This window comes from Chiloscyllium punctatum, chromosome 40 (assembly GCF_047496795.1).
Source record: "Chiloscyllium punctatum isolate Juve2018m chromosome 40, sChiPun1.3, whole genome shotgun sequence".
Lineage (NCBI taxonomy): Eukaryota > Metazoa > Chordata > Chondrichthyes > Orectolobiformes > Hemiscylliidae > Chiloscyllium > Chiloscyllium punctatum.
In genome coordinates, this window is record NC_092778.1 from 13,816,339 (window position 1) to 13,960,517 (window position 144,179).

The 144,179-nt window shown below is 42.3% G+C and overlaps 1 protein-coding gene and 1 long non-coding RNA gene across 2 annotated transcripts; one reads left to right on the forward strand and one right to left on the reverse strand.

Moving 5' to 3' along the window:
• Positions 1 to 3,557: 3,557 nt before the first annotated feature.
• On the reverse strand, positions 3,558 to 53,325 carry fscn1a (fascin actin-bundling protein 1a). Its single transcript, XM_072559324.1, has 5 exons — positions 52,371 to 53,325; positions 35,547 to 35,703; positions 16,412 to 16,533; positions 7,860 to 8,027; positions 3,558 to 5,897 (listed from the first exon to the last, which is right to left on the reverse strand). The coding sequence occupies exons 1-5, from the start codon at positions 53,188 to 53,190 to the stop codon at positions 5,695 to 5,697; spliced, it is 1,470 nt and encodes a 489-aa protein (XP_072415425.1). The 5' UTR covers positions 53,191 to 53,325; the 3' UTR covers positions 3,558 to 5,694.
• On the forward strand, positions 51,497 to 63,705 carry LOC140464364 (uncharacterized). Its single transcript, XR_011954910.1, has 2 exons — positions 51,497 to 52,187; positions 63,035 to 63,705. It is a non-coding gene; the product is annotated as an uncharacterized lncRNA (long non-coding RNA).
• The last annotated feature ends 80,474 nt before the right edge of the window (positions 63,706 to 144,179 follow it).

A 144,179-nucleotide genomic window follows, 5' to 3' on the forward strand; every position in this document is an offset into this window, starting at 1 on the left:
GGGTTGCTCTTCGGAGGGTCAGTGTGGACTCGTTGGGCCAAAGGTCCTATTTCCACACTGTAGGGAATCTAATCTAATTTAAAAAGAATGATTAAACCGGTGGGGACTCTACTGCCAGGAGTCTAGAAGAATGAGAGGTGATCTGTATAAACCAAATAGGATTCTTAAGGAGCTTGACAGGGTAAATGCTGACAGGATATTTCCCCTCATGGAAGGGTCAAGGACCAAAAGGCATAGTGTTGGAATAAAGGGGTGCCAATTTAAGACTAAGATGAGGAGGAATGTCTTCTCTCAGAGTGGAGTGTCTTTAGGAGTCCTTGTCACAGATGAGCTGTAGTGGGGGCAGGGTCCTTGTGGACACAAAGTGGGCAGCACAGTGGTTAGCACTCTGCCTCACAGTGCCAGAGACCCGGGTTCAATTCCCACCTCTGGCGACTCTGTGTGGAGCTTGCACATTCTCCCAGTGTCTTCATGGGTTTCCTCCCACAATCCAAAAATGTGCAGGTGAGGTGAATTGGCTATGCTAAATTGCCCCTCGTGTAAGGTGAAGGGGTAAATGTAGAAGAATGGATCTGGGTGGGTTGCACTTCGGCAGGTCAGTATGGACTTGTTGGGCCGAAGGGCCTGTTTCCACACTAATCTAATCTAAATTGGTGGCCCTTTTTTCTGAGACTATGCCCTCGGTCCAAGATACTCCCATGAGGGGCAATATCCCTTTCAGCATTTACACTGTCAAGCCCCTTAAGAATCTTAAATCTCTGAACGAGATCACCTCTCTTTATTCCAACTTCCAGTGAGTCAAGTCTCAACCCGGATTGACCTTTTGCTTATAACACAATTCCTTCATACTGTGATTCCTAGTGAACCTTCTTTGAATTGCCTCCACTGAAACAATATATTTCCTTTTAGAAAAGAGGATCAAAATGCTTGCTATACTCCAGCTGCCATCTCACCAGCATCTTGGACATTGCAGTAAGACTTCCTTCCTCATACTCCAACCTTCTTGAAATAAGAGTCAACATCCTTTGTGGGTAGAAAAGCGGCGGCGGTGATTAGCACTGTTGCCTCACAGCACCAGGGACCCAGGTTCAATTCCAGCCTCTGGTGACTGTGTAGTTTGCACATTCTCCCCGTGTCTGCATGGATTTCCTCCGGGTGCTCCGGTTTCCTCCCACAGCTCAAAGAAGTACAGGCTAGGTGAATTGGCCGTGCTAAATTGCCCATAGTGTTCAGGTGCATTAGTAAGGGGTGAATGTAGAGTAATAGGGAACGGCTCTGGGTGGGATACTCTTCAGAGAGTATCTTGAACACCTTCAAGTTTTCCCATAGGTTACTGAAGGTGGCTAGACAGGTTGAGTGGATAAGAGTGCACAGTATTCAAAGGTTTATTAATAGAAATGCTAATTTGGCCTTAGGTGGAATATTATTCAGTTTTGAGCACTGCAGTTTAGGAAGGGTGGGAAAGCCTTTGAGAGGGTACAGAAAAAATACTCTAGCATGGTTAGTGATAAAAGCCTCAGCTTGGAGAAATTAGAACTCTTTCTTGGAAGAAAGGCAGCCAAGATGAGATTTCATAAAGTACACAATTCAAAATCATGAGGGGTCTGGACAGAGTAGATGAAGGAAAAACTATTTCTACATCATGAAGAGATGAATGACAGGAGGGCACAGATTTGAATTAACTAGCAAAAGCAACAAAAACACCATTAGGAAAGTGTTTTGCATGCAGCAAATGGTTAAGGTCTAGAATGCAGATTATGTTGGAGGCAGGTTCAATTGAAGTTTAAGAATTGGATTACTATCTGAAAAGAGTATGTGCAGCGTCTAGAGAAAAAGATGGGGAGTGATACTGAGAGAATTGTTCATTTGGAGCCTGGTAGAAACATGGACTGCATGTGGTCCTTTTTGTACTAACAATTCTACGATTGTCATGTCTTATTATTCCTACATCATTTTTAATTTTATCACAACATTCATCATTGATTACCACTCCAAGTTGTATCATTTGCCAGTTTCAAAATTGTACTTTGTACCTACTTCCAACCACCCAGTCCAAGACATTCTTACTAACACCATTGCTATAGTACTGAACTCTGGGGAACATCATTGTAGAACTTCCTTTAGTCAGATAAGGATGAGATCAGATAATGCTAGCAATATTCCACAGAGGAAAAGAATTAAAGTTTGAAATTCTGAAACATTTAATGGACTTAAAATTTTGACTCTTACTCAGTTTCAGTGGAATATTTCCAGCATTTTCATTTCAGATTTCGAGAATTTGTAGTTTTCTGCTTTTTAATTAAACATTCACCACAACTTTTTATACCCATGTTGCCCCTTGTTTATAATTTTATTCCACAGGCATCAAGTATTATGTTATTTTATTAATGCCTTTTAAGAGACCAACAGCGGACTCCCTATTCACCCTCTGCCATCAAAACAAACTCAACCCGCAACACATCTATGCAGTTCCAAGTGGTTGTATAATTTGTTTTATGTTTCCATCAGCATTAAACTACTAGCCAGTAATTGTCAGTTTTATCGTTGTCCATTATTTTGTACAAGGATGTAACATTTGCGATCCTTCACTCAGAGGATGGGATATTTCTGAATAGCACCCTCAGCAGCTCATTCAGATTTGGTGATTTATCCTTTTTTCAAATGCACTGCCAGCCTTGCTAATACAGAATCTAATTTTATCCAGTGCCCTAACAACCTTAATGTCCTCTTATTTGGTAACCAAGACAGAATGCTCATTTAGTAACACAATTATACCTTATTATTTTCCTATTTAGTTTTGCTGTAGTATAATAAAGTACCTTTTAGATTCCCTTCATTTTTATTAATGTGTTCTTGTTTTCTTTTCCCTCCCCTCAATCCAATTCTCCCTTCTGCATCTTATACTCCTAAGCAAACATAAATCAACATGTTTGACATATCTCTGGAACAGGTGGGACTTAAAACTGGCTGAGGGTTAGGGACATTACAGCCCATTGTCACTCAGAACTGCAAGAGACCAGGTAGTCAGTCCAGGTTGAGGAACACCATGGTGTTGACCATGAGACTTCATACAAATGCACAAGCACAAGAACATAGTTACCATCATACAGGGGCCATAGGTACCATATTAAAATGGCTTTTGTTGCAATATAATAATTGTCCTGGAAATCACAATTGTATGATGGAAACAAAAGTGACAGTGACCATGACAAGAATGGGTGGGTAGGTGCTACCATCTTGGAGGTGGGGTCTGCAAAGTAACCACAATAATACATTAAACTTGTGGGATGTGTCAAATGGTTTAAAAATGTTTCTTGCATTCAAATGAGCTACAACACCAATAATTACTCAAAGCTATCAGAACAAACAGGAAAGGAAAAGTACAGGCAGGTGGATCAGACAAAAGATGCTCAATATTTAGTTCATCTCAGTTTCCAAAAGACAGTCCTTTGTGCTGTTTTTATGCAGCATTGACCACTTGAGCAGAATGGCTAGTTTCAGTGCCAAAATCTCAGGATTAAGTTGCCACAACTCAAATTATTTGTAAACAGTATGGATTTTCTGGCATATGCAACATCTGTTTTATTTGACATGACATTCCTCAAGTTATACAAATGACATGTACAAAAAAGAGAAAAGACCGAAGTAAAGTGGAACAGTGTTACTTCTACAAGATACATTTGGGTGGAAATAATGCAACATTTGAAAGGTGAAACCTTTAAGCTGGCACCATTTTCAATGTCCGATAAATGAGGGCTACGTTTTACTGATCTTTCGTAAAAGAACATTTGAAGGTGTCTTACCACAAAGTTTTGGATCAAGCAATTCTTGAACTTCCTGCACAGTAATGGTGTAACCAACATTTAAAACAATATTTTCTTTCAGTAAATTTTTGATAAGGATACCATAAACTAGAGGGTTGTTCTCTAGTTCACCCCAATGGCTTCCTCATCCCAATCAGATCTTCTAGGACAATACTCAAGTCCACATTAATATGAGATGTGGGTTTTGGCAATTGGTTCCCTCAAGTTACAAGACCACATGCATTTGCCATTAAGTACATTCTCAGTGAATGCAGCACTGCATTAAGAGATCCTACCATGGACCACTAAAGTCACACAAGGTCTAAATGCCTGTCCATCTTTCACTCAAAATGCATGAAACTACTTTTCTCAAAATAAATGCTGCCTTAAAAAGTTCCAACTTATTCCTTCCAAAACTCAATTGCTACTTTTGATTGGGTAGCTCAAAATGAAATTTGTTAGATGAATTTCTCTCATCCATTAGCCAAAAAGGAAATGAAGTCTTAGCCAGGAAAGAGTATTTTGCAATGAGAGAGAGGATCCATCTGCTCAAATCATTAACAATTCACATTGGGATATCCAGTTTTATACCAATGTAATGGCACATTACAGTTTAGGAGGGATGCCCTGGCTTTCCAGTCCTAGGAATGTTAAGGCTTAATATATTCCAGAAATAACCCCATTAATAAACAACATACTAAATAGTCCAGTAGCCCCTGGATCATTGGGGAAGTGCTATTCAGTCCACATCCCCATCTCCAGTTCCAGCAACAGGCAAGGTGGCAGTGTCCAGTGTTTCAGCATTTTGCCCAATCTGAGCAGTTATGAAACTTTGAGATTGTGGTATTAACCCTCAAGGAATGTGTTAAAGAGAGAGCATCATACAAGTTGGGATTCACAATGTACAGCAGAAATGTAAAGCATTAACTTTGTGTCTCACTCGAGGCATTGTCATTTTCATCAATACGTGGCCCCTTCTTTTCCTAGTACAACTCTGCAGTAGGAAAGTAACTTGCTGAACTACAGAAGAATGGATAAACAATAGAAATGCACAACTCAAGACCAGCTTAGGGCATTCCATATCCACATAATTTTATTCTGGGAAATGACATTATTAAAACGTCGCCGTGATTAAGATGTTGCCCACTGAAGTCCTAAACATCTCGACACCATTCTATTGTGCTAGCTGTATTTGCTTTCTGAAGATTTCTAGAACTAGTGAAGATAATGCCTAAAGCAACATCTTCAGTTAGAAGGGCAACTAAAGGAGTTCTGGCAATTGGATTTCATCTATTCACCATAAGAATGTTTATTTCTACAGTTAGAAAACCGCTCAGTCCATTGAGGGGGATGAGCATTGAGTTTGTTATCTAATCCAGAATTAAATTGCTTCTGCTAAAAAGGAATGGCTTTCACAGATCCAACATCGAGTGAGCTCGCTAGGAGAGCTTCCCTTAACAAGCTGCATCCTTCCACCCTATAGAAAGGGAGGCAGCGAGAGGCCAAACTCCAGCCTGGCCTGATCAATGCACTTGTGAACATGGCTAATATTAGAACATCTGTTAGTACAGCAGCTGCAATCCATGGCCAGAGCAAGTTAAACCATAACTTTGGCAACACCACAGTACAGATGTTCAGGAAAACCCTACCCTAACATTCCCTTTAGTATTTTTTTTCATGTTATGTTGCAGAATCGAATTATACAGCCTGCATAGACCTAGGGAGATTATCTTCGATAACTATTGCCATGAGGAGTATACAAAATCTGCTTTAAAAAAATTGTCACGATATGTTGTGAAAGGCAGGCAGGCATTATGACCCATGGTAGGACTACTGCAAAAAAAAAAAAAAAAAAAAATGCTGGAAAGCCACATTTATATATAAAGTGCATTTAATACTCCCAGAGGGTCGAGGAGTCAATGCCATCAGCAGATGCCTTCAGCACACCTGCATGGTCCCCCTTCAAATACTTCCCATCTATTTTAATTGCAACTTTGTTGTAATCACAGAATTCAAACAGGAAATCGACAGGTTGATCACTGCTGCTGGTGACAGAAGAGTCACTTCCAACCATCCAGTATTTCCCAGTAGAATCTGCAAAAGAGTGCAAAGATATTGTGAGCCAACCCAGACCGAGAACAGCAACACAATCAATGTCTTGGACAGATGCAGCATGATTTCACTCATCGACATATCCTGTAAAAAATGGTAGCATATGATTGTTAGCTGCAACATACCAAGGTTTGGTCCTGCTTTTGTAGCACTTAAACAAATAAAATACTCTGGTGAGTAGCAAGCAGGTGTTTTGGTTTTTTTTTAAAAGAAAAAGCCTGAGAATTGATATAATAATGGTAACCTAAACTACTGATATTCAACTTTCCCCAACGGATGTTAATGTCAAAACACTTTATAACTGGAAATTTTTAAAGAAGGACAAATTGACCAAAATTGGCTGCTGTGATCACTAAACTGGTTGAACTGAAATTATTTATCTGTGAAATGGATAATGAATTTTGCTTAAAAATTGATTCCTGTTTATTTCATATGTACACTATAAACTCAGATGTACAGCATGGAAACAGATCCTTCAGTCCAACTCGTCCATGCCGACCAGATATCCCAACTCAATCTATCCCACCTGCCAGCACCCGGGCCATATCCCTCCAAACCCTTCCTATTCATATACCCATCCAAATGCCTCTTAAATGTTGCAATTGTACCAGTCTCCACCACCTCCTCTGGCAGCTCATTCCTCCTTAAATTTTATAAACCTCTATAAGGTTACCCCTCAGCCTCTGATGTTCCAGGGAAAACAGCCCCAGCCTGTTCAGCCTCTCCCTATAGCTCAAATCCTCTAACCTTGTAATTCTTTTCTGAACCCTTTCAAGTTTCACAACATCTTTCCGATAGGAAGGAGACCAGAACTGCACGCAATATTCCAACAGTGGCCGAAGCAATGTCCTGTACAGCCACAACATGGCCTCCCAACTCTTGTTCTCAGTACTCTGACCAATAAAGGAAAGCATTCCAAACACCTTCAATATCCTCTCGACCTGCGACTCCACTTTCAAGGAGCTATGAACCTGCATTCCAAGGTCTCTTTGTTCAGCAACACTCTCTAGGACCTTACCATTAAGTGTATAAGTCCTGCTAAGATTTGCTTTCCCAAACTGCAGCACCTTGCATTTATCTGAATTAAACTCCATCTGCCACTTCTCAGCCCATTGGCCCATCTGGTCAAGATCCTGTTGTAATCAGAGGTAACCCGCTTCACTGTCCACTACACCTCCAATTTTGGTGTCAATATTGATCTGCTTGACTAAATTCTCTTCTCAATATGTAATAGCTAAAACACTCCCTGATACAGTTCAGGCTTGATCTCCAAAGAGAAGAACATGCCATACAACTGAGGTCCCTGAGCTCCTGGAATTAAAGTGTAGGAAGGAGTAGGAATAAAAACAGCGTTATTGCTCTGTTTAGTGACTCCTGTTGTAGATATTTAACTGAACGGTTCCAGGGATGAGAAACTTCAGTTACATTGGTGAAACTATTCTCATTGCAGGGTAGACTGAAGTGGAAATTGGATAGAAACTTTCAAAATCATGATGGATCTGGATACAGCAGAAAAGGAGAAACTGTTCCTGCTTGTATAAGGAACAGAAAAGCACAGATTTGAAGTGATTTGCAAAAGCAGCAAATGGAAGACCAGAAAACAAAATTGCATGTAACAAGTTGTTCAGGTCTGGAATGTACGGTGTAGAAATGGAGGAGGAGACAGGTTCAAATCATGCATTTAACCAGGGCTTGGATAGTTATTTAACTAGAAACAAACTTGCAAAGGTATGGGGAAAGACTGCGAATGACAGTCATGACACATAATTGGAGAGTCAGTACAGACAGTGGGATGAACCTGCACTGCAACACTTGGGATTGAGACTTTCCAGGCTCGGGACATGAAAAAGGACTAAGAGAATGAGATTCATGGAATCATGTCCTGCAAGAAATTATGCCTACAGGAGAGAAACCTCTAACAAGTAAACAAATGGAATGACTTACCTTTGAGTCTGTAAGCACCATCATTAAATTCCAGCTGGAAGACATCGTAAGAAGATCTGTTTGAATCTAGGGTTCCAGTCGTTTTCCGGCATCCAATAAAGCCATGCTCTCCACGAAGAGCAATAATCGGCCTGTTGATGAGTTTCATCACAAACTCTTCAGTCTCCGCTTGAAAACAGGAAAAGTTGAAGTGAACACTATAGCAATTCAGGCAGTGATGGTCAATTAGCCAGGACAGTAGAAGACACACCCACATTTTTGCCAATACCCTCTGAGCAAGGAATCAACACATTTAGGGAAGGAGAAAAAAAAAGTGATACATTTAGGGTGAGGGGGGAAAAATATAAAAAGAGACCTAAGGAGCAACTTTTTCACAGTGGGTGGTACGTGTATGGAATGAGCTGCCAGAGGATGTGGAGGCGGCTGGTATAATTGCAACATTTAAGGGGCATTTGGATGGGTATATGAATAGGAAGGGTTTGGAGGGATATGGGCTGGGTGCTGGCAGGTGGGACTAGATTGAGTTGGGATATCTGGTCGGCATGGACAGGTTGGTCGAAGGCTCTGTTTCCATGCTGCACATCGCTATGACTTTATGTGGAAGAGAACATGAGCAATTCCTAGTCTCACAGCTAGTTGGAACCATTGGCGCTCTGTGGAAAATTTGACAGGATTCAGTTATGCAGATGTTTGGAATCACTTCAGTGGGAGATGGAAGTTTCCATCAGGAACTACAGGCAACAAGTTTTTACTTCACCAGCACTGGGCAAGACATTTTAAATCTAAAAGATATTACTTAAAGCAGAAAATACAAGATGCACATGACTCAGCGAAACAGTTTAATTCAGAGCTTTGGGAAAACCTGTGTCTGCAGTCAATTTTGTTTCATGGCCAATAAAAAAAGCTTACTGCCACACATGGTACCAAGGCCAAGTTTCAAAGTTGCTGTCGATGAAAAGTCACCAGTCACATGATAAAATGTGAATCAAAAGGACTTGGTTCTGAAAGAGGTGAATAGAAAATAAAAACCTAGATTTCTTCAGCACTTAGGATACAATCTTCTTCAAATACCAACATTTTTCTGTAGCAATCATCTTAATGGTAAAACAGAAGAATTGCAAAGCACTATCTGGATTTGCATTTTTCTAAAGCACTGCAATCTTTTTCTACTTAAAACACCAAATATGATGAAAAACCATTTCAAGAAAGGTTGGAAAAATACTTCGGTTTGAGTCAAAACATAAAAGGGAACATGCTGCTCAAAATCTTCTGGTTTAAGAATAGATTATATGTAACTGGTTAAATGCTTCTAGAAGGGATAGGCAAGTAGCTAAACCAGGAGATCCACATTGGTGCCTCAACGTGGAACTTGGAGCCCCGCAATAAAGTAGATGCAATTTTGAGTTTTGCATAGGAAGTTTAAAATGTGTTGGGCACAACTGAAAAACAAGACTAGCCTGGAAATGCTTCTTGCATCATACATGAGTCAGTTTAAAGAGGAAAACTGAGTCAACCTGCTGTACAGAAAAGAAGGGCTTTTACAGCAAACTTGCCAAGGGAACGCTAGATTAATGGGACACCGCTCACACCAACCCAAAATAATAAGGAATGCCCTTCTGATAGTCAGCGTAATACTGCACAGAAACAGACCCATTGGTTCAATTAATCCATGCTGAGCATGTTCCCAAACTAAACTAGTCCAATTTGCATGCATTTGGCCCATATCCCTCTACACCTTTCCAATTAATGAACTTTCTCCCTGGTAGTTCATTCCACACATGAACCACACTTTAAAAGGTTGCCCCTCGCCCTTTTTAAATCTTTCTCTGCTCACCTTTCCCCATCATCCTGGTAAATATTTTCTGAACCCTCTCCAGTTTAGTAATATCCTTCCTGTAACAGGGCAACCAAAACTGTTCAGTGTTCCAGAAGAGGTCTCACCAACATCCTGTACAACTTTAGCATGGCTACCCAACTCCTATCCTCAAAAGGTCTTAGCAATGAAGGACAGCGTGTTTAATGCCTTGTTAACCAGCCTGTCTACCTGTGATGCAAATTTCAAAGAATTATGTACCTGAATCCCTTCTTTGCTCTGTTCTATAACACCTAGAGTTCTGGGAAAAAGTGAAGACTGCAGATCAGTATCGAATAGTGGGGTGCTGGAAGAGCATTCCTGATGAAGGGCTTACACCCGAAACATTGCTTCTCCTGCTCCTCAGATGCTGCCTGACGTGCTGTGCTTTTTCAGCGCCACACTATCAACCACCCAGAGTCCAACCAATAACTGTACCCTCCTGGGGCAGCAATTTAAGGTTAGGGAGTTTTAAGGAGGGTGGTGAAATAAGAATAAAAGCAACAGAAGGGGGCAACAAAGCAAGTAAATGTAATACACTTTGGTACAGGGAATTATTCATATGGGGAAGAAAATAGGTATATAGTTGTGGTTATGGACAGTATAATTACAAGAGATAGGTAGAGTTTTCTGGACCTTTGAAGCCCTGAACTGAAGACTGTTGCCTGCCTGGTGCCAGGGTTAAAGACCTCTCCTCAGGGTTGAGAAACAACTTGGGTGGGGGGTGGGGGGCAGGGGAAGAGATTAAACACTCATTGTATTGGTACCAAATCACATTTGCAGAACTAGAGAGTTGATTTTGCTTAAACATTTTGCACAATTAGGGGCCCAATTAAATTAAAAACAAAACCTCCAAAGTAATATTCTTTGGATTACCACACGAGTCAGAGGCAAACTGACAGAGTAAGTAAAGTCGAGGAGTTAAATGCATGCCTCAAAAATTGGGAGTGTGTGAAAATGCTTTCAGTGCATGAGGCACTGGCACCAATACCAGTGTTGGTGAGGTACTGGCACAAATACCAGCAAGAGAATGTAGGGTTACAAGGCAACAAGATATGGGAGCAGTACAGGGCAAATATTTGGAGAGCAATAGAAAATAGAGTAACCAAGAAACAACAATAAACAGAAAAGGGAGAGAAGTTAGGAAAAAGACAGGATTAATAGCTCAAATGTATTTAGCATTCAGAACAAATAGATGAATTAGCAGGACAAATACAAGTTAATGGGTATGATCTCAAATTATGGAGACATGATTACAAGGAGACCAGAACTGGAAACTAAATTTTCATAAGTATCTGACTTTTCAAAAAGACAGGCACAAAAGGAAAGGGTTGTAGGCTAACATTGTTGGTATCGAATGAAATAAATCTGACAACACCAAAACTGGAGATAGTGGTTACCTCAGTACAACAGGATCTTTATCAGATGGGCTAATGAGCAGAGGAGTGGCAGTTGGAGGTTAATCTAGATAAATGTGAGGTGCTGCATTTTGGAACGGCAAATCAGAGCAGGGCTTGAACTATTAATAGTAAAGTGCTGGGGAGTGTTGCTAAACGAGAGACTTTGGAGTTCAGGTTCATAATTCATTGAACATAGAATCACAAGTAGAGAGTATAGTGAAGGTAGCGTTTGGTATGCTTTCCTTTATTGGTCAGAGCATTGAGTATAGGAGTTGGGAGGTCATGTTGGGGCTGTAAGGGATACTGCTTAGGCCGCTATGGGAATATTGTGTGCAATTCTGATCTCCCTGCTATAGGCAGGATGTCATGAAACTTGAAAGGGTTCAGAAAGGATTGACAAGGATATTGCCAGGGTTGGAGTGTTTGAGCCAAAGGGAGAAGTGGAATTGACTGGGACCATTTTCACTGGTGCATCAGAGGCAGAGGGGTGACCTTAGTGGTTTATCAAATCATGAGAGACATGGGTAGGATAAATAGACACTGTCTTTTCCATGGGGTTGGTGCAGTCCAAATCTAGAGGGCATAGGTTTAGAGTGACAGGGGCAAGGTTTTAAAAGGGACCTAAGGGACAACCTTTTAAAAACACAGATGGTAGTGCATGTCTGGAATGAGCTGCCAAAGGAAGTGGAATGGTAAAGGCTGGGACAATTACAATATCTAAAAAGGCATCTAGATACGTATAGGAATAGGAAGAGAGTGCTGACAAATGAGACTTGACTTAAGGATATCTGGTTAGCATGGAGGAGTTGAACCAAAATGTTTCTGTGCTGTATATCTGACTCCAAATATAATAGCAAGAAATAATTTTGAGTCAGAAAATGTTAAAAAAAGTACGATAGCTGGGTGAAGGTAAAATAGAAAAAAGGGTAAAGATGACACTGGAAGGGTAGTCTGTAGGCCCCCTAACAGTAGCTACATGATGGGACAGACACTCTGGAGATAATGAGGCATAAAACAAAGGCAGCTCATTCACCATGGGTGACTTTAACCTTCATGTAGTTTGGGAGAGTCAGATTGGCAGAAACCATGAGGAAAAATGGAGTGTATTCCAGACAGTTTCCTAGAACAATGGTATGGTGGATCCAACCATGATCAGGCCATTTTTAATCTGGTGATGTGTAACAAAGCAGATTTGATAAATGATGACACAATTAAAGATCCCCTCAGAAAGAGTGATCAGAACATGGTATAATAAAGCAGGAAGAACGTGGGTCAGAAATGATTACGTGAAGCTTGAACATGGCTAATTACAAAAGAACCAGGACTGACCTGGCTGAAGTGGACTGAAGGGGCTTAGCAGCAAAGATTGTTTCTCATCTATGGCAGACGTTTAAGATGACAGTTTAAGGCTTACAGCAAAGGCATATTCCAATGAGGAAAGAAGATTCTAAGAAATTGGGTAAGTTTTAAAAATCAAAAGGGTGACTAAAGAAGAGGGAGAAAATAAACTTTGAGCATAAACTTGCAAGTAATATCAAAACAGACAGCAAAATGTGGTTCAACAGCCAGAAAGGAAGTGAGAAGCCAAAGTGAGCACAGATCCTGGAGAGAAAATGAGGCTGGGGAAGGAATGATAACGAACCTGAAACCAGCAAAGGAAACTGATAAATACTTGGAGAATCAGTCTTTACCAACTGCATTCCAAAATTACAAATATTCAAGTGGCGAAAGGAGGGGAGGGAATAAGTACAATAACTAGCGAGAGAGAAAACCTGTTGGGAAAAAATAATGAGGTTAATCACCAATAAAGTACCCTGGGCCAGATGATCATGTACCACTATACCACAACAACAGCACACTCCCCTTCCCCAAATCCATGTTACATACCACTTGGAGAAAGCACAGAATGTGGCAGGGGCAGAGAATATCCTTCAATGTCCAGCATCTTGGGGTTGGGGGTAGGGGGTGGAGGTCTTGGCATCATCGTCATTAATGACCAAGCTGGTCAAGTTTTAATGTCAGTTGTTAGGCTAGGTGTACAGCAGTTGGTGGACGAATAAGCTAGAGAGAAAACATATTTGACCTCCCCCTCAATCAGCCTGCTAGAGTTACATCTGCCTGTGACAGCCTGCTCAGTCAGAGTGACCACTGGAGATGTGGGAGAGGTACCCTCAGTGTTGAGAGGCCTGGACATCCACGAGGTGCTGTGGGCCATTATACTCCAACACGTTCGGCAACCTCATGGCCTAGTGTATCTCCCACACTATCATTGCCACTGAATCAAAGGACCAACCCTAATTCAAAGAACAACGCTGGAGCGCATGGCAGCGGCAGCAGCAGCAGCACCAGGCATGAAGTGCTAACCTGGGGAATCTACAACACTAGACCATGTAACCAAACAGCATAAGCAAGTGGTACACAGGACTAAGCAATTCCACAAGCACTAATCAGATCTAACTTCCATAGCCCTGCCATTCAACCATGAAACAAAGTCTACAAAAAAACTCACTTGAAGATGCAGCTCCATCCTCACTGGTGGGCACAGTCTACGGCTGGGTAAGGGTAAAGATGTACAACAATCTTTACCCGGAAGTACCAAAGTAGATGATGCATCTCAGCCCCCTCCAGCACCAAATCAGTCTTCAGTCAACTCTACTCACTTCAAGTACGAAAGGACAACTGAAGACACTAGATACCTCAAATTCCATGCATCCTGCCCAAGTGCATCCTGTACACAAGGGGCAGGGCAGGGCAGGGCAGGGCAGGGCAGGCCCCCCCCCCCATCAATACCACCCAATCAGTCTACTGTCGGTAAAGTTACAGGTGGTGTCAGCAACAGTGCTATCAAGTATCACTTGCTCGGCAGTGGACTTCTTCCTGACACTCAGCTTGATTCCACCAGGGCCAGTCAGCGCCTGACCTCATCACAGCCTAGGCTTAAATATGGACAAGAAAGCTGAACTCGTGGGGAGGCAATGACTACCCTTGCCATTAAGCTGTATTTGACAGTGTGTGTTATCAAGGAGCTCAAGCAAAACTAGAGTCAATGGGAATCAGGGAGAATCTCTCTGCTGGTTTCAATCATTCCTGGCACATAGGAAGATGGTTGTGGTTGTAGATGTTAGATATCAGTCATCTCTGTAGGAGTTCCCCAAGGTAAGTGTTCTCAGCTAAATCCATTTCAGCTGTTTCATAAGTGAGGTTTCCTTCATCAAAAAGTCTGACAGAGTGTTCAGCACTATTTTGATTCCTCCAATGCTGAAGCAATCTACATCAAATTGCAAGAAAACCTTGACAATATGCGGGGATGAGACAGCAGAGTGTTGCATGGTTAGCACCTGCTGACTCAACACCAAGGAGCCAGGTTCGATCCCAGCCTTGAGTGTCTGTGCAAATTCCAGACATTCTCCCAGTGTCTGCGAGAGTTTTTTTAAGATTAGATTCCCTACAGTGTGGAAACAGGCCCTTCGACCTAACCAGTCCACAGTGACTCTCCAAACAGTAACCCACCCAGACCCATTTTCCACTGACTAATGCACCTAACACTATGGGCAACTTAGCATGGCCAATTCACCCAATTTGCACATCTTTTGACTGTGGGAGGAAACTGGAGCACTTGGAGGAAATCCACGCACACACAGGGAGAATGTGCAAACTCCACACAGACAGACAGTCACCAGAGGCTGGAATTGAACCTGGGACCCTGATGCTGAGAGGCAGAAGTGCTAACCACTGAGCCACCGTGCCGCCTGGTGTTCAATTGTTTTCCCCCCTATTTCAAAAATATGCAGGTTAGGTGGATTGGCAATATTAAATTGCCCATGGTGCCCAGGGATGTGCAGACAAGGTGGATTAGCCATGGGAAAATGCAAGGTTGCAGGGATGGAGTGGGTCTGGGTCAGGGATGCCAGTTGGAGGGTTGGTGTGGATTCGAAGGGCCGAATGGCTTGCCTCCACACTGCAGGCATTTTATTCTATAGGCATGGATTCTATTTGTGGGCTGAGGTGGGGAACATCTGTGCCTCACAAATGTCAAGAAATGATAATCTCTAACAAGATCCATCATCTCCTCTTGACACTCAGTGGTATTACCAACATCTGTCACTAACACCACATGGGAATGATCATTAACCTGAAACTGTCATTACATGACGTCAGAGGCTAGGAATCTTGCAAGTAACTCACCTCCAGACTCCCTAAAGCCTGGCTACAATGTACAAAGCAGAAGTCAGGAGTGTAATGGAGTAATCTCCACTTTTCTGCAGAAGTGCAGCTCCAACATGAGAAACGGTCTGTATAATCGGCACTGCACCCATAAACATTCACTCCCTCCACCACTCAGTAGCAGCAGCGCATACCATTCATAAGAAACACTGCAGAGATTCAGAGGCTCCTTAGACAGCACCTTCCAAACGATGATCACTACCAGCTAGAAGAACAAGGACAACAGACATGGGAACACCAGCACCTGCAAGTTCCCCTTAATGTTACTAATCATGATGACTGAGAAATACGGCTGCATTCCTTCAGTACTGCTGGGACAAAATTCTGGAACGCCCCCAATCCATTTAATAACACTTTGGTGTACACCAACAGATTGCAGTGGTTCAATAAGGCATCTCACACCACGTTTTTCAGGGCAACTACATATGGGCAATAAATGCTGGCCTGACCAGTGAAGCCCAGATACTCTATTTCACTCAAATTTTTAAAAAAATGTATAAAAGTCTGGGTGATTTTAAGCCATTCTAAGATGAACTGGATACAATAAAGGTTCTATACATGGAGAAAATGGAGGAAACTTTATAATGAATCTAAAGCTGCTTCCTAGGTCAATACACCTCAGCAAATAGTGTGGGGAATGATCAGGTGGGGAACAAAATGAGAACTGCTCAATTTAGCTCCAGAAGTGAAATGGTGCAAATACGTCAGTGTAGAGTAATGAAAGTGACTGATAATAACAGTTACACTCAAAGTTAGGGTAGAAGAGGAAGTTTAGCATTAAAATGAGTTTCTAGGACTGGGGGGAGCAAATTTCAGATGAGTTAGTGTTGGCCCAAAGTAACAGAGCATTAAAAATAACTTGACAAATCAGCAGTGGAGAAATCTTCAATTTAAAAGAAAGTGTACAATTAATGTAAATTTATTCTTCAAAAACAAAATGGTATACTTGTCCCACTTCTCCAAACAGTTCAATTAAACATCAGTTCAAATTGCAAAAAAGAGGGACAATGTGTGGGGTGGGGAGGGGAGGCTGTAAGCCAGTCATGCCTGTGTACAATTTGGAAGCCTCGGCCTACCTGGTGTTTCTACGCTGGCGCAAAGCTGCCCATTCTTTTTTGCGGTCACATATTTTCCATTGACAGCCTTCAGAACAATCCTTCTCCCACGCCATTCAATTTCAAAGTAGCAATTGCCATTTCTGTGAAACAAAAATACAGGAAAGAAGATTAGTTCTGTGTAGGTTGAAAAAAAACTGGATTTGAAGTGAGGACTTTAGTCATTGCACAGCATCCACAGCCAGCACATTTGTAACGTAACCCATAACCATCACTGGCTGATGTCATTTACCTCAAGTTTACTCCTCTCACTGCTTTAATCTATTTTATAGAAAAAGGAACTGGCACAAACTGTTCAGGACCCAATTTTTGGAATTTTAATCCTCATCTCAACTGAATTTTAAGAAGGTGTATAGATATAGATCAGTTTCAGTCTTATAATGGTATCTTCAAAGCAAAAAAAAACTACAATTATTCAAATTTGGAATTAACTATTCAAATAGCTACCCAAGAGCACAAACATTATTTCACAGTTTACACCTTCCAGGTCTTTTTGCTCGGACAGTGCTGGGCTTCTGGTACCAACAACTCTATTTAAACCACCTCACTTTTTCCTCTTTGCCTGAACTTGTGACTCTGCTCAGCAGGTCATAGACTCCACCTCATGTCCACACCAGCTCCTACTGTATGGCAGTGAATGGAGGAATGAAATGGACTGCACAACCATTCTTAACGTCGAACCACATCTCCAACATGGAGTGTTGTAGAATAGTGTGCAAGTTGTAATAGGACAACAAAACACAGAACAGATTTGAAGGTAATTTCTCCACAACACCCTGACTGGCCTGTCTGTTACCCTGGCTTTAGACTGGTTTCCATTGGTAGGAGAGACTAGGACCAGAGGGCATAGCCTTAGAGTAAAGGGAAGACCTTTTAGAATGGAGAGAAGGAGAAATGTCTTCAGCCAGAGAGTGGTGAATCTATGGAATTCATTGTCACAGAAGGCTGTGGAAGCCAGGTCATCAAGTATTATTTAAGACTGAGATAGATAGATTCTGGAGTGTCAAGAGTTACAGGGAGAAAGAGAATGGGGTTGAGAAACTTCTCAGCCATGATTGAATAGCAGAGCAGACTCAATGGACTGAATGGCCTAATTGCTGCTCCTATGTCTTATGGTTGTATTTGATCTGCAGACTGATCATGACCAATCCCCAGACTGTACAGGCATAAATCCCTTGGGCTCTGGTAGGTGTGGCCAAACCCCTGGACAGGGAAAGGACAAGCTGCTTGACTGATTCTGATTGTACCCAGGTTGACCATGGTGCCTTTCCACTAGAGTTGAGGGAAACACCCCTTTAATTTTCACATAAGGCTATTTGCTTGAAGCACACGTACACGTTTTCTGAAAAACTTAGTGGCACATGCAGCTTGGATGCAGTTGACATACCATTGTGCTGCATACAGACCTGTCCACCACATTTGGTTGTTCAGAGCTCCCACCCTGACAAACAAACAAACAAACATCTGCTACTCCCTCTGCACTAAGAAGCAATGCAAGCCACAGAGGCTGGCAAGTCTGCAACTGAACACTACACGCCATGCGCACAAAGGCAGTGTAACCCAGAGAGAGGCTGGCAGCCCATAAACCCGAACTGAAGTCTGGGAGTTTGAGAGAGTGCAGGAAAGAAAGCAATGTGACTAAGACAAAGCATGGAGGTCTCCCAGCAAGGGCAAAGTGAGTTAGCACTAACAAAGCAAACTAAGAGTCACAAGATGCATCTGAAACATGTCCCTGTGCATAAAGCACCCTAACCGAAGAACGTATCTCAAATGTCCCCGGAGTTCTGAAGTGATTAAGGACTGAGGTGATGCCAGAGTTAGTCAAACAGTACACATGACGACAACGTGAAAGGCTGGTGTTCTGCTGGTGCCGATGAAGTGCAATGAGGATGGCAGATCTGAGGAACGATGTTCAAGGCTTGAGGCGTGGAGGGGAGGGGCTGGAGAGAACTGCTAAAAGTGCTTCTCAGCAATGAGATTCCAAATTGCTCATTCTCTCCATATTCTTGCAACATCTCCATATTTGCTCACACACCGGCAGATACAACCATTATCTGAAGTAAAGTTCTAATCTAAACAATCAAGTCAATTTATTCTTGTCACGTATACTGAGATACAATGGAAAGTCTTGTTTTGCATGCTAAACTAATGGATCATATCACATGAAGTGCATCAGGGTAGCAGAACAGAGCACAGATTATAGTGTTACAGCTGCAGAGAAGATTCAGAGACATCAAAATTGATGTTTGAAAGGTCAACTCAAAAGTCTGATGACAGCAAGACTCAAAAGATTTACACGGATGTTACCAGGGTTGGAGCTACAGGGAGAGGTTGTCAACCCAATCTAGTCCCCCCTGACAGTACAGCTCATTCCATACACTTACCACCCTCTGTGTGAAAAAGTTGCCCCTCTCACCCTAAACCTATGCCCTCTAGTTCTGGACTCCCCGACCCCAGGGAAAAGACTTTGTTTATTTATCCTATCCATACCCCTCTAGGGTTTTATAAACCTCTATAAGGTCACCCCTCAACCTCCGATGCTTCTCTCTGACTCTATTTGGCCATGTCATCAAGGTAAGGATACCACTCTGGATCAGGTTTGATCCATTTCCCTCCATAACAAATTACCTTCTCCAGTCATTGGATTGGAAAATCTGCATTTTTGAACAATACTTGGTGCACTATTAGAGTTCCATTATTTGACAAGCCATGGTGCGGAGGAGTCAGTGTTGGACTGGGGTGGACAAAGTTAAAAATCACCAGGTTATAGTCCAACATGTTTACTTGGAAGTACCAGCTTTCAAAACACTGCTCCTTCACTACATGCTCTTAAAAAACCTGTTGCACTACAACCTGGTGTTGTGTGATTTTTAACTATGATTTGATACGGTAAACATTCACAGTTCCCTCTGAACTATTTTCTCAGTCTACATTCCATTTATTCTATTGGGTTTTAAATTCGTTGATAGCCCCTGTGTGTTGCTGGCTGCATCAACATTTACTGTTCATACCTAATGATCCAAAGGACAATCTGTCAACCACACTGTTGTGGGTCTGTTGCCACACATAGTCCAGACCAGGTAAGGATGGCAGATTTCATTCCCTAAAAAGGACATTAGTGATCCAGATGGGTTGTTACAACAATTGACAGTGGCTATGTCACCCAAGTTTTTATGGAGTTCAAATTTCACCATGTGCTATCTGAGCCAATGAGTTCAGAGTATTAACAAAATCCTGCAGATACTGGAAATCTCAAACAGAATGCTGGAGAAACTGGTAGCATCTGTGAAGAGACAAAACAGAATATTTTGTCTCTGGTATGTCAGAAAATCTATCAAAAATATATTTTTGATAGAGGTGATGAAGAAGGGGGACAGATGGTGAGAGACCCATTGCAAAAGTCAAAGGAGTTTGTTACTAGTAGTGAAGAGAGAAAGATTATAAAACACAAATGAAAGGAAGGTGTGGAAGTAGGAAGGAACTATTAGAACACAGAACAGTACAGCACAGTAGAGGCCCTTTCATCCTTGATGTTGCATCAGCCTTTTGTCCTATTAAGATCAGACTAGCCTACATATCCTTCATTGTACGAACTTCCAAGCGTCGCTTAAATGTATCTGACTCCCACCACTGCTGGCAGTGCATTCCAGGCCCCCACCACTAAGCAAAAAGCCCATCTCTGACATCCCCTCTAAACCTTCCTCCAATCACCTAAAATTATGTCCCCTTGTGACAGCCATTTCTGCCCAGGGAAAGTCTCCAGCTATCCAATATCTATGCCTCTCATCATCTTATATACCTCTATCAAGTCACCTCTCATCCTTTTTGCTCCAATGAGAAAAGTCTTAGCTCCCTCAATCTTTACTTCATAGAGATGCCCTCCAGTCCATCCTGGTAAATCTTCTCTGCACCCTCTCTAAAGCTTCCACATCTTTCCTGTAATGAGGCGACCAGAACTGAATGCAATATTCCAAGTGTGGTCTAACCAGGGCTTTATAGAACTGCAACATAATTTTGCAGCTCTTAATCTTTCCTCTGCTTATGAAAGCCAACACACCATACACCTTCTTAACAAAAGCTATCAACTTGGTTAGCAACTACAGAAATGGACCCCAAGATCCATCTGTTCTTCCACACAGCCAAGAATCCTGCCTTTAACCCTGTAATCTGCATTCAAATACAACACTCCACACTTTTCCAGGTTGAACGCCACCTACAAATCAGCCCAGTTCTGCATCTTGCCAATGTCACAGTGCAACATACAACAGCACTCCACACTATCCACAACTCCAAACTTTATCATTGGCAAACCTATTTCCTCATCCACGCAACTTTCAAAAATCACCAACATAGGTCCCAGAACAGCTCACTGTCGAACACTTCTGGTCATCAAGCTCCAGGCTGAATACTTTCCATCTCCTACCACCCTCTCTTCTGTGGGCTAGCCAATTCTGTATCCAGACAGCCACATTTCCTGTATCCCATGCCTCCTTTCCTGCTGAATGAACCTACCATGGGGAACCTTATCAAGTGCCTTGCTAAAATCCATACACACCACATCCATTGCTCTACCTTCAACATGTTTTGTCACATCCTCAAAGAATTCAATAAGGTTTGGGAGGAATGACCTGCCCCTCACAAAGTCCTCTATTCTCTCCCTAAGAGCAAAGTAAACAGACAAACAGGACAAAGCTGTTTGAGGTGGGGGTTAGAAAATAGGAAAATGTAAATCAGAAAACGTGACCTGTTCTGAAGTTATGAAATTTAATATTGAGACCATGAGGCTGCCAAGTGCCTTAGCAGAAAATGAGGTGTTGCTCCTTAAAATTGTATTGTGCTGCATTTGAACATTGCAACAAGACTAAGGCAGAAAGGTTAGCATGAGAGCAAGATGGTTTATTGAAGTGGCAAGCAACTAGGTCAAGATCATTCTTACAGACTGTTTCGCAGGACACTTACACTGTCACCCAGTCTGCACCCACAGTGCTCGCTATTGTAAAGGAAACCACATTGTGAGCAGTGAATGCACTAGACTAGATTGAACAAAGCAAAATAAAACACTGCCTCACCTGGAAGGTATGTCTGAGGCCTTGAGACAGCAAGGAGGGCGATGGTGAATGGACAACTGTTAAAAACTTCTGCAAGTCCCCAGGAAGGTGCCATGGGGAGTGAAGAAGTGTTAGGAATTTCAGAGGGAACAGTATCTGCAGAATGCTGGCATTGGAGAGAAGGGGAACGTTTGTACGGTAGCAGCACCCTGTTGGAGGTAGTGGAAATGGCAGAGGATGATCTTTTTTAATGTAGGGACGAACAGGGTGGGAAGTAAGGACAAAGAGAACCCAATAGATGTGGCTGGGGGCAGCCTTACCGAAGATGACATCAGAACAGATACGAAGGAAACTGCAACTGGGAGAATGGAACACAATCCTTACCGGAAGCAGGGAGAGGGGAGATGTGATCAGGTCCTTGTTTTTGCACCGATTGTATCTGCATTTAAAAAGGACCCTTCTAACACCCAGCCTTTTCCAGTTTACCTTGCTCTTCAGTACAAAGGATTCATTCTCGCACTTTCACACTTTAATTTACAAGTCATTCTGGTATAACCCATGTTTCGTTAATATGAATGGGCTACAACACGATTGACAAATTGTGGATTCTGTTTGGATAAAGCAAACTTTCTAGAGAGAGTGGTTATAATGATTTTCTATAGTGGTTTTCCATTGCGCAATTTACTATAGCACAGGGTTGGAGAGGAACGATATGTATACCCATTTTTACATCTTTTTTCACCACTTTAACAGCTCACCTTTCGTACTGGGTCTCTACACCACTTGCTGTCAACAACTTCCGTAAAAGGAATAGAAGATGATTTCTGTCACCTTTAAATTCTGGAGAAGTCAAAGCAGACTTGAACTTTACTGATGAAGGGCTTTCGCCTAAAACGGCGGCGATTCTCCTGCTCCTCTGATGCTGCCTGACCTGCTGCGGTTTCCCAGCACCACACTCGACTTGAAACTTTACTGTTTCTTTCTCCACAGATACTGCCAGACCTGCTAAGTTTCTCCTGTAGTAGAACATAGGACAGTATAGCACAGCACAGACCCTTCGGCCCTTGATGTCGTGCCAACCTTTTATCCTACTCTAAAGATCAAACTAACCCACATACCTCATTTTACTATCATCCATGTGCCTCTCCAAGAGTCACTTAAACATCCCTAATGTACCTGATGCTACTGCCACTGCTGGCAGTGCAGTTCCAGGCACCCATGACTGTGTAAAGAGCCTATCTCTGATGTCTCCCCTAAACCTTCCTCCAACTAGCTTAACATTATGCCGCCTCGCGATAGCCATTTCAGCCCTGGAAAAAAAGTCTGACTATACACTCTATCTATGCCTCTCACCATATTGTACACCTCTATCATGTCACCTCTCATCCTTCTTTGCTCCAATGAGAAAAGCCTTCACTCCCACAACCTTTACTTCACAAGACATGCCCTCCAGTCCAGGCAGTATCCTGGATAATCTCCTCTGCACCCTTTCTAAAGCTTCCACATCCTTTCTACAATAAGGCAACTGAACACAATATTCCAAGTTTGGTCCCACCAGGGCTCCAGAGAGCTGCAGCCTCACAGCTCAAACTCAATCCCCTGCTATGCCATACGCCTTCTCAACAGCCGTATCAACTTGGGTGGCAACTTTGGGGGAACTGTGGCCATGGACTCCAAGACCCCTCTGTTCCTCCACACTGCCAAGAATCCTGCCTTTAACCCTGTACTCTGCATTTAAATTCAACCTTCCAAAATGAATCACTTCACACTTTTCCAGGTTGAACACCATTATTCTACATTTGATCCCCAGAATATTGGCCTGGGATTCTGGGTTAAGAGTCCAATGACATTACCAAAGCCACCACATACCCCAGAATATTTGGCAACGGTGGATTCAATCCATTGTCAAAGAAACTGGAATGTAAATCCAGAGCCTTCAATCACTCAGCCATGCTACCATACCTTGTGTGAACACAAACCTTGAATGCATGCATTCCAAGATTGGATTATGGGTATTAGAACTCCTACCCTAGGTATAGCAGCAATGTAGGGGTTTTTTGGCAAGTATTTGTAGTAGAAAGGTGCAAAGGTTTAAAAGGGCTAATGCAGAGAAGTGCATTAAGTACCACCCAACATGATATCATTGGACTCGGGAGTGACTTAAACCATTAAAGTCTCCCTCAGTCTAAGTAACAATGCCTGTTACATCAATATAACCTGTATTCTCGTGGTCATCATGCAAAAACTCTCTCTCATTTAAGACACTAATCTCTTTCCATTCGGACTGCCAGCTGGTTTTGTTCTACCACACCAGATCAAGCAGAGCGTGCAAATGCTTACCAGGAAAGAGGATGCTGGCAGCAGCTCCACCAGTTAGACTTTTCACTGTGATGAGGAATCATCTTACAACAGGCATCTCTAACTCAGTGGTCATAAGGGATTTGAACACATCTAACACAAATAAGCTACAATCTTAACATAGATCACCTGGACACCTATTCCACAGACTGATCAATGAATTTGCTCCACCTTTATCCAACCACAGTCATGGACATGTACAAAACCTTCTGCAAGAAACTATGACGCAGTTTTATATTTGAAAATTACCACAGGCTTTAGTTTTGTCCCATGGACCAAGCATGCTCATATTACTATGAATCATGTGCTCTCATGCTCTGTCATTTTCACTAGAAATCTTATTTTTAATCTTTCCACTCCACAATTTGGCTGAAGGGATATAGTGGTACATACATGAAACACTCCTGCATTTCAACGTGACCAAAAGTGTTCTCCGATTTTGGCCATGGCTTGACGATGAATCACTGGAAACTGGTCGTTTTAGCTGGAGATCCATTAGTAGTCTGAGCAAGCTGTGTTTCCTGCCACAACTGCAGGATGTTAAAGTGGCTGCACCAACTCGCTGATAGTCAGAAACATTTGCAGGACATGGGGTTTGATTCGGCCCACTTAAAGTGCATGCAGCCCCACAATCCCTTACTTGATTCTATGCACTGACTTACTGTACATGGCAATTAAAAACCGGCATTTCTGGGGTGAGAATATAAATCAAGATAAATAATTAATGAGAAAACAGCATTTAATTACAATAGAAAAGTTGACTCATATATAGCATTACTTTTGACATCCAATCAGGCATCTTAAGATGCCACAACTTACAGTATGTAATAGATTACAGATGCCAGCTGCATTAGGGAGGAGAAAACTGGTCTTAACTCATAAATGAGCCAGGATATTGCAGTCAATGGTCAAGATAAAACCTTGGCCATTTCAAGTATTCCAGTTCAGGTCTGGTTTGACGATAATGTGGCATAATTAGCAAGTTTTAAGCTAGTTTTGCTTTCATCCTTTTATTGTTCAACTTCTAAAATTTCCCTTAAGACTTTAACAGATAGTAACAAAATCTTTATAAGCCATAAAGTCTTATTCATTTCCAAAAGATACTGAAGCACATAATTCATTAGAGTTCAGACGTAAATGGCGGATTTTTTATATAAGGAAAAGTTTGGGTTTCTGGTTCGAGTTAGTAACCTGTGTGTGCACCTAAAATTAATAACTGATGTGTAAGCATTTCTCTAGCCATGGTGATTTCCCTTACAACAGTTTAAGTGGCCAGGCTTTAAGGTGAATGGGTTGGGTGTGTCGGTCTGTCTCAGAGAGACAGATTTTTTGTTGTTTTATCTTAGACTGTTTTGCATTCAGCGAAGTCAATAAAAGGGCCCTTGGGGATTGTTAAATTCTGGAATGTTTTTTTAAAATGCTCAAGGGAAACACCGATAGTTTACAGAGGGAGACATTTTCTTTCAGTTTTGAATTGCCCTGTGAAGTCCTTGGAATAGGATGGCTGTGCAGACTAGTACTCCAGAGAAAGGAAGGATATATAGTGAAGTAAATTGTCTTAGTGTCAGAGAAATTTGCCCAATAGATTAGAGATCACAAAACACCGCTCAAAGTGAAATTGACAAAACAGTTTATTGCAAGCCATATTGCTGGATGAGAAATTGACCAGGCTGACAGTCTGTACAGGTAGATCAGAATTTCTATTCAGAGAGCGAGGAGAAGACCAGTTTTATTGATTCAGAGATGCCGGTGTTGGACTGGGGTGGACAAAGTTAAAAATCACACAACACCAGGTTATAGTCCAACAGGTTTAATTGGAAGCACACTAGCTTTCGGAGCGAAGCTTCCAATTAAACCTGTTGGACTATAACCTGGTGTTGTGTGATTTTTAACCAGTTTTATTGTAATGCTGCACAATGACACGGATTAAGAAATGGGAAACTACAATGTATCTGGAAATTGAGTAATCTAGTTACAAGGATGCTAATTGGAAAACAAATATCAGATGGATGTCCTGTTCCTTCACACAATGCAACATTCTGACAGTAGCAACAGTTCCATTCCTCTTCACACGTAGGTGTTAATGTCTCTTCTGAAGTGGTGAGGTCCTTCCATTGTCCTGTGGTGCCTCTCTGTCTGACCTGCTGTTTGTGGGGCTTTGGTATTGCTGGGTTGTGAAACTACCCTTAGGGCTTTGAGATATTTGTGGTGCTCGGTCATGTCCATGAGAGCTTAAAGCCTAATTCTTTGTCTGCGTGCTGTCTGATTCGGCTTGTGAGCTGCTCGGGAATTCTGGGTGTTCTGGTACAGTTTGGCCAATTTTGCTTTTGTGGGCCTATCGTGGGTTAGCAAATCTTTTCCCATAGTTTGGGAATGAACAGTTAAGTGTTAGCTCAAGCCAAGTACTATGTTCATTATAATAGCTCTAGGAAGAAGCTACCATCAGTTACAGGGTAAAAGTTAAGTCACACGGGACTTAAATCCACTGAACTGTTTGCTACAGGTAGTCTGGTGAGACTTTTATGCAAATTATATTTTAGGTGCTCTACCAGAGGTGCATCTTGGGTACTATACAAAAGCATTTTTCTCCCTTTTCAATTTATGAAAGACTGTTTTGGGATTAGATTGTATTTTTAAGGTATTTAAAAATCTTTGTGTAGTGGTTTCATTTATTCTGTCTTAATTGCTATTGTTAATAAACTTCTGTTTTATGGTTGTTAAAAAAAGTCTGCAGTATTCCATGCTTCCATTTCAGTAAGAGACCACTTCATTAAAGCAAAAAACAAATCAATGCAAGACCTATCCAACAGGTTCCCTTCTGGGATTTGATTTGTCTGATAACATCAACTGGGATACTAAACAATCACTATAGAAGATTTCAGTCATGCCATACTCTTTCTTCAATATTATAATTTGGAGATGCCAGTGTTAGATTGGGGTGTACAAAGTTAAAAATCACACACCAGGTTATAGTCCAAATAAACCAGTTGGACTATAACCTGGTGTTGAGATTTTCAATATTATAGAAACTAACTTCACTTTAGGGTCTCAACTACAGACTAAAATGCAGAAAGTCACAAAACTAGAGAAGAGCTACAAAAGCTTGGCAAGTGATGCATTCTCCCATTATACACAAATTAATACTTGAAAATAATTTTCAAAGTGTTTTTTTGGGACAAATCAAAACAATCTATCCAGGCTCGAATATTTGGGAGTTATGTTTATGCTCATTTAATCTTGCAAGAAAAATGAAGGTCAAAGAAGCAGCTTTCATATTGCTATAGCTTTAGAAGCCAATTTACCAAATGCTTGCGGTTTTCATTAAGCAACTCAATGTTGCTAGATGTGATTCAACAATGACAGCTGGTGACTGCATGCAAGGTTTTTGCTGAAATGTAGCTCTTGGGCTATTAACAATGTAGATTTGCATTCATGACAAAAAGTTGAAACGTTGACTTTAAAAGTAGAGGCAAATAAGTTTTTGATTTCAGTTCTAAGAAAGTCATTTGAAACAGCGAACTATTTTTTTTCCCCAAGGAGGCTTATGGTTTAGATATTTTCCCAACCAATTAAACAAGGTTCATAGAAATGTTGTTACAAACCTTGGGAGCCACATCTGGGCCTTCTGGCTCAAGTGTTGGGACACAAACTGTGCCACAATAGCCCTAAGCTTGTTATTTAGGCTAAATGCCCTGATCAGATGACTGGAGAGATCATAATGAAGTGCTTATAGCGTTGAAATTTAATTAGATACAGAAAACACAACCTCACTCAGGGCCACTGATAAGCATAATGCTTCTTGCATCAAACCAAAGTTTAGAAGTGTCATATCAGCAAGCTAGATTTTGAACTGCAAAGTAGTCTCTAGGCCAACAAAACTGGAAAGAGTTAGTTAAGAAAGAAATCTCAAGTTAAGACATGAGAACACCATTGTCCAACAGGTTTAATTGGAAGCACTACCTTTTGGAGCGTTGCTCCTTCATCAGGAGCAGTGCTTCCAATTAAACCTGTTGGACTATAACCTGGTGTTGTATAATTTTTAAAATTTGTACATCTCAACACCAGGTTATAGTCCAACTGGTTTACTTGGACTATAACCTGGTGTTGTGTGATTTTGTGTGAACACCAGCATCTCCAAATCGAGAATACTATTGGTTGTCTGTAAAGAATACTCGTGAGGAGAAAGGCTGGATTTTCTTTTTGTTGTTTATGTTCAGATCTTTCTAGATGGTCTTTATTTTGTGCAATAGATGTTAGTTCTTTTGTTAAAGAACACTGACAGGCATGTGTGAATATGTTCAATGACTAATCAGTAAGCAACCCAGTGCAAAAATTAGTCTTTTGATTGATCAAGTCATGTACTCTGAACTGTTTCTCCTTCAGCTGGAATCAAAGTGGGGATTTTGGGTGGAATAGAATTCATTGAATTTTGAAGGAACTGTGAATCTTCAAAGAAATTAGTAAATGGAGATACTTGGACATCAAATGAGTGAGTGTTATGGGAACATAGGAATAGGAGTAGACCATTCATACTCTTGAGCTTGTTCCACTGTTCCATGTGGTCCCGGCAGATCTGTGGACCAACTCCACATCCCTACCTTTGGTCCATATCCCTAGATGCATTTGCTTGACAAAAATTTCATCACGTCACAGATTAAAATTATCCAGCATCTATTTCCGTTTGCGGAAGATGTTTGTTCCATACATCTACCACCCTTTGTGTAGAAGCAATCCCTAAAATCTCTAAAATAGTCTGGCCCTACTTCACAGTCTATTCCACTAGCTCTAGAATCACCAAATTCTTATTAATACCTTGAGGACTTTGATCAGATCACCCCATAGCCTTCTGAATTCTAGGGAAAACAGGTCTAATTTGATCTCATCTCAACTTAACTCCCGAAATCTAGGTATCATTCTTGTTGCAAAGTATATTGTTCAGGAAACACTTCAAAAGGGCTTTGAACATTGCCAAGACTTTTCTGGGAGTAGAAAAAGAGTGGATTTTTCTGAAAACTTGGACTAAAACTAAATGCAGAGATTTAGCAGATCAATTGAAAGCAGAAATGAAAGGAGATGACTCACCCAGCATTTCGAATTAAGAGAGAAGAAACCTGAAATTAAGGGGTCACCAAGAAATAGCCAAGATTCTATTAGAAATGGGGGGGGGGGGGGGGGAGAAATACTTGAATTGAGAGAGAAAAATGATAAGAAAGCTTGAATTGGAAATGAATGAAAAAAAGGAATGGAATGGGAACAAAAACTAAAATATCTTCAAAGGGAAAAGAACTTAAGACAACATAATACAGAGAGAAAAGCTTAAAAGAAAGAAAGGAGGAGATAGTACCTCAAATGATTCAGATTCCAATGAAGGATTTCATTTAACTAGAAATCTTACATTTACACGGAATGATTTGGCACCTATTTGAAAAGATGAGGTGGACTGAGATGTTTGAACTTGAATGTTACAAAGAGTGCTTTGACAGGGGCAACATTGAATGCATACGTGTAGCTTGTCAATCTGCGGACTACGCTTTTTAAAAAGCAATACTCCAGGTTTGAGCTTGTGCCAGAAGCTTCCAAATTAAAATGAAGAATTACAATGAAAAAATTCAAGTCAAACATTCGTTAAATTTGGAAGAAAATAAAAATAGTATGGGATTAGTGATTTCAATCCCAGAAGTCAGTTTTGGAAGAATTCCAAAATAGTATCTTGGTGATCATTAAGACTTACTTAGAAGAGATTCAACTATCAAAAATCCAAGAAGCAATGGTTCTCACACAGATACCTATGACAAGGTAGATATGGAGAAATGGTCAGATGGGAATCAAAGAATCAGAATCCCTACAGTGTGGTAAAAGGTCATTCAGCCCATTGAGTCTGCACCAACCCTCCAAAGAGCATCTCATGCAAACCTAGCCCTGATCCAACCCCACCCCCCCCTCACCCCCACCTCCCCACAATGCTGCATTTCCCAGAGATAATGAAAATCTGGAGATAGAAAAAAAAGTATCAGTTTTGGTTTTAGCTGCAAACAAAGATATGGCACTGGAAAAGCACAGCTGGTTGGGCAGCATCTGAGAAGCAGGAGAGTCCATGTTTTGGGCATAAGCCCTTCATCAGGATTTTTGCACAAATCATTGACTCTCCTGCTTCTCAGATGCTGTCTGACCTGCTGTGCTTTTCCAGCACCACACTTTTCAACTGACTTTCCAACATCTGCAGTCCTCAGTTTCTCCTAGCAAACAAAGATGTCACAAATTGAAAAGGAGAAAGGCTAGAACCTAAAAGCAATAAGAAAATTATATGTGTCTCCATTGTAATAAGATAGGGTATACCAACCCAATTACTGGAAGTTAAATGGTAGTGGGAACACCCAAGGAATCCTCAAAGGAAAGGAAATGGTTATTAAAATTGAAACAGTAACACAAGTGGAATATGTTACTTTAGAACCTACTAGGGAGGGAGCAATGATGCATCATTGAATCCCTAAGGTGCAGATAAAGGCCACTTGGCCCACCGAGTCTACAACAGCCCTCTAAAAGACAATCCCATCCTATCCTTGTAAGCCCACATTTACCATGGCTAATCCACCTAGCCTGTACATCTTTGGACTGTGGAAAGAAACCGGAACACCCAGAGGAAGCACATGCTGACATAGGAAGAATTGTGCAAACTCCACACAGACATTTAATAAAAGGTAGAATGTAAGAAAATACTTCCATGATCATTGAAGACAATCAGACGATTGGAAGCTTTAATATTTTAAAATGGAACAGGTATTTCTGTATGCTTCCAATCAAGGTAAACCAATACAAATATTGAGACACACTGGGACAAGTCAGTCACTGATTTTGGCTGATGATACAGTTAGTCAGACTCCTGGGGAACTGATGAAGGAGATATTAATTGAAGGTATGCACAGAGGTTCCAAAATCATTTTAGAGTTGGATTAATGAGGGACTTTGTAAATGGAGAAATTGTAGTTGGGAGTAGTACAATAATCACTATAGAAGGAATTTATTTTATCTTGACTGGTTTCAAAACACTGACCTCACCAAAGCTGGCAGAGCAAACAGTATAAATGAAAGAGAGATACTGCAGGAAGAACACTGTTGATGGTTTTCTGACTGGAGACTAGGTTTCAGGCACACAATGAGACAGAAAGAGAATGTGTCCAATGAAAAAGAGGTGATGACTTGGAAATGTTGTTCTTACAGCTTTTGAAAATTTGGATCTAAAAGGATGAAGGTGAAATAAATGAGTTTGACATGTTTATTCCATCGTCTACCTTACAAATACAATAGATGGATCCTGAACTGGGAGAATTATACCAGTCTACTCAAATTAAAATCAGAACCAATTACAGACATCGTTAATGAAGAAATGGGGACCATTTCAGACAAAAGACAGAGGAATAGGCAGCAGTCCATCAGGTGCAAACTCCATCCGAGTATTGCAACAAAATTTGAGTGACTCATGAAATTCCAATGGCAGGACAACTAGGTAATAGGAAACACAGGTCAAAACACTACAGCATTTTTATTGTCCAGACCTACATAAAATGTGTGGTGAAATTGGTCAAAAATAACGTATGTTAGGTGATATAGAAACCCCAAACAACAAAACCTGCACTTTTAATTTCAATGACAGCATTCAAAGAATCGGTCAGCAGGGGCATAAAAATCCATGTAGCACTCCTACCTAAAATTAAGAAGCTGGGATCAGTATATTTTATCAATTAACAATCTTTTGACAAGATTTCCTGAAGTGGAAAACTTAGGGAAAACCACAACAGAAAAAACACAATATTGGAAAAGGTTAATCCAAGTTTTTTTTAAGAAAAAAAAAGAGTTCCCAAAGAATGAAACTATTTACGTTTTCAGTTTATCATCCATCATTTCACGTTGCATTGGAAAGATGACATCAAACTTTGACGACAATGATTAAAAGTTTATTTTGGGATAAAGACCATAAGACTTCAAAGCAGAAGGCAGGCCACTTAGTCCATTGAGTTGTTATGCCATTCAATGAGGTTATGTCAGATCTGATAATCCTGAAAACTCATCTTTGTATTTCCCATAACCTTCAATTCCCTTGCTGATTCATAATCTGTCTATCTCAACCTTGAATAGACTTAATGACCTAACCTCAACAGCTCTGTGGTAAATAATTCCACAGATTTACTGCCATCAAAAAATTCCTCCATGTGCCTCCTTATTTTGATATTATGCCCTGGCCCTAGACTCTCCCACAAGGAAAATGAACTTTCTGCATCTACTCTGTCAAGTCCCCCAGAATCCAATAGGTTTCAAGAAGATCACCTCTCAAGTCTTCTGTATTCCAACAATTACAGACCTAGACTCCTAAACCTCATCATTGGACAGTACCCCCATACTTGGTAATAGACTAATGAATCTTCTTGGAATGCCTCCAAAGCCAAATATTCTTCCTTATGAAAGGTGACGAAGTTTGTTCACTTACTTCCAGCTGTGATCTAACTAGCGCCTTCTATAATTTTAACAGAACCTCCCCACTTTCATACTCCATTTCCTTTGAAGTAAGCCAATATTCCAATTGTCTCCCGAATTACCCACTGAAGTTGGATTCTAGCATTTTGTGTTTCATGGATAAGGACTCCCAATCACCTCTGTTCCATGGGAATTTTTCTTAGTAAGCAGTCCAATGTGTCAAACACCTCTGGAAAGCCCATATACATTACATCCACTGCTTCCCCTTTATCTATCCTGCTTGTTACTTCCTCAAAGAATTCTACTTTTTTTAAAAGGCAGAATGTTCCCTTCATGATCTACTTGATCATATGAGGTGTTTCTAAATACTCTGCTGCTTTTTTTTTAAAAAAGGAAGTTCCCTCGTTACTGTTCTACATGAATCAGTCCTGTTCTTTAGAATTGATACCGGCATGATAAGAGAACCCTACAAATTAAAAGGGAAAATTGTAAACCAAAGCTCAAACTACATTTCTGTCCCACATATCAACAAAGCTTGTAAGGTGGCAAAAGGACATTTGAAAAGTGCTCAACATTGAAAACTAGACCAGATTTTTAAAAAAGGACTTTGTTGCTGTTACCAGTCTCAGGGAAAAAAAAACAGTAAAAATGACATTCAATAAAACTCGTAATGTGAATTACGTAGTGAATTCTGCAGAGAACAAAAAAAAATCAGATCTGTTCTGTTAATGTTAATGAAATAATGAACAGAAGCATACTTAGTGATGAAAAAATAGAGATTGAAATATAATCAGAACATTTTAAAAAATTGAAAATCAAGATTTCAAACGCTGACCGCTGACAATTAACAAGGTAATTAAGGATTGTGCAATTGTGTTGGCTGCATCACGAGTTGGTTATATTTAATGAAACCTCAGAAGAACAATGTTTTACACCATTTGAAGGAGCTGCTTGATTGATTACAAGAGAAACAATTTGGCCATAAATATGGCAAAAAAGTGAAATTACCACTAAAAATGACTCATTTAGGCTGCACTTTGGAACAAGGCCAAGTAGTACCAAGAGAAGCAAAAATAAGGGCTATGTTGGATTTGTCTGTGTCCAAGGCAAATGATAAGATTCTGAGATATATTGACATGAATGGATTCTATTGGAGGTTTATTTTGAATTTGGGCACTGTTCCCCAGTGAACTTAAAGGCAAGAAGTTCAAATGGACAGAAGAATGTGATTTTGGCAATTTGAAAGTTATGTTGATAATTGCACTTGTTGTAGCAGCATTACATTATAAGAATCCATTTAAATTGGCAGTAGGTGACAATGATGTCAGTGTTGTTGTAGGGGATTAAGCAGCAAGTCAGTTACTCTCCTCAAAGCCAAAAAGCTTGTCAGGAATATTTGACAGTAGAGGGAGAAACACAGCCTTCTGATGTTCCATACAGGTTTGAAGTTTATAAATCCAACAGGAATTGTTACATCCATGGGTTTTATCCCTTTGATTATTTCACAGATTCTGACAAAGAGCTACAGCTGTTTTAGTGGCGTTGAATGCTACACCACACAATTTAAAATCATTCACGTAGAAAGAGAATGCTAATATTATAGCAGACCCGTTATCAAGAGCCCATATGAAGCAGCAAAGTATTGTGGACTATGGTTATGAAAATCATGTTTAATGTAAATAGAGCAAACTTTGTTTTAACTGGCACCTTATCGCAGCACACTAAACCAGCAAAAATTAATACCAGACATTTATTGCATTATGAGTGTGGTACTGGAAAAGCACAGCAGGTCAGGCAGCATCAGACAAGCAGGAAAATCGACATTTTGGGCAAAAGCACTTCATCAGGAATGTTTGTGTTATGGTGATCTCCACAATGTCCAAGTTAAGGGTGAGAGTGTGAAGGCTCTCTCACATTAAGTTTTATTTAAGGCAAAGTTACATTACTTTTTTTTAAAAAGTGATTTATGCTTATAAATAAAGTATAACAGTGATGTGTATACTCCCTACATTACATTTCTATTATATTACGTGGACCTCTTGATCAACCAGAACACTCCTGGTCCCATAGGTGCCAGTTAATAAAATGTTTGCTGTGTTTTTGTTTACTGGCAATGTAAAGTAGAAATAGTGATAAGAAAAAATACTGATAGGAAACAAAAATGAAAAATGCCTCTCCAGGATACTTATTGTTTTCTTTGGAGGATGAGTGATAAAAGGTGTACAGAACATTATTGCTAAAATTTGTATTTTAAAATAAAGGCAAATAGGTTTTTGGTTTCATTTATGAGGAGATAACTTGCTTTTGAAGAGAGGTTAGAAAGTCATTTGGAATAATGAAATAAAGACAATTTTCAAGGAAGCCTGTGATTTAAGTTAAATCTGAGAGTGGCATGGAGGCTCAGTGGTCAGCTCACTGCCTCAATGCCAGGTTCAATTCCACTTTCTGGCAACTGTGGGGGTTTGAACATTTGCCTTGCCCCTGCCTGGGTTTCCTCTGCCTGCTCTGCTTTCTGCCCACTGTCCAAAGATATGTAGGTTACGTGGATTAGCCATGCTAACTTGCCCAGAGTGTACAGGGATATGGTTGGAGAATGGGTTGGATGGGAATGGTGAAATGCTCTTTGGAGGGTCAGTGTGGATTTGACTGGCCGAATGACCTGCTTCCACATTGAAAGAATTCTCAGATTCTGCATGAAATATCCTGGTCAGATAACCAAGAATTTACCTGATGAAATGCTTACTAAGTTGAACTTTTATTACATACAGAAAAACAGATCAGAGACCATATGCAGTTTGAGCTCAACTCCGAAGCATCTGGCTCAGTTCAGAAATGTTATATCAGGAGGGGATGTAGTTTATGAAGTCTCCAAGTGCTTGCATAGATGTTCTCAAACTGTCACAACAAGGCCATCAGAATTGAAAGGAGTCAATTATGTCTTAAAGTTAAGTATGAATGATTTTAAACTGGGTTAATTAACTGTAAAGGATATTGCTGGGAGGAAAAGAGGAATCATTTTGCTGTTTATGTAATGATCCCTCCAAATTGTCTTATATTTTTGCCATTCTTTCTTCTCCTTAACAGGCCTAGGTTATTTATTATCTAACATTGGCATCGTGAATAACCAAACAAATGCAAAAAAATATGCTTCTGGCCCAGGAAGCCAGGCTTCACACCTGTCCTTAGCCAGTGTTACTATCAACTCGAGTAAGAACACTTACTTTGTGGAAGCAGTGGACTGTATCCCTCCATTGGCAGTCAAAGTCCAGTATTTCCCAGTGCAGGTTCGGAAAGCACACTTCTTGGTTTCTTTATTGATTTCTAACTGAAAGGTTTCCTGGTCACTTTCTTCATCTTGATTAGCAGAGAGGTCCATACCTTTCAGGGAACAAATCATACATCATTTTCCTAAATCTGGATAGAATCATAAGCAACACAAAAGAATACTAAACAAGCCAAATCACACTTCTTTTTCCTGCTTTTTACTGGCTGGAACAAGAGACACCATTAGAAGTAGCTTTGCTCAAACATGCTAATGTTGGGAGTGGTTAGCGAGATGCTTTTCACGTGCTACAGAATAACACCAATAGCATATTTTCAATTCCCTGTCCACCTTAAGCGGAACAAGTGACCTGCCTCCTCATCCTGTCAAACACTGGAAGCCAGCCACCAATAACAAAAGCCATCAAGGAAGCAGCTCAGGATGAAGCATCAACAACAATCCAAGGACCTGCCATCAGGCAGAGCACACATGAAGTGAGTACAGTGTCAAAAAAAAAACAACCAGAGATTAAATTGGCATTGGAGTCACAAAGGTGTAGATATTGGTTTTGGGTAGTACCTCATCAAGAGTCCATTTAGTGATACAACTGAATACCAACCCAAGAACATAACAGACAACTAACACACAACTACCCTAGACATGTCTATTGCAAAGAATTGGAGAATCCACAGTCCTTCATGTCAGCGAAAAGGGAAGAGATGCTTGTCCAGAAAATGTGATTTTTAACCCCAAGCCTTAAAACAATAAAAGGCTAAAGACAGACTGCAAGAGGAAGCATAGAATCAAGAGCTTTCAGGACAAACAGGAACCTTTGTGGGCGGCACGGTGGCACAGTGGTTAGCACTGCTGCCTCACAGCGCCAGAGACCCGGGTTCAATTCCCGCCTCAGGCGACTGACTGTGTGGAGTTTGCACATTCTCCCTGTGTCTGTGTGGGTTTCCTGCGGGTGCTCCGGTTTCCTCCCACACTCCAAAGATGTGCAGGTCAGGTGAATTGGCCATGCTAAATTGCCCGTAGTGTTAGGTAAGGGGTAGATGTAGATGTAGGGGTATGGGTGGGTTACGCTTCGGCGGGGCGGTGTGGACTTGTTGGGCCGAAGGGCCTGTTTCCACACTGTAAGTAATCTAATCTAATCAAACCCAAACAGTTGTTTAATATTAGAGTAAAAAATACTTAAGCTTTGGACGTATTAAATGACAGCAATACTCAGCTGTACCAAAATGTTTGTTCAGTTTCACGTTAGAGGTTTGAACTAATGTGGCTCAAAAATAGAAGACAGAGGGTGGTGGTGGAGGGTTGTTTTGCAGACTGGAGGCCTGTGACCAGTGGAGTGCCACAAGGATTGGTGCTGGATCCTCTACTTTTTGTCTCTTACATAAATGATTTGGATGTGAACATAAGAGGTACAGTTGGTAAGTTTGCAGATGACACCAAAATTAGAGATGTAGTGGGTTGAGGTGTAGCGATGAGGGTTACCTCAGATTACAACAGGATCTGAACCAGATGGGCCAATGGACTGAGAAGTGGCAGATGGAGTTTAATTCAGATAAATGTGAGGTGTTGCAGTTTGGGAAAGCAAATCTTAGCAGGACTTATACACTTAATGGTAAGGTCCTAGAGAGTGTTGCTGAACAAAGAGACCTTGGAGTGCAGGTTCATAGCTCCTTGAAAGTGAAGTCGCAGGTAGAGAGGATAGTGAAGGTGTTTGGTATGCTTTCCTTTATTGGTCAGAGTATTGAGTACAGGAGTTGGGAGGTCATGTTGCAGCTGTACAGGACATTGGTTAGGCCAGTGTTGGAATATTGCCTGCAATTCTGGTCTCCTTCTTATCAGAAAGATGTGGTGAAACTTGAAAGGGTCAGAAAAGATTTACAAGGATGTTGCCAGGGTTGGAGGATTTAAGCTACAGGGAGAGGCTGAACAGGCTGGGGCTGTTTTCCCTGGAGCATCTGAGGCTGAGGGGTGACCCTATAGGAGGTTTATAAAATCATGAGGGGCATGGATAGGGTAAATAGGCAAAGTCTTTTTCCCTAGGGTCAAGGACTAGAGGGCACAGGATTATGGTGAGGAGGGAAAGATATAAAAGAGACCTAAGGGGCAACTTTTTCACACAGACACTGGTGGATGTATGGAATGAGCTGCCAGAAGAAGTGGAGGAAGCTGGTACAATTGCAACATTTAAGACGCATTTGGATGGGTATATGAATAGGAAGGGTTTGGAGGGATATAGGCCGGGTGCTGGCAGGTGGGACTAGATTGGGTTGGGATATCTGGTCGGCATGGACAGGTTGGACCGAAGAGTCTGTTTCCATGCTGTACATCTCTATGACTCCACAACTTTGACTAATTTCACAAAAAGATTGAAACTTAGAATGAATTTTTCTGGAGTTTCAACTTTCTCCTCTAATTTAGTTTAGCAATAAGGACTACATTAGCCAGCAATACAGCTTAGCACTTCATTTAGCGTAAAGTTTCCAAAGATTTGGACTTAAGATGGCATTTGCTTTTCAAAGCTGGTTACAGTTGGGAAGCAAATTCACCAGCCTAACCACAGTGCCAAGATGGAAGAGATGTAGGGAGTTATCAAGAGGAAAGGGGACAGTTACTACATGATTCTAAACCAGCAGGACTATACAAAGACAGATTCATCCAGTTAACTGGAGACCAGGGAGAACTGAACAGTAGTTTCCTTTGAATTTTTTTTATTGAATAACATTCCACACCAGCCACAGATCAGATTACAGACCATGCCAGTGAGTTGGAATCTTCAAGTCGACAGCCAACTTAAAGTCCTCTTAAGGCAGATGGGTGGTGCGCGGGAGGATATTCGTGTAGCTCTGGCAATTTTTAAGAAGAATCCTAAATGGAAAGCAGTTTCATAGTTCTGTCTTTGAGTGAGTTGTAAAGCAAAGGTAGCTCTCATGTTCAAGGGAATTTTCAAAACCTTTTCATAGTTTTTTTTTTAAAAACCCCGAGTGTGTCAACAAGGGCAGCTTCAAAGTGTTTCCTAGTCCCACCCACACCTCCCAAAGTCTGGAAGATTTTAAAATAGTAACTGATTTTTAACATGTTTGTTAAATTACAATCAAAAGACTTCCACTCATCCCAGCGTGCTGAAGCAGTCCAGAGGAAGCAGCTGTACAAGTCCCTTTGCAGTCAAATACAATGAGAATGGGAGATAGTGTTTAAAACAGACAACTTATTTTGGGAGACTGCAATAAAGAAACTATATATAATGAGACTGACAGTTAAGAATCATGGCGTAGAATTGCAAAATGGAAGCTATAACTGAGCTCATCCTGTTAAATTATTTAGTTTCCTTTCCATTTGTTCAGTTGCATCTCAAAAGTTGTCATGTAAAGGTTAAGGCCCCAAGCATCTTATTCAAGATGGGCTTTTAGATTGATGCCAGAAACCACATGACCAAACTCGATTGCCTTCACTGATCCTATACATGCCCTAGTAGCAATGCTGCAATTCTATCTATCTTCAGAGAGCCCAGAGACAGACTCGCTACACAACCTGAACACAGCTGCTTTGGCTGATACTAACTCAATAAACACTTGTCTACAAACTCAGTTGAGAGATTCAACAGTAGATCATCTGGTCTATTTAACTACTGAAATTTTTAAGACGACAATTTTAAAAATTAAAAATCACAGAATCATAGACTACTCAAAGTGCAGAAAGAAACCATTTTGCCCATCAATTCCATACCAACTCTCTGAAGAGGATCACACCCAAACCCAGCCCCTAACCTATCCCCATAATGCAGCACGTACCATGGCTAACCCACCTAATGCAAACGTCACAGGGATACCTGACATGATCAATCCACCCTAAATTGCACATCCTTATACATAGAGGAAACCAGAACATCCAGTGCAAACTTCACACAGACAGACAGTTGCCGGAGGCTGGAATCAAACCAAGGTCCCTGGAGCTGTGAGGCAGCAGTACTAACCATTGAACTACCCAAGATATATAACATATTACTTTCCTACTAAGATATTCAACAAACAAAAATGCTGGAGAAACTCAGGTCTGGCAGAATCTGTGGGGAAGCAGTTAACGTTTAGTCCTGTAGGAATCTTCAGAACTTCTCTCCACAGATGCTGCCAGACCTGCTGGGTTTCTCCAGCATCTTCTGGGAGGATTATCAGCCATTTAAATTAGGCATATAATTTGTCCAAACATCATTTGCAGGACAGGGAGCATGCAGAACCTCTGTGGTTGTATTATCGACTGGTTTCAGGCATTTAGGTCACCCTAATTAAAACAGGTGTTCTCTAATCAGAGGAGGAATGAGAATTTAATACCCAACATTATTCCCTTAATCTTTATCGGAATCCTTTGTATCAAGTTAACATGGAATCTTTTGTTTTGCTGATCACCTTTCTGCGCGAATTGTACATCTCATTCTACAATATTCCAATCGTCTAATCCAAAATTCATGACAATGGAAAAGTTGTTTGGAAGTACAGAACTTGATATTGGTAATAAAAGAAACATTGTGCCTAGCACTCTTCAGAACAATTCACACAATACCAATGAAGGAGAAAAATACAGATTTGAGTGATTGCAGTCTCTAATACAGTTTTAGTGTTTGTTTTCTTCTTTTATTGGTACTCTTGCACATTGTCCTGATGGGAGTCAGTTTACCTCAGTTGGCTGGATTGTCGATTTACACAGCAGTGTGATGCCAACAGCGTGGGTTCAATTCCCATCACTGGTTCGAGGTTACCGTGAAGGACTCTCCACAACCTCTTCCCTCACCTAACATCTGGTGGCCCTCAGGTTAAATTACCACCAGTCACTTCTCTAATGAGAGAGCAGCCCCTATTATCTGGTAAGACTATGGCGACAACACCACAACGCTATCCTGATGAGTGCAAGACAAAAAGCTTTGACAAAATACCTTTTCTTCAGCAATGCAACAAAACAGGATTCAGAAATTTGATGTTGTTATAAACGCAAATACTTCTGTTAGTGGTAAACATGGTGACCTTGCCCAACATATCACATGGTAGCATAATCTTTTACAGAAATGATGCACAGAGAGAAAAACTCCACCAAGGCCTTGCAAGTTTTCCACAACTGAAGCAAATGCAAGGCTATTCTAGTTATTACTCATCATCTGATGATTTGATATACCCACTATGTTTCCTCCAGATTTTTGTTTAGGTAGGGAGCAGCAAGGAAGGAAAAAAATCCAGGAGGAAAGCAGACCAACACCGAGAGGTAGTGAATATTTCTAAACCCCTTCAAATAGATAAAAGGGCCTACACAATAAATATAATTGATGGAAGTTATTTTATCCTGGATCATCTTTTCTTCAAAAATGAATCAAACAATTCTTACCCAGCACCGAGTAAGTAGGGAAAAACATACACAATTGCAGACATACCAATAGAACTCATGTGAAATCTTGAGTGTTCTAATTTGGAGTCAATTTAAAAGCTCTTTTCAACCAGTACATTTTTTGTATCGTGCATATTGTCCAAATTCAAAGTCAGTACTGACAGTTTATTTTTATTGTATAACTTGTTATAAGCTTATGCTACTGTACAGCATTTCATCTTTTAAATTGTGTCAAGATTAACTCTTCCATTCAATTTCAGGTGCCCTGTACCCACTTTCCCCGAAGGGGGTGAGTGTTTACATCCAGGAGTTAGAGAGCATGACATGCAAGAATGAAAGGTTGTCATGGTCTACACATGGTTTGGGCCTCTGTCCAATGCCTGTAACCCTGAATTTCTAGGCTCAGTCAGTTTCCTTGTCACCTCCCCTAATTTTGCCAGACTATTGCCAGTGAGACTCCATTACACTTACTCAACCCAATTCCTATATTACTGGATTAGTGGCGCTGGAAGAGCACAGCAGTTCAGGCAGCATCCAACGAGCAGCGAAATCGACGTTTCGGGCAAAAGCCCTTCATCAGGAATAAAGGCAGTGAGCCTGAAGCGTGGAGAGATAAGCTAGAGGAGGGTGGGGGTGGGGAGAGAGTAGCGTAGAGTACAATGGGTGAGTGGGGGAGGAGATGAAGGTGATAGGTCAAGGAGGAGAGGGTGGAGTGGATAGGTGGAAAAGAAGATAGGCAGGTCGGACAATTCAAGGAGACAGTAACTGAGCTGGAAGTTTGAAACTAGGATGAGGTGGGGGAAGGGGAAATGAGGAAGCTGTTGAAGTCCACATTGATGCCCTGGGGTTGAAGTGTTCCGAGGCGGAAGATGAGGCGTTCTTCCTCCAGGCGTCTGGTGGTGAGGGAGCAGCGGTGAAGGAGGCCCAGGACCTCCATGTCCTTGGCAGAGTGGGAGGGGGAGTTGAAATGCTGGGCCACGGGGCGGTTTGGTTGATTGGTGCGGGTGTCTCGGAGATGCTCCCTAAAGCGCTCTGCTAGGAGGCGCCCGGTCTCCCCAATGTAGAGGAGACCACATCGGGAGCAACGGATACAATAAAATGATATTGGTGGATGTGCAGGTGAAACTTTGATGGATGTGGAAGGCTCCTTTAGGGCCTTGGATAGAGGTGAGGGAGGAGGTGTGGGCACAGGTTTTACAGTTCCTGCGGTGGCAGGGAAAGTGCCAGAATGGGAGGGTGGGTCGTAGGGGGGGTGTGGACCTGACCAGGTAGTCACGGAGGGAACGGTCTTTGCGGAAGGCGGAAAGGGGTGGGGAGGGAAATATATCCCTGGTGGTGGGGTCTTTTTGGAGGTGGCGGAAATGTCGGTGGATGATTTGGTTGATGCGAAGGTTTGTAGGGTGGAAGGTGAACACCAGGGGCGTTCTGTCCTTGTTACAGTTGGAGGGTTGGGGTCTGAGGGCGGAGGTGTGGGATGTGGACGAGATGCGTTGGAGGGCATCTTTAACCACGTGGGAAGGGAAATTGCAGTCTCTAAAGAAGGAGGCCATCTGGTGTGTCCTATGGTGGAACTGGTCCTCCTGGGAGCAGATACGGCAGAGGCGGAGAAATTGGGAATACGGGATGGCATTTTTGCAAGAGATAGGGTGGGAAGAGGTGTAATCCAGGTAGCTATGGGAGTCAGTGGGTTTGTAAAAAATGTCAGTGTCAAGTCGGTCGTCACTAATGGAGATGGAGAGGCCCAGGAAGGGGAGCGAGGTGTCAGAGATAGTCCAGGTAAATTTAAGGTCAGGGTGGAATGTGTTGATGAAGTTGATGAATTGCTCAACCTCCTCGCGGGAGCACGAGGTGGCGCCAATGCAGTCATCAATGTAGCGGAGGAAAAGGTGGGGAGTGGTGCCGGTGTAATTACAGAAGATCAACTGTTCTACATAGCCAACAAAGAGACAGGCATAGCTGGGGCCCATACGTGTGCCCATGGCTATGCCTTTGGTCTGGAGGAAGTGGGATGATTCAAAGGAGAAATTGTTAAGGGTGAGGACCAGTTCGGCCAAACAAATGAGTGTGTCAGTGGAAGGGTACTGTTGGGGACGTCTGGAGAGGAAAAAACGGAGGGCTTGGAGGCCCTGGTCATGGCGAATGGAGGTGTAGAGGGATTGGATATCCATGGTGAAGATAAGGCGTTGGGGGCCGGGGAAACGGAAGTCTTGGAGGAGGTGGAGGGTGTGGATGGTGTCTCGAACGTATGTGGGGAGTTCCTGGGCTAGGGGGGATAGGACAGTGTCGAGGTAGGTAGAGATGAGTTCAGTGGGGCAGGAGCATGCTGAGACAATGGGTCGGCCAGGGTGGTCAGGCTTGTGGATCTTGGGAAGGAGGTAGAACCGGGCAGTGCGGGGTTCCCGTACTATGAGGTTGGAAGCTGTGGGTGGGAGATCTCCTGAGGTGATGAGGTTCTGTATGGTCTGGGAGATGATGGTTTGGTGATGGGGCTGGGGTCATGGTCGAGGGAGCAGTAGGAAGAGGTGTCCTCGAGTTGGCGTTTGGCTTCAGCGGTGTAGAGGTCAGTGCGCCAGACTACCACTGTGTCCCCTTTATCCGCTGGCTTGATGGTGAGGTTGGGATTGGAGCAGAGGGATTGGAGGGCTGCACATTGTGAGGGTGAGAGGTTGGCGTGGGTGAGGGGGGACGACAGGTTGAGGCGGTTAATGTCCCGGCGGCAGTTGGAAATGAAGAGGTCGAGGGCAGGTAATAGGCCAGCGCGGGGTGTCCAGGTGGATGCAGTGTGTTGGAGGTGGGCGAAGGGGTCCTCGGAAGGTGGGCGGGAGTCCTGATTGTGAAAGTAAGCTCGGAGGCGGAGGCGACGGAAGAATTGTTCGATGTCACGTGTATTAAATTCATTGATGCATGGACGGAGCGGGATGAAGGTGAGTCCTTTGCTGAGGACTGATCGTTCATCCTCAGTGAGTGGGAGGTCTGGAGGGATGGTGAAAACTCGGCAGGGCCGGGAGCTGGGATCTGGTGCGGGTGTGGAGCTGGGAGTGGGGTCGGAGCCAGTACCTGGAGTGGGTGTGATGGTGGGGGGAATGGGGGTGGAGGCATGAGCTGGGGTAATGTTGCCCTCGGGGTTCTGTGGTTGGGGATAGTGACAGTGGGGACTGTGGGGGGGGCGTGTCAGCAGAATGCAGGTGAGTGGCGCTGGTGGAGGCAGAAGTGGTGGTGATCATGGCAGTAGGGGTGGCGGAAGTCACTGAGCATGTGGCATCAGCGATGATGTGAGGGCCGGAAGTGACTGTGGGAGTGGCCATGATGTGGGCGGAAGTGACATCATCACTCAGCGTGGAGGTGGTAGCTGCGTCAGTCGCATGGCTAATGGCGTTTCCGAGACCAGGGGAATCTTCTGGAATGTTTGAGGAGCGCTGGTTATGGAGGTGGGTGGATAAAAGTTTGTTGTACTTACAGTTTTTGATGTTTGAGATGGAATTGAAATACTGTTTGTTGAGAGTATGAATTCTCCTGAGGATGTAGTACAGAGTGGGTCCTTTGCAATTCTGAGAGTGTGTGGCCCTCAGCTGAGGCAGGGCTGACTGTAGAGAGGTTAGGTGCCGGCACATTGCTGCAAGCGTGGAGCGGAGGATCCTGAAGGAGAACTGTTGCTGGTGTTTTTGAATCTGTAGTCTGTACTGTTTGTCCTGTTCGGGTCCAAACTCTGCTGGTTTAAAGGTGGTCTGGAGTCCGTGTGGGATGAGTTGGTTACGGAGGCATGCACTGAGGAAGCAAATGTGGCTGTGGTAGCGAGTTTGTTTCACAACATGGTTGAAGAGCTTCAGAGCAGAGGAAATGACCTGGGAGTTGCAGTGGGAGAGGGACTCCCTGAGATTCTTGTAGAGAGAGGAGGAAAACTTCTTCAAGGCAGGCATCCTTGCAAGAGGATTCGCAGTAGGGTTAAAATCAACAAGGTAAAAACAATGACTGCAGATGCTGAAAACCAAATACTGGATTAGTGGTGCTGGAAGAGCACAGCAGTTCAGGCAGCATCCAACGAGCAGCGAAATCGACATTTCGGGCAAAAGCCCTTCATCAGGAATAAAGGCAGTGAGCCTGAAGCATGGAGAGATAAGCTAGAGGAGGGTGGGGGTGGGGAGAGAGTAGCATAGAGTACAATGGGTGAGTGGGGGAGGAGATGAAGGTGATAGGTCAAGGAGGAGAGGGTGGAGTGGATAGGTGGAAAAGAAGATAGGCAGGTCGGACAAGTCAAGGAGACAGTAACTGAGCTGGAAGTTTGAAACTAGGATGAGGTGGGGGAAGGGGAAACGAGGAAGCTGTTGAAGTCCACATTGATGCCCTGGGGTTGAAGTGTTCCAAGGCGGAAGATGAGGCGTTCTTCCTCCAGGCGAACCCACCTCAAACCAGCAGAATGAGATGTCTTGATAATAAAGGTCAAAAAGCAGGTCACCAGATTTGCAAATAACACTTGGATATTATTCACCAAGGTGGACACAGAGTAAAGTATATGGGGGTCACGATATCCTCATTTACTGCATCCATTGCTCTCAATGTGGCCTTCTCTACATCAGACAGACATAGTGCAATCTCGTGGAACAGTTCAGGGAACATCTCTGGTCCATGTACACTAACCAACCCCACCTTCCTGTAGTCACCCATTTCAACTCCTTGTCCCCCTATTACATGTCCATTCTGGGCCTCCTCCAACTGCCTAAACAAGGGCAGCCACAAATCAGAGGAGGAATATCTCATCTTCTGCCTCGGGATCCTATGACCACACAGCCTCAACGCTGAATTAACCAGTTTCCAAATCTCCCCTCTCCCTATCCCAGATCCAATCCTCTGACTTGGCACCACCCTCTTGACCAACCTACCTGTCCATCTTCCTTCCCAACTATCTGCTCCACACTTCCCACTGACCTGTCACAATCACCACTTACCTTCGCCCACCTATCGCCATCCCAACTACCTTTCCCCAGCCCCACCGCCCCTCCCTTTATGTATTTCTCATCCCTGGAGCCCCTCCCTAGTCCTGAAGGGTTAGCCCGAAAGGTTGACTCTGTTGCTCCTCAAATGTTGCCTGATCTGCTGTTCTATTTCCAGCACTACACTTTAGCGAACAGTAAAGTATGACCTCAGGCAAGTTGTCACTTAAGTACTCCATTCATATTGTAACATAAGAATATTTTTCATTATACATAAATACAATGGCTATGCTGCTACAGCCATGTAGTAATGCGTTCCTTGCCTATCAGGCAGAGTTCACTTGCAGATGATATTCAACTAGGCTTTGATGTACAAAAAACGTTCAATGCTTGTATGAATAGGCTTTCAGTTGGCTGAGTGATTGAATGACAAGGAAGTAAAATAAAAGCAAAGTTTCAGTGAAAAAGGTTTAACAAAAATCAGGCAAATTAAAAAGATTAAATACAATCAGACGTCTATCCGTCCTTTTAAAACAAATGGCACACAATCACTTGGGTATGTGCATGACAGCACTAGAACATTAAAGAAAGTGCCAGCAAAAATTGGAACTGAAGGAATACATCACTAACCACAAAAGAAGTTAATTTAGAACAAAAGGTCATTGTTAACACACCAAACCTTCCAGGACTGGGCGCCTGGCATCAATTCTTAAAAATCAATCTTTGCTCACGGAGTTTGGTGACACTGCTGAAAAGGATATTTGGAAGTACATCGGTGATGAGGCAACTAATAATGCTCCCTTCAGGCTCAAAGGAGAGACTTGCACTGGAGCAAATCCAACCATGGATTTACTAGGTAGGGACTGAAGGACTAGTGTGAATCACAATACATTGAAGGTCTGAAACAAACCAATTGCTGGAGAAACTTAGCAGGTCTGACAGCATCTGTGGAGAGAAAGCAGAGTTAACATTTCAGATATAGTCACCCTTCTTCAGAAAAGCTGAATAAGTGGTAATATGACATGAGAGAATGAGTTTGCTGTGCTGAATGCAATTTGGATAATATGATAATAGATCGAGAAGTACCTGGGAATGGGTGACTGCAACCAGGCGTGGGGTGGGTAAAACTGATCACTTAGTCAGCTTCTCATCAGTTCTAGCCTGCTATTCATAATCTCTTTATCTTCCCCTTTCATATCCCTCGCAGAGTTCCATCTCTACCTATGTGCTCACCTCTTCCCTCCCTCTCCTCTTGTTTTCCCCTCACCCTGCACCCCCCCCCACCCCCCATCTCCATCCCAAACTTCAGCTTCAGCATCAATACCACTTTTTTCTAGTTAACAGTTCTAATGCAGAGTCACTGGACTCTGAACATTTAACTCTTTTCTCTCCACAGATGCTGCTAGACTTGCTGAGCTTCTCCAGAAAATTTTCGATTTTGTTTCAGATGACCAGCATCCTCAAGTCTTGCTTTTTTCATTGAAGGTCCACAACTAGTGCACTGAGACAATCACAAAAAAAGAGGAATGAAATGAAAATCCTCACTTTCTCTAAGTGCAATGAAATTACAAAGGTAATTGAATATAAATATAATACCAGTTCTTAACATCTAGATGTGGTATGGCCACATCAAGAAGTGTACTTGTCCAGTTCTGGGCCCCTTAAATGACCAGAGGTTGTAGAAAAACATTTCCGACCAGTGATATTTGCTTGGTAGAAAAGCAGAATATGGTAGATGCTGGGAATCAAACAAAAGCAGCGCTAGATATACTCCAAGTTGGTTTAGTATGTTCATTTTAACATTGAGTTGGTGCAGGTTAAGAAGTCGTGTTTGTTTCCAGGATATTTTCAAAGACCCAAGGTTTATTTTGGAACAGCACAAACTGCAAGGTTCAAATGTAGAGGAATATTGAAGTTTGATTGGCATGTTGTGTCAAAGCTTAGGTTTCAAGTGCAAGGAGACAAATCAAAAAAATGGTCATCTCTGGATCGTCCTGTTTTTCTCGGCATCTAACGTGTCAGGTCTGAAACAATTTTTGCATCCTTCATACATCTTTAATGCACAATCCAATTTCAAACAGCAGAGAACAAGACAACATCTTCCAACGGATGACATCTACCACCTAAAAAGAACAGCAGGTGCATAGAAACACCATTAGCTGCAAACTCTCCTCCAACCCACCCTCCATCCTCACTTGGTACTATTTCATCATTCCATCAATATCATAATCAAGATCCTAAATATCCCTTCCAACAGCATGGCACGTGTCCCTGTACCCCAAGGACTGCAGCAGTTTAAGGAGAAGCTCACCACGACCTTAAGGGAAATTAGAGATTGGCAATAAGCATTGGCCCAGCCAGTGACACACTCATCCTTTCAGCAAAGGAGACAGTAAACATTCACATCAGAAAGTGATTACGAGTTGCTTTGTGGATCCAAAAAACTATATTCTATCCCTTTATTGCCAACCTAGTTGCTTAAAATATAAGCGAGAGAGTAAGGTTTTCTATTTGAAAATAAGTGACAGAAATAAGTGTTTACCACGTCTTCGAGATCTATGCTTTACATCCGGTAAGTCATTGATCGGTTGTGCTGTGAAATTTATTTTACGGTCTCCCTAGTGTTCGGAATAAAAAAAAACTCCCACTAACCAGTTTTGAGTTTTGGGAAAATTTCTCTACTAAAGGGAAACCAGAGAAAAATCAAAAACATTTCTTAGAACGTTTCAGTAAAAACAGTGCAAGATTGTAGAGGCATCATGTCCCATCTTTCTTTCCCCACTACGTCCCTTGCACACTACACCCCTGGCCACATAGTAATCCTAATGGATGCATGGCTGTACTTGTGATTAACACTCTGCTCATGTGCAGTCGCACCCAGAGAGTAGATTCTTTTTTAAAACCATTAAAAATTGACAGTTCTCTCATGGAAGGAACAAATGTGATCCTCCAAGTTCAACAAGGTAGGCCTCAGTTGCTGGTCACTGGCCACAGACTACATCCCCCCTCCTAGCATCATCTGCTACCTCATGTTCCAAATGCCCAACTGCAACAAGCTGCAGTCGAATCAGTGTTGAATCTTTTAGCTATTAGATCAGACTATCTAAGAGTTAAATAATGCTCCCACTACCTATAAAAATAGCAAAATATTTTCACACTTCAATCTTGAAATGCTTCTCATCCCAACAAAAACCATCTCCTTTAGTACCATCTGATATCACCAGGACCAATTTCACTGTTGAGGCACTTAAATGGTCCTGGCTGTTTTTTTCAGCTACAGGAAAAAATACTATAAGCCACATTTCACCTTGTCCCTGCCGGACATCCAAATTTGCACCAGTAGAATCACCAAACATCATCTCAGAACACTGCCACCATCATCCATCCACCTGTGGGCTAGCTAAGTCACAAGCAGCATTTTTAAAAAAGTCATTTTTAATTCAATCATTGGAATATGCACATGGCTATCAAAGCCAGCATTTATTGCCCATCCTTGGTTGTTCTTGACAAGGGGAGTGTAGGCTGCCTTTTGGCCTCAGTCCACCTGGTGAAGATGTTCCTTCAGGGCTGCTGAATACAGAGGCCCAGGACTTTGAGGCAGCAATAAATGCTCGTCAGATTGGGGTGTGCCTCACAGAGACATGACATTCCAGTGTACACGGTACTAAACCTTTGTATCTAACAGAGGTCACAAGTTTGTGAAGTCCCGTCAAAAATTACTTGGCAGTTTGCTGCAGTATATCTAGTAGATTGTGCAGTGCTCATTTTAATGGCACACAGTCATCAAGTTACAGAATGCAGCAGAGAATGCTGTGCATCAGTAGTTCATAATTTTCCTAACTATAACTCCAAAAGATTGGAGGATACAAATGATAAGCTACCTGTATTCCTGATGAAAGCAATCTTCCGTAATTAAGCTCGTAGAAAAGGGTCAGTTAACAAGCAGAACATTTGAGAGGTGCAGACACCCACTGGACAGTACCCACCCCAGAGGTTCAAAAAAAAAATCAGAATAACCGGGGATGCTGGAAATCAAACAAAAACAGAAATTGTTGGAAAAGCTCAGGTCTGCCTGATCATGGTGAGAAATCAGATTAATTTTTCAGGTCCGGTGACCCTTCTTCAGAATAAGAGGGGTTGTCCTTGAAAACAAAAGGCAAATCTGTTTTGTAGGCTGACCACTTCAAACTGGTCAGAAGCCAATTCCCCACGTGCAGTGAGCGAGTATTTTGGGCTCCATTCCAGCCAACTGGCTTCACTTTATGTTGCTGCTTGGGCACTGACTGGAAACATTTTCCTTTAAAAATACTGACATGCCTGGACTGTGCAGTTTTTAATTCCCTTTCCCTAACAAAGGTTTTTGTTGAAAAACCAAGTGAAGGGAGGAGATTATTACCATCAAATGGCAGCTGTGACCAGGAGCGTGAAAGCAGTTTCGGGCTTCTTTACGTATGTAAAAAAAACTCACATTTTAGACCAATGTGTTTTTTTTAAAAAGTGACGAAAATAAGGACGGTACAAATCTTCTGAACTAATTTATGTTTATGGAACTTTTTTTTGCCTAAAATGAAGGTGCTGAAGTCAGTCCAAGCTAGAGGATATTATGTTGATAGATTGGTTCTATCCGATAAGTGACGCGTGATTCTACAGTGACAAAGCTCTACAGTACCTTGGGACATTTTACTATCTTAAAAAAGGTGCCAGATAAATGCAGCTTATGCAGATCAAGGAAGATCACACAATTGCACGGAACCAAATATGCTGTCTTAATTTTTATTTGAGGCTCAAGAAAACTATGTCCACTGTTTTTATTATTAGTGCCAATACAATACAGGTGATATTTTAACTTGCTGCTTGTACACCTTTCAATAAATCACCACAACACCTGATGCTCACAAGATCTTAAATAGTGCATAACTCATTAAGAAAACTTAGAAGTGGTAAACCCCCATGAGATCAAGGAACTTGATGCTCAATGATTTCACACTAATAAAATAATAAAACCACCGAGTACCATTGCTACGCTTTGGTCAATTTTAGTTCAACGCAGTCTGAATGCTGTGGTGAAATGTTGCACGTAAGATTCTGACCGGACTTAGTAGTCGAGGCGCCTGAAGTATATTTCTGTCGGCAGACCCTAGGCTTTTTGAAAAAGTCTCCCCTTTAAGAGCTCAAATAGCACATCTGGTTTTGTTCTCCAGTCACGGGTGAGATCACACTGAAGCCTATTTTGCGGGGCTAAAGGATTTTAAATGCTTATATTTCATACCATAACGGCTGCTTCCTTTTAAAAAAAGGGGTTATTTCTCTGTATTGCCAATAAATCGCATCGCTCTGGAACCCTATTTTGTTGAGCGTTGAAAACGCTCTCAGTAACCACAGCACATTTCCTTTGTTGTGTCTGAAACGAAATTGTTATTTAGCGCCTCCTCAAGAGATAAGAGGAAAGGAAATTTCAGCTAATCGTAAAATAAAAAAGTGCTAGATGAGATATCCGCTATCCATTTCTAAACCCGTTTTTACAAAAAAAATCCCTCAGAAGAGCAGATGAATTAAGATTAAATTGCACGCGGATGTTTTTATTTATAAATGTATTTAGCCCCAGTTTAGTCATGGATGTGGGTCGTTGATTTGACCGGACACAAACTCTTTACTACACGAATCAATTGCACTCCTCACCTTCGAAGTGTTGGCTGGGAGAGGGGTGACCAGCCTCGCTGGCAGAGTATTGTAAGGAAATGTCTTGATTGTTCACTGCACAAAGGAATCATTATACCATTCATGTAATGAACGTGCAAAACAATTGAGCACCGCTATGGAAGACCGTTATTGCAGACAATGAGGGAGTGATTTTTTTTTAAAAAGCCTTTGCGCGTTCTCGGTCCATAAAGAAATATCCCGCGTGTTTCCATCACGTACGATCTGGAAAATCTGTTGGACTCATGGTTCTCCCGTTCCAGCCAGTTATACTGTTACCCACATTTAATACGTGATCTCGTTTTAATCAAAAGGGTTTGCAAATGGAAGACCACAGAATGGGACTTGGTTGAGCTAGTTAACCTTTGACACACCGCCCAAAGTAATTAAATACCGTTACCAAGAGAGATTGGAAAGGGTTGATGGATATGTGAAGTATTCATCAAGGGTCATGCCTTCCAAAAGGAAAAATCCTACAGGAAAACAATGGATTGGACTGAAAATAGGAGCCATATTGGAGAAAATCTTCCAAGCCTGATATTCAATTCCCTAGCAGACGAAATTGAGGGAATGAAGTCAATGGAATTCTTAAGGTAATCAGGTCTTATTTATAAATAGAATGTAGATTCTTCTCCCCCCACCCCCAGCAAGTTTTGTAGCTGCTCCTATATTTGCAACGGGGGTGGCTAGTATTGGAGTAGATCAGAGGGCAGAGATAGAAAATGGTTTTTAAGTCAAGAGAATAAACCAAAATGTGCGCCGGCATTAACCCTTACCTTGCCGGATAGAAACGTTCCTGCTGTTGGCTGCCTTCAGGACCACCTGTGGGTAGCTTTGCTCCAAGACAAACAGCTCATCCTTGCCCGCTTTGGTGCTTTTGCCGGCTTTCATGGTGCCAGTGGGGCCGGAGGGAGCCAGGTACCTGCCCTCAGAGTCTCGGAAGGCCACCTTGCCCGACCTGAACTCCAGGGTGTAGCCGGTGGCCCGCTCGGGTTTCTCCACCAGTTGGCCGTCATTGCGGAGGAAGCGGTTGTCGCTGCTCTGGAGGCTGTACTTCTGATCCTGGAAGACGAGGGTGATGAGGGAGTCCACGCCCCACGGGGTGTCCCGGTCAATGGCCAGCTCGTCCTTGTCGCTCAGGTGCGCGTACCGCTTGCGGGTCACGCTGAAGAGGTTGGCCTGCGGGTGCATGGCGATGTGGACGCTCCACTTCTCGGCCACCGAGATGGTCTGGGCGAAGCACGTCAGGCGGTCCTCGGTGCCGCCGAAGTAGCGCTTGTGGGGCTCGGACTGCAGCGACCAGCGGCCGTCGTCGTGGGCGACAATGAGGAACCTGCAGTCGGCGGCTGGCTGCTCACTCTCACAGCACACGTTGCCATCCTTATCGGCGGCCAGGTACCGCCCGAGGTGGCTCCTCAGGAACACCACGTTGGAGTCCTCGCCGTTCTGCTCCAGCGTCCAGATCTGCTTCTTCTTCATGGAGGTGGCCGAGGCGTTGATCTTGAAGCCAAAGGCTTCAGCCGTTAGGTATTTCTTGCCGCAGTTGATGAGCCCAAACTGGATCTGCAGACTGTGGCTGGGGTCGTTAGCTGGCATGGTTAACACTATTTCAATCCCAAGGGGTTTTTTGCTTTAAAACAGGGGGTGTTTTTTGGTGAATGTAGTTTTTGTTGCACGGGCTGTGTTCCACCTCTTTGTTTGAAATGAAGAGCCCTTCCCCGAGTAAAGGCTGGAGCTCTGGCGACCGCGGTATCATTTATACCGTGCCTGACGTCAGGCGCCTAGAACCGCCTTCCACCAAAATCCCGACCCTGAGGTTTCTTCTCAATCACTGACACTGCCCTGCATTTTGTTGTTACTCTACTTGATGCTTTCACCCTGATTATAAACCCCACACCAACATGACAGTTCTTACTCTGTGCGACCAGTTGATAAAAGACAATTGGCCGTAATTTCACAGTTTTTTTCCCCCAAATAATCCCATAAGATAATTGAACCAGAAGTTGGCCGTTTAGCTCCTCAAATGTGTTTTGTCACTCCATTAGATCATACCTGACCTGCCACCCATCTTTATGTACCCACTCCCTTTGCTCCATTTGCGTTAACAAAAATCTATAATCTCAGATTTTTAAAAATTAGTTAATCTCGTATCAATCATTGTGAGCAGAAGACCGTTGCAAATTTCCACCATTCTTTCCTTGCAGAGACATTTCCCAATTTCATTACCAAAAGGACTGCATCTAATCTTCTGACTATGCCTCCTAGTTTGAAATTCCAAAACGAGTGAAAGTATTTTGGTTCCAATCCATCCTATCTTGAGGGCCAGTGCATTGACTCCATTATCATCAAACAGAAGTGCCCATTTTCATTTTATTAGGTTACCACTATTAAGGAACTCAACCATAAAAATTGTATTTAGAGAAGCTTAAAGATGAAAGTTTTTATCAAAGCTCAGCAGACATCCTGTGATACGTGTGAGTGAAGATCTTGCATATCTGTGGATATTGCATATTCGTTTTCCAAGGTCAGTCAGACATTTACAGAGGCAGGTAACCGGAGTGACCAGCACCGTGAGCAATGTTAAACCTGTACCTGTAAGATGACTACATTTTAGTAGGTGATTCATTGTACTTGATAAAGTGTAGACAACTATCTGCAAATGAATGTAAGATATATATATATATATATATATATATATATATATATATATATCCAATTACTGGATTTAATCCTAACATTTTTAAACTAAATCAAAGCTAAAAGAACTGCAGATGCTGTAAATCTGATTCAGAAATAGAAATTGCTGGAAAAGCTCAGCAGGTGTAGCAGGATCAGTGGAAAAACAAATCAGAGTTAACATTTCAGGTCCAGTGACCCTTCCTCAGGAAGGGTTAACTCTCTTTTCTGTTCATAGATGTTACAGTTGAAAAGTGTGGTGCTGGAAAAACACAGACGGTCAGGCAGCATCTGAGGAGCAGGAGAATCGATGTTTCAGGCATAAACCCTTCATCACACTTTTCGATTCTGATCTCCCCAGTGTCTGTAGTCCTCACCTTCTTCTCTTCACAGATATTATACTTGTTATACCCATGTTATATTTGAAAGTTCCTCTAATCCTTTTGCACCAAGTCAGTATCCTAGTTCACCCATCCCCCTTTATGGTCCCTGACTTGTATTGATTCCCAGTTGAGCTTTGCCTCAATTTTAAAATAGTGAAATTATGTTCAAATCCATCCACAGCTGTCACCTCTTCATATCACTGTAATTTCTTGCAGCCCCACAATTATCCAAGATCACTGCACATTTCCAATTCTTCCATAACCTGAATGTCATCACTCCAGCACTGTTGACCCTGCCTTCAGCAATGTAGGCATGAAACTCAGGAATATCTTCCCTAAACCTCAACACCTCAGTAATTTGTTTTTTGAATCCATTCTTGAAGTTACTGCTTTGACCAAACTACCTTTTTTATTATTACTGAAAAAAAAATTTATAAAAGCTTTTCATCTCATCAGGACAATTCACAAGAATACAGTTAAAAGGGAAAACCAACATTTATAATGCAAGACAACAGAGTTTTCGTTGGCCAGCTGGCAAATGAACTCATAAAAGTGTTGGGAATGCACCCATTAATCACCTGATGAAGGAGCAGTGCCCTGAAAGCTGGTGTTTCCAAATAAACCTGTTGAACTATAACCTGGTGTTATGTGATTTTTAATTTTGTTCATCCCACTCCAACACTGGCACCTCCAAATCCATGACTGCTTATCACAGTGTATTTAAATTTTAACCTAGGCAAATTAACTCTGACTGGTAGTGTGTCTCCCTAAAAAGTGAACCAGTAAATGGTTATCACCTACTTCATTCAGTTGAAGTAGGCACAGAGCATACACGCATTCTTTCTAGCTGCAACGAACAGGGGCCTATGTAACTTCCAGTACACGCAAGTGCACCATACTGTGAGCTTGGACTGACAAGTCTAAATTACTTGGCAGTGTAATTCCTTGCACACATATTTGATATGATCAGCCAGTCTGCATACCTACCATCACATCACGCTGAAATTCGCATACCACATTATTTGTTTGTGTGAAATACAGAGTATCTCTTTAGCGTGACAGCAGCATCCTGTTTGTGGCGAATACCACTTGTATTGCTACAGCCTAATAATACTATGAGACAGCTAACTTCACTTGTTTGCTCAAGTGTTTGAGATATCTTACCTTTCTCTGAGGTAACCTGGACACCTTCCAGAACCAAAGTGACAACCTTGGCCTTTCATGAGTTAATACAGTGTGAAATTATCTAATCAGGGTGCCCATTATCCTGCAGGCACCCTTTGATGCATCCTTTTCCAGCATCAAGTTTGCATGGATGCTGCTATCAGATCAAACAGACATTCTGTCTATCACACAAATGAGTAATGTGGTCTGTGAATTTCAATAGCAATGTGATGCCAGGTATGTAGGCTGTACATCCCAAAGACTAGTGGACCATATCAAAGAATATATCCTTTTGCTGTTCATAACAAGCAAGGTACTGACCATAGCAATCCAGCCCATGCTTGCAAAATAGAGCCCCACATTAGGTGTGATTCTGCAACCATACAGTTTTACTTGTGTGTAGTGTAATTTAAATATATTAATACTTGGAACCTTGTTCTTTGCAGGCAGAACAAACATATACACATACTGCAACAAAAATAAACTGCTGGAAAAACTGAGCAGGTCTGGCAGCATTGAGGAGGTTGAGAGTGTGTTGCTGGAAAAGCACAGCAGATCAGGCAGCATCCGCGGAACAGGAAAATCAATGTTTCAGGCTGGAGCCCTTCCTGATTGACACACTCTCAACTCTGATCTCCAGCATCTGAAGACCTCACTGTCTCTTAGCATTGAGGAAAGGTCACTTGACTCAAAATGTTAACTTTTATTTATCCCTACGAATGCTGACAGACCTGCTCAGCTTTTCCATGAATTTCCGTTTGTGTCTCTGATTTGCAGCATCTGCAGTTCTTTCAGTTTTTATTGTATACACACACTGCACCTATTTCAATCAACAAAATATATGACAACCATTTGCTGGTTAATTTTCCATGACAATGCTGTAACCAATCAGAGTCAAACGCCTGTTTCAAGACTTAGACAAAGCTTGGCAATTAACTGTCAATCAGCATCATTGCATACATTCCCATAGCAACAGCTCTGCCAATTAGAGTCTAATTGTCAATCACATGTTTCTGTCTTCTCTTGCTGTATAAATGTTGGTTTCCCACCCCCCCCCCACCCCCCCCCCCCACCCCCCGACCCCCCCCCCCCCCACCCCCCGACCCCCCCCCCACCCCCTGACCCCCCCCCCCGACCACCCCCCACCCCCCCCCACCCCCCCGACCCCCCCCCCACCCGACCCCCCCCCCCACCCCCCCACACCCCCCCCCCACCCCCCCCCCCACCCCCCCCCCCACCCCCCCCACACCCCCCCCCCCCATCCCCCCCCCACCCCCACCCCACACTGGTTACAAAGGCCCAACAACATCTCCTCTTCCTCAGGCAGCTGAGGAAATTTAGCATGATGGCGAATACCTTTGCCAACTTTTATAGATGAGCCATCGAGAGCATTCTGTCTGGATGTGTCACCATCTGGTATGGCAACCGTACCATTCAAGATCGGAGACGGTTACAGAGAGTGGTGAACTTGGTCCAGACAATCACAAAGGCCAACCTCCCATCTATAGAATCCATCTACCAGGCCCGCTGTCAAGGAAAGGCCACCAGCATTCTCAAAGATCCATCTCAACCCTGGCATGCTTTTCTAAAACCTCTACCATCAGGGAGAAGGTACAGAACCTGAACACGCACCAGCAGGTTTCGTACTGTTTGTTAGAATACTGAATGGACTCTCAATCTCTTAACATTTGCCTGTAACTTTGTTTTTGTTTTTACCGCTGTTTACCTATTATTTACTTATCTGTGCTACTTAACTCTGTGATCTGCCTGTATTGCTCGCAAGACAAAGCTTTTCACTGTGCCTCGGTACACATGACAATAAATTCAATTCCATTCACTCATGTCTCAATGTAACCAACAAAGAACAAAGCAGAAAATTCTTACAGTTAGCAGCAGATATAAATTTTAATGATTGAACAATTACTTTGATTGATGTGCATGACCAGATCTTGAAACCTTACTGGTTTTGTTTCCTGTTAATTTCGCAGTTTTTCCCAGTGATTGCATTTCAGATTGCGTGAAAAACTGCTGACATAGAATCACTGAATTGGAAATGCTCTGGAGACTGAAGGTAGAGTTTGTTGTGCATGTAGAGGTGACAAGGGATACTTGTGTGGAAAGTTTACAGAATCATAACTTGAATCACACATCAGGTTGAACTTGAAATGGAGATGGGCAGTTTATCTGAATAACTTCAGAGTTAGAATAGTAAGCTGCACATTTTTGTGGGTTGTACAAACAAATACATGTTTTTGGATTGGTAATACCCAAATTGATCCATTTAGCAGCTTAGTTGGTTTTCTGGCCAGGTTTTTTTTGACTGGCCAAGAAGTAATTTGGAGTTAATTGTATTTGATTAAAATTGGATTACACCATTTAGCCCTCTATGTAGTTTTCCTTTGGCATTCTCAATTGCAAAATGATCCAACATAAGTCTGTCAGGACAAAACAGCTGGGTAGGGTTTTTGGGTGTAGCGGCATCAGATGTGTATTTAATATATGACTTCTAGTGATTTGGGTTGGTTTAGTACATCTATAACACTGGAATAATGAGTTTCCTAATTGAGAATTCTTCTTTGTTTCTGTTTATTGGGCATGGAGAGTGAAAGATGAGGTGTACCAATGGGATGGGTAACAGACAGGTCAGAGGCAAGTTTCACCTCTGCCAGGAAGATTCCTATAAACACTTATAAGATGTTGGCACATCTTTGGCATGTCACTGTCTAATGCATCTTTAGACTGGCACCATAAATTGCAGTAACAGTGACCTTGCTTCAATCCAGACTGACTGCAAATTACAGGGAGTGCTCTGAAGTGATTGTCAGAATTGTCTTTGCTACTAACTCATGTTTGAATCATCTCCACAGAATGGAGGTTGTAACATTACTCTGCTCCAAGATTTGGTAACTGTCTCTGTTTCTAGCTTGCACCACTTTAAGCCAGTAACTGGGTTCTGCCAGATAGTTTTACTCCAAACATCCTTCATTCCCACCAATATATACCTTGCAGATAAAAGCAGCTTTTGCAGAGGCTGCTAACATTCTTGTCTCAGTAGATTATCACTGACCTTGAAGAAGAATCTGTAACATCTTATTGTTTAGTTATTGTACCAGCCCCTCTTCTTCATCCATAGATCAAATTTGACTCTCTTTGCCCACCTACCTGCCAGCTTCATCTGATAGTACATTGGTTGAGTTTACTGCTTTCCTTCCATTGCCTGGGTGCACATAAATTTTAAAGTTAAATATGAGAACTTCGAATAAGAATATTACATATTATGACTAATCTGTTCCTCCCTTTTTTCAATGAAAGTTGGTGTGTTTGTGGCAGTGAATTTTCAGTTAGCATACACTTCAATGAACTAAAATTACCTTACAATAGTTTGGTCTGTAATTTGCCATTAATCGTATTATTAATGACCTCTTGTCACATAGTGAAATCAACTGATGTAATACCTTAGCTATAAAATGTGAAAATAAGCAGTTGTGCTGACCCATTCCAATTTTACTTATTGTTATGGCTGGGATTTATCGGAATGAAATGTCTGTCTGACTGCTGTTTTCTAAAGTTTGCTTTAGTGTTTAAACTAAATGCTACATTGTTAGATGTGCCCTCAGGTCACATACCAGTACTCAAGGCTACCTTTTCATTTCCATCTTTGTAGCTCTCCATCCTTAAAGGAAGGATGAGGGGGAATGTTCTTAATGCAGACAATGTACTAAATAGGACCTTAGCTTTTTGCCCTCTTTATTTTTCCATGGTTGTTGAAGCATTTTCCAGAAATTCAAGTATATTGTGGCACCTGAAAAGTGGCCACTTAAAATTCTCAGCCTTGTGTTTGTGTTTCATGCCATATCACACATCTTTGTGACCTCCTCCAGCTGTGTAATCCATTGAACTCTCCCTCTATTTGACTCTTGTTCCTTGTGCATCTACTTGTCCCATTCTCCCTCTACTCCATCATCCATGACTGTACCATAATTTAAACCAGAAAGTACTGGAAACATTCAGAAATCAACAAGCTGCAGTAACTAATGGCCAGAACTTCTCTTTTAGTTAATATATGGGGATGGGGCATTTTTACCAGTGAGACAGCCCTCCCCCGCGCCCAGTGTTGTGGTCAGTGACTGTCTTCCTCAGGTTATAAATCTTCCTGTGTCATCTTCAGTCTTTTGCTGCAAACATGTTTCATATGAAAAAGGTACCTTTGATAGAGAGTGTTTTGCTGACAGTTATTGTGATGCTGGCAGTTGGTCTAGCTAGCTAACTGTCAAAATGCCTGTTTCTTTATAACCCAACATCGGATCATCTCATTGATTTGAGGTTGACAAAGACAATAAATTCAAAATCAATTGGGTTTTTGTATCCTGGTGCATAGTTTAAACTGATTGGCTAATTGAATGATTGTCAAAACAGCAACCAAAACTCGGGTATTTGTTTCACAGCCAAATGTTACATATTTTAAATTTTCCAGTACACTCTGAGACTGCTAGACAGTCACATGATAGGTGCATGCAGGCTCTCAGTGCAAAATTGCTTTCACCCTCTCTTAAAGTTACAGTACATGCCTCCAACGTCATAACAGGTAGAATGAGACCCTTGAACCATCCTTAATTGTCCACTGATAAATCTTAATTGCTGGCAGATCCGGAAGGTCAACGTTGTTTTTTTTAACATACCCCGAAATTAATTTCTGAAGAGGCAGGAAGAAGGTGAGTATTTCTCTGGTCCAATTATCTGGCCATCCCTACACCTTACTTGGACACTTCTAGGAAGGAGAAAACAATTACACTTCAGGAGTACTTAATTGGCTATAAGACACTTAGTGGCTTCTTTAAATTTTGAAAGGTACCATGTAAGATTTTTTTTTAACACATTAGTTTGACTGAACTGATGGCATACGTGACTCTGAAAGCTTCCGTACTTGAGCACCACATCACCGTTTCAGGATAGGAACATTGGGTTAGGAGGAAGCCATTCAACCTATCAAGCCCACACTCCCATTCTAGAGCATAGCCAACAATCTCTTCAATGCCACTTTCCCACATGACCTTCACATCTCTTAATGACTTTAGTCTCCAGAATCCTATTGATTTCTTCTTTGAACATGGTTAATGATTGAGCTTCCAACCCCTCTTCTGTGGGAATTCCAAAGATTCAGCACTCATGGAGTCAAGAACTTCCTTCTCATCCTCACCTTAAATGGCCTGCTCTTATCTGGATATCTCCTAGAGTCACTAGCAAGCTGACACATCCTATCCCCATCCATCCTGTCATATCCTGCAAGAATTTTGTAAGTTTAACTGAGGTCACTTCTTATTCTTCAAAACTCAAAACTTCAAACTTCAATCTCTCCTCATAAAGCAACCCTGCCATCCAAGGGATTAAGGTAAACCTCTGACGCACTCATTCTATGGCAAGTCTATCCTTCCTTGGATAAGGAGATCAAATCTATACACAATGCTCCAGGTGCAGTCTTATCAAGATTTGGTGTTAGACTGGGGTATACAAAGTTAACAATCACACAATATCAGGTTATAATCCATCTGGTTTATTTAGAAGTACTAGCTTTCAGAGCAGCTTCCTGACGAAGGAGCAGCGCTCCGAAAGCTAGTGCTTCCAAATACATCTGTTGGACTATAACCTGGTGCTGTGTGATTTTTAACAGTTTTATCAAGGCTCTATAAACTGCAGCAAGACATCTTTTTAGTTCAAAACTGAATGGAATGCAAACATACTGTTATAAAGATCTTGCTTGCTGCACTTGTATTCTAGCTTTGTATTGACTCATGAACAAGGACACCCAGATCCCTCCGGACTCTCTCACTTCCAAACCTCTAACTAGTTAAGAAATATTCTACTTTTCTGTTCTTACTCCCAAAGTGAAGGAAATAACTTGACACTTTTCACATTATATTCAATCTGTCCCATTCTAGCTTTTTTTTAAACCATTCAAATCCTCTTGAAGCCTACGCTCCCTATTCACAACTTACATTCACTCTCAGCTTGGAGTCCTACCAAAAGGCTTTTGAAAACTAAATACATGACACTGACTTGTCCTTTGTCAATACTACAGGTAACAATGTTGGAAAACTCCAAACGTTTATCAAGATGATTTACCTAGCACAAATCCATACTGACTCTGCTCAGTTTTGCATTCATTTTTAGGGGTTCAGTTATCACATCCTTTATAGCATATTCAAACATTTTCCTACTATGACTGTGAAGCTAACAGCTTTGAAGTTCTCCACGTTCCCTGTTTCTCTCCTCATTGAATCTTAGAATCCCTACAGTGTGGAAGCAAGCCCTTTGGCACATTGAGTCCACACTAACCTTCCAAAGTGTGTCCCACCTTAGCCTATCCCTGTAACCCTGCATTTCCCAAGGCTAACCCACCTAGCCTGGACACTATGGGCAATTTAACATAGCCAGTCCACCTAACCTGCACACCTTTGGACTGTGAGGGGGAAACTGGAGCATCTAGAGGAAATCCATGCAGACACAGGGAGAGAACGTGCAAACACTACACAGACAGTCGCGCAAGACTGGAATTGAACCTGGGTCTCTGGTGCTGAGTCATTGAGCCAACTGTCCTGCCCAAATAGTTGAGTTATATTTGCCACCTTCAAGCAGGCAAGAACCGTTTAATCTAGGCAAAGTTTTCTATACAGTTCTGAGAAAGGTCTGCTGACCTTTAGATGAGATGTAGATGTTTGGACCGGTAATTCATGTGAATAGCAATGGAGCTGCAGCATTTTTCAAATAGATGTAAGCAGTTTTTCCAATGCCTCAACTATCCTTTCTCTTGTAACTGAAAACAGACTGATTGATTGATCGTTCACTTATACTTTCATCATGAGCAGTAACCCTTTAAAGCTTCTGTCCCAGATATACCCTCCTTTGAATTCAATGCATTCCTGTTGCATCTCTGCTGAGGTGAAGTTAATTAGCTAACCTCACTTTGTAGCTGTATTGTCAGAAAAGTTCTTAATCTTCAAACGGGATTGACATTTTAATTAGAAGTGGGATGTTTTTATACGTCTTAGTCATTGGTGTGGTCACGTCATATGCCGATTATAAATCTTGTACTGCGTTAAACAGAAAGGTTCACATTTTGTTTTCCCTGAAACAGCTTAATTTAAATCCTTGACTTGTCTGTAAATCTTAGCATGTTCCATGGAAGTTTTGCCTATCCCTCTAATTTGGTCTAATCTCAGCTCACCAGAGTACAAACGACGTTGAAGAAGCTCAACATCATCCAGGACAAAGCAGCCCATTTGTTTGGAACATCATTCACTCCACCACTGACACACAGTGACAGCCGTGTATACCCTGTTTAAGGTACACTTCACCCACTTGCCAAGCCTTGCTAAACACGAGAGCTCTAGCCCATTGAAGAAGAACAGCAGCAGATGCACTGGAGCACCACCAGCTGCAAGTTCTCCTCTAAGTCACACACCATTCTAAATTAACTGTTTCTTTACTGTCGCTGGATGAAAAACATGGAATGATTCCATGTCTCTTAGCTTCCTTCCTGATGGCACTGTGGGTCTACCTACAGCAGATAGCTTGCACAGTCCATGAAGGTAGCTCACCTTCGCTGGTGTAATTAGGAGATGGGCAAGCAGGTCCATTCCCATGAAATAATTTTTAAAATTGCAAGATTGAAATTGAAAATAGGAAACATGGAAACTGTGTATGAGCTTTCGAAGCAGAGATCAAATGATTTTGGCGTTGGTACAAATTCTTTGCATTACTTCAATGAAATTCTACAAAACTCGGTGTTAAAAAGTTGTCACGTTTCTCATTATATCATGATTTGGAGGTACCTGATGAAGGAGCAGCGCTCCAAAAGCTAGTGCTTTCAAATAAACCTGTTGGACTATAACCTGGTGTCGTGTGATTTTCTTTAACCTCACTATAATCAGTAACTCTTTGTTTTAGTAGATGTAAATTTGTGATTTCCTTCTTGCATACATGATGCCTGTTAGGATTCATATCAAGACAAATCGTGCAGTGCTGATACTGTGTGTTTGTATCTACCGTGACTTGGTTTGTAATAACTTGGCAAATCACCCCATAGCAAGAGGAATCTTGTTTTGATTTTATGCAGATAGAAAACAAGATGAGTGTTAACAGTTTATACAGCTGTGCCCTGCACTCAAACACCCTGTTGCCAGCAACTTGTGCTATAACACATTGATTACCACTGAAAGCAGTTTCCATTGTGGATAGTTTGAAAGATTTACATAAAATGATAGCAAGGGTAAGGGGCTTCAGTTAATCCAGAGAAGTTGAAGTTGTTCTCCTGAGAGGAGGTTAGAGGGAGATTTAACAGAGCTGCTCAAAATCACGAGGAGTTTTGTAAAGTAACTCAGAGAAACAATTTGCAATGGCAAATTTAGTAAACAACAAAACTGAAGTGGGGGTGGGTCAGAGTTCAGTGCAGGTGAGGCCATAGAAAAATCTCAAATGTACGGCTGGACAAAATAATGTAAATGGTTGCCAATAGTAACATTTAAAAGAGAGTTGGATATGGATTCCAAAAGGGAAAAGCTTGCAGCACGATGGGAAAAAGCAGGATGTGGCACTACAAGCCAGCATTGTCACAGTGGACTGAATGGCCTCCTTCTGTGGTACATAATTCCCTAGGGTGGAATTGATCCATGCCAACCAGGCAAAACTGGTTTATAATGAATCAGGAGTCTAATTTGCACAACTTTAAGTATAGTATAGTAGTGAAGCACTGGCCATGCCCCAACTGAGCTATTCCAATGGAACTACAACACTGGCAGCTAGCCAACAATTTGCAAAAGGACCCAGATGTAACCTGTCCTCAAAAGGTAAGACAAATCCAACTTGGTCAATTAATGCTCTACCTGTCCACCCTCAACATTAGGACAGTGATGAAAGTGTCCTTGACTTTGCTATTAAGCAACATTTACTCAACAATAATCTGATTGCTGATGCTTGGTTTGAGATTTGTTAGGTTTACTCAGCTCCTGATCTCATTACAGTCCTGGTTGAAACGTGGGCAAATGAGCTAAACTCGAGAGAGGAAGGGAGGGTAATTACCCTTGACGTCAAAGATAGCATTAAACCAAGAGTGGCATTAAGGAACCCGAGCAAAACTGAAGACGATGAGAATTGAGGGGAAACCTGTCTGTTGGTTTGAGTCACACCCAGGACAGAGGAAAATGGTTGTGGTTATTGAATCTCAATCATCTCAACAACAGGACATCCCTACAGAAGTCTCTTAGGGTGGTATCCTGGCCCAACCGACTTCAGCCACTTCTCTCCATCATTAAGTCAGAAGACGTGAGGCTTACTGAGGATCGCACATTTGTGACTCCTCAGACACTGAAGACAACCATGCTCAAATGCAGCAAAACCCGGACAGTATTCAAGTTTGAGCTGATATTTGTGCCACACAAGTCCTAGGCAACAACCACTTCCAGCAAAGGAGAATCCAACCATTGACGTTTGACATTCAGTGGAAATAGAGTCAAGATTAGAGTGGTGCTGGAAAAGCACAGCAGGTCAGGCAGCATCCGAGGAGCAGGAAAATCGATGTTTCGGGTAGGAGCCCTTCATCAGGAATGAGTCCCTCATTCCCGATGAAGGGCTCCTGCCCGAAACATCGATTTTCCTGCTCCTCGGATGCTGCTTGACCTGCTGTGCTTTTCCAGCACCACTCTAATCTTGACTCTAATCTCCAGAATCTGCAGTCCTCACTTTCGCCTGTTCAGTGGAAATACCCCATTGCTGAATTCCCCAATATTAATATTGTTGGGTTATCATTGACCAGATGCTGAATTGGGCCATCCATGTAGATAGTGTACATACAAGAGAATTCTGTAACAAGTAACAAGTAACACATCCCCTGATTCTTCAAAGCCTATCCATCATTTACAAAGTAAAAGTCAGGACAGGGATGGAATGCTCTATGCTTGCCTGAATGAATGCAGGTTCACCAACTCAATAAACTCAATATCGTGCCTGTAACATCAGACGACTTGGTTAGTACCCCATCCACCACCTTACATATTAATTCCCCCTCTACTCCCCTACTGTACACACGGTAGCAGCAGTATGTACCATCTATGAGTAAACTGCAGAAACTCACCAAGTCTATTACAACAGCACCTTCCACACCTGTGATCTCTACTATGTAGAAGCACAAAAACAGCAGATATATATGAACTCTGCTACCTACATGTTCCCCTCTAAGTCTCACATAATTCTGATTTGGAACAACGTTGTTGTTGTTCACTGTTACTGGGTTAAAAACCTGGAACTCCCTCCCACATCATATTGATGGTGGTGCATCTGAAGCTCATGGACTGCAACACTTCAAGTAGGTAGTCTACCACCATCTTCTCAAAGCCGACTCAGAATGGGCAATAAATGCTGGTCCAGACTGTGAAGATCACATCACAGGAATTTTAAAACATGTACTCAACCACAACCCCTATTCCCCAACCAATGATGTTGAAATTACCAAAAATGACCAAAAAGGTTTTCTGCAATCCTTGGAAATTTTAAGATGAATGTGATAAGTTCTTTCTCAGAGGGTTATGAGCTTTTTTTTCTTCAAAAGACAGGAACAGAGTCTTTGATTATTGTTAGCTAGGTTCTTGATAAGCAAGAACTTATGAGTAATCAGGTTGGCCTTGATCTGATTGAATGTTGGAGCAGGTTTGAAGGGTTGAGTAACCTAGTCCTAATCCTAACTCATATGTTCCCATCCACAAGTTCCAACTCCTCCTGCAAATGTTCCTCCCTCCACAGTTTCCTGGCCCCACTAATATCTGGGCCAACATTTTGAAGTTTATTCCCATATTGCTCGGTAATACTTCTGATTTTGATGCTTGAAAAATCCTCCTTTTCCCTACATGTGCATTTTAACGTTTTGTTAGTTTGCTTGTCAGAATTTACAATTAAGTCGTTAAAAAAATAACAAATTTGTTGCATTTTTTTCAGTTTTGCATTTGTGCTTTAGGTAAATTTTCCTGGAAAATAGTATTTGCAGCAAAAATTGTGATATTCATGGAGTTATGACATGCTGTGGTCACGGGGCCTTTTAAGAACAGGAACCAGATACTAGTTTGATAAAAAGAGATTATTTTTCCAAATCAAGTGGATTTCATCAGTTAAAGCCAGTAATAATCTAAAACTCAAGCTGCAGAGAGCACTCCAATGGATTAAAAAAAGAGGCTGTGGTAGTGTCTGTCTTTTGAGCCCCATTGCACAAACCTGAGCACATTTGTGTCATGTGCATTTATATAGTGCCTATAATGTAGTAAAATGTCCAAAGATGCTTCAAAGCAGAGTATCAGACAAAATTTGACAGTGATCCGCTAAGGAGCTATTTCCATAGCTGACTCAAGGCTTCGAGTGAAGGGAGAGGTTCTGAGGAGTGTCTGAAAAGAAGGGAGAGAAGAAGTTTAAGGGGAGAATTCAAGAATTTAGACTCCAGACACTTCCCATCAATGTTCTGTTTAAATGTAAGCTGGCACATGCAGCAATGCAGCAATCTTAAAGGAACCATAGAGAGCAACAAGAAGGACAATTGCAGATAGAAGTCAGAGAGAACATTTGCCCTGATCCTTGCAACTCACCAGTGTGGAGAATTCCAGCCACACCTCTGGTAAATTGCCATTTTCAGAGACAGACTGACTGCTGCAGAAAGACTAACAGGATTAGAGCATAAAATCATAAGAACAGTAAGCTGTCCCCAACCTCTCAGCCAGTTAATATCAGTCGTTTAATCTTCAACTTCAATTTTCCTGCCCGATTCCTTGATTACCTTACAATCTAAAAACCTATCAATCTAAACCTTGAATATGCCCAAAATTGAGCAGCCACAATCCTCTGGGTAGAGAATTCCAAAGATTCATACAGTTTGAAGAAATTTCTTCTTAACGTTTTGTTAGTTTGCATGTCAGAATTTACAATTAAGTCGTTAAAAAAATAACACATTTGTTGCATTTTTTTTCAGTTTTGCATTTGTGCTTTAGGTAAATTTTCCTGGAAAATAGTATTTGCAGCAAAAATTGTGATATTCATGGAGTTATGACATGCTGTGGTCACGGGGCCTTTTAAGAACAGGAACCAGATACTAGTTTGATAAAAAGAGATTATTTTTCCAAATGATTCTTAAATGATTCTTTATCCTGAGACTGTAAGCTCATGTTCTGGATTCCGTAGCCAAGGGAAGAAATCGCAGGAGGTGCCGAAGTCAATGTTTTGGGTGTAACCCTTCTTCAGGATTGGGGGTGTGTGCACGGGGAGCTGCAGATAAAGGGAGTGGCGGGGGGCAGGGTGGTGAAGTGGGGATTGGTGAAGACAGGTAGAGGGTACCACCCGGTTGGTCAATGGAAGGAATGAGTTCAGTTTGTGGCAGGGAGCAGTGGAAGCTCAAGGCCTTCCTTTCTGAAACATGTGGCGGATCTCTACTCTTCCACATCCAACGCAGAATCCGTCAGCTCAACAAACGGTTTTTCTGTTTCATATCTGATACTAAAAAATCGGAAGTTTGCAAAACTCTGCTCCACTCACCTCCAGTTAGAGAACACACTCGCTGTTCGAAAACCTGAAACGTTAACTTCCTCACCTCCTGATGCTGCCTGGCTTGCTGTGTTTTTCCAGTCTCCTGCCTGTCTACCTTGGATCCCAGGATCTGCAGTTATTTTGTCTCTAAGGGAAGCAATCTAACAATGAGATTAAATCTCAATTTCCTAAATTCCAGAGGTTTTAGAGGCTGTGGCGGTGCAGTGGTAATGTCACCACCTTCGAGCCAGGAGGCCTGTGATCAACACCCACCTACTCCAAAGGTGTGTACTAACATCTATGAACAGGGGGTTGATTTTTAAATTAATCATCGGGGCTCTTCTATTCAATCTCTTTGCACAGAACAATCCTCTTAACCCAGGAACCAACCCAGTAGATCAAAGTAGGGAGATGCAACCTTCTAAGACCAGTGTGTCTTTTTTATGTATAAAATTAAAGATTGCACAACAACAGGTGTATTTGAAAGTACAAGCTTTCGGAGCACTGTTCCTTTGTCCAGGAGCTAATGGAGCAGGATCGTAGGACACAAAATTTATAGCAAAAGATTATAGTGCTATCCAATTGATGCGATATATTGAACAAACCTAGATTGCTGTTAAGTCTTTCATCTTTTGGAATGGGTTGCAGGTTTCGGTTCATTAATATGTAAATCCCAGAATTTCTTTTAAGTCACATTCTCGAGATAACTTAAGGTTTTCTATATAAAAAGTGACATATCAGTTCAGACAATGCATTAAAGGTGTGAGGTTAGAGTTTGTATGTGTTCCAAACTTTAAGTCCATCTTTATGTGTTGGTTGAGGCCATGGTTATGTATAGGAAGACCAAAGTTGAGCATAGAACTCCAGGTGCAGTATTACAAAGGTCCTGTACAATTGCAGCAAAATTTCTTTGTTCTGCAAATCTGCTGTAGTAAATGCCATCATGCAATGACCCTCCTTACTGGATCTGCATGCTAACTTTGCATTCTTTGTGTACAGGAACCCCCAAAATCGTTCATTGTATGAGTTTCTAACAAAGGGAAAAAGTTAATAGTTGCTCATATTATAGAGAAGTTTCACCTCTTGTCCACTCATTTAACATTTGCATCCTTTTTTTATTTATCTTCTTTACACTATGTTTTCACAGCAAGCTTTATATTGCCAGCAAACCTGGATGTGTTAAACTCAACCCCTTAACCTAAGTTATGAACGTAGATTGTAAGTAGCTGAAGTCCCTTGCAGCAGTCCACATGTAACCATCTCAAAGTGAATTGTTTATGCCTACACTTGTTTGTTGTCCTTTCACTAATCCTCTGCCCAAACTGATTTATTAGCCCCGTCCTATTTTCCTCTTTAGCAAATCTTCATGTGGCACATCAATGAATCCCTGTTGATTCTTTGGTATTCTTGTAGAAAAAAAACAGGGGTTCTTTATTCATTGCCCTGGGCCAACCGCGTGAATTCCTATGTGGCCAGTCTATCCATGACCATTTTATGTCAGTTTGACAGTTGATGTACAGAAGCCAAAGGGATGAATAACAATCAATTGGTTTTGCCCCTGGCCAGCCCTTCCTTAATTCTGTATTGATACTTTTTGACACGTATTCAGAACTGTTCCATTGACGGGAAGCTTTATCTAATTTAGTGTCATCCTTAATCAAGATCAGAGCGATAAACTGGGACCGTGTGAGAGTACAGCCTCATTAAATGCTTGTGAAGTCAAATGTGTTTCTCTGTCCATTTTTTGTTACTGCCTGAAAAAATGCACGCATTTCCCTTTCCACAAGTCTAAACATTGAATTGCATTGTGGATTCTAATGTGCTGAAACAGTGCATCCATTCATATGCTGTTTGGTGATAAGGCTGTCACAAATTGCAAAACATCAGATGTGAATGTACAATGTTAACTTCACCATGGAATCGAAAAAGAAAAGGGAAAGTGAAATAGAGGGAGTGAGCTTATTTCTTTTCCTGTCTTGATCTCATGCACTGCTACTTACGTTGTAGGTGGCAAGAATTTCCCAGCTAGGCAGCATAGTCTTCCTGACATCTGCAAGTTGCTCTCCAATTAAGCCATTGGTGGCTGCCGTGCTATTTTGATCTGAGATCTGCGCAGTTTAAGTAGTCATCGCTTCCTCACCAAATCTACGAGGAGCTGGAACGTGAGATTGAAGAGATCCAGCAGAGTTCAAAACTGATTTGAAGGTTTGTAGTGGACCATGAACAACTGGAGTACACGTATCACATGCATCATCTCTTAAAATCGAAGCACCAGTGATTTATTATTAAATTCCATGGATTACGGAGAGAAATTTTGTCTTAAATCAAGACTTCCTGTCCTTTCTAGGATGGCATTTGATGGAGATGGAAAAGAGTAGTAAGAATCATTATCTAAATTTAGAATCAGAGGGAGCTACAAGCTGAGTGTTAGGATACTAATGCGTACTGTTACAGAGTAGAAAAGCATGGGTGGGTACATGATCCCACTCAATCAGACGATGAGGTATTAAATCAATGTCTTGTCTGTCCTTGATGGTGAATTTAAAAGAGTCCATGACACTGTCAGAAGAAAGGGGTCTCCCAGTATCCTGACCAGAAGAAAAACCAGTAAAATTCATGAATGAGACATACTGATTAATTATTCGTTCAAAATGGCTCTCCAATGTACATTCACTTCCAAGTATTACAGCTTTTTAGCCTTCTATTTTCCCTCTCACTGGGGAAAATCATAATATTAAAACAATGGTTCTGCTCTGCCAAGCTCCAACTGTTGAGTAACAATTATATAGACTAGTGGGAATTCGATTACCAGTAATCCCACTTCATTTTGTTCTCTTTTACTTTTAGAGTCTTAAGACATTAAGGAAAGTAAGCTCCAGGAATTAAACAGGACTGGGAAGAATAATTGGCAAAAAGAAAGCATTGTCATGCATTTTGAGTATTTACATTAGCCTGGAGAAAACTTTAAACAGCAAAATCCTTAGCCAGCAAAAATAGCATTTTAAGGGGATTATGCAAATATTCAATGTCAATTGAGTTGATTCATCACTGTTGACATATTGTTGTGTCATGTTTACAGGATCCTGATGTGCCATAGGACATAGAATATTACAACGCAGTACAGGCCCTTCGGCCATCGATGTTGTGCCAACCTGTGGAACCAATCTATCCTACACTATTCCATTTTCATCCATATATTTATCCAATGACTGTTTAAATGCCCTTAAAGTTGGTGAGTCAACTACTTTTGCAGGCAGGGCATTCCATCCCCCTACTACTCTCTGAGTAAAGAAACTACCTCTGACATGGCATTTAACAAGGCTCCCCATGGGAGACTGATTAGCAAGGTAAGATCTCATGGAATACAGGGAGAACTGGCTCAAAGGAAGAAGACAGAGGGTGGTGGTGGAGGGTTGTTTTTTGGACTGGAGGCCTGTGACCAGTAGAGTGCCACAAGGATCGGTGCCGGATCCTCTACTTTTTGTCATTTACATAAATGATTTGGATGAGAGCACAAGAGGTACAGTTAGTAAGTTTGCAGATGACACCAACATTGGAGGTGTAGTGGACAGCGAAGACGGTTACTTCAGGTTACAACAGGATCTTGACCAGATGGGCCAATGAGCTGAGAAGTGGCAGATGGAGTTTAATACAGATAAATATTAGGTGTTGCATTTTGGGAAAGCAAATCTTAGCAGGACTTATACACTTAATGGTAAGGTCCTAGGGAGTGTTGCTGAACAAAGAGACCTTGGAGTACAGGTTCATAGCTCCTTGAAAGTGGAGTCGCAGGTAGATAGGATAGTGAAGAAGGCGTTTGGTATGCTTTCCTTTATTGGTCAGAGTATTGAGTACAGGAGTTGGGAGGTCATGTTGCGGCTGTACAGGACATTGGTTAGCCCACTGTTGGAATATTGCGTGCAATTCTATTCTCCTTCCTATCAGAAAGATGTTGTGAAACTTGAAAGGGTTCAGAAAACATTTACAAGAATGTTGCCAGGATTGGAGGAGTTGATCTATAGGGAGAGGCTGAACAGGCTGGGGCTGTTTTCCCTGGAGCATCGGAGGCTGAGGGGTGACTTTTTAGAGGTTTACAAAATTATGAGGGGCATGGATAGGGTAAATAGGCAAAAGTCTTTTCCCTGGGGTCAGGGAGTCCAGAACTAGAGGGCATAGGTTTAGGGTGAGAGGGGAAAGATATAAAAGAGACCTAAGGGGCAACGTTTTCACACAGAGGGTGGTACGGGTATGGAATGAGTTGCCAGAGGAAGTGGTGGAGGCTGGTACAGTTGCAACATTTAAGATGCATTTGGATGGGTATATGAATAGGAAGGGTTTGGAGGGAAATGGGCCGGGTGCTGGAAGGTGGGACTAGATTGGATTGGGATATCTGGTTGGCATGGACAGGTTGGACCGAAGGGTATGTTTCCATGCTGTACATCTCTATGTCTCTATGACTCTATGACATCTGCCCTATATCTATTACCCCCTAATTTAAAGCTATGTCCCCTTGTGCTAGCCACCACCATCCCAGGAAAAAGGCTCTCACTGTCCACCCTATCTAACCCTCTGATTATCTGATATGTTTCAATTGTCACCTCTCAACCTTCTTCTCTCTAATGAAAACAGCCTCAAGTTCCTCAGCTTTTCCTCATAAGACCTTCTCTCCATACCAGGCAACATCCTGGTAAGCCACTTCTGAACCCTTTCCAAAGCTTCAACATCCTTCCTATAATGCATTGTGCGCGATTTGAAATTTTGAATAATATTTGTGACAGATTTTTCTGCAACCTCTGTCAGAGCTGAACCCACATTTGACAATGCATTGACAATTCCAATTTTTCCTCTCATTTTATTTACGTTATTTTGTTTACAAGACTAAATATTGTATGGTTTTAAATATGGATCAATCTAAACATTGTAAATATGGGGTTGAATTTTATGATAAGTTTTGGTGGGAGTCATGGGAGGTTTCTCCCTGGGACCCCTAGTTAGATTTCTCATGTTATCTTTCCAAACTTGGCGCATTATCTGTGCACCACACCCCCTATTGCACTCTGTTCATCCTCCTTCCTCTTGCCAGAGGTGAATATATTTGCCACTGCCAGGACCTCCCCACGATTCCCAGCACCAGTGCCATTTTTAATGCTGCCAGTCATATACATTGTCAGTCAGGAGATGCCCTTCGCTGTGCATGTAGTGGGAGGAGAGTCAAATGTAGGAATCATAGCTGACACTTAGAGTCATAGAGTCGTAGAGATGTACAGCATGGAAACAGATCCTTCGGTCCAACCCGTCCATGCCGACCAGATATCCCAACCCAATCTAGTCCTACCTGCCACCACTTAGCCCATATCCCTCCAAACCCTTCCTATTCATATATCCATCCAGATGCCTTTTAAATGTTGCAATTGTACTAGTCTCCACCACTTCCTCTGGCAGCCCATTCCACAAACGCACCACCCTCTGCGTGAAAAAGTTGCCCCTCTTTTATATGTCCCCTTTCACCCTAAACCTATGCTCTCTAGTTCTGGATTCCCCCACCCCAGGGAAAAAACTTGTCTATTTATCCTATCTATGCCACTCATGATTTTATAAACCTCTATGAGCTCACTCCTCAGCCTCCAACACTCCAGGGAAATCAGCCTTAGCCTATTCAAACTTTCCCTGTAGCTCAAATACTCCAACCCTGGCAACATCCTTGTAAATCTTTTCTGAACCTTTTCAAGTTTCATAACATCATTCCAATAGAATTGCATGCAATATTCCAACAGTGGCCTAACCAATGTCCTGTACAGCCGCAACATTACCTCCCAATTTCTGTACTCATTAAAGGAAAGCATACCAAATGCTTTCTTCACTATCCTATCTACCTGCAACTCTACCTTCAAAGAGCTTTGAACCTGCACTCCAAGGTCTCTTTGTTCAGCAACACTCACTAGGGGCTTATCATTAAGAAGGTGAAAGTGAGGACTGCAAGATGCTGGACATTAGAGTCGAGTGTGTGGTGCTGGAAAAGCACAGCAGGTCAGCCAGTAACTGAGGAGCAGGAAAATTGATGTTTTGGGCAAAAGCCCTTCATCAGGAATCAGCCTCATTCCTGATGAAGGGCTTATACCTGAAACATCGGTTTTCCTCCTCCTTGGATGCTGCCTGACCTGCTGAGCTTTTCCAGCACCACACTCTTGACCCTTATACACCTAATGATAAATCCTGCTTAAGATTTGTTTTCCCAAAATGCAGCACCTCGCATTTATCTAAATTAAACTCCATTTGCCACTCCTCAGCCCATTGGTCTATCTGATCAAGATGCCATTATAATCCTAGGTAACCTTCTTCGCTGTCCACTACACCTCCAGTTTTGGTGTCTTCTTCAAACTTACTCATTATACCTCTTATGCTCACATTCAAAACATTTATATAAATGATGAAAAGTAGAGGACCCAGCACCGATCCTTGTGGCACTTCACTGGTCACAAGCCTCCAGTCTGAAAGACAACCTTCCACCACAACCCTCTGTCTTCCACCTTTGAGCCAGTTCGGTATCCAAATGGTGAGTTCTCCCTGAATTCCAGGAGATCTAACATTGAGGAATTTCAATGTCCTCCATAAAGAGTGGCTCTGCAGCCGTAGTATTGATCGAGCTGGTGTGGTGAGGGTACGAGCAAGAGGGAAAAACATACTTGACCTCATCCTCAGTCTGCCTTGTGCCGATGCATCTGTCCATAACAGTATCAGTAACAGTGACCACTGCACAATCATCATGGAGATAAAGTCCTGTCTTCACACTGAAAATACCCTCTGTCAGTTTGCATGGCATTATCACTATGCAAAATACAATAAACTTCAAACAGATCTCCCAACTCAAGACTGCATATCGATAAGGTGCTGAGAGCCCTTAGCAGCAGATGAATTGTACTCCAACACAATCTGCAACTTCATGGTCTGGCATATTCCATCAAGCCAGGGGATCAATCTTGGGGTGAATGGAGAGTGCAGGAGGGCATGCCAAGCCCAACACCAGGCATACCCAAGTATGGGGTAGCAAACTGATGAAGTTATAAAACAGGACTACTTATGTCGAAAAGTGTGGCACTGGAAAAGCACAGCAGGTCAGGCAGCATCCAAGGGGCAGGAGCAGACTACTTATGTGCCAAACAGCATAAATAGCAAATGATACACAGTACCAAGTAATTTGACCATCAATGGTTGTGATCTAAGCTCTGCAGTTCTTGTGACATCTAGTAATGAATGATGGCCGAGAACCTATTGGAGGAGGCTCAACAAACATCCCCATAGATAATAAAAGGGAAACATTCACTGACATTCATTTTGGGTTCCATGAGGGCTCTCAGCTCCTGACCTCATTACAGCCCTTTGTTCAAACATGGACAAAAGAGCTCAATTCCAATGGTGAGGTGTGGCAGCCCTTAACATCAGGACCAAGTGTGACATCAAGGAGCCCAAGTAAAACTGGGATAACTCTCTGCTGTTTGGAGCCATACCAGGCATATGAAGACATTTGTGATGGTTGGAAGTCTCTCTTCTCAGCGCGAGCACATCTCTGAAGGTGTTCCTTAGGTAATGTCTTTGGCCCGATCATCTTCAGCTGCTTCATCAATGGTCTCTCTTCATCATAAGCCTTGAACTGGGGATATTCATGGATGACTGAGCTGTGTTCAGCACCATTCATGACTCCTCAAGTACTGAAGCAGTCCATGTTCAAATGCATCAAAGACTTGGATAACATCCAGGCTTGTGCTAACTAGTACCAATTAACCTTGGCGTTAAACAAATGCCAGGCAATGATCATTTCCAACAAGAGAGAACCTAACCATTGCGTTCTATTGATATTCTAGAGGGTACCATTGACCAGAAACTGAACTGGACTAGATATACAGGAACTGGGACTACTAGAATAGATCAGAGGCTAAGAATCTTGCAGTGATTAAATCACCTGCTGACTCCCCAAAACTTGTCCACAAAATTCAAGTCAGGATAGAGTACTCCCCACTTGCATGGATAAGTGCAGCTGCAACAACACTTCAAGAAATTTGACAACATCCAGGTCAAGGAGATAATGAGGACTGAGGATGCTGGAGATTCAGAGTAGATAGAGTGTGGTACTGGAAAAGCAAAGCAGGATGTTGCCAGGGTTAGAGGATTTGAGCTGTAGGGAGAGGCTGAACAGGCTGGGGCTGTTTTCCCTGGAGCATCGGAGGCTGAGGGGTGACCTTCTAGAGGTTTACAAAATTATGAGGGGCATGGATAGGATAAATAGGCAAAGTCTTTTCCCTGGGGTTAGGGAGTCCAGAACTAGAGGGCATAGGTTTAGGGTGAGAGGGGAAAGATATAAAAGAGACCTACGGGGCAACTTTTTCACACAGAGGGTGGTACATGTATGGAATGAGCTGCCAGAGGATGTGGTGGAGGCTAGTACAATTGCAACATTTAAGAGGCATTTGGATGGGTATATGAATAGGAAGGGTTTGGAGGGACATAGGCCGGGTGCTGGCATGTGGGATTAGATTGGGTTGGGATATCTGGTCGGCATGGACAGGTTGGACCGAAGGGTCTGTTTCCATGCTGTAAGTCTCTGTGACTCTGTGACTCTGAGGTCAGGCAGCATCTGAGGAGCAGGAGAGTTGATGTTCCAGGCAGGACCCTTCGTCAGGGCTGGGGTGGGGGAAGGGGGCTGAGAAACTCCCCCTATTTATTTCTCAGCCCCCTTCCCCCTCCCCATCCTGATGAAGAGTCCTGATTGAACCGCCAACTCTCCTGCTCCTCAGATGCTGCCTGACCTACTGAGCTTTTGCCAGCGCCACACTCTACTACCATCCAGGTCAAAGCAATCTACTTAGTAGATGCCATAACCACAAACATTCACCACTGGTGCTCAGTAGCAACTGTGTGCATCTTGTACAAAAAATTTACGAAGGCTCTTAAGACAGCACCTTCCAAAACCCATGACGATTACCATTCAGAAGGACAAAGGCAGCCGATATATGGAAGGAAACCGGCAGATTCGTTTCCAAGCCAATCAGCATCCAGACTTGGAAATATATCACCATTCCTTCAGTGTTGCTTTGTTGAAATCTTGGAACTACTTTCCTTCTGGGTGTACCTACACCAAATGGGATTTCACTGTTTCAAGAAGGCAACTCACCACCATCTTCTCAAGGGACAACTAGGGATGGGCAATAAATGCTGGCCCAGCCGGCAATACCTACATCCCACGAGTGAATCACAAAAATATTCTCATTGTTCAAAATGGGACTGTCACAAACTGGGAAGCCTTCAAGCAGTTGAAAACATCCACTAAACCAGTAAGCAGAAGATCCATTTGCCATTGGGAACAGGCAGGGAATGTTTAACTTCTGAGCAATACCAAATTTACAATGAATAATCATTGCATTCAATTCACATCTGATGAAAATGGGAGTCAATTAAATCCCGTCTGCCTTGTTGTACCTGACATTATAGTGTTCTATTATACAGAAAATGATGTTCCCCTGCTCAATATCCTTATCTTCCTCCTTTGAAAATTGCTCTTCAGCGTTCATCACATCCCCTGCAGAGCACAGTGTACAAGGGTTATGCAACACACTTTGTCTGGACTGTACAGCAAGGCCCTTCCAGACTGACCCAAACATCAAGACCTCATCTTCAGGACTTATTATCTGTTCAATGATGCCCCTAGTAGGTGGGCGGCAACGGCTTAGTGGTATTATTACAAAATTATTTGTCCAGAGATCCAGGTAAGGTTGTGGGGGACCTGGGTTCAAATGCTACTGTGGCAGAATTGGGATTCAATAAAATTCTGGAATTAAGAGTGTAATGATGATCATGAAACTGTTGTCAATTGTTTGGAAAAACCCATTTGGTTCATGAACTTTAGGCAAGGACACTGCCATCCTCACAGGGTCCGGCCCTCATATAATTCCAGACCCACAGCAATATGGTTGTCTCTTGATGCTGGGCAATTAGGGATGGGCAGTAAATGCTCCCCTAGTTAGTGATGCCTACGTGCTGTGAATGAATTAAAGATAAAAGAATCCGGCTGCAGTGTGTCCTCGGTCTGGGGTTATTTAATGGAATCATCACAATGGTTACAGAGTGTAGTCCTTGTCTTTCAATAACTGTTCTGGCAAGTCATCCAGTCCCTGAAGTGAAACGGCATCACAAGGGTATAGGCAACATGGTGATTCCCAAAATACCATTTGCAGACTTCTACATTTTTTTCCCCAAGTTTGAGGCAGGCCCCAGGCACCAGCAACAGTTTTCAGTTGTGGGCAAGGCCCAGGCTGCAGCAGCAGTGGTGGTGGTGGTGGTGGTGGTGGTGGTGGTGGGGGTGGTGGTGGTGGTGGTGGTGGTGGTGGGGGTGGGGGTGGTGGTGGTGGTGGTGGTGGTGGTGGTGGTGGGGGTGGTGGTGGTGGTGGTGGGGGTGGTGGTGGTGGTGGTGGGGGTGGTGGTGGGGGTGGTGGTGGTGGTGGTGGTGGTGGTGGTGGTGGTGGGGGTGGTGGTGGTGGTGGTGGTGGTGGTGGTGGTGGGGGTGGTGGTGGTGGTGGTGGGGGTGGTGGTGGTGGTGGTGGGGGTGGTGGTGGTGGTGGTGGGGGTGGTGGTGGTGGTGGTGGTGGTGGTGGTGGTGGTGGTGGTGGTGGTGGGGGTGGTGGTGGTGGTGGTGGTGGTGGGGGTGGTGGTGGGGGTGGTGGTGGTGGTGGTGGTGGGGGTGGTGGTGGTGGTGGTGGTGGGGGTGGTGGTGGTGGTGGTGGTGGTGGTGGTGGTGGTGGTGGGGGTGGTGGTGGTGGTGGGGGTGGTGGTGGTGGTGGTGGGGGTGGTGGTGGTGGTGGTGGTGGTGGTGGTGGTGGTGGGGGTGGTGGGGGTGGTGGTGGTGGTGGGGGTGGTGGGGGTGGTGGGGGTGGTGGTGGTGGTGGTGGTGGTGGTGGTGGTGGGTGTGGGGGTGGTGGTGGTGGTGGTGGTGGTGGTGGTGGTGGTGGTGGTGGTGGTGGTGGGGGTGGTGGTGGTGGTGGTGGTGGTGGTGGTGGGGGTGGGGGTGGTGGTGGTGGTGGTGGTGGTGGTGGTGGTGGTGGTGGTGGTAGCTGCTTGTCCAGCTGAACACAGTTCAAAATAAAGGGAAAAAAACAAATACACAAAAAAAAACAATAAAGAAAACCAAAAGGGAACAAATATCTCCTCTGGAAAGGGAGGGGGTGGCAGGAGAGAAAAAGAAAACTCTCCTCCTCCAAAACACAGAGAGTATCAGCACGAGTACACTTACTGTAGCACCATTTGCAGACTTCTAGATGTGGTGCCAATGATTTGCACATTAATAGAATGGAATCTTTTCCTGTTCATGAAGTCCAATACCTAATATTGATTAGGTCTGCATTGATGCTGCACCTCACTCGTTGGGAAGAAATGGCATCAAGGATGATAGCCTGAATCTCCTGCTCATTTTGAAGGGTCCTTCAGTTCATGTGGAGATGTCTTGGTGGCTGCTGAGATTTTGCTTGCTGGCTCATCTTTGCTGCTCAATTTCTTTGTGCCTTTGTTGTGCCACAGTGACAATACCCCTTGCTGTGGTTCGATCTATTGCTTCTGCTTCCAATGAAGCTGTGTGGGCAAAATCCAAACAGATCAGGTCCTTTGTAACAAAAGCAGCCGGCATGCGTATCACTGACAAAGGATGGTTTAGCATTAGTCCTCCATACAGTGGGACATACAACACTCCAATAAGAAGGGATTTGGAATGCCTCCACATGGACCTTTGATATTGAACCTGATTCAATGAATACAACATAAGTCATGTTGTGTGAAAACAGTGGGAGGTTGTAAGTATGATTACTGATATATTTTGTTTCCACCCCCATGTTATTCAAGCATAAAATAACATGTTGATGAATACTTACAGCTCAATGTGAGAGGAAATTAGTTCTGTGCTCTTGTGCAGCCTCTGCAATCTTAGGATGTCTTTGTGAATTATGGTCCGTGAGTTCCACTTTTAAAATAATTAAATGATCACTTCTGCTTGGCAGAGATGACTATCCTCAATCTGCAATGACCAGTGATGTGTTCAACATTGCTTTTGACCAGGATTTGTATCCCACACGGTTTGACACTCAGACAATGTGCTATAATTATAGATGGCATCACCTTGTACTGATTGGTGCATTGAAAGGCATCTCATAGAACCCATGCAATCAGGTTGGAGAATAAATCCCTTACTCTGCCCAATCAGCTGTGGTTGCAGCCATGTTCTACCTCCATTGCATATTTACAATTTCCCATGAGAATGGAAGGTGACACAGGTTACACTTGGAACAATGAGTCTCAAACTCAACCTGGCAATGAAGGCCCCTTCCCCAACCCTCCCACGGTCCCTTTCTTCCAAGCACTACCTGTCGAGCTCATCAGTACTGAGATCCACACATTCCCATATACCTCTTTAAATTATGACATTCTCTCAACTTTACCTCTAGCGCCAGCCGACAGCTTAATCATGCCAACCTCTGCACTGCACTGACCCCTGTTGAGGCCTGGGTGGTTGTAATTGCTGATAACACCCCCTGCAGTAACCCATGTCCTCCAATGAACTAGTGTGTCACTCCCTTAGATGTTGAGATTACCCTTCACAATTACTGACCCCTTTACAATTTAATCCCAAAAATTGACTTCCAAAATTTCCTAACACCTTCCAAACCCATGACCATTTTCATCTCGAAGGACAAAGGCTGTAGATACTTGGGAACACCACCCCCTACAAGTTTCCCTCCAAGCCATTCACCATCCTGACTTGGAAATATATCACCGTTCCTTCACTGTTGCTGGGTCAACATCCTGGAATTCTCTCCCTTAGGGCATTGTGCATCAATCCACAGAAAGTTCAAGAAAGCAGCTCACCACCACCTTCTCAAGGGCAACTAGAGATGGGCAATAAATGCTGGCCCAGCTAGTGATGCCCACACCCCATGCATGGAATTTAAAAAAACATCAGTGGCCCTGATAACCTGCTTTTACTTTAGTTGGGCTGACCCCTAGCACTGACCATGGGCCAAACTTCTGGCTGACATGGATAGACAGCCCCAACTGATCACTGTCCAGACTCCTGACTGATAATCTATGCAGCTCTCTGACAAACTTAACGTGACTCCCTGACTGGTTGGACTGGACCTGTAAGACAGGCTGTGGCCCACTTCCTGGACTGTAGCAATAAAGGCCCCCTGAGCCTGACTGCCCCAATTAACTTACTAACCTGGTCTGATAACAGGTGCTGTTTCAGAGAACATCTCTGGGACACCCCGCATTGGGACCCTGAACCACATGGGATCAATGTGGATTTCACCAGTTTCCTCATTTCCCTTCCCCCGACCTTATCCCAGTCCCAAGCCTCCAACTTGGCACCGCCCTCTTGACCGCTCCTACCTGTCCATCTTCCTTCCTTCCCACCTATCCGCTCCACCATCCTCTCCAACCTATTACTTCCACACGGAACTTTATCTACCTATCACACTCCCAGCTACCTTCCCCCTAGCCCCAACCCCCTCCCATTTATCTCTCAGCCCCACTGGCACACAGTCCTCCTTCCTGATGAAGGGCTAATAGCCGAAACATTGACTCTCTTGCTCCTCGGATGCTGCCTGACCTGCTGTACTTTTCCAGCACCACACTCTCGACTCTGTTCTCCAGCATCCGCAGTCCTCAGTTCCTCCCTGATACCAGATGCTGCCCTTGACTCACTGTGCTAGGACTCCCTGAATGAAGGCTGTCTCCCTTGACTTGTCTGTTGTCTCACTCTTAGTTTTGAGACATGGCTATTTGGTTAAAGCACAGTATGTTTGCCACATGAGCTACTGGCACATGGTACAAGTGTGAGATTGATGTAGCACAGGGCCATTTATCCAACCCTGGACAGCCAGGACAATCTGCCTGGATTTGTGTTTGCATTAAAAGGCAAGGCGAGACAGAAATATTGTGAGCCTTTAAGGTCTAGCAGAGGGGCAAAGCACAAAAAGGTGAGGCAAGACAAGGCAGAAATGCTGTGAGCATCCAAGTAAGCATAAAATGAGAGATCACTAGGACAGCAAGAATGAGGTCTTCAGATACACCCTGGTTCAAACCATGACTTGGGTAGCCGTACCTGTCTCGGCAGCAGCATTGCAACTGAAGCTGCTGGTGTGCTACAATGTGTAGCACTGAAATGTAGGGAAGTATTGTAAATAGATCAGAGATTTGGCCATGAGAATGAGAAGAGATTGCTATGTGTCTGATGCCAATGTCCATGGACGAGGAGGTGCAGACAGTTGCTGCTCATGGAGCATGCCCTGAGTTGTTTGTGACTTCTGTCCATGAAACGGAATGAAATTAACTAATAATGAGATGGCAATACTTGCAAATAGGCTTCTCACCATGGGATTCCCATCCAACCAATCAGCACTTGTTTAGGCATTGGAACTTTTTTGCTTTTGACAGCAAGAATGTCACTACTGTGGATCTCACCTGATTTTCCCAACTTTTTCAGCAATGTGTCTTTTATGTGTCCCATGTCCAATTTAGCACAGAAATCAGTTCCATGCTTCATCATCCAATCCTAATTGATTTTTAAAATGATCTGTAACTGGCATGTACTCTGATAGAATGGTTTCAACCCACTTGTCTTTGTGTCAGATTTGGGAGTCCTCTTGCCTCAGAGGGATGTGTTTTCTTGCCAGTACCTTGACTAGCACATATCTAGGTATCAGTGCAATGTAAAGGAAATCTTCCACACTGTCACAGGTTTGTCCTTCAAATAAGCCCATTAAATTGAGGTCCTGTCTGTACATTCAGGTGAACATACAATTGCAGTATTTGAACGAAGAGCCGGAGAGATCTCCTAGTGTCCTGGTAAATATTTGTTTTTTTTTAAAAATTAACATAGTTTTAGAATCAACTCGTTCAGCAATGTGATTGCAGACCTCTGGAACATGTAAGGTTTGAACCTGGGTCTCTTGGTGCAGAGGTAGGGACATTATCTATGCACCACAAAAGAGCCCTCCCTGGCAAATATTTATAGCTCAACTAATGTTGTTAAAACACATGTGCTGGTCAATTGCATGACCTTGCTGTGCAGGGGAATGGCGCTAATTAGATAGCTTATTCAAAGAGCCAGCACTGACATGACAGATCAAACTGTTTTCTTTTGCACTGTATCATTCTATGATTAGAGGCATTCTAACAGGAACTATGCTTTAAAAGTACATTAATTCATTGAGTTGTATTTTGAGACATCCTCAAGTTGCAAAACACATTACAAAATACAAGATTTCTCTTTCTTCTCTGTAAGAGTTGTGAAGAAAGCTCAAATAAAAATTGAGGTTAAGACTGTCAATATGATGTGGCTATTAAAAAGCCATAAGGGATCTTCATAAATGACTTCATAGATAGAGGCATAGAGTGCAGAAGCAAGGCATTATGTTAAACTTTTACAAATCATTTTTTAGGCCTTAGCTCTGATCAATATGTTTTGTCAAAGCCTTGGAGAGGGTAAAGCTGAGATTTACTAGAATGACCCTGCAGATGTGAAGGACGTCAATAACATGGAGATAATAGAGAAGATGGAATGTATTACTCCTGAAGAAAGGTGACACGCAAAACATTGACTTCTCCACCTCCTGGTGCTGCCTGACTTGCTGTGTTCTCCCAGCCTCCTGCTTGTCTCCCTTGCAATCCTTAGAGCAGAGAAGGTTGAGGGTTGATGGATGGAGAGGTTCCAAATTACAAAATGTTAGATAGAGTAAATAAGGAAACTGTTCCCGCTGCCAGGATTGCCATGAATTAGAAGATAAAGGTTTTCAGTAAACAGCAAGACAGCCGCAGGAGAGAGGAATGGAAGTTCTCCTTTACATAGCAAGTTATTATGTTAACTTCTGGCTGCTAAAACACAGAAATTGCTAACTTGACCAAATAGCTAGGAATATTGGCTATATTGGCCAAGTAAAACTCTGAAATCACAAAACCCACACACCAGACCCAGTGCAAACACAGCAGCCAGGTGCTATTTGTATTAGCATAAAGGAAAAGGCAGCAGATATCCTGGACAGACATACTCTCAACAACTTACCCACTCTACAAAAGAGAGCCCAGACAGGAAGGCATCAGGTCCTGTTACAGAAAGAAGCTAACAGTAGTATGCCATCCTAATGATTGATTCTGTTTCAAACTATTGTGTATCTCCTTGATTGGCCAGAACTGTAGAAAGTTCCAGAAAACGATCTAAAAGCTAAAAAACAGGATTCTCTCTTGGAATCTTCTGGAGGCTTTCCGAGGAGACCAGCGTGACAAGAGTAAGAGACCAGCTGAGCATCCAGAGAGAGGGGGGGGGGGGGGAGAAAGCAGCTTCACAGACCCAGAGCAGAGAGTGAGCGTCTGTGTAAATCTACAAGAGACTCGGGAAGTACTGTAATATTAAGGGCCAAGTAGGATTAGAGATTGTATGTTTAGTAGTAAGGTTTATTGCAACTTTGTTCCGAATCAAGTTGGGACTGTTTTGCACCTGTACTCACTCGTGTTTGTATTGATTTGACCAATTCGGTATTACGGGACACTTGAGCAAATTCTTTCATAACATTCTGGTCAGAATGGTCTAACTTGTTCCTGATGAAGAAGGAGTGATCTGAAAGCTAGTACTTCCAAATAAACCTGTTGCATTATAACCTGGTCATAGTCATAGAGTCATAGAGATGTACAGCATGGAAACAGACCCTTCAGTCCAACCCGTCCGACCAGATATCCCAACCCAATCTAGTCCCGCCTGCCAGCACCCAGCCCATATCCCTCCAAACCCTTCCTATTCATATACCCAACCAGATGCTTTTTAAATGTTGCAATTGTACCAGCATCCACCACATCCTCTGGCAGCTCATTCCATAGCCGTGCCACCCTCTGTGTGAAAACGTTGCCCCTTAGGTCTCTTTTATATCTTTCCCCTCTCACCCTAAACCTATGCCCTCTAGTTCTGGACTCCCTGACTACAGGGAAAAGACTTTACCTATTTATCCTATCCGTGCCCCTTATAATTTTGTAAACCTCTATAAGGTCGCCCCTCAGTCTCCGACGCTCCAGGGAAAACAGCCCCAGCCTGTTCAGCCTCTCCCTGTAGCTCAAATCCTCCAACCCTGGCAACATCCTTGTAAATCTTTTCTGAACCCTTTCAAGTTTCACAACATCTTTCCGATAGCTTTGTTCAAGGTGGAACTAGATAACATCGGCATTGTTATGATCTGGGATGCATTTTGTGGCAGAGAGGTGAAAGTAAATTAAATAGCTTTCAAAAGGATATTGGATAAATACTTGAGGGTGAGGAAAGAGCAGGGAAAAGGGACTATCTAGGGAAAAGAGCCAGCGCTGTCATAATGGATTGAATGATCTTCTGTGTTACATCATTCCATGATGAAGGCAGTTTCTTTCACAAAACATGTATTAACATGTTTCCAGCATTAAATAATATTGAGAACATCAACAGCCATTGAAGATTCCCCTTCACATTGATTACTAAACCTTTCGTAAGATTTTGTTTTGTGACAAGAATCGCCTGTGGAGCTGCTGTCAAGCACTAATTTCATGCATGCTTGGTTCTAAGCTTACTTCTTTTAGGGTGTGGAGAATGTTATTAAGAATCATAACAGTTATGATGCAATATTTAACCCTCCCCTGCATAGTGCAATTTGAGTAAATACTCTTTTTCTAAGGCCCTGTGATTAACTCAGATCTGGGTCAGGATCTTAACCCTGACATGGTGGCAGGAATAGAGAACGGGCAGACCTGTAATCCTGTGCCCCTCGGTCTGCATGGTGATTGTCAGCACCATCCCTCCCAGCGATGGGATTTCCCCACATGCAGTGGAGACCTGATCTGAGGAATTAAGGGGCTTTTGCTGTCTGTTAACAGATTCTGGTTGGGATTTTCCAATCAACCCGCAGATTTAGAATGAAAGCTGTGTCCATCATGCTACCCACATACACTCCCATCTCCAGAGTGATGAACCTTCTACTGAAGCCAATTTTAATTTAAGCTAATGAAATTGTCTGTGGAGAAACATGTGTATCCAGTTGATGGTTTCTTGTACATTCTGTCTTCCAACAGCCTGGTAAAGCCATTTGGCTCCTCCTCCTTTCTGTCCTGAGGTGAAGATCCCTGTAATTTCCTGGATGGTACAATGGATGGTGAAAAGAACAATATTGTCAATCTCATCGGCTCCAGCTAGAAGTTGATCTGAAATGTAGAATCTGGACTTTGATAGTCTTTGACAACATGAACTTTGACCTGCTGTTTGGCTCTGGGTACAGTTTCTTGGTGGCACCAGATTAGTAACCAATGGGAGACCTTTCAAATTCATCCCTCAAGGTCCAGCATCACTTTCTTGTGAACGAAAGAATTTCTGTTGACTCCTGTGATATTTTCACCAATTGTACAACAGCAAAAGGAAGTCAAATGCGCTTTCCCTCAAGGTGAACTCTGATGGCGAGGGTTGGGTGATGAGAGAGGAATGTGCACATGAGAAGGAAAATTCCTCAGGCACCTGATCAGAAATTTTCAGCTATATTTCTTCTTAATTTAAAAAAAAAATTAGCTTGTGGAATGAGAGACTTGCTGGTTGGGCTAGCATTTACTGCCCATCTCTAGTTGCCCTTGAGAAGGTGGTGGTGAACTGCCTTGAACTGTGAGACCATGTGCTGTAATAGACTCACAATGCCATTAGGAAAGAAATCCCTGGATTTGACCCAGCGAACATGAAGAAATTATTATTTATTTCCAAGTCAGGCTGGTGAGTGACTTGGAGGTGAACTTGCAAGTGATGGGATTCCCATATATCGGCTGCCCTTGTCCTTCTAGATGGAAGTGGTCATGGGTTTAGAAGGTGCTATCTGAGGAAGTTTGGTGAATTTTTGCAGTGTATCTTGTAGCTCGTACAGACTACTGTCACTGACCATTGCGGGTGCAGGGGTGAATATTTCTGGATGTGATGCCAATCAAGTGAATTGCTTTGTCCTGGATGGTGTAAAAAATGTTCTTGAATGCTTTTGGAGCTACATTCATCCAAGCAATTTACCTGAGTTGTGCCTTTTAGATAGTGGACAGGCTTTGGGGTTACTTTCTGCGATGTTCCTAACATCTGACCTGCTCCTGGAACCACAGTTTATAAATGGTGAGTCTAGTTCAACTTCTGGTCAGTGGTAACTCCCAGGGTGTTGACAGTGGGCATTTGGTGATGGTAGCACCACTGAATGACATGAAGCAGTGGTTAGATTCGTCTTGATGGAAGTAGCCATTATCTTGTGGGATAAATGTTAATTGCTATTATTCAGTCCAAGACTGGATATTGCTCAGATCATGTTGCATTTGAACATAAACTGCTTCAGTATTTGGGGAGTCATGAATGGTACTGAACATTGTACAATCATCAGTGAATATCCTCACCTCTGACCTTATGATGGAGGGAAAGTCATTGGTGAAACAGCTGAAGATGGTTAGGCCTAGGACACTACTCTAAGGAACTCCAGAATAAATGTCCTGGAGCTGAGATGACTGACCAACATCAACCATAATTATCTTCCTGTGTGCCAGGTATGACTTCAACCAACGGAATGTTTTCCATTCGATTTCCATTGATTCCAGTTTTACCAGAGCTCCTTGATACCTTGAGGTGACTCTCATCCCACCTTGAGATTTCAGCGGTCTTGTCCATGTTTGAACTAAGGCTGTAATGAGATCAGGATCTGGATGGCCCTGGTGGAACCCAAACTTAGTGTCAGTGAGCAGGTAATTGCTGAGCAGAACACCAATGATAGCATTTTTTTTTGTTTCTTCTATCAATTAACTAATGCTTGAGAACAGACTGATGAGGCAGTAATTGACCAGGTTGGATTTATCCTGCTTTTTGTGTACAGGAGATACCTGGGCAATTTTCCACATTGTTGCGTACTTGCCAGTGTTGTGGAAAAGCTTGGCTAGGCCGGTAGCAGGTTCTTCAGCACACGTCTTCAGTACGATTGCCAGAATGTTTTAAGGGCCTTTGCAGTATCCAGTGTCTCCAACTGTTTCTTGATATCAAATTGAACGAAGAATGGTATCTGCAATGTTGGGGCCCACTGGAGTTGGCCGAGATGGATCATCCACTTGGCACTTCTGGCTGAAGATTGCTGCAAAAGCTTCAGTCTTATCTTTTGTACTGATGTACTGGGCTCCTCCAGCATTGACCACGGGGATTTTGTGGAGCCTCCTCCTCCAATGAGTTGTTCAGTTGTCCACCACTATTCACAACTGGATGTGGCAGGACTGCAGAGCTTAGGTCTGATCCTTTGGTTTTGGGATCATTTAGCTCTGTCTGTCACTTGGTGCCAAAGCTGTTTAACATGTAAGTAGTCCTGTTTGGTAGCTTGACAGCTCATCTTCAGGTATGCCTGATGCTGCTCCTGGCATGTCCTCCTGCTTTCTCCATTGAAACAGAGTTAATCCCCTATATTGATGGTAATGGATTGAATTGGGAATATGCTGGGCCACAAGATTGCAGATTGTGTTGAAGATTCTGCTGCCACTAGTGGTCCACTTATAGATACCTAGTCTTGATTTGTTAGGTCTGTTCAAAGTCAATCCCATTTAGCATAGTGACAATGCTATGGCTTTAAGAGGTGTATATTATCCATTTTTTGGGAAGAAAAGTTGAGATGTGGTTGACGAGGAGTCTGCTCAGAGCCAATAAAGTAACCAGCTTGTGAGGTTGAGGTTTTAAGTTTTTTAAAAAGTTGGAATAATAGAAGCAGCCTGAATGGGTGGGGTCAAGCTCCCACAGAACCAGGATTTTTAGTTTTAGCTTTCTGCAGTTGCTGGGAGTTTGAAGCTGGATGTGGAAGCTCTTATTCCTCTCTCTGTTACAGTTAAAAGCTGGAGATTCTCTTCCTGCTGTTAGAATTGCATGTGAGACAATCGATTTTACTGACTTTGCCTTTGCCAAGGGTGCGTTTATGGGATTTTACCATATTGGAACAGTTAATTAGTAATAGTTAATACATATATTATTTTGTTAAGCATTTCAATAAAGTTACAGTTAAGCCAATTCTTTTATTTTGTTTTTATTCTGCCTGTATTTTAACTGTAGTGTAAAGTGTCATTTGCTTAAAGTCGAGTAGTTAGACCAACTAAATTGCATCTGGAATGCAACACCTTAGTTTTGAAATAAGACCAAGTTAGGATCTAGTTACCTTCCTAATGTACTTTGAGGGGGTTTGGTCTGGCCCATAACAATTGTGTCACACAACATGATGTGAGGTAATATCAATATGAAGACAAGATTTCGTCTTCACAAGGACTGTACAGTGATCACGCTTAACAATACTGTCATGGACAAATGCATCTATTGTAAGCAAATTGGTAAGAATGAGGTTTTTCACTCTTGTAGGTTCCCTCACCACCCAGCACCAGTTCCTGGTGTGGCCTGTATGTGACTTCAGACTCACAGCAATGTGGTTGACTCACAGTTCCTCTCTGAATTGGCCTAGCAATCTACTCAGTTGTGTCAATCGCACAAAGTCTCAATAAAAAAATGAAACTAATTGAACTATCTGGCATTGACCTAGGTAGCGGAAACACCAAGGGCTTCAGAGCACATCTTCAGGACACCCGCACCAACCAACCCCAACCCCATGGCCGAACACTTCAACTCCCCCTTCCACTCCGCTAGACCCAGTCTAGCAGTTACGTCCTTTAGCACCCGACTAGCTTGAACAGTAGTGCTGCTGCCGAACCACACTTGATGGTGCACATTGAAATTCCCCACCAAAAGTATCTTGTTCCCTTCAATGCTTCCTCCAAGTGTTGTTTAACATGGAGGAGCACAGAGTCATCAGCTAAGGGAGGATGATATGTGGGTAATCAGCAGGAACTTTCCTTGTCCCTGTTTGGCCTGAAGCCATGAGACTACATGGGGTCTGGAATTAATGTTGGGGACTCCCAGGGCAACTCCCTCCACACAGTATACCACTGTGTCTCCACCTCTGCTGGGCCTGTACTGCTAGTGGGATAGGATATATCCAGGAATAATGATGGTGATGTCTGAACATTGTAAGGTATGAGTATGTGTGAGTATGGCTGTGCGAATGTGAGGACTGCAGATGCTGGAGATCAGAGTCAAGAGTGTGGTGCTGGAAAAGCACAGCAGGCCAGACAGTATCTGAAGAGCAGGAAAATCGATGAATCGAACAAAAGCCCTTCATCAGGAATGAGGCTGGAAGCCTCGGGGGTGGAGAGAGGTGGGAGGAGAGTGGGGCTGGGGGGGTGGTAGCTGAGAATGCAATAGTTGGTTGGAGGTGGGGTAATAGTGATAGATTGAAGGGGAAGGTGGAGTGGATAGGTGGGGAGGAGGATGGACAGGTTGGACAGGTCATGAGGGCGGTGCTGAGCTGGAAGTTTGGAACTGGGGTAAGGTGGGGTAGGGGAAATGAGGAAACTGGTGAAATTCACATTGATGCCATGGAGTTGGAGAGTCTTGAGGCGGAAGATGAGGCGTTCTTCCTCCAGGTGTCGGGCGGTAAGGGAGTGACGATGGAGGAGGCCCAGGACCTGCATGTGCTCAGCGGAGTGGAAGGGGGAGTTGAAGTGTTCGGGGTTGGTTGGTGCGGGTGTCCTGTAGATGTGCTCTGAAGCCCTTGGTGTTTCCGCTACCTAGGTCAATGCCAGATAGTTCAATTAGTTTCATTTTTTTATTGAGACTTTGTGCGATTGACACAACTGAGTAGATTGCTAGGCCAATTCAGAGAGGAACTGTGAGTCAACCACATTGCTGTGAGTCTGAAGTCACATACAGGCCACACCAGGATAAGGACGGCACATTTCCTTCCCTGAAGGATATTATTGAACTAGACAGGTTTTTTCAACAATCAACAGTCATCACTCAACTCTTAGTTTCAGATATTTATTGAATTCAAAATCCACCTTTTACCACGGCAGGATTTGAACCTGGGTCGTCAGAACAGTTTCTGGATTAATTGTCTAGCAATACTACCACTGCGCCATCTCTCCCTTAAGAAGGGGTGTTAGCATGGGCTGCAGAATCAAAAGTGGTAGTTATATACCAAATCAGCTCTAAAGTCTGTCTGATGCCATCAATTAGGTGGTAAAAACAATGACTGCAGATGCTGGAAACCAGATTATGGATTAGTGGTGCTGGAAGAGCACAGCAGTTCAGGCAGCATCCACGGAGCTTCGAAATCGACGTTTCGGACAAAAGCCCTTCATCAGGAATAAAGGCAGTGAGCCTGAAGTGTGGAGAAATAAGCTAGAGGAGGGTGGGGGTGGGGAGAAAGTAGCATAGAGTACAATGGGTGAGTGGGGGAGGGGATGAAGGTGATAGGTCAGGGAGGAGAGGGTGGAGTGGATAGGTGGAAAAGGAGCTAGGCAGGTCGGACAAGTCCAGACAAGTCAAGGAGACAGTGCTGAGCTGGAAGTTTGGAACTAGGGTGAGGTGGGGGAAGGGGAAATGAGGAAACTGTTGAAGTCCACATTGATGCCCTGGGGTTGAAGTGTTCCGAGACAGAAGATGAGGCATTCTTCCTCCAGGCGTCTGGTGGTGAGGGAGCGGCGGTGAAGGAGGCCCAGGACCTCCATGTCCTCAGCAAAGTGGGAGGGGGAGTTGAAATGTTGGGCCACGGGGCGGTGTGGTTGATTGGTGCGGGTGTCTCGGAGATGTTCCCTAAAGCGCTCTGCTAGGAGGTGCCCAGTCTCCCCAATGTAGAGGAGACCGCATCAGGAGCAACGGATCCAATAAATGATATTAGTGAATGTGCAGGTAAAACTTTGATGGATGTGGAAGGCTCCTTTAGGGCCTTGGATAGAGGTGAGGGAGGAGGTGTGGGCACAGGTTTTACAGTTCCTGCGGTGGCAGGGGAAAGTGCCAGGATGGGAGGGTGGGTCGTAGGGGGGTGTGGACCTGACCAGGTAGTCACGGAGGGAACGGTCTTTGCGGAAGGCGGAAAGGGATGGGGACCGAAATATATTCCTGGTGGTGGGGTCTGTTTGGGGGTGGCGGAAATATTGGCGGATGATTTGGTGAGCACCAGGGGCGTTCTGTCCTTGTTACGGTTGGAGGGGTGGGGTCTGAGGGCAGAGGTGCGGGATGTGGACGAGATGCGTTGGAGGGGATCTTTAACCACGTGGGAAGGGAAATTGCGGTCTCTAAAGAAGGAGGCCATCTGGTGTATTCTGTGGTGGAACTGGTCCTCCTGGGAGCAGATCCAGCGGAGGTGGAGGAATTGGGAATACGGGATGGCATTTTTGCAAGAGGTAGGGTGGAAAGAGGTGTAATCCAGGTAACTGTGGGAGTCGATGGGTTTGTAAAAAATGTCAGTGTCAAGTCGGTCATCATTAATGGAGATGGAGAGGTCCAGGAAGGGGAGGGAGGTGTCAGAGATGGTCCAGGTAAATTTAAGGTCAGGGTGGAATGTGTTGGTGAAGTTGATGAATTACTCAACCTCCTCGCGGGAGCACGAAGTGGCGCCAATTCAGTCATCAATGTAGCGGAGGAAGAGGTGGGGAGTGGTGCTGGTGTAATTACGGAAGATCAACTGCTCTACATAGCCAACAAAGAGACAGGCATAGCTGGGGCCCATACGTGTGCCCATGGCTACCCCTTTGGTCTGGAGGAAGTGGGAGGCTTGGCACACTCTGCCTGATTCCAGGCCAGCAGTGATGCCTCCAGTTAAAACAACCTGTGCTGGAGGTCATCACAAGCTAAAACACACTCCCCCAACCCCTCCTCTTTCTATCTCATACTCCTGTACCATTGAAACCAGTGGCACTTGTGGAAGCAAATTTTGTGGTCACTAGCTCCCTGTAGGCAGTGCTGCTTCTAATTCTAGAAGCAATCAGAACAGGGACTGAAAATAACACTTCAGTATTCTGGGAGAGGAGAGGCAGACTGAATATCGTACCAAAATCTTCACTCTGTTCAAATCTTGCAATTGACTAGCATGCTTCATTGCACCTTGTTCCTTTCATATTCTTGCTGCAATGATAATTCCCCAGTTACATGTTGCAGTTACTAAGGAGAAAAACTGCCGTCCTGGATTAAAGTAAAACTATCAACTCGATCAGAGACAGGAACTTCCATTAGTTTTCCACTTTATGGGAGTATACCTGCTGTGTATGAAAGGCCAATAAGTAGTAATCTTAGGTTTTGTTATGAATGAATAATGAACAAATCAAGTAGCCCATTAATAAGATTTATACATTATTCAATAAGTAACACTTCTATATTTCTGCTCCTGTGTGACAAAGGATTAATAATGAAGGGTGAATGCCAAAGGGAGTGTATGCAGCTATTAATCACAGGTTGCATAATGAGGAGAATGAGTTGTGTCTGTTGAATAACAAAGAGAACATTGGGTGAATGGGGACGAATAATGAATTCCTAGTTTAATCTAAGGGTTCAGACGATGATAGGAAAGGTCAGGGGCATTTCTGGACAACCTGAATCTGAATTTACATTTCATGCAGGCTATTTTTGCTGGTCTTCATAATGGAAAGATTTGCAAGTATATAGCTCATTAGGACCTTCCTTATTAACGTCCTGAAGCATTTTGAACGCAATTAATTGTGCAGAGATGCAAATATTTCTGTAAAGAATTGTCTTCAGGTAGTGAATGTTGGTGACATTTATTGTCCATTCTTAGCTGAACTCAGAAGTTGTCAGCACGCCTGCTTCATGGACTGTGTTAAATTCAAACGCCTGCTACTCCACTTTGCAGAACATTTGAGACACGATCACGTTGTTGTGAGAGTTAATCTGTTTATGTGACAATCCAGCAATGTCTGACTCAGAAAATGACAGGTTCAAGTCCCACTAGTGAACACTTACCACAATATCCAGACTGATGCTGTGGTGGAGAATGAAGGGAATGTCACACTTGCTTTTCAGATAAGACATTAAGCAGATGTGCTGCACACTCAAGCAAATAAACTCAAAAGATCCCGTAGCACAATTTGATTAAAATAACAGTAGGTTTCCCCAGTGCCTTATTTAATATTTATCCTCAGGAAACACTGCAGAAAAAGATCATCAGTTGTTTGTAGCAGCTAGATGTATGACATTTTGCAGCCAAAGTTCTTTCATTACAATAGTGACTGTACTTTAGAAATATTTCATTGGAATAGCAGGAAAGGGTCTATGTAACTGCAAGTCTTTATTTTTCTTCTTCATGGTCAGTGTTACTGATGCTTGTTAATAGTGCTAGAAGATCACATGGAAAACAAGGAGAACTAGCCATTTGGCCCATATCCCCCCATACCTCTCCCCCATAGACAGAAGGTAGGGACTGGAAGGTTTCAGACTGGAGGCCTGGGACCAATGGTGTGCTGCAAGGATCGGTGCAGGGTCCATTGCTTTTCATCATTTATATAAATGATTTGGATGTGAACATAGGAAGTATGGTTAGTAAATTTGCTGATGACACCAAAATTGGAGGTGTAACGGACAGAGTACTGAGGGTTGGCAGATGGAGTTTAATTTAGATAAATGTGCAGTCCTGCATTTTGGAAAGGCAAATCAGGCAGGATTTATACTCTTAATGGTACAATCCTGGGGAATATTGCTGAACAAAGAGACCTTGGAGTGCAGGTTCAAAGTTCTTGTAAAGTGGAGTCGCAGGTAGACAGGATAATGAAGAAGGCATTTTGTATGCTTGCCTATATTGGTCAATGAATTGAGTGGAGGAGTTGGGAAGTCATGTTGCGGCTGTGATTGTGATATTGATTAGGCCGTTCACTCTATTCCTGTAACTCTGCATTTCCCATGGCCTATCCACCCAGCCTGCACATTCCTGTACACAAACCTTATGTGAGAAAATGTGGCAGCCATTTTTGTTTAACACAAGAATCCAAAGATTGCATGGAGATGAATGATTAACTCGTCTTTTGGATGGAACACATTGAGTGAGGAGTGGTGGCCTGATGGAGCTGCCTGTTTATCATTATGTGTTGCCACTGGAGTATAATGCTCAGTGAATCTCTGAAACAGAGATCCTTTAATAAAAGGATCCTCTGATTCTTTTAATTTGGTGTTTCTTCCTAATGGACCAGCATTCCTTGATGAGTCAGCCTCAAATATCTACTGAACTGTTGAAGTTGCATTTTAAAAGAATGCCATAATAATAAATTACAGGATTAATTTAACATAATTTACATTGACTGAAATATGAGCTACCATTATGAATAATATTACCATATAGTTCATCAAATGTACATCAGGTTGCAGGAAGTTCCCCTATGCTTCTATATATTAATGAAGTAAGTTCTGTTTTGATCTGTGGATTATGCTGAATTGGCTAACATATCCAAAAACAACACAGAAGATTTTAAAGCGGTATTGATAGGATTGTGGACTTGCAGCATTACTGAATATACCGAGATATTAAAGATTAATCTCGAGGATACTACAATATAATTGTCACAACATTAATATTTTGAGCAATTTTGTTATGCTTGTGATGAAAATATTGGATAGGGCAGTTCATCAACAATCTGATTAAGGAAGAGAATAAATGTAAGCTGAATAATGATTTGTTGTCACTTGTATTCGACAATGAACAACACAGTAAAGTACAGTGAAAAGCTCTGTCACCACAATCTGGTGCCATTTTGAATAAATAATAAGAATGAAAAGATAAAGCTGGAAGAGAGTCCATCTTCATCCCACTGCCTCTGCCATGAGTCCTGTGTTGGCTGACCAACAACACCTGCACCGCCAACCCTCTGCCACCTGTGCCAGACACACCAAGCTGCCACTCTTCAAGCAACATCTCATCTTCGCTGAGCCCACATTGCCAATGGGCCGCTGTTGCTGGGTCCTGCAACCAGGAACCCCTGGCACCGCTGCTACCGCCACCTTGCCGATAACCGGGAGACCCCGGATCTGGGCCTACCACAACCAGGAGTCCTTGGCTATTCATGTTTTGATTGGCATTGGATAGGCAGCACATCCCATGACTGACCACGTCAGCTGACCCTTAGGAGGAATGTGGGGATAAAGCAGATGACCAGTAGGATGTCAAGTGATGAAATCTTCAGGACTACATCCTACCAGAAAATACATATAGCCAGGGGGTGAAGAATGGCTCTACATGTGTTCTACAATGTAGTCAAAATAGTTATTCTTTATGCACGAACTGGGCGACTGAGTCAGAGTATAAACACACTGTAAACTGAACACAAATTCAGTGGACTGAATAGGTTTCAGTTTGCTGTAAGAGTACTTTGCAAGAACCTAACCACCTGCTGACAATAAATAGTGAGAATAAACATCCTCCAGATGGTATTGAAGGGACCTTGTATTTGGTTTTTAAGTTACAAGAAACAATTATTACTTTACCATGAGGTGGGAGGTTGTGCAGACAGAAGGCAAAGGGGTGAATTGCTGCTCATGTCCCTCTCATAAACAACTACTGTCAAGTAAAGACGGAGATGCTCATTGAGATGAAATAAGAAGGAAAATTCTATATGATTAACGTTTCATATTGAAAAAGCCTTCTCTTTGGGATTTCCCGACTATTCTGTTGAATTTTACAGCAATCAGGGTTGGAATCCAACCGAAGTATGCTGATGAGGTGTAGAAATTAAACATTGTTAACAAGAGGATGCAGTTCCTGCCTTAGAATTGTTTGTAAAGGAATTCATTGTGTGCTATTAATGGGTGAGGGAAGGATAAGTTTTGAGAAATATCACATTGCCTATGCAATAATTTGCTGTGCTCCCACCTTCATGAGAAAAAGACACTGTTGTGAGATTCAATAATGTTTTCAGGGCCACACATCCATTTGAATGTATATCCCTCGGACATTAGCAAAATAAACTGCACCAAAAAAAAATCAGCAGATTGCTTTTTAAGTCAATTTGTTAGAAGCCTGCTCTTTCACAAGGGCTGAAACTACAGTGTAATGAAACATTAATGATTCAGAAAATGACATGTTTCTGGACTAGGATTATGTATCTGTTTTTGCTGGGGAAGAATTCTGCATCATGAAATCAATTTGTTGGATTTTTTTGAATAAAGGCAAACTACTGTGGATGCAAAAAACCCTGAAACAGTTTTCTGGTGAAACTCAGCAGGTCTGGAGCATCTATGCAGAGAGAAACAGTTAATGCTTTGAGTCTGGTCTGCGCCTTCTTCATAACTGAAGGGTGTGTTCTGCTGCTCGTGTCACATTGGAAATGTGTTCTTATGGACTTTTGACAAGGGCAGAGGCTCAGAGCAAAGGTCAAAGGAATTGTTAATGGTGGAGAAAGAGAAGAAGAGGCACAAATTAACACACACATTGCTGGCAAAACTCGGCAGGTCTGACAACTTCAGTGGGGGGAAAGCATTGTTAACAAGTGTGGTGACTCCTTCTCAAGAGATGTAAAATGGGCATAAGTTGAGATGTAAAAGGGAAGTAATGTGTCCACTATACTAAGAGCAAAGTAAACAAGGGACGAACAAGACATGGTTGTGGTGGTGGTAGTGACAGCTGAGGGGAGGAATTTGAGAAAATATGGATAATATCCACAATGCAATCAGTCTCTGAATTCTTGAATTGAATTTTGAGAATTTGAGGCTGTAAAGTGCCTCACGAGAAAATGAGATGTTGTTCCTTGAGCTAGTGTTGTGGAATATTGCAGCAGGCCCAGGATAGAAATGTTACTGTGACAGCAAGGTGCTTTAATGAAAAGGCAAGCAACGGGGAGGTCATTCCTACAGACAGAGAGGAGGTATTCCACAAGGCAGTCACCGAGTCTGTATTTGGTCTTGCCAATGTAAAGGAGACCACATTGTGAGCAGCAAACAGACTAGACTGGATTGAAATATGTACAAGGGAAATGTATTTTGGGGTCTTCGACTGTGAGAAGGAAGACGGTGATTGGGCAAGTGTTGTACCTGGGATTACATGGCAAGGTGTCATGGTGGAGTGAAGAAGTGATGGAAGTGAGGACCAAGGTCTCACCAGAGGAATGGTCCCTGCCGAATGCTGACAGTCAAAGGGAGAGGAAGATGTGTTTGGTGGTAGTATCCTGCTGGAGATGCCCATGCACAATTAGCAGCTCCCTTGTTTTTTGCATTGCTGTGAAATATTAACTGTATTTCTCTCTCCACGGATGCTGCCGGACCTGCTGAGTTTGTCCAGGACTGTATTCTCTGTGTTTGTTTTGCTGGATATTTGTTGTGTGCACTTTGCGTCACCCAAGGTTTGCAACTGATAACAATGTTTGGTAAAAGCCTCCTCATTCCATGAAGGTGAAGATAGTTTATGTTAATTATGGATGAGGGAGCTCCACATGCACTGCTTCCCACTCGATCAACATACCCTTTGTCAAATGTATTCATCCAGTTTTCCTTTAAATGCATCGACAGTTTTAACTGGTCTTAATAATACTGTTGTAATACAAAATTGAAAAATATAAATTAGAACACTTGCATTCAGACAAACTCCTAATTTGAGGAGACTGTTAACACCCAATGAACAATACTGTAATATGAGCCACTGCCTTCAGGACTTATGGTGTAGAGAAGGTTGTTAACCTGACAGACCATTGTTAATTTTGTCGGCGGTTTCCCCTGAGGGTTATATTTCTCTCTTGGAGGGTGAGAAATGAATACTTCACACCCAATAATCCTTTCTTGTATTTCAAGAGCATCTTGAATGGAGAGGTTTGAGATCCTAATCCTCAAAGTACATTTTTTGTCTGCCTTTGTGAAAATCTTTGTGAAGATTTTGGCAGCAGGATGTCTGTCATTTAACCAAATGCCACTGGCATTCTGGTCTATTCCCAATTTGTTTGCAGGTGGTTTGCAAAAGTCCCATCAATGTAACATGGGTGGTCAAGAGGGAAAGGGAATCTTTGTGTTTGAAGCAAAGTTATTGAGATTACAACCATGTTTTCTTCTAAATGCAGCCAATTGTTTCTTGGAGGAATACACAGCAGGAAGAACAGGCTGTCGGAATGGGGGAGGGAAGTGGATAAGAAGTCTCTGCAAAACACACACAAAATCCCAGGCACATAAGGTCATTAGGATTCAAGTGACTGACCTCACTTTAAGGAAGGTTACAGATGATTGACTCCATTGTGTTCTTCAGATAAAAAAACCATTGCAACAAAGAGAGACACTTCAACCTAAATCTCTATTTCTGCAGATACCTTAGCCAAACAGCCATACAAATATAACATAGATGAGGTAGTTTTATAATATTTCTGTGTTAAAATTAGACCCAGTGTTTCAATTCTTTTATTAAGTTAAAAATCAGACAACACCAGGTTATAGGAATCGACGTTTCGGGCAAAAGCCCTTCATCACTATAGCTTTGGGAATGCACAAACTAGGTGAGGAGCAGGTCAGCTAGAAACAGAAGGGCATACCTGTGTTAGTCTTAAAGATTTATTTTTTAAAAATCTTCTGTGTTTTTCTCTCTCTCTCTCTTCTTAGCGACGTCCTGAACTCCTGGCCTCAGCCTGGACTCAGCCTTGGACACAGTGTGACACTCTCTTGGCCTGATGTGGCTGTCTGCCAGCCTGGCCTAGCGTGGCCTCAGGGTGGACTTCATGCCTCGAGGTAATTCCAGAGCGGTCTCCCAGCCTTGAGAACCTCGAGGTGAAGCCCACAATGTTTTGGATAGGAGGCTAGGTTCCACTGTGAACTGGGTTCTCAACTTTTTATTTCTCTTTTCTAGTTTATTCCTGTGGTGCTAGACATTTTTTCTTTTATTTTCCTAATTTCTTTTACCTAAGAGCTTGTACTGAAAAATCTGTACCTAAGACGGCACCATAAATGGTGACTTGTAAACTTTTCATTGTACTCATTTGACTACATGTGACAAAGCTAATTCAATTCAATTCATTCAATTAAAGACACTGCTGGACTTTATACCCCTCTACATTCTGGAATATAAAATGAATGGGAAGTCAATGGAAAAGCAGACTTTATTGTTTTCTGTCTGTTGGGTCAATTTCCTCTGGTACTAATGTAGTGATAATGGCTTCAGGTTAGAGTCAGTACACGTTCCACTGATGTGTAACCAGCTCCATTCTGAAAATAACCTATCTTCAGGTCTAAACTCTTTATCTGGGTCATGAAAATGAAGTTTTAACTTCTTCTTTTGTGGGTGTAAAAGATCTGAAGGCACTAAAGAACTTGCAGTATCCTGACCAATGTTTATCTTTCAAATTAACTTCAAAAGATCATTTAGCTTTTTGCTATTTATAGGATCTTGCTGACAGCAAACTGGTCGTTAAATTTGGCTCCTAATACAAGTGTCTTTGCGAGGCAGAGTGTTAATTGGACTTCAACAGCTTCCTCATTTCCCCTTCCCCCACCTCATCCTAGTTTCAAACTTCTAGCTCAGTAACTGTCTCCTTGACTTGTCCGGACTTGTCCTACCTGTCTAGCTCCTTTTTCACCTATCCACTCCACCCTCTCCTCCTTGACCTATCACCTTCATCTCCTCCCCCACTCACCCATTGTACTCTATGCTACTTTCTCCCCACCCCCCACCCTCCTCTAGCTTATCTCTCCACGCTTCAGGCTCACTGCCTTTATTCCTGATGAAGGGCTTTTGCCCGAAACGTCGATTTCGCTGCTCCTTGGATGCTGCCTGAACTGCTGTGTTCTTCCAGCACCAATAATCCAGTATTTGGTTTTCAGCATCTGCAGTCATTGTTTTTACCAGAGTGTTAATTGAAGCATATCTAGGTGGTGTCACAGATTATAGAATGATGCATCATGGAATAGTCACTGAATATATCATGCTTATGCTGGTTCTTGGAAAGTTTAGTCTTACATCTCTGTTCTTTGTACATTTTCCTGTAAAAATATTGTGCATGATCAGAGTATGCAATAAGCAGACTTCAATCTTTTCCAATGAAAATAAGAGATGGTACCTAGCTATGAAAAGTTTGATATTTTGAATGAGAGCTTCTCTGGAACCTCACAATCAATAGATTGAGAAGGACCTGAAGGTTTTGGAGAATGTAAGAAGAGATTTATCAGAGTGGTTTCGGGGATGATAGAACACAGTTTATTGGATGGATAAAAACTGGAATGTTCTCCTCAGAACAGAGAAGTATTTTCACGGAGGTGTTCAAAGTCATGGTGTTTAAGCAGAGTATATAAAGAGGAAATCTTTTTTTTAAAAGCAATGAGAGATTAGGATTTGGAATTCATGGCCTGGCAAAATACTAGTCACAGATCAAAGAAGATGGAATAAAACATGGAATGGAAAAAATTGCAAGGATAAGGTAAAAGTGCAGGGAAATAGACTAAATGGATTTCTCTTCAAAAGAGCCAATTTGAATTCAGTAGAATACTTTCCTTTTGTGCTAATCTTCTTCATGAAACTTCCTGTCTTAATTTTTCGTAAGCTTACTTTAAGATCTTTCCAGTCCAATCTGTTGCCAGCGCCAAAACCCATCTAGAGTCTGCACTGTTGCAACATTTGAGTGATATACTCTTGGGATGAAGTTGTTCACGATGTGACACAAATCCTGCTCTTATCATTAAGTAATTCCCAAACCATATCAGTTTTAAATCACACATCACCAGGTTATAGTCCAACAGATTTAACTGGAAGGACTAGCTTTCGGAGCACTGCTCCTTCATCACCCACCCACTTGATGAAGGATCAGCGCTCTGAAAGCGAGTGCTTCCAGTTAAACCTGTTGGACTATAGCCTGGTGTCGTGTGATTTTTAACTTTGTCCACCCCAGTTCAACACCAGCATCTCCAAATCATGCTTTGTGCTCCTTTTCATGTTGACTAATCTTTTGGGTAACCATATGGGCAGTTTTTTTTTAATTGCCCTTCTAATGACAACACATTTTATAAATCATTATAATTACACATATTTACAGACTTAATAAACAATCCAGGTCTTTTTCAATATATAATTTCAGTTACATCACACTGTAAACTTTTTGCTATAAATTCTGTGTCCTACAACCTTATACTCCACAACCACTTGGTGAAGGAGCAGCGCTCCAAAAGCTAAGTGCTTCCAAATAAACATGTTGGACTATAACCTGGTGTTGTGTGATTTTTAATTTTGTACATATTTACAATTTTTTTTGGAAAAAACTACCACATAGCAGCCATTGTTCCCCAATTTCCTCCTCCAACACACTCTCTCACTTGTACAATTTGTTCATGCCTGTTGGTTAGTATTAGCTGTTCTCTAACATTTGTCCCACTTTATATTTAAAGAGGAACACAGTGTATTTTAGATCTGCTCGCATTTTTATGTAACTCACATGAGGTTTGAAACATGACGCACCGATGAAATTGATCATAAACTGAAAGCTTCCATCATAGATAATAGCCTGCACCCCTCCTCCAATTTTCTCCCCTGGCCAGATTAACTTACTGGGAATTGATTTCACGGGCTTCATACATGCTCTGGTTCTTCTTTACGCACAGTCGCCGAAAACGGTTGGACGCTTTGCACCTGACGATCCGGTGAGTTGATATCCTTCATTTATGGTTTTAGAAAATGAGAAGACACTTTGCAGACAGGGTCCTGGAGAGTAAGTTGTGGCAAGACCTTGGGAATCTTCTCCTTATCTGATATCTCAGCAAGAGATAATTAATAGGACCATGCCATTCAACCCTGGAATGACAGCACACTAGCTGGACTCAACATGCTCAGCGCAGATCGGCATTTAATTGAAACAGTTGTAAAACACAGATTGTTATGCCCAGGCAGCTGGGTCATTGCAGAGTGCATCAGCCAGCCAGCACTTATTCTGCAATCATACCACTCAGAATTCATGCCAATCAGAAATGATCATTTCATTTTTAAACATACCCCTGTGGGATATTGCTAGTTCCTTCTCCACAATCATTAAAACTCATCTGGGTAAAGTTACGTGAAAAAAAAATGGGCCTAAAACTATTTTCACTCAGAACAAAGGGAGTGTATGTTTGTCGACGCATTCTATAAGAGTTATGTAAGGACCTTAAATTCTAATTCATCTAAGTCTGTGCCTCTCTCTGAGGATGCTTCAGCTGCTGTCAGAGTAGATGGAGGAATATTCCTCAATGGAAAATACTGACTGGCCAATTTTCCTGTTTGCAGCAGATCCTCAGCAAAACAATGGGATTGGGCTGCTTGATCCGCAGATCCCCTGGTGACTAATGTCCTGGTGGGGACTGTGGGGGAGTGTGAAGGAGGTGGTTTAGGATCAGGGTGACATGCCAACATTCTTGGGTTATAATCCTGGCGGTTTAAACACAGGATTACTAACCTCTTACCAACCCACCCTCTCCATTCCTGCCATTGTTCATCCAACCATATTATTGTAACTTAGCAACTGTAAAGTCAACATATTTTTTGCAATTTTCCTACCATATTCAAATTAATAAATGAAATGTTGAATTGTCCTTACGATTCTCTTCCTGTGTCATAGGGCTTCGAAGGGGCTATGCTCCAAAAGTTTATGATTTCAAATGAACCTGTGACTTTTGACTTTGTCCAACACAGGCACCTCCACATCAGTAACAGATAGTCCGCTGAGGAGTTGGATGTATTTGTAAAAACTAAATACATTTAGTTCTCGAGCACTGGGTAAGGATTCTCACCTCTCCATCGTGGGAGTCCACTAACATTCTTTTTGTTCTGCATTGCCAAGGTGAAAATAACAGAAAATACCATTGCATGCTGAATGTGACCTACTAATTGCATTCAATTATAATACTTCCACTGTACTTAAGACACATGATATGTCTAATCTCATTTGGACAGAAAATCCTGAAAGTAGTGTAGGAGTGTCAGGGAGCTGACAGAATTATCTTCCTCCACAACCTTTTGTCCAACCCAGCCAGTTCACCATGGGGACAACTTGAGAAAATAAGACCTGCCTTAAAAATAGTTTTGTGCCTAGTATTTTTGTATGTACTACATTAAAAGATTTGGAGTGTCGGTGTTGGACTGGGGTGTACAAAGTTAAAAATCACACAACACCAAGTTATGTGAAAATGATACTTTCAGTTACATCACACCGTAAATTTTTGCCATAAATTCTGTGTCTTAAGTTCTTAAAATCGGTTATAGTCCAACAGGTTTATTTGGAAACATCAGCTTTCGGAGTGCTGCTCCTTCATCGGGTGTTTGTGGAGTTTACTCCACATATACTGTATTCTACAAACACCTGATGAAGGAGCAGCACTCCGAAAGCTAGTGCTTCCAATTAAACCTGTTGGAGTATAACCTGGTGTTGTGTGATTTTTAACTTTGTACACCCCAGTCCAACACCAGTATCTCTAAATCACAATCTTGTAAACTTCTGTCAGGCTGCCCCTTAACCTTCCGTGTTCTAGTGAAAACAAACCCAGTCTATCCAAATTTTCTTCATAGCTAAAACCCCCATATCAGGCAACATCCAGGTAAACCTTTTCTGTACCCTCTCCAAAGCATCCACATCCTTCTGGTAGTATGGTGATCAGAACTATATGCAATATTACAAGTGTGGCCTAACTAAAGTTCTGTAAAACTGCAGCATAACTTCGATATCCTTATACTCAATGTCCCTTCCAATGGAGGTAAACATGCCATAAGCCTTTTTTACTACCTTATCTACCTGTATGGCCACCTTCAGTGATCTATGGATCTGCACACCCAGATCCTTCTGCATATCATTACTCCTAAGGGTTCTGTTATTCACTGTAAACTTCCATCAGTGATGACCTTCCAAATGCATCACCTCACATTTGTCCAGATTAAACTCCATCTGCCATTTTCCGGCCATGTCTCCAACTGACCTATATCCTGCTGTATCCTCTGACAATCCTCCTCACTATCTACAACTGAATCAATCTTTGTATCATCTGCAAACGTACTAATTAGACCAGTGACATTTTCCTCCAAATCATTTATGTAGATCACATACAGCAGAGGTCCCAGCACTAATCCCTGTGGAACACCACTAGTCATAATCCTCTGTCTGAAAAGCATCCTTCCACTGCTACCCTTTGTCCCCTATGACTAAGCCATCTTGCCAGCTCACCCTGATACCATGTGACTTAATCTTTTGCGCCAGTCTGACACAAGGGACCTTGTCAAAGGCTTTTCTGAAGCCTATGTAGACAACATCAACCTCTTTACCCTCATCAATCAACTCTGTCACCTCCCCAAAAAACTCGATCAAGTTAGTGAGGCACAACATCCCTCACCCAAAACCCTGTAGTCTATTGTGAATAAGTCATTTGCTTGTTAATGCATATAAGTCTTGTCCCTGAGAATCTTTTCCAATAATTTCCCTCCCATTGAGGCTCACAGATCTGTATATTCCAGAACTAACCTTGTTAATGGGACAACACTGGCTATGCTCCAGTCCTCTGGGAGCTCACCTGTGACCAAAGACGTGACAAAGATGTCTGTCAGTGCTCCAGTAATTTGTTCTTTTATCTCCCTAAATATTTTGGGATAGATCCCATCAGGACTGGGGGACTTATCTACCTTAATACTTTTTAAGATGCACAAAACCTCTTTCTTTCTTATAGCAGTAGGAGGTCAGTAATCATGTGATTGAACCCCCAAGAATATAACCCTCAGAGTTGGCACATCACCCTGAGTCTGAATTGAAAGAATACTGCTCTGCTGTGACTAATACCTTGATGTTAGCCCAGACATTAATACATGGAACCTTACAGGGGCCTGAGTGACATGGATGGTAAGATGTCTGGCAGAATCAGATGAGAACTCCAGCAAGGCCCATTTCAATGTCAGGACCAACTCACGCCATCTTTTATACTCTGCTCAAGTGTCATGGTGCATCTGTTGCTAGGCAGCAGCAAGTTGCCAATTAAGGGGGACTATTGCTTGTTAAACACCCTGTTAATGGCTCAACTTGCCTCACCAATATTAAGCTTCTTACTTACCAAACTTGCTAAACAAATTAGATATCAAGGAAACTCTACATGGAAACCAAAGGTGTTACCTGGTGAATTCAGTTCACCACTCATTCTGATCAATCTCTATGTTGGGCACTAGCTATCAATGTCTCAAGGCACACTCCATGGATACCAGTCACACATACCCAATGTCCATGGACATTAGTATCCTATATGAATCAGCCTCTAACAGTAGCACATCACCAATCCACAGATAGGACACTGATGCACTTCAATGTTGCACCAGCAACTCTCATTCATTGCATTCTTGCAGCAAGTACTCTTTGTACTCAGGGCCTGCACCCTGCTCATAGATTGGAGCAAGCAACATCTCTGGGCTCTTTGATTGTTGCCATTGTGTACACTTAATCTGAACCTGCAAACTGCATTGACTCAGTGGCAACTTCAGACTACATTGACATGGTCTGGGATTGTGGACTCCACTGTTGGTTCTGCGGGAGGAGGAGTTCCTGCCTGTGCACCACTATGTCGACCAGAACATCCAGGACACTGCCTGCAAAGTGGGGCAACGATTTACCCCTGGCTATCATTGCAAGGCAAATGTCAGAAACTGTGCAGGGCAGCTCTCAACTGACAGTGCTTGTCTGGGTGCACCATAGGCTTTTACAGATGGCAGAAGCATAAGGGATGCCATTAAGTTCTGGGTAATCCACTCTGAGTGGTGAGCTGTTCTGTGAACTCTATGTATTAAGGTGGGACCAGAATTGGATGTGAGAGATGCCATAATGGTGGGGGCGGGTAATTATTGCATCAAGTTTGGTAAGATATTTCAAGAAAGTTCACTAAGCCTTGCATTAAAAAGCAGTCTAAAAAACATGAGGCAACTCAGACTTCATCAAAAAATGTAAGATTCAATCCTATATGAAATGTTTGTCTATAATCATTAATTGTAATAAACATTTGTTGGATTCTTCAATCCCACGATATCCATGTCTAGTTTCTTAAGGCAATGTTTATGTTATCCCTCCTGACATTTCTCATGAAATGCCTTGCTGGAAGCAAACCTCACATCCTCTCCGTCACTCACAAAATCATAATGCTGATTTCTGGTTCCAGTGTTCAATGGTCAGAGGAAATACAGCTCAGCTATGATAGAAGGCAATCACTCATGTCCTTCACAGAAGGAAATCTGCCATCCTGACTTGATCTGGCCTACATGTGGTTCCAGATCAACAGCAAAGTGACTGACTCCGAACTGCCCTCTTAACTGGCCAAGCAAGCCACTCAGTTGTATCAATTGCTACTATGTCTCAGTAATGAAATGAAATCGGATGGGTAATGTCCCTGTGAAGCACCTTGAGATGTTTCCAATGTCAGAAGTACGGTGCAAATGCAAGGAGTTGCTGGGTGGATTTAGGTGGGCTGAGAGGCCTTGATAAAAACAATGACTGCAGATGCTGAAAACCAAATACTGGATTAGTGGTGCTGGAAGAGCACAGCAGTTCAGGCAGCATCACTAATCCAGTGAGAGGCCTTGATGTCCTGTTATAAGAAGCTATTGCTAAGATAGCTAGACCTACCCCAATCTTTTGCTAATTCCTTGCCAGTGGTTGATTGGCAAAGTATTTTAAAAACAAGTTTGGAATTTATCATGAAGTAAAAGGTTTTTGAGAGTATTGGATAATCAATGGTACCAATTCCAAATGAATGAAAATGTGAAGTGACAACACTAAGTGGCTATGTCTGGATCATTATTTAGCTGGAAGAACTCAAATTTCAAAGGGTTAATTAACATCACCTACTTGTCAAAGTATGAATGCAAAGCACTGGAATTGTTTGACTCAGAAACAATACTCTCAACAAGCTTGTGACATTTTTGGGTTGGGGGAGGTGCTGTGAACCAGAGAAGCTTTGGTTCAGAATGTGTGGGAACCCAGGTTCTGTCGTGTTCAAAGTGATTTTGTCTCAGCCTCTTTCCTCTACCACTGCCAACATGGACAGGAAGACAAGCATAAAAAGGGTTGCCAAAAACAACATGAGATACAGAAACAGTCTCTGTCCTTTATAATCGATCAACCATAATGGATGAACCTAACTGAGCACTTTGTCAAAACATGGTATGGAAGAAATTTAGTTGTCAGTCTAATAGTTATGCATACTTGTGAATGGCATGCAAGTAAATGACAATCAAGGTAAAGTGTTTTGTACATTTTCCCGAAATAAAAAGTATAAAATAATAAATGAAAAGACCTGAATACCTAACTTGACTCATGATCATCACACTGACTTAAAAAGCCCCCAAAACTGCATAACTTGATTTAACCTTCTCTGTGTGTTGTGTTCCGGTTAAACAGGAAGGTGGAGGGATAGAAACAAGCACTCAGATACAAGTTATTTGGTTCAATACCATGTTCACTCTCTACATGAGATTCTCCTATTATCCTTCGTCAAACCCTAGAAGTAAAAGGTGAATCATACTCTCTGGAAATTTTGAAGATTTAAGTGAGTAGTTCCCGTCATCACCGGTTTAATAGAGCACTCAGCAACAAATATTAGATTGGACCAAGATATAATATCTTTAGTCATTAAAATGACATTTAGCAACTTAACTGAATTTTATTCATAAAATATGTTTAATTAATGATTGCATGTTATTGCTCCTTTCAATTCACCACAATAAAGCTTTAAAAAGACTTTTCTTTTACACTGTTTAGAACTAACGATCATGCAATGGATGCATTTATACATAGAAATCCTGAAGAAGAACAGCAGCCCCAGATGAGAGATTCGTGTGGCCCCAATCTGTATGTCAGGTTCACAGGATCTGTGTTAGGGACAAGAAAATCACCTCATGATTTTACTTCATATCAAAGCTTTTTTTCTTCCAATACTAGTGGATAAACAACAGTGATTTGTATTTCTAACAGAAAAATGTCCCAGTGTTCTTCACAGGAGTATAGATAAATAATTGGCACCCAGCCAGTGAATGAGATATGGGGTAATGTGATGAAATGCTTTGTTAAAGAGATGGATTTTGAGGAGCATTGTAAAGGAAATGAGAGAAGCCAAGAGGTGAAGAAGCTTAAGGAGGGACTTTCAGAGGTTAGGTCTTTTGACAGCTGAAGTCATTTCCACCAATTGTGGAGTGATGAAAATCAGGATGGGCTAGAGGCCAGAATCGGATGAGCATCGAAATCTAGGAAGGCTTTCGGGCTGTAAGAGATTATAGACACTGCGATGGAGGCCATGGAGGGAGCTGAACACAGGACAAGAAATTTAAATTGATGACAATAATGAACTTGAAGTCACTGGGGGTCAGTGAGTACAGCAGAAGGGGAATGGAGTGCGGCAGAAGGGTCTTTTTAGGGAAAATGAGAAACCAACCAGGTGAACAATGGAACGTTGCAGAAGTTAGTTTGGTAATACCCCAAGTTTGGTAATGGCTCAAGTACCACCAGAATATTGCCTGCCCCACCAGGAGCCCGAACATTTTAGACCACTGTTACACCATTGTGAAGAATGCCTACCGCTCCATACCCCGCCCTCATTTTGGGAACTCTAATCACAATGCCGTGTTTCTTCTCCCGGCTTATAGGCAAAAGCTCAAGCAGGAGACCCCCTCGCAGATACAGGTCCAGTTCTAGTCGGACGAGGCAGAAGATCAACTGCAGTGCTGTCTGGAATCGGCTGATTGGGCCATGTTCAAAGTACCAGTCCGCAGGTACCTTGGACGAGTACGCCACCACTGTCACAGACTTTATCAGCAAGTGTATGGAGGACTGCATACCGAGGCAGTCAATCCAGGTATTCCCCAACAGGAAACCCTGGATGAATCAGGACATACAGAACCTGCTAAAAACCAGGCTTGAGACCTTCAGATCAGGAGAGCCACTCAAATATAAAGAATCCAAGTATGACCTTCACAGAGCCATTAAGACAGCCAAGGACCAATACCGATCCAAACTAGAGACCCAGACAGACACCCAGCAACTATGGCAAGGACTGAATGACTTCACAGGTTCTGAAAAGAGACAGCGCAACAAAGCAGACGATGACATATCCCTCCCAGATCGCCTCAACGCCTTCTATGCTGTTTTGAGCAGAATTTTGGGGGAGAGGCAACAAGTCCTGATGAACTTATCCCAACAGTCACTGTATCAGAGGTCAGATGAGTTTTCCTTCGAGTGAATCCAAGGAAGGCGATGGGACCAGACGGAGTATCAGGTCGTGCACTCAGAGCATGCGCAGATCAACTGGCCGAGGTCTTCTCCGACATCTTCAACCTCTCCCTGCAGCAGGCCACTGTCCCTGCCTGTTTCAAGAGGGCCAACATCATCCCTCTGCCTAAGAAGGCTCATGCAGCATGTCTCAATGACTACCACCCAGTAGCCCTAACTTCGGTGATCATGAAGTGCTTTGAAAGGCTGGTCATGGCATTAATCAACTCCAGCCTCCCCACTACTCTTGACTCACTCTAATTTGCCTATTTGACCAACAGATCTCCGTCAGATGTCATACGACTTGCCCTTCACTCCTCCCTTGAGCATCTTGACACCAAGAACAACTACATAAGAATCCTACTCAATGACTACAGTTAGCCTTCAACACTATTATCCCCTCAAAACTGATTGCTAAACATAGTGATCTCAGAATAAGCCCCATCCTCTGCAACTGGATCCTCAGTTTCCTGACCTACAGGCCATAATCAGTGAAGATTGAGGACAATATTTTATCATTACTAACACTCAACACTGGAGCCCTCCATGGGTGCATACTCACCCCCCTACTGTACTCACTGTATAACCATGACTGTGTTGCCAAATACCAGACTAGTGCCATTTACAAGTTTGCTGATGACACCACCATAGTCGGTCGAATCTCACATGGCGATGAAACAGACTACAGATGGGAGGTAGAAGACCTGGGAAAATGGTGCACTGAGAACAATCTAGCTCTTGATGCCGGCAAAACCAAGGAACTCATTATTGACTTTCAGTGGGATGTTATTCATGCCCCCCCTACAAATTACAGCACAGAGATGGAACGAGTGGAGAGTGTCAAGCTCCTGGGAGTGGTCATCCACAACAAGATTTCTTGGATTCTTCATGTGGACGCAATGGTTACAAAAGCCCAACAATGTCTCTTCTTCCTCAGGCAGCTGAGAAAATTTGGCATGACGGTGAATACCCTTGCGAACCTTTATAGGTGCGCCATTGAGAGCATTCTGTCTGGATGTATTACTATCTGGTATGGCAACTGTACCATTCAAGATCAGAGACGGTTACAGAGAGAGGTGAACTCGGCCTGGACAATCACAAAGGCCAACCTCCCATGTATACAATCCATCTACCAGGGCCTCTGTCAAGGAAAGGCCCTCAGCATTCTCAAAGATCCATCCCACCCTGGCAATGCTTTGCTACAACCTCTACCACTGGGGAGAAGGCACAGAAACCTGAATACACACACCAGCCGGTTTCGTACTGTTGTTAGAATACCGAATGGACTCACAATCTCTTAACATTCACCTGTATCTGTGTTTTTGTTTTTGCCCCTGTTTATCTATTGTTTACTTATCTGTGCTACCCAACTCTGATCTGCCTGTATCGCTCGCAAGGCAAAGCTTTTCACTGTGCCTCGGTACACCTGACAATAAATTCAATTAAATAATAACTGGTTCGGCAAAGGCAGTCATGTGTTCAAGTTCTCCAGCAGGATCATGCTGTCTTCGAAATGTTAACTCTGTTTCTCTCTGCACTGTAGCTACCAGAGCTGCTGAGTTTCTCCAGCATTATCTGTATTTGCTTTAGATTTCCTGGATCTGCAGTGTTTGGCTTTTATGAATGGCGTAGCCGAGTCGGTAAATAACAAAAGAATGAGATTCAATAGCAAGTGGGCAGACACATTGGTGGAGGCCAGCGATAATACTGGGCTGGAATTTGATGGCTTTGTATCAGAGAGGATAGGGTCAGAAACACAGCTGAAGCTCACATAGGATACAGGGTTGCAAATGGTTTGGTTCATCCTGTGATAATATCCAGGAAGAAGGATGAAATGGGTGGGCGGGAGTAGAGTTTGTAGCAGGGATGAAAGTTTATGACTATGGTCTTCCCAGCGTTTGGTTAAAATTTCTACTTATCCAGTATGGAGTAATGGGTTATTTATACATATATATTTACACTCATAGTAGCTACCAATGCTGTGTAATTAAGTCCGAGCAATTTCAGATTACCCAGAGCTGAAGTATGAGTCTGTAGGGTTCCACAAAATGTCCTCTCTTAACATTCCTTGTATATTGTTTGTTTTATAAAACTTCTTAATGGTTATTCACCAGAATATAAACGATCTTATTAAATTTAGATGTTTGACAACAAGCCTAAAAGATCAGGAGATGGAGATGGTGAGATAGATTTGGGTGTCGTTAACGCACATGTGGAACCTGTCATGATGGTTTCAAGGAGATGAAACCAAGGACGCATGTGGATGAGAAATAGGAGAGGTTACAGGTAGATCCTGGAATTAATCATTCCTGCTTCACTGGAATCAAACTGGGAACAGAAGCCTTAGCAGAAGCTAGTTTGGTAATAACTGGTTAGGCAAAGGCAGTCATGTTTTCAAGAAAAAATTAATAAGTTCAAGAAATATAGTTGCACAGCACTACATAACAGTGTGTGTCTGAAGGTGAGCAGAATACAACGTTGATTACCAGATGAGTGAAGCAGAATGTCAACAGAACCTTTCTATTGTATGTCATCCCTAAGCATGCCCTCCGTTCCCATTCACTGATGACCTCATTCACCTTGTTACCAATCGCAGTCTACAAATCATTTGAGAAGCCTCATCACAATGTCACATCAATGAGGGATAAAACAGGTTATCGCAGCTCATCAATCAGTAAGAATCAATTGTTCCCATCACCGAACTCAATGATTCTTAAATGACAACATATTATTTCTGTTTAAACAAAATATCCAAAATTTTATTCCAAGTATGGACAGCTAGTCACATGAAAAAGAACTTGCTGCATTTATATGGCACCTTGCACAACCACAGGATATCCCAAAGAGTTTTAGATGAAGGTACTTTTAAAATATAATGTAATTAGACACTGCAACCATAAATAAAATATACTATACGATCAAGTGGTGAACTAAGAGCTAGCACAATCTGCTGTTGAAATAAAACTGATACATGAGTAAGAAATCAAATCTTGACATGCTTCGGTAACTAATAATATGTAAATAATTGTTATCCTTGCTAGCTCTCTAAAGGGCATACATTGTGTGACTAGAACTGTCAACCTGGACACTGGGAAACCTCAGTCTTTTCAAAGTCTCATAGTTTTATATTCAACTGAGATGGAATAAGCTCTCTACGATTTTCTCCTACATTTTAGCTGATTGCGAAACAGATTCCTTTGTTGCCTCTGACAATTTACTTTTGTTTGATTCTCAAACCTTGTGTTGTTTTAATCAAGTAAAGGAGCTGTATACATGGAAGTTGTTATGGTGGATGCAAGCAGGAGCCCCAACTAAAGGAAGCTTGAGTACAGAACGTAAGGGTGCATATCAGATTGAACCAGCTGCCAGGAAGACCAGCTTAAAGCTCTTTTGTCACAAGTTTCCCCAGATCAAAATTGGTTTGGGAGTTTGGACCATCAGCTTAAACTATCTGATGTGCTGCATGCTGCTTTTATGTAGTGTGTCATTTGCACAATAATTCTCATGGTTTATGGAAAATAAACACTGCTTTTAAAAACAAAATGAAGAATGGAAACTATATTTGAAAGAAAATGGCTTGGGAGGAAAAAGCAATAAAATTTCCAAATGACTGTTGTATTCCTCAAAGTGGAGATCAGGTTGGAGGATTTGAGCTATAGGGAGAGGCTGAACAGGCTGGGGCTGTTTTCCCTGGAGCGCCGAACGCTGAGGGGTGATCTTATAGAGGTTTACAAAATTATGAGGGGAATGGATAGGATAAATAGACAAAGTCTTTTCCCTGGGATCGGGGAGTCCAGAATTAGAGGGCGTAGGTTTAGGGTGAGAGGGGAAAGATATAAAAGAGACCTAAGGGGCAACTTTTTCATGCGTGTATGGAATGAGATGCCAGAGGAAGTGGTGGAGGCTAGTACAATGGCAACATTTAAAAGGCATTTGGATGGGTATAAAAATAGGAAGGGTATGGGCCGGTGCTGGCAGGTGGGACTAGATTGGATTGGGATATCTGGTCAGCATGGACGGGTTGGACTGAAGGGTCTGTTTCCATGCTGTACATCTCTTGACTCTATGTTCATTTCTTGGTATTACTGTTTTTTAAATTACTTTTTCCCCCTAAAGTGGCCTCCTTTCTGCTAATATACATGGAATTACACTAGACTGAGAATCAGCTTCCTTGTCTGAATAAACCATAAAAATACAAATGATTCGTGAGAATTTTCATTGAAAGAGTATGTAATGCCGTGGATCCTTCCGATGAATAATGACTACCATTGTCCAAACAATGCAGAAGCCAGTTCATATTGCAAGGAGATGCAAATAGGTGAAGCTTAAACCTTATTATGTGTTATTACTGAAGTTGTCATTGTTGGAAAACAGGTCCTACAGAAACTTGACTGAAACCAGGTTTTGAGAAGGAACATTTATTAAAAAACAAAAACAGAAATTGCTGGAAAAACTCAGTAGGTCTGGCAATATAAAGCATTGTTCCGAAGAAGATTTACTTGACCATTTACTGGACTCAAAACATTAACTCTGCTTTCTCTCCACACACGATACCAGACCTGCCGAGGTTTTTAAAGCAATTTCTATTTTTTGTTTCTGATTTCCAGCATCTGCATTTCTTTTTTTTTACATTTATTAAGAAATGTTTTGGAAGTAGCCACAGTAGATAAAGAAAGAGAGAGAAATAGGAGAGAGTTAGGAGAGTGAGATAGAAAGAGATCCGATAGTGTGTTTTCCTCACTTTTGAAGATCTCAGTTGGAAGGTGGAAAGAAACTGCACGGGAATTCAGAAAAGTTCAGTGAAGATTGTTCATGAGACACTCCCTGCCCCCATTCTACCATGAAGACAATATTAAATTTGACTGTAATGACCTATGTAATCAAAGAGCTTGTGGACATCATTCCATCTCTTGTGATGATAATGAGTATTTGAGAGGTGATAATTGTCGCATCCCAATGGACAAAGCTGTGAGAATTTACTTCTTAAAAGTGCCCTTGTGGAAGGGTTTTCTTGTGTTTTTGTTTCACTATATTTCTCACCTTTCCTCTGCTGCTGAGTAACAAAGAATTGAGTGTTTCAGCATTTAGACTATATACTGTTTCTTTCCTTTGATGATATCTTCAGAATCCTACAGTTAAAAGAATAACGTATTTTGACTATCAATGATGTGGAGGTGCTGCTGTTGGACTAGGGTGGATAACGTCAGAAGTCACATGACATCAGGTTATAGTAAAACAGATTTATTTGAAATCATAAGCTTTCGGAGTGCTGCTCCTTTGTCAGGTGAAGTGAAATGAAGTCAGATGAACCAAAGACTTCACCTGAAGAAGGAGCAGTGTTCCAAAAGCGTGTGAATTCAAATAAACCTTTTGGACTATAATCTGGTGTCATGTGACTTCTGACTTTGACTATTTCTGTTACCTCTTCAGCAAGATGAGAGGTATTTATTTGAAGAAACATGAAAAGACAAAGCTTTATATATAGACAGATAAGAAGCTGTGATAAGGTCTTCAACCAGTTGTAAGAAAACAGCATTTGTGCTGTTTTAAACAATATGACAACTTGATCAGAAAATAAGAGCTAACCTTCAAGTTTGAATTCATAGTTGAGAGTAAGGTTGGCATCTCTGGCCTAACACCAGAAACGTATCAGATTTGCCATCAACCCCCTGGTGGCTACTAAACACATTCTGAGAGAGTCATTATATTTTGCAATTTGACTTTTTTCAGCCAACCACTTTACTAGATAAATCACATTGATTAAACAGTCTAAAAACTTAGAAACATAGGCAGCTTTCTTCTAAGAGACTCTACTCACATCTGAGCTGGCCAGATTCTGCTTTGCTGCAGCATATGATGTAAGCAGATTGATAGGGCGGTGCAGCTTTGACCAGTCATCGAAGCTGTGTATTGTTCAAATGGGAAGGATAATTCACAGAATAAATACTTGTGATTGGAATGAAATCAGGGTGTGCTTCTAATTTCCTTTGAAACATAGTCATAGAGATGTACAGCATGGAAACAGACCCGTCCATGCTGACCAAATATCCCAAACTAATCTAGTCCCACTCCTGCCAGCATCCGGCCCATATCCCTCCAAACCCTTCCTATTCATATACCCATCCAGATGCCTTTTAAATGTTGCAATTGTACCAGCCCCCACCACTTCCTCTGGCAGCTCAATACATGTGCCACGCTCTGTGTGAAAACGTTGCCCACCTACATAGAGATGCAATAAATTCACAGTTTACACCATTCATCCACACTAAAATTAAAGAAAGCGTTATTGGGAATGGGTTTGTAAATGATAGGTCAAAGGTCACTTGATTACATCATCACGGTCACTCCAAGTTGAGAATCCTAGCTTGGAGGCTCACCTGTCATCTGGGTTGTCAATTGTAATTGGAGTATTCCCAGAAACCGATGACTTCTAGCTTCCAACTGCCCTGTTCCGCTCTCCCAAATTGTCCTCAGTACTTTGCCATTCGTTCGCTGATATAGAATCCCCACAGTATGGAAGCAGGCCATTTGGCCCATCGAATGAACACAGACCCCCCGAAGAGCATCCCATTCAATCCCTGTAATCCTGCATTTTCCATGGTCAATGCACCTAACCTGCACATCTTTGGACTGTGGGAGGAAACTGGAGCATCCACAGGAAACCCACACAAACACGGGGAGAATGTGCAAACTCCATACAGACAATCACTGAGGGTGGAATAGACCCCGGTCCCTGATGCTGTGAGGCAGCAGTGCTAGTTACTGAGCCACTGTGCTGCCCATGTCCCTCCTCATGCTGGCCTACCATATCCAACCAAGTTGAAGGCAAGCAGACTTATCATTTCCCAAATGGACGATGCTCATCCTTCAATTAAACATCTATTTAAATCCAAAAGCCAAACACCAGGTGTGCTGCCAATACAAAACAAAAATGAAAATTGCTGGGAATTACCTGCAAGCCAGACAGCATTTGTGGAGAGAGAGAGAGAGAGAGAGAGAGAGAGAAAGATTTTTGATGTATTTCAACTCAATGACTCTTTCTCAGAACTAATACTTTTTATCATCTCCCACAATTTTATAACCAATAGAAGTTCAAAAGGAAATGAAAAAGCAAATCCCATTTTTTGTTGAATGTCCCATGCTTTTTATGCTGGGTTACAAGCGGGAATGTCCTCACAAATCAACCTTCAATTCCTTAAGGTTTGCAATCATACCTGTTATGAGCACAGATCAGAAACTTTGCCACATCACATTCAAGGTTATGAGCATTATCAATGACGAAAAATATCACATCCAGTAAGCACTGAAAGGTGCATTATGTGCTGTTCAAGGGAGAGGCTTCAGTTTGGAAAATGAATGCAAATACTCACTTTTTTATCATATGGACCATCTCAGTGAACACAGACTGAATATTATTTCTGATTTGCAGCATGCCTAGACGTTTGGGATTTCAAGAGGTGTTTACTTGAAACTCGAGCACCATCCAGTCAGATAACGAAGAGCCCGTTTGTCTTTAAACCTAGGTAGTTACCATCGTAACGTTTCACTTGAGTAACCTGATGAATGAATGTTATTTGATTTTTTTCAGCCTCTTTGACTTTCTGAATGGGCTACGGTTAGAAAGGCAGTGGTTACCATCTGGTTCCCTGCCCAAGGCTTTTCTAGATGATACTGAGTGCTGGCAAGCTACACAATTGTAGAGGAAATGACAGCCATGTTCAATCCAGGCCTCAATTAGCAATTACTGGCAAGCATATCCTGTGAGGTAATAGGGAGCAGGAACCTAGGCAGATGTTCCTATCAACTGCAGCCAACTGTAGTGACTCCACCCCAGCTCAGACCTACCTACCCAGCACAGACTCAGAAAAAAGCATCATTTATATCGGGCTTTTCATGACCTCAGGGTGACTAAAAACACTTCACAGCCAGTGATGGATTCAAAGTATAATCTGCATTGCTCTAGTGTTAAGAAAAATGCAGCCAATTTGCTCACTACCAGTTCCCGCAAACAACAATGAGGTAATTTGTCTTCATTTGCTTGACAGGATAAATGTTAGCCAGGACATCATGAGAATTGGCTTGCCCCTTTCTGATGAACACTATGAGCAGGGGTGGAAGGGGAAAGAGAGAGAGAGAGAGAGTGTGGGCTTGTGTGTGTGTGTCTATGAGAGAGTGCGCGTGTGTGTGTGTCGGTGAGTGATTGCGTGTGTGTACAGTATATAGTTTAATGCCTATGTGAATGATGGTACATCAGTATGATGCTTTAATGCTGTGATGCATCAGTCTGGATTATCCATTTGAACCTCTGGAGTGAGACTTACATCAATATCATGGCTCAGAAGTAATAGGGATATCGTTGAGCCATGGATAGAACCTGAGGCATCCTTTGGCTCTATTGCTCGGACATAGTGACCTCAACGTAATCATAAGGCATAGGAGCAGATCTAGGTGATTCAGCCCATTTAATCTCCTCTGCTATTCAACAAGATCATGGCTGATCTGACAAACCTCAACTCCGCTTCCTGCCATTTCTCTATAACCCTCAATTCCATTTAAAATCTGCCAATATCAACCTTGATAATACCAAGAACCAGCCTCAAACACCTTCTGTGGTAAACAATTCCACAGGTTCGCTACTCTCTTGAGAATAGCAATGCCTCCTCATGTCTGTCTTGTATGTGCGAACTTTTACTCCGAGAGTCATGGACTCTCCCACAAGGGGAAACATTGACCTTGCCAAGTCCCCTTCTTGCATGCTTCAATACGGTCACCGCTCATTTTTCTAAATTTCAAATGAGTACAGGCGCAAACTATTCAACCTCTCCTCATAAAACAGTCCCTCAGACTACTGAGCCTTCTCTAGACTTCTCCCAGTGCTAATATATCTTTCCTTAAATAAGGGGTGCAAACTGTTCATAGAATGCGAGTGCCTCACAGTGCCAGGGACCTGGATGTGAGACTAGCCTTGGATGACTGTCTGTGTGGAATTTACACATTCTCCTTGTGTGTGTGGGGATTACACCCCACAGTCCAGAGATGTGCAGGTTAGGTGAATTGGCCGTGGGAAATTGTCTGCAGTGTCCAGGGATTTGAAGGCTAGGCAGATTAGCCATGGTAAATGTGGGATTACATGGATAGGGTGGGGCTCTAGGTGTGATGCTCTTCCGAGGGTCTCAATGAGCAGAATGGCCTTTTTCCTCACTGTAAGGTTCCTAGGATTCTGTTTCAGCTTTGGTCTGAATAGTGCCTTGTATAGTTTTAGCAAAACCTCCTTACTTTTATACTCCATTTTCTTTTATATAGAGGCCAACGCTCCATTTGGTTTCAGTATTACCTGCTAAAATTGGATGCTAGCTTTTTGTCATTCTTGCATAAGAACTCCCAAATCCTTATGTTCTGTAGCTTTCTACACTTATTCTTCCATTTAAATAATATTCTATTTCCTCCTGCCAAAGTGCAAAACCTTATGCTTTCCCACATTATATTCCATTTACAAATTTTTAAATTTTAAGATTTCCAAACCTGGCTATAGTACATTCACTTTTCTCAACTCAGTCGTCAATATATATTGTAAATGTGGCTCCAGCATTTGAGTCCTGTAGTACTTCATTAGTTACAGCTTGCCGTCCTGAAAATGTCCCCCTTATCCCAACTCGTCATCTTCTGTTGGTTTGCTAATCCTTTATCAGTAAGCTGCACATGGTTAGGAAGGAGAGATCACAACCAGAGTGAGACACAGCCTGAGTGAGACACAGCCCAAGTGAGTATATCGTTTGGGGATATTGGAAGTGTAGAAATTCGGTGCAGAGAGGAAGAGGTGCTTTTTGCTTGCCTTTTTGGCTCATCATTTGTCAGGTCTTTTTAACAGATTAAATTAAAGCCTGGGATTGGGGCCCAATACAAAGCAAAGAGTATTATCACAGGAAAATCACATATTTAATTGGTTTGTAACAGCTATTAATTTGACCATCTATAATAGGTTATTTTCAAAAGGTATATAGGGGAATATTTACAGATTACAAGGTAAAAGACCAATAGGATTTTTAAAAAATTAATTAAGAATGAACTAAATAAAATAGAGATGCAGGCCATGTATTGTACCTGCATGATGTGGGAGCTGGTGGACCCCATTTTGGTTCAAAGTGACCACATCTGTGGCAAGTGTTAGTTGTTTGAGGAACTCCAGCTCAGAAATGATGATCTAGAGCTTGAGCTTCAAACACTGGAACACATTTGAGAGGGCAAGAGTTACCTGGACATTGGGTTTCAGGAAGCAGTTCGATCCCTTATCTTAACTAACATGAATTCAGTCAGTGGTCAGAGGCAGGAGGGTATAACTACCAGTCAGACAGGATTGCAGAGGTAGATCTGAAGGAACCTCAACCCTTGAGCTTCTCTATCAGATTTGAGATTTTTGCTCACTGTGTGGACAAAGCCAACAGCTGTAGGAAAATGAGCAAACTGACTATAGCACCATGGTACAGGAAGCCATTCAAAGGGTTGGGGGGAAGAAAAGAGAAATGTAGTTGGAATCAGGATAGTAAAATCTGGGGAATAGACACTGTTCTCTGTGGCCAGGATCATGAGTTCCAAAGGCTGTGTTACCTGCCTGATGCCCAGGTTCAGGATATTTCATCTGGGCTGCAAAGGATGGGAAGGGATAGATCCCATTGTCATGATCTATGCAAGTGCCAGCAATATAGGTGGAAAGAGGAAAGAGATTCTGCTGAGGGAATGTGAGCAGCAAGAGGCTAAATTAAAAAGAAGAACTTAAAAGGTAATAATCGCCGGAATACTACTGGAGCCGTGAGTTAATTGGAACAGGGTCAACCCCAGATTAAAGAAGTAATTGCATGGCTTATTTGGGAGAAATGGCTTTGAATTTGGGGAACATTGATACCAGTAATTGGGACCTGTTCCAATTGGACTGGCTCCACCTGAATTACACTGGGGCAGGAGTTGTCATGAATCGTATAACTAGAGCTGTAGATAGGGCTTTAAATGATGTGTGTGTGTGTGTGTGTGTAAGGGAGGGTGTGTATATCAGGGAAGGTGTGGGGGGAAGTCAGTTGCATGGAAAACTAGAAAATCAAAGGTAAAGGAGGAGGTAGGTTTGCAGATTGGTGATGGACCTAAATGTTATCAGAAAAAAAAAGAAGAGACAGGGTATGATTGTCATATTGTATCAAGAAAACATAAAAGTGTAAGGAAATTCGATAATAGAACAAACCTAAAAGCTTTGTATCTTAATGCATGAAGCATTTGGAATAAGATAGATGAACCACTAGTGCAAATTGAAGTAAACGAATATGATCTCAGAGCCATTATGGAAACATGGTTACAAGGATATCAAACCTGGGAACTTAACATTTGGGAATATTTGACCTTTTGGATAGACAGGAAGGATGGAAAAGGTGGTGGAGTAGCACTGTTAATAAGAAATGAAATGAGGACAGTTATGAAAATCAATCTAAGCTTCGATGATGTAGTGTCCATTTGTGCAGAGGTGAAAAACAGCAAGGGAAAGACGGCTGTCGTAGGATTAGTGTACAGACCGTTCCCCCCCCCCCCCAACAAAGAGTAGCCACTCTGTGGGAAAGGCTATAAATCAGCAAAGGGCATATACAATGAATAGAGCAATAATTATGGGTGACTTCATGTTGATTAGGTTAATCAAACTGAAAGGACAGCTACGATAACAAATTCATACAGTATATTAGGGTAGTCTTCCAGAGGATTATGACATTGAGACAACGAGGGAGTAGACAATCTTGGATCTGGTAATATAATTAGGCAGGTTTAAATGATGTCTGAATAAAAGACCCCCTAGAAAGTAATGATCGTAATATGATAGAATTTAATATTCAGTTCGAGAGTGAGAAACTTGGATCAGAAACAACTGTGTTTAACTTAAATAAAAGGAATTACAAAGAAATGAAGATAAAGTAAGCTAAAGTGAACTGAACAGATAGATTAGCAGAAATGACAATAGCCAAGCAGGGGCAGATGTTTAAAGAGTTAATTCGTGACTCTCAGCAAAAATACATCCCAGTAATGACAAAACATTTTAAGAGAGAGATAAAGCAAGCATGGTTAACCAAAGCAGTTAAGGAGAGTTTTACATTAAAAGAGAAAAAAACATGCAAGGTTGTTCGTTTTGGAAGGGAGAACTTAAGAACAGGGTACTATTTACATGGGGAAAGCTACAGAAAGCTGCAACACAAAGAGTCTTGGAGATATTTGTGCATGAAATACAGAAAGTTAGCACACAGCTGCAGCAGGTAATCAGGAAAGCCAATGAAATGTTGGCCCTTATTTCAAGGGAGTTGGAGTACAAGAGTAGAGAAGTTTTACTGAAAGATGCTGGAAGGACTACATCTGGAGTATTGTGATCAGTTTGGTCCCCAATTCTAAAGAAAGAGATAATTTTATTGGATACAGTTCAGAGAAGGTTCATTAAGAATGTTCATTCTGGATATAGAGAGTTTGTCATAAGTGAAGGTGAAACAGGTTGGGACTTTACTCACTGGAATCTAGAAGAATGAGAAGTGATCTAATTGAAACATGTTGGATTCTTCAAGGGCTTGACAGGGTAAATGCTGAGAAGATGTTCCCTCTGATGGGAGAGTCCAGGACAAGAGGGTACAGTCTCAGAATAAAGGGGTGCCAATTTAAGACCAAGTTGAGGAAAAATATCTTCTCTCAGAGGGTTGAGAGTCTTTGGAACTCCTTGTCACAGAGTGATGTGGGGGCAGTGTCCTTGTGCACATGTAAGGCTGAGATAGATAGATTATTGACATTAAAGAAATCAAGGGTTACGGAGAAAGGGCAGGAAAGTGGACGTGATGAATGTTGGGACAACCATGATCCTATTGCATGACAGGACAGGCTTGAGGGATTGAATGAACTATGCCTGTCCCTATTTCTGATGCTCTTATTTTCTATCCACGCTAATATACTGCCTCCAAACAATGGGCTCTTATCTTATTAAGCAGAATCTTAGCAAACTGCCTTCTGAAAATCCAAACTTATTACATCCACTGCTTCCCCTTTATCTCTCCTGCTTGTTACTACCTCAAAGAATTCCAGTAAATTTGACAGGCATGATTTCCCCTTCATGAAGCCATGCTTGGTCATATTATGTATTTTAATTGCTCTGCAATTACATCCTTTATAGTAGACACTAACAATTTCCCATTAAAGTTGTTTAGCTAACTAGCCCATAGTTATCTTGACTACTTCCTTTTAAAATAAAGAGTGTTACACTAGCAGATTTCCAATTCTCTGTGACATTTCCCGGATCTAAGGATGCCTTCCTTCGAAGCTAGAAAAATTCGTTTCTCAGATTCCTACTTTAGACCTGAGCAGTGCATCCACTATCTCTGTGGCTAGTGCCTATCAGAGTACTCTGCTTCTTAAATTAGCTAAAAATCACATGACACCAGGTTATAGTCCAACAGGTTTATTTGGAAGTACAAGCTTTCAAAATGCTGCTCCTTCATCAGGTAGCTAGTGGAGTAGGATCACAGGACATATTTTGAACGTGATATATTGAACAAATCTAGGTTTGTTTAAAAATCGCATCAGTGTGACACCATGATCTTTTGTTATAAATTCTGTGTCCTGTGATCCTACTCTACTTGCTATCTGCTGAAGGAGCAGCCCTCTGAAAGCTTGTACTTCCAAATAAACCTGTTGGACTATAACCTGGTGTTGTGTGATTTTTAACTTTGTTCACCCCAGTCCAACACTGGCATCTCCACATCTTAAATTAGTAGCGTTGTAAACATCCCAAACTATTTGGTTTGTACTGAAAGTAATGGAATTGTTGTGCTAAAAGAATAATGATAAGGTAGTGTTTACAATATATGTTGTTGTCTCCTTTGAGACTGCAAATCTTATTAACAATTCCTCTTACCTGTACACTCTGCTCCATCTTTACTGTCATGTTGCATATCTAGAGGCACTGCAGATACAGTCCCCAGTAGCTGCCGTTGGGTGAACATGCTCTGTACTCCCTTTGAGGATGCAGCAACATTTCTTGACAAATTGAAGACTTTTTGAAATGGATGATGTTGTTCCAAATGACTGTACCTGCAAGACTGTATCCTGGCCCTTTAAGGAACACCAATGCTAGATCCCTCTCATGGCTGAATGCAGTTTCTTTCAGAAGTAGCAATTGAATATAAAATAGTGATGGAAAAGGATAGACCAGATTTAAAAGTTGAAGTTCTAAATTGGAGGAAGACTAATTTTGATGGTGTTAGGCAAGAACTTTCAAAAGTTGGGGGCGGATGTTCGCAGGTAAAGGGACAGTTGGAAAATGGGAAGGCTTCAGAACTGAGATAATGAGTCCAGAGAGAGTATATTCCTGTTAGGGTGAAAGGAAAGGTTGCTAGGTGCAGGGAATGCTGGATGACTAAAGAAATTGAGGGTTTGATTAAGAAAAACAAGGAAGCATATATCAGGTACAGACAGGATAGATCCTTAGAAGGGTATAAAGGCACTAGGAATATGATAAAGAGGGAAATCAGGAGGGCAAAAAGGGACATGAGATAGCTTTGGCAAATAGAGTTAAGGAGAATCCAAAGGGTTTTTACAAATACATTAAGGATGAAAGGGTAACTAGGGAGAGAATAAGACCCCTCAAAGATCAGCAAGGCAGCCTTTGTGTGGAGCTGCAGGAGATGGGGGAGATACTAAACGAGTATTTTGCATCAGTGTTTACTGTGGAAAAGGATATGAAAGGAATAGAATGTAGGCAAATAGATGGTAACATTTGAAAAATGCCTATATTACAAAGGAGGAAGTACTGGATGTCTTGAAAAGCATAAAAGTGGATAAATCTCCAGGACCTGATCAGGTGTACCCTCGAACTCTGTGGGAAGCTAGGGAAGTGATTCCTGGGCCTCTTGTTGAGATATTTGTATCATCGATAGTCACAGGTGAGGTGCCGGAAGACTGGAGGTTGGCTAACATGATGCTACTGTTTAAGAAGAGTGGTAAGGACAAGCCAGAGAACTATAGACCAGTGAGCCTGACACTGCTGGTGGACAAGTTGTTGGAGGGAATCCTGAGGGACATATTGTACATGTATGTGAAAAGGCAAGGACTGATTAGGTATAGTTAACATGGCTTTACGTGTGGGAAATCATGTCTCACAAACTTGATTGAGTTTTTTTAAGAAGTAACAAAGAGGATTGATGAGGGCAGAGCGGTAGATATGATCAATATAGACTTCAGTAATGCATTTGACAAGATTCCCAATGGGAGACTGGTTAGCAAGGTTAGATCTCATGGAATACAGGGATAACTAGCCATTTAGATACAGAACTGGCTCAAAGGTAGAAGACAGAGGGTGGTGGTGGAGGGTTGTTTTTCAGACTGGAGGCCTGAGGCCTGTAATCTGTGGAGTGCCACAAGGATTGGTGCTGGGTCCACTACTTTTCGTTATTTATATAAATAATTTGGATGTGAGCATAAGAGGTACAGTTAGTAAGTTTGCTGTTGACACCAAAATTGGAGGTGTAGTGGACAGTGAAGAAGGTTACCTCAGATTACAAAGGGGTCTTGACCAGATGGGCCAATGGGCTGAGAAGTAGCAGATGGAGTTTAATTCAGATAAATGTGAGGTGTTGCATTTTGGGAAAGCAAATCTTAGCAGGACTTATACACTTAATGGTAAGGTCCTAGGGAGTGTTGCTGAACAAAGAGACCTTAGAGTGCAGGATCAGAGCTCCTTCAAAGTGGAGTCACAGGTAGATAAGATAGTGAAGAAGACGTTAGGTATGCTTTCCTTTATTGGTCAGAGTATTGAGTACAGGAGTTGGGAGGTCATGTTGCCGCTGTACAGAACATTGGTTAGGCCACTTTTAAAATATTATGTGCATTTCTGGTCTCCTTCCTATTAGAAGGATGTTGTGAAATTTGAAAGGGTTCAGAAAAGATTTGCAAGGATGTTGCCAACGTTGGAGGATTTGAGCTGTAGGAAGAGGTTGAATAGGCTAGGGATGTTTTCCCTGGAGCGTGAGGGCTGAGGGGTGTCCTTATAGGCGTCTATAAAATTATGAGGGGCATGGATAGGATAAATAGACAAAGTCTTTTCCCTGGGGTGGGAGAGTCCAGAACGAGAGGGCATAGGTTTAGGGTAAAGATATATTTAGGGGAAAGATATAAAAGATGCCTACGGGCAACATTTTCACTTCGAGGGTGATGTGTGCGTGGAATGAGCTGCCAGAGGAAGTGGTGGAGGCTGGTCCAATTGCAACATTTAAAAGGCATTTGGATAGGTATATGAATAGGAAGGGTTTGGAGGGACATGGGCCGGGTGCTGGCAGGTGGGACTAGATTGGGTTGGGATATCTGGTCGGCATGGACGGGTTGGACCAAAGGGTCTGTTTCTGTGCTGTACATCTCTATGACTCTGTGAGTCTATGAATATTTTGACCAGATTTGCAAGTTCCAAGTTTGTAAGATGTACATGAATAAGTACATCTGTTTGATACATGACAGCAAGAATTGGGAGGCCTCTGTTGCATGCATGGAAGACCCATGAATACCCTCCCAGCACTGTCTACCACACAGGTCACATCAGAGGTAACTGGAGGACTTGCATTCCACTTGGACAGTCTCCAGTGTCATGCTAAAGTTTTTCTCTAATCTGGCCTATACATGACTCCATTTCCATGCCAACATCACTGGTTTTGTGCTAACCATTGAAATGACCAGGCAAGTTATTCATTTGGGTAGCAGACTCTACATTTCTACCACTTCAGAACAACACTGACAAATAATTGCTGGCAATGATGCCCACGTCCTAGGGATGAAGTTTAAGCAAAGCAATCCATGCTGTAGACTTACTAATGCCTTCAACTAGCTGAAGAACAAGGAGTGGTATTTGACTTGCCATTAGAGAGACAGTGTGTGCTCCATGTTACCTCCTTTGGAGAAACTCCACTATATTAAATAGCCAGTGGTGGGTTTTCCCCAGAATCAAAGACCCTAAGGTCCTGCTTCCTCAAAAAGCTGCAGTCTGATCTGAGAATGGAAGCTTTTCATGGCCATTAGCATCACTGTTAGTTGCTGTGGGCAATGCATCACCCAAGTCTCAGAACCAGCAAGTGAACTAGTTGAATAAAGGCAGATGGAATCACAACAGAGGGGTGGGGACAGGTTGGAGGCAAGGGCAGAAGGATGGCTCTCAGTTGCCCTGACAGAATTATTCAGGACACATGCAGATAGTCCTCATCATCCTGCACAATGAAATTCCCCCTCTGCCTCCAAGCTCAACTCAAGGGAATGGAAATAAATTCCATCTGGAAGTCAGACCTTGTTACAGACATCACTTATTTAGTAAAGCATTATTTCTGATGGTGGATGTAAGATTGGAAATAAGGGACTTTAAAGGCCACCTACAATGTGCAATTATTATCATTGTTAGAGACTGTATGGAAATGTACCACACTAAATGCAGGGAATATCATTTATACAGAGGCTTGTGAAACTACAAAGCAACTACAGGTGTGGGAAACTGAAGCACTGACCATATTGACCTTTAAGAATAGGCTTGGTTGCAGAAAAAGAGGGACAAATGGCAGATGGAGCAGAGCAAGCACATGATATTGAGAACATTGTTAATGTGGTTGATAACCACTAATATGCACTGATTGGTCAAATAATTAGCTTCTGCTGTAATTCATATGCGTCTCTTAAGGCAAGAAGGGGAGATAAATGGATTTGTCAATGATTAGGAAGGGAATTTATATTATTTGGATAAATAATATCATAATATAGTCTTCATAAGTCAGAACATTGGCCTTAATGGGAGGACTCTAGATTATGGTAGAGCCTGGGTATGAGTCATGTTAGTCTAGTCAGAATGTGGAGATTCATTCTCAACTGTAGGTTGTCAGTTAAAGAAATTACTGCAGACTCTTGTCCGTCAACCAGCCAGATTGACAGTCTGGATGTCAAGGAAGAAATTAATAAAAGGAGGCTGAAGCCAAGAAGCAAGGGAATGATTTTCAGTCGTCAATAGTTATGGGGCAGTGAGAAAGTATGAGTTGCAAGTTGCGGCTGATGATCAGGACGGGGAATGTGAAAGAATAGGTCACATGACAGGAGACAGCTTCATCAAAGATTGAACGTCCCGGACCATCATTCTATCTTTTAGTCAGGGACGGGCACCAAAATTGAGGCCCTTGTCTCTGAATTAATTATGTAACCAAAGACAACATAATTAGATTTTAATTGAGCTATTAAAGGATGCAGCCTGATGAAGAATTGCGATGCTTTGTGACGAATTGTACGAAAATTAACCAATTTGTTTTTCTTTCTCATTAGAGAGGTAGGTGAATACTTTAAGCAGAAATGTACTGTATTGAAAGCTCTACAAGTGATTATTTTTCTGCACACTTTTTTTTTCAAATGCTATGGTAAAGCTACTTTAGAGATTCCATTGACTAGAAAAATTGTTTGGGGATTTGTCATCGCTGATGTTTACTTATGGATGATCCTTTCTGTACACCCTGGTAAGGGATTCAGAAGCCTTCACATACAGACTAGGTTCTTAATTACAACAGTAACTATCTCAACATCCACGAGCAGAGCTGTGTCAAGCCTCTACTTAAACAAGCTATAACACACTGCAACACCCCAGAGCTTTGCAAAAAAAAATGACGAGGAAATAAACAGGGAACACCTTCACAAAGTCTTTGCTAATAATGGGTATCCTAATTGCTCATCCACCAATGCTTAGCATACAAACAATACCAAGAAGACACTGTGCACCCCAACATACTGACCACCCTACCCTATATTAGAAACATCTCAGAACTCACTACCAAGACTACCATTCTGTCCTCTGGGAATAATGACAGCACACAAACCAACAGCCACACTTTGCCAGCCACTATCCAAGACAAAAGACCTCATACTCACAACATGCAGGACAAACGTGTTATACAAAATACCATGCAGCAACTGCGAGAAACATTACACAGGACAAACAGGCAGCAAACTCACCACCAGAATATACGAGCATCAGCTTGCAACAAAACGACATGACCAGCTCTCCCTCATATCAATACATGCTGACAATGAAGAACACCAATTCAACTGGGACAACGTTACAGTACTAGGACAGGCAAAACAAAGACAAGCTTAGGAATTCCTTGTGGCCTGGTATTCATTCACTGGTGCCATGAACAAACATGTTGAAGTAGACCCCATCTACAGACCACTACAGCATAAAATCGAAAATAAAGGCACCAGCCATGACAGACAGAACCGTATAAATTCCAAGCAAATCACAACAACAGTGCTTCATCCAGGAGCTTCATCCATTGTCCCTGCTACAACATTCTTCCACTTTCTATTCTTCATTGAGATTGACCTGTATATCTTAACATTTATCTTTCTTATGATTGACTTCTCGTTTCTAATCTGTGCTTATATGTTGCATTATGGGCAGCATAGTGGTTAGCACTGCTGCCTCACAGTTCATGGACCCAGGTTTGATTCCAGTATTGGGTGACGGTCTGTTGGTACATTCTCCCTGTGTCTATGTGGATTACCTCCGGGCGTTCCTGTTTCCTCCCGTAGTTCAAAGATATGCAGGTGAGATGGATAGGCCATGCTGAATTTTTCTGTAGTGTCCAGGCATGTGCAGATTAGCTGGATTAGTGCGGTAAATATGGGGTTACAGAGATAAGGTGGGAGGAGAGGGATGCTTTTCAGATGGTCATTGTAAACACAATGTGCTGAGTAGCCTCTGTCTGTAATGTGGGGATTATACAATCATATATTTTTTGCATTTAATAACAAAAAAAACTCATTCTTTCATTAACTCACCAAAGCCTAGCTAAATGGGCTCCTTTTAACATATAATTTCCTTTGGTCTGGAAGAAAGACATTCACAAGGGAAGGGATCTGATTCAAAATGAACCATGTTTTGACCAACAGAATGGGTGCATGAATACAGGACGGCACTGTTCTGGATGAGACACACCAAATCGCCAAACTCCTATGTGTGGAGGGATGAATAGGCACGGTGGCACGGTGGTTAGCATTGCTGCCTCACAGTGCCAGAGACCTGGGTCCAATTCCTGCCTCAGGCAACTGTCTGTGCGAAGTTTGCACATTCTCCCCATGTCTGTGTGGGTTTCCTCCAGGTGCTCTGGTTTCCTCCCACAGTCCAAAAGGAAACGTGCAGGTTAGGTGAATTGGCCATGCTAAATTGCCTGTAGTGTTAGGTTAGATTAGATTAGATTACTTACAGTGTGGAAACAGGCCCTTCGGCCCAACAGGTCCACACCGCCCCGCCGAAGCGCAACCCACCCATACCCCTACCCCTACATTTACCCCTTACCTAACACTACGGGCAACTTAGCATGGCCAATTCACCTGACCTGCACATCTTTGGACTGTGGGAGGAAACCGGAGCACCCGGAGGAAACCCACGCAAACTCCACACAGTTAGTCGCCTGAGGCGGGAATTGAACCCGGATCTCTGGCGCTGTGAGGCAACAGTGCTAACCACTGTGCCACCGTGCCGCCCATAAAGGTGAAGGGGTAAATGTAGGGGAATGGGTCTGGGTGGGCTGCTCTTCGGAGGGTCGGTGTGGACTTGTTGGGCTGAAGGGCCTGTTTCCACACTGTAAGTAATCTAATCGGGAGGGGAGCCTGTTCATCCCTCCACACCTAGGAGTTTGGCGATTTGGTGTGTCTTGTCCAGAACTGTGATAATTTGGTGAAGCTCACCCGGGGTCTGGTTATAACTCTGATGAGTCCAAGCCTATTTCAACCAACATTCACATTCACACCTAATAAGGGTTGCCATTCAATAGTCAGGAGTATGAGCCCTTGACAATTCTTAGTGACATTGAGGCCAATTGTGGAGCTCCTGTTGTCACTTCAATTGAAATTGGTCAAATCAGTAGAGACCAGAGATTGTACCAGGCTTGTACTGCTCAGTCCAAGTCACCAGGAAGCACAAGCAAGATTCGCCTTTTTCAGGATGTGTGACCTAAAGATTACAATTAACCTTTGCAGTTTCACAATATATTGTTGGATCGATGGAATATTAAACAGAAAGCTTTTGCAAGCTAAAGCAACTAGAAGGTGTTCATAAAGAGCCATTATAAATTAATACATTCTGGTAAAAAGTATCAACTACAGAACTGCCTACCTAAAAGATCTGATGTATGCAAATTGCAGTACTTACTGAAGAACATGAAAGAACAGAACACAATTACCCTGAAACTGCATCAAACCAGTGAAATAGGGACACTTCATGTTTGCTTCATGTCTCTGAACGGCATAAGCAGCTGTCTTGAATTGTTTAATGTACAGTCTTTGTTTCGATATATAAAAAAGCAGAAGAAAAGGATATCTGTGATGCAGTGGTAGTGTCCCTGCCTCTGAGCCAGAGGCCCATGTTCAAATCCCACCTGCTCCAGAGGCATGTGCTAATATCTCTGAACAGGTTGATAAGGAAATATCTAACATCTGGTCATAAAAATGTAGCAGAGACCCTATTAAACATTTCACATTAATTACACAAAAGAAAAACATCCTATTGATAGCACTATATGATTGTCAATGTTTCTGGATTACACTAGTTCTCTAGGAGTTACTTCCAGGATAGCGATGCAAACAAACTGTATTAAACATTATAATGATATCTTTTTAAAAGAGTTTTTTTTCCCCTTCTTGAGCAGTTTTCCAATTATTTGTTCAAAAAATATTGAATGATTTTAAAAAAAAGGGTGCTATGACGCAGTCAATGGGTGTCTGTTCATGACTAATACCTTGGGAGAAAGGTATGCAGAAGCATGTTCTAGGTGATGAATAGCAGTGGTACAGCACCAAGTGGTTGGAGGCATGAGATCTTGTAATAAACCTTGAGGAATATGTCCAACAAGAGTTGGCTCCCTATTTGCACTCTGGTATGCTCTGCGTTTGTTTGGCAAAACACTGTAATGGTATTTGTGGTTTAAAGTCCGACTTCAGGGTTTGCATTAAAAATTCAAGACGAATACTCCAGTGCAGGACTGAGGCATTAGTTCCGACACAGCAACTACACTTTAAAAGTAGATTATTAGCTGTAAAACGTTTTGGAATGTCATGAAGTCATGAAAGGCTCTACATGAATGCAAGGCTTTCTTTCAGTTCTTTGTGATCATTGCAGGAAAATGTCCAGATGTGGATGGTGGACGCAAGCAGGATTTGCCTTATCAAAGTTCCAGATAACATTCACTAGATCAAAGGTTAGTGAGGTATCATTGTTGTTACTAAATGCAAATATGGGTCATTGAATTCACAGGGGCGGCACGGTGGCACAGTGGTTAGCACTGCTGCCTCACAGCGCCAGAGACCCGGGTTCAATTCCCGCCTCAGGCGACTGACTGTGTGTAATGTTTGCACATTCTCCCCGTGTCTGCGTGGGTTTCCTCTGGGTGCTCTGGTTTCCTCCCACAGTCCAAAGACGTGCAGGTCAGGTGAATTGGCCATGCTAAATTGCCCGTAGTGTTAGGTAAGGGGTAAATGTAGGGGTATGGGTGGGTTGTGCTTCAGCGGGGCAGTGTGGACTTGTTGGGCTGAAGGGCCTGTTTCCACACAGTAAGTAATCTCATCTAAGAATTCTATAAGGTAAAAACAATGACTGCAGATGCTGGAAACCAGATTCTGGATTAGTGGTGCTGGAAGAACACAGCAGTTCAGGCAGCATCCAAGTAGCTTCGAAATCGACGTTTCGGGCAAAAGCCCTTCATCAGGAATAAATACCCTAGCCAGTTAAAGGCAAATTTTGCACTATTATCTGGCAATTTCTCCTTACATAAATAACAATCTTGAAAAGCATGCCCAAAACATCTTTTTCCCTTGCTTCCTGGATGCTGCCTGACCTGCTGTGTTTTTCCAGCACCACACTTTTCGACTGATCTCCAGCAGCTGCAGTCCTCACTTTCTTCTAGTATGAACAAAGAGACCTTAGAGTGCAGGTTCATAGCTCCTTGAAAGTGGAGTCGCAAGTAGATAGGATAGTGAAGAAGGTGTTTGGTATGCTTTCTTTTATTGGTCAGAGTATTGAGTACAGGAGAAAGTGAGGACTGCAGATGCTGGAGATCAGAGCTGAAAAATGTGTTGCTGGAAAAGCGTAGCAGGTCAGGCAGCATCCAAGGAGCAGGAGAAGGGCTTATGCCCGAAACGTCGATTCTCCTGCTCCTTGGATGCTGCCTGACCTGCTGCACTTTTCCAGCAACACATTTTTCAGCTATTGAGTACAGGAGTTGGGAGGTCATGTTGCAGCTGTACAGGACAGTAGTTCGGCCACTGTTGGAATATTGCGTGCAATTCTGGTCTCCTTCCTATCGGAAAGATGTTGTGAAACCGGAAAGGGTTCAGAAAAGATTTACAAGGATGTTGCCAGGGTTGGAGGATTTGAGCTATAGGGAGAGGTTGAATAGGCTGGGGCTGTTTTCCCTGGGAGCATCAGAGGCTGAGGGTTGACCTTATAGAGGTTTATAAAATTATGAGGGGCATGGATAGGATAAATAGACAAAGACTTTTCCCTGGGGTGGGGGAGACCAGAACTAGATGGGCATAGGTTTAGGGTGAGAGGAGAAAGATATAAAAGAGACCTAAGGGGCAACTTTTTCACTCAGAGGGTGGTACGTGTATGGAATGAGCTGCCAGAGGATGTGGTGGAGGCTGGTACAATTGCAACATTCAAAAGGCAGCTGTATGGGTATATGTACAGGAAGGGTTTGGAGGGATATAGGCTGGGTGCTGGCAGATGGGACTAGATTGGGTTGGGATATCTGGTCGGCATGGACGGGTTGGACCAAAGGCTCTGCTTCTGTGCTGTACATCTCTATGATAATGATTAAATAAAAACCTGGCATTTTAGAATTTGCTCAATGCAGCAAAATGTCCCAGGACATTTCCACAGGAATGTCATCAGTCAAAACTCGCCATTGAGCCGCATCAGGAGATGACAACAGCTGCCTGAGCATAGGTTTTAAGGATAGAATAATGAATACATAGAATGGACTCTTAGATAGCATCATGAAAATAAAGATATCGGAATAATTCCAGAACAAAATAGGTGCCACAATCGGAGCATTATTAGATAATTCTGCATTATTGCACTGAAATAGGCTGGATAACCCCCTTTAGTATTCTCCATAATGAGATTTGAGCTGGCAGGAGAGTCTTATTTTTCCACCTGTTTATATTGTACACCACTTGAGTCAAGTTTTCCCACTAAGGATTACCATAAGATTGTGGGCAAGAGGCACTTCTTTTGGAAAACCAGCAGCGTGGGAGAAGAAACTGACTGTGAAGACTTTTTCAACCAAGACAGACAGTAAAATGCTTCCTACCCTTTCCAATATACATGAATGTCAAGCATTAATCTCTTCCTTTTCCAGCAAGTACCTTTATTATGGAGAAATGATGAGAATTATCTGTGGCATTTCATGAATAAACAAATACACATTCAATTAAAATAAAAACTGTTCTAAATTTGTAGGGCTTCTATCCAAAGATCCTGCTGGTTGAGTCCATTAAGGTAGCCTCTAAAATACAGCTTATATAATCCAAGTTTATAATTATTTTTGAGATCAATAAAATTGGCAATGACTATGGTCATTCTTGAATGATGAAATAAAGATGTCGTGAAGCAGAACAGAATACTGAGCTGCCAGTGGTGCATTAATGATCTTAGCTCATGAATATGACAGACTGATGACTTGCAATCGTTGCAGATGAAGGAATGATTAGGTTCCTTTCATTCAATAAAAAAATGCTGTTTACAGGATGTGCCTGTGATTGACAAAAAGATATAACTCCAATACTGTAATTATTGTCCCACCAAGCATCATGTAATAGCTTTAACTGAACATTAATGACCTGCTTGTGAGACAAAGGGTGGGGTTGTCCTAATAGGCCTGCATTGCCAGCAGCAAGGATTACCATACTTTAAGACACAACCCACCATCGCTTTCTACAGTCGACTACCCCTGATGAGGAATTGCCCCCGGCAATCCCTGGTCTCACTCACCCGGGCCTACTCCAGATTATGTGGACTCTTCCCATTCGCACTGCTTAGACGAAAGAGGAGTCCATTTAGGAGGTGGGTCATCTTGCCTCAGAAGCCACAAATCCAGGAAACTAGGTATCTGAACCATGTAAAATAGAGTCCAGGCAGTGGGTAGGACCAGGGCCTTGTCTACTTTAAATCCTGCCTTGTATTGATGTAATGTCATGAGAGGGAGGAATTTTCCATCTATCATAAAAATAGCCACTTAGGAATAGACGAGTGAATGGGTTTGTGTATGGGTGTGTTGGTGTATGCACATCATAAATTCTCTACTAGCAGACAGCACATAAACCACGATATAGTCAAGGTTTTGCTGGCTGTGCGTCTTACTCCACAGTTGCCTAACTCTGATCAATGCCGAGGCATCATTGCAGCTCAGACCAGACCTTAAGAGCTCTCAAAGGATTAATCCATAGATCCCTCTGATTTAATTTCACATTTTCCATTTGACAGCATCAAACAACAACAAACAGCTTCAGTGTTCCATCTATGGAAACTCATTTATCGACATTGCCACAGCCTCATTAGGTGGACTAGTTATGAACCTCAATGGGATTCTCGATTTCTGTTTCTAAACCTGTTTGACCTAACTAACCGCAGTTTAGCTGTGTGGTTTTGCAGTGGCAAATTGAGAATACTGAGCTGTAAAAATTTATTTGTTCAATGGATATTTTGAAAGGTGTAGGAATAATAATGGCTTTACAAAGTAAAATGATATTACCTTACAAAATAAAATAATATTATCTATCCCATCCAGATTGCCAGCATTGTTGGTTCTGTGGGTGAATGTTTTTTCATTAGAGTTTGCGTATAAAATAATTTTTAATTTAAATGAGGAAATTGAAGAAGATATGGAAGTCATAGCCAATACTTTTAGTGTTAATATTTCTCTGCTAATGCTTTTCCCTCAGCCTCTCCAACTGTCAAAGATCCATTATTCATATTTAACCTGTGACAATGAGTGTTGGCATTCCAGTCAATGTGAGGGATATCACAATCAGGTCTGAGTTTGTTATCACCTCATTTCATGAAAGATGCATCCCTGTCTGAGTTGCTGGATAGCCATTAACAGCCCTGTTTGACCTTGCCTTTGTAACCAGAGAGAGAATTGTTCATCAAAGTAAAGTGAACCAACTCTCATGACTCTCATGACTGTGAGGATCTTTCTGTTTTTTGGATTGCTGGATGATGATTAAGGGATTTAGATTAGATTAGATTACTTACAGTGTGGAAACAGGCCCTTCGGCCCAACAAGTCCACACCACCCCGCCGAAGCGGAACCCACCCATACCCCTACATCTACCCCTTACCTAACACTACAGGCAATTTAGCATGGCCAATTCACCTGACCTGCACATCTTTGGACTGTGGGAGGAAACCAGAGCACTCGGAGGAAACCCACGCAGACACGGGGAGAATGTGCAAACTCCACACAGTCAGTTGCCTGAGGCGGGATTTGATAGGGTAAACTGAAGCTATTTTCAGAAGTGGGAAAAATCCAGACCGATGTGCCATAACCTTAAAAATTTAAATTAGATTAGATTCCCTACGGTGTGGAAACAGGCCCTTTAGCCCAACAAGCCCACACCAACCCTCCGAAGAGCAACACACCCAGACCCATTCCCCTACATTTACCCCTGACTAATGCACCTTACACTTTGGGCAATTTAGCATGGCCAATTCACCTAACCTGAACATCTTTGTGACTGTGGGAGGAAACCAGAGCACCCAGAGGAAACCCATGCAGACATGGGGAGAATGTGCAAACTCCACACAGACAGTTGCTGGAGACAGGAATTGAACCCAGGTCCCTGGTGCTGTGAAGCAGCAGTGCTGACCACTGAGCCACTGTGCCACCAAGAACTAAACTGTTTACGAAAATGACAGTGGAAATCAGCAACACTTCATTTCAAAACATTATTGAGGTTGGGCCATTCGATTTTCATTAGCCAAAGAAAGGAAGGTTTTTTTAGATTAGATTACTTACAGTGTGGAAACAGGCCCTTCGGCCCAACAAGTCCACACCGCCCCGCCGAAGCGCAACCCACCCATACCCCTACATCTACCCCTTACCTAACACTACGGGCAATTTAGCACGGCCAATTCACCTGACCTGCACATCTTTGGACTGTGGGAGGAAACCGGAGCACCCGGAGGAAACCCACGCAGACACGGGGGAGAACGTGCAAACTCCACACAGTCAGTCGCCTGAGGCGGGAATTGAACCCAGGTCTCAGGCGCTGTGAGGCAGCAGTGCTAACCACTGTGTCACCGTGCCGCCCGTTCCTGTAACCGAAGTCTGGAATGTTAAGACATAGATGATCCACAATCTAACTGAAGATGGAAGAGGCAGAAGGAACTGAATACTTTAAATTGCTCCTCTTCCTATGTATGGGTAATCCGTTAATTAATAAACTCCTCAATGTCTTCCTATGTATGGTCATCTGCTAACTAAGAACCCTTTAAACTCTTCCTATGTATGAGTATCTGCAAACTAATGTGAAGCCTCAAACTAGTGATATGAATTTTAATTCATAAGGTAGGTGGACAGAGTCCAGGAATTTTCTGTCTTGGCAGATCAGCATCAAGAATAAAGTACCCTGAAAAGTAGAATCTCCATTCTGAGGAATGACGATTGAAATGATTGGGGGGTTGGATGTGTGCTGGGGCCATCACCGCTTGGGGATGAACACAGAGGTTACCAAGTGCCAAGGTAGCATTGTTTAAAGGTCTGCCTCAGTTCTCTGGAACTTTGTCCCACTTGAGTTATATAATATTAGATCCTCTAGCCCTCACCTTTGACACCCCATCACCTCCGCCCAATCCTTTGCTGTATCCACGCCAACCTATGTTCCCTCATACCCCCAATGGTCACTCATACCCTCCATGCCAACCCATGCCCCTCTACTTATTCATGTGGTCCTTTTTAGCCCCTTTAATAACTTAAGAGCCATGCTGAGAAACAAAGTTCTAAGTAACTACTGCAGACTTTATCAATAAGTTCACATTGATAAATGCACATTCAGTAACTTTAAATTATTTAGACCATAAGGCTTAAGAGCAGAAGCAGGCCATACACCAGACTGAGTCTACTCCACCATTCAATGAGATTATGGCTGATATGATAATCCTTAACTTCACTTTCCTGCCTTTTAAGTATTTAAAAACTGTTATAAAATTTAAAAAATCATATCCATAGCCCCACATCAAAGACAGCTAATCCTTTAAGAATAAACTACCAATCAACCCCTGAAATTGGAGCTCTTCAATGTGTTGATAATGGTTTGTAGGAGCGGTTAAGCAGTAATAATGCTATAATTATAGCCCATAGGGTTATGCCCACAAATAGCCATTGACAAAGCGAGCACTGTTTTTTTTCCAACTTAGAGATTTAGGCAGGTAGACTGGTCTTTTTCAAAATTTAAAGCGTAGGGTGTTTAAATAGCTTGACAAATTGTCAATCCCATAGATCTTATTCATTTTCTAAAAGCACCTAAATCTACTCTGAAAATCTACTCTGATGTGACATGTTGGGGGATAATGCTCCGTGGAAATTAGACTTGGCATGAACACAAAAATGAGTTCAAATGGCCCTTACTGAGTTTGGGTCTCCCCCATTGTGAGGAGAAAGTGAGGACTGCAGATGCTGGAGATCAGAGCTGAAAATGTGTTGCTGGAAAAACGCAGCAGGTCAGGCAGCATCCAAGGAGCAGGAGAATCGATGTTTCGGGCATAAGCCCTTCTTCAGGATTCCTGAAGAAGGGCTCATGCCCGAAACGTCGATTCTCCTGCTCCTTGGATGCTGCCTGACCTGCTGCGCTTTTCCAGCAACACATTTTCAGCTCTTCCCCCATTGTGAGTCACATTCTGTACATAATTTCCTGTCAGCAAAAATAGGGTTGTTCAGAAATATTGCTACGATTTCCAGATTCGGGTTCCCAGCATCATTTAGAATAAGTCATGGCGTCTTGAGAATCTGGGTCAGTGTATCAATTCTTATTTGTTATTTATCTGACTGTCTCGCCTCCTGTCTGCTGACATGCTGTGGTAACATCTATTTAACAGTTTTACTGTAACTTTCAAGTTGTTGTTCCTCACATGTGAATCTAGGAAGTGTGGTAACCATTGAGAATATCAATAAAATAAAATTGTGATTTAGTCCCAATGTTTATCATAAAAAATGATTAATATGATTTACCAGCTAAAATCATAATAATTTAAATTTTTCTCATTTAGATCTCAAATCTATGTGTTCTTAATTCATTGTTTCAAACGATTGGAACTAATTAATATGTTCTTGAAAGTTTAAATCAAGCAATGTTCAGATGTGAAAAAATGAATGACAGCCAATTAATTCAAGGCTAGCTTTGGTTGTGCAATTCTACATCCTTCTCTCCAGTCTTTGCAGGGCTTATATGATGGCTGCAAGTTCAGTTTTTATGCAATTATACTCACTTTAAATTGGTATCAAAAGAGACAGCAAAATAAATACGTAATGCGATCCAACATATTTCTAGTTCTTAAAGAAAGGCTCTTTCTTTCTTTAAACATGCCATTTTAATTTCTTTGGTGACATCTTTGTCACCTTCAATAATTTGTCCAATTGGTCATTATTTGTGTACATCACTCACAGTTCTTCATTGACAAAACTTTTCTCATGAAGCCACAGTTGCTCTTGGTGCTGGCATTTGTTTCACAGAGGATCCAGACAAAGGCCAAGCTTTGCCATCTCTCCTTCTTTCTACCAGCACTTTGGATAACTTCCAGCAAGATTAAGCCGAGTGGGGTCCAATGCCCAGTTCTGAGGACAGTTGTGCTGGTCCTTTTCAGGAACTAAGTACTTTCTTGCTTCGATGAGTTCAATCTAAGAATACATACGTGAGGAGAGGAGACTGGCCTTGTATCCTAATTTGAGTATTAAATGTTTTGAAGTTTGTTGCACTCTATTGGCATTAGAAAAGAATTTACAACATTTGTACTCTACATTGTGGCACTTTTCATCTCCCTTTTCCCAATAGCTTTTGCTCCCATTTCAGGGGGTAGTGTCTCATGTTTACCATTCCACAGGAAGGTCTGACGGTAGCTCTCCCACGTGGCCAGTCTTTGTCTGTCAGCCTGGACAGTGAGTGTTGGCAGGCTGTTTTAATCTCAGGAAGCATAGGAATCAACTCTAACCTCACTGTATGAGTCAATCTAGGACTGACATAGAGATTAGGTGTGGAAGTCTGGGCCTTTTCTCCATCACTGGAATCCAAGCAAAGCAATTGTAACATGCTTGCTGTCAACAACTAGAGGAGAAACGAGCCAAGTCAGATATGTTTTTCAGTGTTAACACCCTCCCCTCTGAGTCAGATAATTGTGGACTTGTTGGTGTACCTAGAGAGTTGAACATAAAATTCCAGGCAGCTACTCCTAGTGTAGCACTGAGAGTGTGTATACTATCAGAGGGGCTGTCTTTCCAATGGGCCAGGAACGAGGCAGAGATGTTTACTGTTCACTGTGTGAGAAACTATTATTTGACCTTGGTGGGAAGTTGCAGTGGGAATTTTCTGTCCCCTGCAGCTTGGATCCATCATGACATGACTGGAGAGGTCTTGTGCTGAAAACTTTATTCTTGGCATTGTTGCACCTTCTCTACATCCTGTGGTCTAGCTTCACTTTATTTTCAGTCTCTGAATTATTGGCCTACCTCTGTGACCTTATTAAATTCCTTTTAATAATCTTCATTTTTAAAATTTCAAGTATTTTTAATTGCAGTTTTCCTCGCTCCTCTGTCTTCCACTCCTCACATGCCCCCAGTGGTACTTTTGTTTTGCTCCCCACCTCTGTCTTCTGGTACCACACTACTCTACACGGCCTACATCTGCCCCAGCCCTGCTGTCTCCATTCCAGTCAGCTCCCAGATCTGATCACCCCACCAACCCTGGCACTTCCATTTCCATGCTCCCCTTCCCCTTTCTGCCACCCCATCTCTCCAGCCTACTCCTGGCTCTTCTTTGTCATTAGCTTGATCAGGGAGACAGGCTGGGGGTGTGGCTGGTAGACTGGAGGGTGGGATTCAGCAGTAACAGGGGAGAGAGCCTGGGCTGATGAGGGTAGGGTGTGGAAATATGGGAGATGGAGCTGGGCGTGCTTGCAGGGTTAGTAGCAAGGGGAGTCAATGCACAATTAAATACACAATCTCCTTTTTTTTCTGTGGTATTACAGTTAAGTTCTACAGTTAACTCCACAGTTAAGTTCTATAAATATTTTGTTATAGCCTGTCATGATTTTGTTTATCCTGTGGTGACTATATAATTACTAACGCATGTTCACATATATTAAAAACGCAGCTGAAGTATCCAGATATCACCTTGGTGTAGGTCAGTACTCACTGGCTTTATAATCAACCAAAATCTAAACAGATCCTGAACAGTACTAACCTCAACTCTTACCACTACCATGACAGTAATTGTTGCCATGCCAGATATTTTAATTATTTCAGTGTTCAGACCACTCCAGAACATATCTATCTGTCCTTTGGAATAATTGCCATTAAGAACACCACAACTGCCCTTGAAGGAGTAGTCCCATTGGAATCTTAATTCAGATTACCTTCAATTAAAGGTTCAATTGAATTAACAATCATTTAAATTAAAGAATTTAGTTCTTTAAAATTAAAGATCTTTTTCAATTACTGTTCACACTTTAATTTAAAATTAACACATCCAGTATATTAATAGTATCCCAGAAGAGACATCTTGCACACAAAGGGACAGATGGGAATGCAATAAATCAAGTCATTGTGAAAAATAAATTGATAAGATATTTTAACAAAAAGCAAAAAATGGCACATGCTTGAAGTTGAAATAAAAGCAGAACATTCTGGAAATCCTCAGCAAATACAGAAGCATCTGTGGAGAGAGAGAAACAGAATTAACATTTCAGGTGATGACCTAGATCAGATCCCAACAAATTTTATTTCATGAAGCTCCATGAAGCACCTGGTTATATTTTACTACATTAAAGACATTATTAAAGTGCAAGCTTAAATATTAATTATAACAAAGGCAAAATTCTGCAAACATAGAGAATGCTGGAGTAACGCAGAGGTCTGGCAACACCTGTGATGAGAGAGAACTTAGTTTTAAAGAGTTTTACTGAACTTGAAACATTAGCTGTTTTTCTCTTTCCATCGATGCTACCTGACCTGTTGAATTTTTCCAGCATTCTCTGTGTTTGTTTAAATATTCACTCTTTTGCTTTATTCACAGATGCCGCCTAACATGCTGAATATTTCCAACCTCTCATGATTTGCTTTATTTAAAAGGTCACTGGGATTGATAGTGGCTTTACTCTGAGCTGACTCCAGTATTAACAATGTGAGAGGGACTCTGCAGCATTACTCCATTAACTCTAATAAACGGTGAGGATCGAACTGGGAGTGTGCAACATTATGACATGTATGCCTGGTTTGTCAAGGAGCGCCATGCCAGATTCGTTTCTCCTTCTATTTTCTGCCCATTTCTTCCTCTTCATCCCAGAAGTTCCTGACTTATAGGTCGGGGCTGGTTCCCTGGGCACCAAGTGCTCTTTGGTACCTCACCAAGTTTACATAGTGTACATTTAAATTAGGGGCACAACATACTTCTTTTTGCAGGGTCAATGGATGTTGACCAGGAGTAAGACACATCAGGGTGATTTTTCAATTTACCTTAACTGATATCATAAACCAGTACAAGTCAGGAAATTAACTTGGGAGCTTTGATATATGCTAACAATCACTGCCCTTAAGTTGCTGTGCACAAGTCAGCTGCAACATTTTCTCATGTTGCAACTGTGGGAATACTGTAAAAACTGTCCCCTGCCATGAGCTTTAGACATGTGAGTCTATAGCTCACCAGTGTTGGAGGGGATTCTGAGAGATAGGAATTACGTGGATTTGGGGAGGCAAGGACTTGATGAGGGATAGTCAGCATTGCTTTGTGTTTGGGAAATTGTGTCTCACAAATTCGATTGAGTTTTTTGAGGGCATAGCAAAAAGATTGCTGAAGGCAGAGTGATAGACATTGTCTACAAAGACTTTTAGTAAAACCTTTGACAAGGTTTTGCATGGTAAAACAAATTGCAGAGTTAGATTATATGGGATTCAGGGAGGGCTTGATGATAGGACACAGAGGGTGGTGTTGGAGGGTTGTTTTTCAGACTGGAGGCCTGTGACAATGGTGTTCCACAAGGGTCGGTGTTGGGTCCGTTGGAAATTAGGAAGCATAATTAGTAAGTTTGCAGATGACACCAACATTGGTGGTATTGTCAACAGTGAAGAAGGTTATCTAAGATCACAAAGGGATCTTGATCAATTTGGACCAATGGGCAAGAGAATGGCAGATGGTGTTTAATTTGGGTAAATGAGAGCTATTGCATTTTGGTAAAAGCAAACAAGGACAGCACTTATACAGTTATTGGCAGGGCCCGGGGTAGTGTGGTTGAATGGAGAAACATGGGAATTCAGGCACATAGTTCTTTGGAAGTTGTATCATAGGTAGACAGGGTGTTTACGGAGGTGTGTAGTGTGCTTGCCTTCATTGCTCAGACCATTGAGTATAGGAGCTGGGATATCA

Excerpts from the sequence above, each read along its gene's own strand:
- fscn1a (XM_072559324.1), bottom strand. The coding sequence starts at position 53,190 with ATGCCAGCTAACGACCCCAGCCACAGTCTGCAGATCCAGTTTGGGCTC. Across the intron at positions 35,704-52,370 it reads GAACGTTTCTATCCGGCAAG|GTATGGACCTCTCTGCTAAT; the intron begins GTAAGGGTTAAT and ends GTTCCCTGAAAG. Across the intron at positions 8,028-16,411 it reads CGCCAGCGTAGAAACACCAG|CGGAGACTGAAGAGTTTGTG; the intron begins GTAGGCCGAGGC and ends CCTGTTTTCAAG.